Source organism: Antennarius striatus, chromosome 13 (assembly GCF_040054535.1).
Source record: "Antennarius striatus isolate MH-2024 chromosome 13, ASM4005453v1, whole genome shotgun sequence".
Taxonomy (NCBI): Eukaryota; Metazoa; Chordata; class Actinopteri; order Lophiiformes; family Antennariidae; genus Antennarius; species Antennarius striatus.
Genome location: NC_090788.1, coordinates 7090138 through 7234316, shown reverse-complemented (window position 1 = coordinate 7234316; position 144179 = coordinate 7090138). Strand labels below are relative to the sequence as shown.

Here is a 144179-nt window from a genome sequence, read left to right as displayed (position 1 = left end):
GGAAAATCTGAACCCTAGACCTTATTGCTCTGAGGTAACAGCGCCAACATCTATGACACCAAGCTGTTCTAATGTAAGTGCTAGATGATCAATATTTTTTGGTTATCATGCAAAAGCAAAATTCAATTGAAATGTACTTTTTAAGAGACTACTTATAAGAAGATACATTTTTCCTGATAGAACAAGAGTTTGCATTTGTAATGGAATAAAAGGTATGTTGTCATATAATGTCAATCTCTTAAACACAGGTTCCAAACTGCTCTACAGGCAGTACTACCAGCTACTACCTACGTCTCTGCTTTCACAAAGCTGAGTCATCTTGCTAGGAGCCCACTGCTCCCATGGCTCAAATCAGGGTTGTGCGTGCCAGTGCCCAGCTCAACCTCATTGAACACATATATAGCTCACACAACAACAACGTTTTTCTGTATTTTTTAGTTGTTAAGTTACATTTCACTTTCTCAACTTTGCAGGTACTGAAAAGGTCTCATCCTTTGAGGGAATAAATATATACATCTGAGGACATGGAACCAAGAAAAAAAATAATGCACTTATGAAAATACATGTTCATGTGAGAGAATGTCACCTAAATTTATAACACAATTTTTTGTGGGTTGCTAGGCAGCAGCATGTTCTTGCATAGCACATGACCACTGTGCCATACCTGTTGGACAAGTTTGGATTTCTTTGGAATGATATTCTTTGTTCTTTCCAAACTATTTGTCATTTGCACAATGCCCAATGTTAGATTTGTGTTGAGCAGTAAAATTATATATTTTTGACACTGCAGACTGCAAATTATACTGCAAATTCTCCTCTGTTATTATTAAAATAATGCATGATTAAAATTATAGTATTGAGAAAAAAATCCAGAGCTTGAGAAGTTGAGGTTGAGGTTATTGGTGGCTTATTTTGTAAAGTTTTTCAAAATAGACGATCTCAGTCTCAATGTTTCTTTATATACACCCACACCTTATTTCAACCATAAAACAAAGTCAGAGACACCTCAACTTAAACTCATGCAAGCTTTTACGTTACAATAATTATTTTACATTATCATTTCCTCTCTCTCTCTCAGGGTTATTTGCTCATTTTTCTTCATAAGCATTTGTCAAGATATTCAGCATCTGGATATACATGAAAAAAAGAGCACAGTTTTCTATTTATTTTATTTTAGCAACAACTCCTCAACCAGCAATCATATATTTTTAGGATTTTCATTACTCTCTCTTCCTTTATGATGTATAACCAAAGGAAAAAAACAACAAACACACTTACTCTGTTAAATTAGTTTAACGCTAATTAACAAAATCATGCAGAAAATGCATTGTCCTTGAATCAAGTCATAAACCACTGTCTGCAGCACCAAAAATAAAATTCTGATCACTGGACTAGAAGTAAAACATTGACTACACAACTGGAAAACTACAGGAAAAAAACAAAAAACAAAAAAAAACAAGTGGCAATGGGACCAGAAATAAATGACTGACCCACAGAGCTGGAACTGAACTGGTGATCACAGGAGAGTAAAAGGATGACCAATTATCATGTGGTGAACAAGCAAAACCCCAAGGGTTTGACATCCCTGAACTGACTACGTGTCCCCCTCAACAAGCCGATGGCCTTTCAGCTGCCTCTTAAACGACACGGTTGCTGTGAGTTTGCTGTCTACACCAACTGTCCCTGAGGAGATGGGTCAGTTTCTCATAAAGGTTAGATTCTGTCAATTCAGGTAGGGGGTCCGCTATTCATGAAAATTATAATCATCACTGTACAGTAGGTGTGCATTCAAGTGTGTGTTTGTGCAAGTGTCTGTGTGTGTGTGTGTGTGTGTGTGTGTGTGTGTGTGTGTGTGTGTGTGTGTGTGTGTGTGTATGATGACAGACCAGCAAAATGTTCAGAAAGGAAGCAAAGTAGAAAGACATGATTTATTTACCTAATAAATCATGTGCATAATGATTTATTAGGTAAATAGCATTTCTTTGCATACTGATATATGACTACAATTTAAAGGCAGGCTATGACAAATTTGAATAATAAAGTGTAGAGCTTAAATTTTGAAGTATGTTCATTATGATATTGATAAGCATTTTTGGCAATAAAATTCACAGAGAAGTGCAAGTTTGCTTTAACCCAGTAAAGGCTTAGAGAAAGCACAGTGTTAGAATAATGTGCAAAATAACCTGGATTGTCACATGTGACAGCTGGCTTCCATCTTGTTTGTTGCTTGTTAAATGTCAGGGATCTCTTTATTTTGCATGAGATTCCCCTGTCACCTCAACCTAAATATACCCTATGAGAGCAGGAGAAACACCAAACAAAAAAGAACTACAACATTTTCCTCCTGGAAGAAAGTGAACCATGACAAAAAATGTCATCACCCAGAGCCCAAAATCTGACGGTAAGTATGGGGGCAGGGGTATTAGTTTTAGGTATTAGATAATTGGGTTATGAACTCAAGAACCACTGTAATGATTAATGGCAAAAATGAAAATAGTATTCTAAAAAAATTTAAAAAAATTCTAATTACACTAAATATTTAATTACAAATCAAGGCCTGTAAAATATAATGTGACATGACTATCTTCCAACAACAGACTGTAATGCCTGAAGGCATTACAGTGGCTACGCATTGCTCCTGTTTAACATTTCATTTGCTGCGAGATTTCATCTGTTCTCACGGACGACTTTGCATTTGCCCCGATATTTTATTGGAATCTTATTTGAATGAATAAACACACTGATACTGTGACCTTTATTCCTCATTATAAGTATATATTATGTGAATAATGATGATTATCCAACCATATATCATCAGTATGACTGTAGATACTCTAGTCCTATTCCTGCTTTGCTGCAGCTTGTATCACTCTTGGCATTAAGAGCCAATCTTCTTAAATGCAACTGTTATTGTTAGAGAGATGTAGGTTGCTAGCTTGTATATTTGCCCATCCAGGCACCACGTTGTGAAAAAGGAATGATCAATTTGAAATGGTGGGTCTTTGCGAAAACTGTCCCATGACCATGAATCTGAACTTCTTTCTCTGCGTGGTTCCACACGGCAAGATAATATTTGCTCACATACTCTACCCCTCTAGTAACAGCAGCTGAAAAAAGCCTTAAGAGCTTTTTTATGTTTAAGAGCATGCACACAGTTTCTATGGGCCTGCCTTCTGCAGATTTGCCCAGTTGCATCAGGCATGTCATTGATATGCCTTATTGTTGTGTGATAGGTTTCATTTACTCACATTGAGGAGAAAAAAATCCTAAATCAAATGCCATGAATTCCATAACCATTCATGTGTGTTTGTAATAAATTTTGCAGCAGTTCCAATAGCAATGGAAATTCAAGCGGACTCTTGTGGAAAAAAGAAAACTCCCCCCACTACTTCTGATGTTGAGAGGCTTTATTAGCTATTGCAGATACTAGTACATGTTATATTATAAATGCACAGCACAGAAGGCTAATGGAAATAAATTTGAGAGAAGGGAGACACATCATTTCAACATTTGAAGACATCTCTGTATGCTAATGCATTTTAAGCAAATGTGAGCCATAGTAATTCCATTTGGACCTGTAGTGGAGGTTTATTAGATTACTGTTTAAATGTCATGTTTATCAGGTTTGCGATATTAATGGAAATCGTTAAAAAATATGACAGAGCTCTCCAGTGCTAGTGGAGTACTTCTGTTTTCAATACACTTTCCAGCTGATTTAAACACAACTCAAATTTTTACTTGCACAAAACAACCATGTACCCACATGAGTATTTTATGCTGGTAAAAATCTTGACATTAGAATAAGTGAATATTTTGTTTCCAGAAATTATTTGGTCAGTAAAATGGTATTTCATTTTGGATCCATCTTCTTTGCACTTCAGATGTTCAATGAGCTAATGCTAATGAGGTTTTTTTTTTTTTTTTTAATTTTAGTGTCTTCAAATTCAAATTAATATTCAATGAAGCGCTTGCTCTCTTTGTTTTATTTTACTGTTAGAATTATTATATGCATATGGTGCCTGGAGACACAAGTATCTCTCCATTAACAAGGGGCCTATTGTGAACATAGGCTAGCAGCAATGAAAAAGCCACTCACCTGTTCAGCCCGAAAGCCAACTCCACTCTGCTCCACACTGCCAAGCTACACCACTACCAGCTGCTGGCAATCTTCAATTACAACACCTGAGCCGCTTCAGACACTGGAAAGCCAGCAGGTTTGTGAGGGGGAAACGCAGGGAAGCTCACGTCAAAGTAAATAGAGCTGTATTATTGATTCGCTGCTGTGTAGATTGTGGTCTCCCTTTATGCAATGCTGGAAAAATGGAGCTGCAGAGGCTGTCCAACGACTGAATGGTACAAACACAATGTAGCTGTCATTAATGTTTTTAAGAGTACAGTAATTGGTGTGCAGACAACACTGTTAAAACTGTTGATGTATTCATTTCCCATTTAAAAGTCATAAAACATCCATCTAATGGCAATTTGCAGCTTATGGGGTTGGAATAATAACTTTACTATTACTCATTTCCTATAAATCTCCAATTCATTGATAAACAAATACCATATTAATGGTATTATTGTCTATAAATATGGTTTAGGTTATGTAATATATTGTAACATTTTTTTCTTAAAAAGAATGAAATGACCAAACAAAAAAAATTGCACTGAAAATCTTGAATTATTAAAAAAAATTATATTGTGAGGTCATCACATCGTTATCTGACCAATTACGTTTCACATCATTAAGGCAAAGGATAAATTTAACCACAGTGCACTGAAGAGGTGCTTGTGTATTATATTGATGTTCTTGATTGAAGCAAACCCTTTCTCCTTTCAACCTCTCAGTCATTGTGTATTATTTGCAAAGCAAAGTATTAGTACAAACTCAGATTTGAACTCGCTTGGAGCCATTTCATCATAAGCCCTTAATTTAAGTGTCAGTGTGTGGCTTTTGTTTGAATAACGTCATGGTCTGGGCAAAGATCCTAAGATCTCTTTTTTTTTTTTTAATGACATTCATGGTACTCATGGGAAAAAATTCTATTGGGGCTAATAATTTCCTCTTCCTGTTTCCGTTTGTAATCCAACAAAAAAAATTGGACAATTCTTAACAACAGATGAAATCAACAAATTATTTCAGAGGGAAAACCACAACAGAAGGTGTCACTAATCATACAGATGGCTTAGATGAATTGGTTTTAATATGGGGGCTATCATACTATGGCTATACACACCTTATTTTTAAATGAACACTAACATTGACTTGAGTCTGTTGAGGGCTTGTTGCTCCATTACATATGGTCTGTCAGTGCAAATGGATAGCCTATAGGTAATTCAATAATGAATAAGACTGCAATCAGGTGGGGCTTAATAGAGAGTTAAATGGCGATGCAAAGCTCCACTGACTGACTTGAGTGGCTGTTCATATACATACACTATTTTTCCTTTGTTTCTAACATGTATGAGAGCAGCTGATGGGCAGGATTAAATTTTAATAATGACACTGTACATGAAAAGTGAAGTGCACATCTCGGGAATGTGTCTTCACTTAAAGCAAGTGGGTTTTAATTATGATTCACTTAAATTTACTTTCTTTACATTTGTGTCATTGGTCAGTGGTTTTCATTTTCAACTTCTAATCATCATTTTGGAAGGAGGAAGGAAAGTCTGATTTATATGATGAGTGGAAGGAGCCACTACACCATCACAATGAGGTTTCTGAACAGCCATTGCAAAGCTCTTCACAAGAATGTGACTGCCTCTGGCTATCACCATCTTGGCAGTTTCTAAAAGTCCCTACTTACCAGAAAATGTGCAAAGAGGTGGAGCATGGGTGGAACTGAGGCGAACTGAATGAATGAAGACAGATGACTGAAATACATTGACTACATCAATGTTCTTTCACTGGAGTCTCCCCTTTGCAAACTGACAAACCTTTGAAAATTATTTTGCAGATTTTTCCCTTTTATACTTAAAACATATTAGTTGCATTTCAGGCACATGCAATTCTGCACACATTCTTTCCTCGTTTGACATTATTTATGCTTATTTAATACTGTAATCATGCTGATTCTGATTTCTTACGTTGGTCCGTAGTTATAAGCTGGTAAGCAACAGCAAGTAAAGGGGGTCTATTTGTGTGTTTGCTTATGAAGTAAAAAACATTTTCCCTCCATTCAGCAGCCTAATAAGAGAGAATACAGGTACATTATGAGGGATTATTTCACTTCCACATCTTGCTTCAGAGGTTGAAAAACAAGAGCAAAGATAAATCCAATTTTAAATGCCAAAAGGTTAAGAACATAACCTCCTTTCTCTACTCTCATGGGTAAAGGCTGCCAGATTCCAGTTATTCCTTGGGAGTGTTTTTTTTTTTTTTAATCTGCAGAAGCCCTTTATTACAATTAACCAGAAGTGGGAAATAAGAAAGTCCAAATATTTTGATACTGCACTCAAGAGCAGATTTATACTTCACCAGAGTATAGGATTTTCCTAACAAATGTTTATTTTTACTGGCCATTTTAATACAAATTTCTACTTCATAAATCTTCAGAACATGTTAAATCCATTAGTAGATTCTCTGTGTGCTTTGGTCCTTTTTTGACATCAAGACTGATTTCAAACGACGTTGAGGCAACAGAAAGGCACAGAAAATAACTAAAAGCTAAATGACACGAATGACTGACGAAAGGAGACGACAGATGTAGGAAAATGTAAAAAAGGGCTTTGTTCTTCATAACGGTCATTCATGCAGAATATATTCTTTCCTTGAGTGACTGCGATATACGTTTGAATGAAGTAACCAAGCTCCTGGAATCAGTATTATATTATTATTATTCTACTTTCACTGGGCTGTATTCTTGATCATCAAGTAACTGTACATAAAAAACATACTAATTTTTTTTACCTCAATTTATGTATGAATGTAGCTGAGCATGACTCCATAAAGGAGAATGTAGTTTTGGTTGTCAACATGTGTTTATGTTAATTAATGACTGAAAGTCACATAGTAATACATAAATGTGCTTTAACACTACATTCTTCTTTCAAATGTTTATGGATAATACATTAAAACAGAAATGGCCTTGAATCTATGAGGAAAAAGCCTGTGTCACTCCAGTGCTTGAAATAATCACAAGCGAGACTGTAGAGATGAATCTATCCCTCATTGCATTTCTCTTCTTATGTGACAATGTCTTGAACATTGTTTTCCTTGCTTGAGTGCAGAGTGGCCTTGAAAAAGCATCACAGTAACAAAACTGTGTGATCCATGTTAAATTAATATTTACAACAATAATACACATGAATTTCATTCATCAGTATAGATGCCATAGTGCATACATTTAGAAACATAGCTCCCAGGTGCATGCTTTATTATATAGAGAGCAGATGTAGCTCAAAGAAGCATTGCTATTTGAAAGTACTTAATTGGAGACTGCAGTTCAAGACAGCCTAGCTCTGCTGCCGGTTTTATTCTAATTGCCAGCAGCAATGCACTTAATGAAGCAAGTGTTGAAGAGTGTGGATGAAAGAGTGAGAGTGACCAGGTTTCCAAGGCAACAGCAGCGGTAGCAGAGCAGTGTTCTCATCTTGAGGAAAGGGCTAAAGGAGAGCTGTGTTTTCCCTGCAGTGCTTCTTGTAACTATATACTGAATATATATGTATATGTGTGTGTGTGTGTGTGTGTGTGTGTGTGTGTGTGTGTGTGTGTGTGTGTGTGTGTGTGTGTGTGTGTATACTGTATGTATATATACTGTATATATACATATATGTATATATGTACAGTATATACATATATATATATACCTATATATTTGAACAAGCTCACTTGAAAACCGCACGCTGTCATGCTTTTTGACCCTACCAACTACCTGTCAATCATGCGCCCAACCAATCCCGACACCCAAAAAATTACGGCGCATCTGCCTGAAGGAATCACGTGAACAATATGGTGTAAGGCATCGAGCAGCGAAGCTTTTTGGTGCAGTTACGCCTTTCGTCCACACGACAATGCAAATGTTCGGGACGAAAACGCCGGCCAAAGTGAAGTTTTTTTAAAACGCCGTGTCTGCGTTATCGTGTGGACGCTGTAACAGAAACTTTATCTATCTGGGGGGCCTCTCCCTGCGACGAAAACTGCTGTGACGATAGTGTGTGTGACCCGTGTCTACACGAACATACAGAATGGTCGGAGTTAAAAGCAGCTTTTTTTCTGACGTATAACAGACCACATCAAAGACGCGTTGATAAACATGCTTGACAGTTGGATATTTGTTCGTCTGTTTCTTTCTTTATGAGTCATAAAGTGTACAAAGTGAGTTTCCACATGTCCCAGTCCCGTTCTCGGAGTTGTTATGCTTATAAACGTGTTGATAAACGCACTTATGTGGCTATGTGTGGACATGGCCTGATTCAGGTAGTGGTTCGGTTTGTGCCACGAGTTTTGATATCGTTATAAGGAAGGTGCTTTCAACAGTGTGTCCAGCTATGGTTTCCGTTTGGAATGGGACAATTGATGTTATGTCCAAAATGCTCCTCGGGCATCTGACAAAAATTATCTTTAAGTAACTGCATAAAGTTCTGTTCATGTAGTCAGCTAACAGAACTATCACTCCTCTAAAATATATTTTCCACTTGCTCTTTTGACAGGTGCCTATTCCTTTAATGTTATCTCCTTTCCCAATCTCACGATTAGTTGGCTTTCTTTCTCCAGTTAGCCTGCTAACATTCATTCATCTACTGCTTCGCAATGCCCGCCAAGCGCAGTCCATGATTTGCTAACACAAAGTCGTTACGTCACCACATTGATTTTTGACTACGTTGGGTGCGCTTGGTTTATGATACAAATACATTTGTTTTCATATGTTTGGTCAAGCACTATCCAGTCAATTTACTCTAATGCAGGAGAGGTATGGTTTGGAATGCAGGAGGGCATGGTTTGGAATGCAGGAGGGCGTGGTTTCGAACCCCAGTCATGGTGAACACTATCCAGTGAGGGTCCTTAGGCAAGACCTTTAATGCTATACCAGCCTACCACAGTTATGAGCGAACACAATAATGCAGTCATACCGGCTCAGATGTCGCCTGGGTCAACAAGGTCCACGTCAGTTGCTAGGGAACCAGGGCAATCTGATGAGAAATGGGTTGCTGGAACAAGACATACATGGACAAGAGCGGAGAATACTGAGTTGTTGGAATGCTACTATACGAGTAATCCCAGGGAGAGGGGATATGTGGGGCTGATGTGGGACCAATGGATGCTTCGAAACCTACAATCAAGGCTAACAAAGACACAGCCCAGTGTTCTGTGACCGGTAGAAAATGTCCCTCCTGGGCCACCAGAGTTGGATAGCAGTCAGCTCCTCCTACCAATCAGCCAGGAATTGGTATAAGGTGTTACCATGCTTCCTTTCTGGCTAGTAGTTGACTGCTACACATGTTACCGTAAGTTGTCTTCTGTTTTTAGGTTTATTTGCTTTGTATGTGTTCTTAGATTTTTTTGTCACATGGTAGGTTTTGTTCAGTGGCTTCCCTAATGCCCACACAGGTGGATTCCTGGAGAGGATTGTTCCAAAGGAGGTAAAAGGTTAAATTCTTTTGTGTACAAATTAGTTTATCTGGCAGATGTATTTATTTAATCTGTCTTCTTTCACTGTATACAGACTGCCACTGCTGTTTTGTTTTCATAGTTTTGTTTCATCATTTGGTCTTTATTGTTTTATTTTGTTCGATTTTATCGGTTATCCTATTGTGCCCTTTTATACTCCTTGTATTTATTTTAGATAGATAGATAGATAGATAGATAGATAGATAGATAGATAGATAGACAGATAGATAGATAGATAGATAGATAGATAGATAGATAGATAGATAGATAGATAGATAGATAGATAGATAGATACTTTATTAATCCCGGAGGAAATTGCATATATCCACTGCTCAGGCATTACATAACAAATAATACTGGATAAACACCAGGAGAAAAAGAAACACTGACATCACAGGACATACAACAAGACATACATTACACTAACAGACAGACACATGCAGCACTAACAGGACTTATATACTAAACTATAACTAAAATATAAACAGTATAAAATTTAAAAATATTACAGTATTAAAATATAAACAGTATAAAAAATAAATTATATATATATATATATAAACAGTATAAATTAAATTAAAATAAAATCCATTTTCAACCTCCCCCCCGCTCCTCCTGAGAGAGTCATTGTACCCCCTGATGGCACGGGGCACGAAGGAGGACCTCAGCCTCTCTGTGGAGGCGCTGTGTGACAGCAGTCTGCTGCTGAAGGTGCTTCTCTGCTGGGAGAAGGTGGTGTGTAGGGGGTGCCTGGTGTTGTTCATGATAGCCTTAATTTTAGACATGGTCCTGCTCCCCAGAACTGTCTCCACAGAGTCCAGGCTCAGCCCGACCACTGAGCCCGCTCTGCGGATGAGTCTGTTCAGACGGTCCATATCTCTTTTCCTGGCCCCCCCACCCCAACACACAATGGCGTATGACAGCACACTGGAGACTACGGACTGATAGAACATGAGAAGGAGCTTAGGACAGATGTTGAAGGAGGCCAGCCTCCCCAGGAAGTACATCCTGCTCTGCCCCTTCTTGTACACACAGTCCGAGTTGAGTGACCAGTCCAGTCTGCTGTCTAGCTGCAGTCCCAGGTACTTATAGTTCTCTACCACCTCCACCTCACTGCCTTTGATGATCACCGGCTGTGGAGAGGGAGGTGCCCGCCGGAAATCCAGAACCATCTCCTTTGTCTTGGAGACGTTGAGCTGGAGCTGGTTCTGTTGGCACCACTCCACGAAGTCAGCCACCAATGCCCTGTACCCCCCCTCATCACCCTCCCGGATACATGCCACTATCGCGGTGTCATCGGAGTACTTCTGTATGTGGCATGTATCCGAGTTGTGCTTGAAGTCTGATGTGTAGAGGGTGAAGAGAATGGGGGATAGAACCGTCCCCTGTGGGGCCCCCGTGCTGCTGGTCACCATAGAAGACAAACAGTCCCCCATACGGACGTACTGGGGTCTGTCCGTTAGGTAGTCCGTAATCCAGCTCACGAGGTAGGGGTCCACAGCCATGGAGGTCAATTTATCCTGCAGGAGCCGGGGCTGGATGGTGTTGAAGGCACTTGAAAAGTCAAAGAAGAGCACTCTGACGGCACAGCCCCCGGCGTCCAGGTAGGAGAGTATACGGTGGAGGAGGTACAACACGGCGTTGTCAACCCCAACCTTGGCCTGATAGGCGAACTGGAGAGGTTCCATAGCACCCTGCACCTGTGGACGCATGAGCTCCAGGACCAGTCGCTCTAGGGTCTTCATTACGTGGGAGGTAAGAGCGACCGGTCGGTGGTCGTTGAGCTCAGTAGGGCGTCCTTTCTTGTGTACAGGGACAATGCAGGAGGTCTTCCACAGTGACGGGACCCTCCCCAGCCGCAGACTGAGGTTGAACAATTGTTGCAGGGGGTCCCCTAGTTCCGAAGCACAGGCTCGGAGGATTCTTGGGGAGACTTTATCTGGTCCAGCCGCCTTGTAGGGACGGAGCCTCCTCAGCGTTGTTGTCACCAGGTCTGCAGTGATGATGGTCTCCGTCGTGGTGGGAGCAGGAGGTTGTGGCGAGGTTGGAAGTCCAGTGGTTGAGGTGGGGCCGTTGAGCTTCACAGTTCTTGGAGTGGGCTCGGGAGAAGTGGCAGGGGTGGAAGGAGAGGAAGCACAGGAGGAGGGAGCATCAGTGGAGCGGTTTGCAGGACAGGAAGAGGCCCGGGACGAAGAGCCGGGAGTGGTGGGGGAGCTGAACTGATTGAAAAAGCTGTTTAGTTCATTCACTCGTTCAATATTTCCCTCCACAGTGCTGCGCCCTTTCCCGTGTCCGGTGATGGTTCTCATCCCATTCCAGACCTCACGCACCTGGTTGCGTCCCAGCTGTTTCTCCAGCTTCCTCCTGTACGCCTCCTTGGCTTCCCTCAGGCAGAGTCTCACTTCCTGCTGGGCCTTCCTCATCTCCTCCTCGTTCTTGCTCCTGAACGCCCGCTTCTTCCTGTTCAGGACAACCTTGACTTCCTTGGTTACCCATGGTTTGTTGTTGGGGTAACACCTGATTGTCCTGACAGGGGCTACAGTGTCCACACAGAAGTTCATGTAGTCTGTAAAACACTGAGCTGCCCCCTCAATGTCCTCCCCATGTGAGCCCACAATAACATCCCAGTTGGTGGTCTGGAAGCAGTCCCTCAGCATCTCCTCTGCTTCCGGGGACCACCTCCTGACCTGTCGTGTTGTTGCTTGCAGCCGTTTCACCAGCGGGATGTAGGTGGGCTGTAGGTACACTAGGTTATGGTCTGATTTACCTAGTGGAGGGAGGGTGGTGATGGTGTATGCCTCCTTAGCATTAGTGTAGAACAGATCGATGGTTCTGTTCTTCCGTGTGGGGCAGTCTACACACTGGACCATTGTGGGGAGAGATGAGTCCAAGGTGACGTGATTAAAGTCACCGGTGATAAAGACGAGCGCCTCTGGGTGCCGGGTCCGAAGAGCAAGACAACATATTGGACTGTGGTGGCAGTCCCGCTAACTTTTAACATGTTTTTAATTGTTTTTTCCCTTGCATGAGTGCTGCGGGGCCGGTGACGGTGGAACTATTCAGACGGTGGAGCCATCGGTGGTCTGGGTCCCTCACTTCAGCTCCACACTCCCCTTAATTTGCATGTTTAGTGGTTTCACGCAACCTTCACATGTTATACTTTTATCCCTAGTCTTTTTGGTTTGTTTTCTGTGTGTGTGTCGGGCACAGAGCTTGGTGAGTGCTCTGGCCTCGATTGGCTCCCCGATTGCAGTCATCCTGGCCGTCCTGCAGTGCTCATGCAGGTAATTGAGACCTGATAGGTCTGTTGGTGTTTGTGTTGTGTTTTTATTTCCCTTTTAATAAAGTTTTTAGTCTTGGGGGAAGATCCTTGTCTCTGCCCATTATTGGACCATTGCTTGTGCAAATTTTTAATATCTGTGGCCTGTTCATGAACTTAAACAGGTCTTAATATTTGGTTATTTAATGTTCCTGAACTCTATTCAGTGTATCGCAGTCTTTTCTCAGGGGCTACAGTTAAAATATCCGTAACTGAAAATTCTATCACAACTGGAAATTGATGAAATACTACAACAATGCCACAGCAAGGGGGAGCCAGGACACCAGGTCAGCAGAGGGTTGTCACCATCACCCCCACAATCTGAGATTGGGTACCAAGCCCCAAGAGACATTGACAGACTCAATACAAGATCTGCTGACCTGAGAAGCAAGATGGTGACCCAACTGGAAACCTGGAGTGTCCAACAAATACTGAAGCCAAATTGTCAAGTACCTTCAGAAAATCTGCTAGAAGATGTGAATGCTGCAATAAGAACCATCTCCACAGGGAACATAACATAGACCAACAACTCATTCACAGTGCAGCAACAGTAATCCTCGAGATAAGATCAATACAGGGCATAGCAAGCAATACCATCCATAGAAGAGACAGTTGGAGGCCAAGATAAAGGCGACACGGAGAGAAGTCAGCCAGGAAGCTGAGCTGCAGAAAGGGAACATGGTGAATAAAGGGGTACCCAGGAAATACAACAAGCTCTCCATACCTGAAGCACTCGAAACTGAAAAACAGAGACTCTGGCTACCTAACTGAAGACATACACCAAGGAGATAGAGGCCAGGAGAATAAACAGACCTTCTCCATTCAACCAGCAAAGGTGTACTCTAAGTGGCAGGGAAATAACAGCAGCTGGCCCGACCCACCAAGAGCTGAGGTGGAGAAACACTGGAAGGGCATATGGGAAAGAGAAGCATTACACAACACCAATGCCCAGTGGCTAGTGGACCTGGGAACTGACAACAGCAGCCTCCCAGAACAAGAACCACTAACCATCTCAATGGCAGACATCCAAAAAAGAGTGACAAAGATGAACAGTTGGTCAGCACAGGACCCAATATGATCCATACATACTGGATAAAGAAGCTGACAGCACTCTATGAGCGCTTAGCAGCACAGATGAACCAGCTACTAAGTGATGGGTCGCACCCAGAATGATTGACTGAAGGCAGGACAGTCCTGATCATGAAAGACCCACAGAAGGGATCCACCCCATCCAACAACTGGCCGTTAACCTGTCTCTGTACTGTACAACATGGAAGCTCCTGTCAGGCATCATGGTGGCTAAGATGGGTAGGCACAGAAAGGAGTTGGTAGTAACACCAGGCAGACTAACCTGTGCACTGCCTGGATTGACTACCAGAAAGCCTACGATTCAATGCCATACACATGGTTACTAGAATGTCTGGAACTGTATAAGATCAACAGGACACTAAGAGCCTTCATCAAGAACTCAATGGGAATGTGGAAGACAACCCTAGAGGCCAACTCAAAGCCAATTGCCCAAGTTAACATCAAGTGCGGCACCAAGGGGATGCACTATCACCACTGCTGTTCTGCATAGGCCTGAACCCCCTCAGTCAGATCATCACAGAGTGGTAATGGATACCGATTCCAAAGTGGATCAACAATCAGCCATGTCCTCTACATGGACGAAATCAAGCTGAATGCCAGGAATCAGCAAGAAATCGACACACTGATTCACAACACCAGGATCTACAGCGACAACACAGGGATGTCATTTGGATTAGACAAATGTGGCAGCATGGTATCAAGAAGAGGTAAGATGATCAGAACTGAAGGGGTTGACCTACCAGGGGGCAGGATAGGAGACATCGATGACAGCTACAGACACCTTGGGATCCCACAGTCTGATGGCAATCATGAGGAGGCTGCAAAGAAGTCAACCACAGCCAAATACCTCCAGAAAATGACCCAGATAGCCTTTTGACTCCGCCCCGGAACCACCACGGATCCGCCATCGGCTCTGCCATGGATCCGTGAACCGGGCCCGGAACGGAGTCCACTTGCACAGCGCGACGGACCCGGAGCGGGCAAGGACCGCGGACCCAAACCAGATTGGGCGCGGAGCCGATCCTGATCCGTTCATAAAGCGGCAGACCCGGTCCGGAACCACTCATGAAGCGGCTGACCCGGCGCGGACCTGTTCCGGAGCCGTTCATGAAGCGACTGACCCAGCACGGACCCAGTCCGGACCCGTTCATGATCCGGTGCCTCCCCGGTCTTGCGCAGACCCGTTCTGGAGCCGTTCATGAAGCGGCGGACTCGCTCCAGAACCGTTCATGAAGCAGCTCATCTGGCCCAGATCCTTTATTCAAAATGGCTCATTTGGCCATAACTAGCAACAGAAATATCCAACATCAACGTTGTTCTGAAAAAGCTTGATTAGTTCCCTTAACCAGTCTGCCCTTATTAATATTGTAAATGGAAAAATGAAACGCAACCATGAATTGTATCCAAAGCATTTTACTGGCACGTCTCTCTGGGCAATTACAAAAGAATAACATGACAGGAAGATATGAAAACCAAACATGATAACATTGCTTTAACTTGGAACCAGGGCTTTGAACCAGAATTTTTTGCCAATCAGTTTGTTCCGAACAGAAACGGAATTATAACGTTTCTGGTTTTGCGTTCCACCCATAAACTGATGTTCCCGAACCGGTTAGAACAAAAAAATAAAGTTCCTTGTTAATATAAATATGTATTTTGCGCACCATACGACGCTCTTAAAATTTAAATTTCTCAAAAATTAACGCTGTGTCTTTTAACATTAAGCGTACAGTGTATGCTGATACTGTACCACAGGTATGCTGCATAACCACATTTGTGTAGCTAAAGACCCCCGAAATGACGTCAGCGAAGAGACACACTTACAACGCAACATGTAAACTCCAGGCTATCAGTTCCGGTTGTTCCGGTTCACGTAAAGAGACCGGGGGACTTTTTTCATGCTTCCCCATCTCTCTTGATCTGTGACTCCATGCACGCCCCCACCACCACTTCTGTCAAAAACCACGTCAAGCGGCTGAATTCAGAGCTTGAGAGGATTAACAAAAGAACTCCAACCGCTGGACACAGCCTTTAAAGTTAAGCTGCGTGCGTCGTGGAGCAATGGATAAGAGACGTGAACACACGTTTACCAGGACTAGAGGCAGTGCCGAGCGAGTTACACCCCCACAATATGTGGTGGATTACGGATCCTGGACTAACGTGTCTGCTTTGACTTTTGTCCAGTGTTTCGCTAAAGCCGGCAAATCAAAGATGTGAATCAAACCTATGACTTCCATAGCGGATCGGTCGAGGCCCGGGTTAACAACGACGGCCATCGATGCTGTTGACCTACAGGGTGCCGGTTGAAATTGGATTACTGTTGGTCGGAGAAGGAGAGGAGGAAAGTGCGTTCACACGAAGAAAGACAAGAGGAGCGCCAAGAGTATAGGACTAAGAGTAGGGACGTTGACTGCTAACTAATCGTGAGATTGGGAAAGGAGCTAACGTTAAAGGGAAAGGCACCTGTCAAAAGAGCGAGTGGAACATAAATTTTAGAGAAGTGATGGTTCTGTTTGCTGACTACATGAACAGAACTGTATGTACTTACGTAAAGACCATTTTTGTCAGATGCCCGAGGAGCATTTTGGATACTACATCAATTGTGCCATTCCAACCGGAAACCATAGCTGGACAAATTGTTCATTTTATCACTTAATTTGGAACGCAAATTAAGTGATAAATTATTGAATACAGTAAACTAAAATAAAAAGCACATTACAGTTAAAGCATAAGAACAATAAAGATAAGAATTTTTACCTTTGTGGTGGTGAGAGGCTGTGTTAAGTACGATCCTGTGACGCCCTTATTTTGGAACTTCCTGTTGTACCCAGAAGTGGTTACATGTAAATATAATACGCTTGTTCTATTGAGTGCGACATGCGAGGCTGGCCTCCTTCAACATCTGTCCTAAGCTCCTTTTCATGTTCTATCAGTCCGTAGTCTCCAGTGTGCTGTCATACGCCATTGTGTGTTGGGGTGGGGGGGCCAGGAAAAGAGATATGGACCGTCTGAACAGACTCATCCGCAGAGCAGGCTCAGTGGTCGGGCTGAGCCTGGACTCTGTGGATACGCTTCTGGAGAGCAGGACCATGTCTAAAATTAAGGCCATCATGAACAACACCAGGCACCCCCTACACACCACCTTCTCCCAGCAGAGAAGCACCTTCAGCGGCAGACTGCTGTCACACAGCGCCTCCACAGAGAGGCTGAGGTCCTCCTTCGTGCCCCGTGCCATCAGGGGGTACAATGACTCTCTCAGGAGGAGCGGGGGGGAGGTGGCGAGGTCAGCACGGGGTTGAATATGGATTTAATTTAATTTAAATTAAATTTAATTTTATACTGTTGTATATATATATATATATATTATTTATTTATTTTTTATACTGTTTTATATTTTAATTCAATTTTATACTGTTTAGATTTTATTTTATACTGTTTATATTTTAATACTGTAATATTTTTAAATTTTATACTGTTTATATTTTAGTTATAGTTTAGTATATAAGTCCTGTTAGTGCTGCATGTGCATCTATCTATCTATCTATCTATCTATCTATCTATCTATCTATCTATCTATCTATCTATCTATCTATCTATCTATCTATCTATCTATCTATCTATCTATCTAATGTGCCTGTGTTCAATTGAGTGTTCAGGTGAGTGTAGCGGGCTCTGGTTCAATAAAGAAGAGAAAAACTTCTTTCGTTCCATTCATCATTCACTATGCAGATTCTGGATGAGCAAGTCTGGTGTCGTAACAAGTTGGCATACCTGAACGTTGGAGAGGGAGCGGAGGAGGAGGATGGATGTCACTGCGTTTTTTACGCACCGCCAAAAGCATGCGCTTCAGGTTAATTGGCCGGTCCCAAATTGACCGTAGGAGTGTGTGTGTGAATGATTGTTTGTCTATATGTGGCTCTGCTGGCGTCATGCCCAGAGTGTCCCCCGCCTTTTTGAGATTTTGTGTTTTAGGATATGAAAAAAGAAATTGGATGTTCACTTTTTGTGATGCCTATTTTAGAAATCCATACTGATGCAATATCTTTGGAGTCCAGATCATTTGTATTTGCAGGTCTCGAGCCAGATGCCCACATTGGTTCATATTCCCTCTACAGCACAGCTATGTACAGTATACTAACCTAAGCTTGATAGCCCTACGCACTATCAAATTTATTTTCTTTTTAAAAAAAAATATTTTTTTTCTCCTTTTGGATAACTCCTGCACTCTGGTTGTGTTCAGGCTTGCTTATAATCAAATATAATTCATAAACAAATTGCTCTCTCCTCTTTTTGCCAGTGGTCTGCATTGTCTGTTTCCAAGTAGGACACATTCTGCCCAGCAGGGAAAGAGCAAGAGAGGCCAAGTGTAACCAAAGTCTTTTATGAGCCTAGCGGTCAGTAATGGATGATATAAAGCAAAAGCTTGCTAAAGGGAGCGGTTCAAGATCCCCAATGATTCCGGGAAGGTTTGTTCGCCATAGAAATATCATAATTTCATGTGAACTATCATTATGACCATCCACAGTACCTGCATGTCCGTCTGAGAAGGACACTGAGGAGTTCAAACGAGCCAGGGACTGACCATGATTGGGAAGAGGAGCAATTGACCTTGATAAAGACTATCAAATTGTCAGACTTAACTGGTTGTCTACCAGGGTTTAAAATAAAAATGGGTGCCTTCTGCCACTGCAACAGTACGTTCAAGGTGCAGTTTAGATGTGCTCATTTTTGCAAATAAGTTTGCTTACAGATTTTGTCTTATTTATTGAAATTTATTGACAGAAATTTGAAAATTAAAAAAAAAATTGTTTTTTTACCGGCTACATTTTATTGCAATTTCATTCAACAATTGCAATAACATATCGCAACAACTAACATATTGCAACCTATATTTGTTGTCATGTCATGTATTCTTGTTTACTGGATTGTGGATTGCTTTTGCCACAGTATTATTTATTTTTTTAAAATCTTTTTTGTCACACAATACAATATATAAAATAGCATTTCTGATAAAGGAAGTAACTGAATGCAAGATTATTCTTGCTAACAATAAAACAGAACTAACTGCATACAACATCTACACATTTTTTGAGTGGCAGAGTATATTGTGTTACCAATTTGGACTTTGAGGCTACAATGTTTATTATTTGATCATTAGTCAATTTAGCTGTCTTTCTTAAATCATAGTATTTTGTCTAAATCTGTAACACTATGACTATGCATTTAAGTAACAAAATTAAATGGAATTTTGATAGTCTTCTTCTTTTCCTTTTCGGCTTTTCCCTTCAATGGTCGCCACAGCGAATCAATTGCCCCCATCTAACCCTGTCTTCTGCATCCACTTCTCTCACACACAACTACCGTATTGGCCCGAATATAAGACGGTGTTTTTTGCATTGAAATAAGACTGGAAAAGTGGGGGTCGTCTTATATTCAGGTATAGACATTATACCCATTCACAATGCTAGATGGCGCCAGATATCGTTAAAGCGAACGCTGAACTAACTCCCCAGGCCAAAGCGAACCCCTGTCATGAAGAAGAAAAATAAAAATAGCGGTAGCACAAAGAAGAAAAACATAAAATAGCGGTAAGAAAGAAAAAAGAAAAAACCAAGAGAAAACCCACTTTTCTCCATCTGGAGAATGCTTGCGTTGTGAGGAGTAATGTTCTAACATGACAGATCTCGGCTACTCTCAAGTTTAAACCAGTTTGCATTATTTTATGGCACTGCAGTTTTTGTCTCGAATATATTGTTATAATCATTTGTTTCAGATGTACTGAAATTATTTTCTCTATAAAAATTAAATTTGATGTTCAAAAAGTCTTTTTTTCAAACATGAGCCTTGAAAAAGAGGGGGTCGTCTTATAATCGGGATCGTCTTATATCCGGGCCAATACGGTACCTTCATGTCCTCTTTCATTACATCCATAAACCTCCTCTTCGGTCTTCCTTTAGACTTCCTGCCTGGCAGTTCAAAATCAGCATCCTTCTACCAATATATTCACCATCTCTCCTCTGGACATGTCCAAACCATCTCAGTCTGGCCTCTCTGACTTTATCTCCAAAACCTCTAATATTTGCTGTCCCTCTGATGTACTCATTCCCATCCATCCTGGTAACTCCCAAAGAGAACCTCAGCATCTTCATCTCTGCTACCTCCAGCTCTGTCTCCTGTCTTTTCCTCAGTGACACTGTCTAGACCAAACAACATCACTGGTCTCACCACAGTTTTGTACACCTTTCCTTTCATTTTCGCTGAAACTCTTCTATCACACATCACACCTGACACTTTTCTCCACCCATTCCATATTGCCTGTATGCACCTCTTCACCTCTTTTCCACACTCTCCATTGCTCTGGACTGTTGACCCTAAGTTGACCCTGCTCTCACTACAGGTCACAATGTCATCTGCAAACATCCTAGTCCACGGAGATCCCTGTCTAACCTCGTCTGTCAGCCTGTCCATCCCCATAGCGAACAAGAAGGGGCTCAGAGCTGTTCCCTGATGCAATTCCACCTCCACTTTGAACTCCTCTGTCAAACCTACAGCACACCTCACCACTGTCTTACAGTCCTCATACATGTCCTGCACTGCTCTAACATACTTCTCTGCCACTCCAGATTTCCTCATACAATACCACAGTTCCTCTCTGGGCACCCTGTCATAAGCTCTCTTCAGATCTACAAAAACACAATGCAGCTCCATCTGGCCTTCTCTGTACTTCTCTATCAACATCCTCAAAGCAAATACTGTATCTGTAGTAGTCTTTGTTGGCACGAAACCATACTACTGCTCACAAATCCTCACTTCTGCCCTTAGTCTAGCTTCAACTACTCTTTCCCATAATTTCATTGTATGGCTCATCAGCTTTGTTTCTCTGTAGTTGCCACAACTATGCACATATTCCTTGTTCTTAAAAATGGGCACCAGCACACTTCTCCATTCATCGGGCATCTTCTCACTATCTAAGATCCTGTTGAACAACCCAGTTAGAAACTCTACTGCCACCTCTCCTAGACACTTCCAAACCTCTACCGGTATCATCAAGACCGACTGCCGTTTCCACTCTTTATCCTCTTCAATGCCCTCCTTCTTTCATCCTGACTACTCTTTGCTACTTCCTACTTTGCTACTCGCTACTGGTCCACAACAGTCACCTCTTTTAGTCTTTGTTCTCTCTCATTTTCCTCATTTTCCTCGTTCATCAACTCGTCAACTCTTCAACTCTACTATTTCCATCTTCCCATCACACTACTGGCATCTGTCAATAGACTTCCATCCTTATCCTTAGTCACCTTAACCTGCTGCATGTCCTTCCCATCTCTGTCTCTCTGTCTTGCCAAGCTGTATAGATCAGTCTCTCCCTCCGTATTGTCCAACCTAGCATACAAGTCATCATAAGCCCCTTGTTTGGCCTTTGCTACCTCTACCTTCACCTTACGCTGCATCTCCCTGTACTTCTGTCTACTCTCCTCAGTCTGCTCAGTGTCCAGCTTCTTCTTAGCTAACCTCTTTCTCTAGATACACTCCTGTACAGTGCCTTGCGAAAGTATTGGCCCTCCAAAATCTTGTTGACATTTTGCCACATTTCAGTCTTCAAACTTAAAGATAACAAACTGAAAATATTTTTCAATAATCAAGAACATGTGAGACACAATCGTGAAGTGGAACCAAATTTATACAACATTTTATATTGTGTCTACAAATAAAAACTGAAAAGTAGGATGTGCAAATGTGAGACCAAATGACACACCAGTGCACTCTGTTTGCCATTATTGTCATTTAGGTCAACATTGGATCATTCAGATGTCATCACGGAACTTCTGGAGTCATTTAGCTGAGCTGACAGAACAGGGGACCAATATTTTTGCACATCCTACTTTTCAATTTTTTATTTGTAAAAACAATATAAAATGTCAGATACATTTGGTTCCACTTCACGATTGTGTCTCACATGTTGTTTATTCATGAAAAATCGTTTCAGTTTATTATCATTAAGTTTGAAGCCTGAAATGTGGCAACATTTCAAAAAGTACTTGTGGTGGGCCAATACTTTCGCAAGGCACTGTACCTCGTCATTCCACCACCAAGTCTCCTTATCTACTTTCCTTCCAGATGACACACCAAGTGCTCTCCTAACTGTCTCCTTGATCACATTAGCTGTAGTTGTCCAGTCATCTGGAAGCACCTCCTGACCACCCAGAGCCTGTCTTAACTCAAGAATAATGTAAACCATCGGTATAATCATGCGCTGTCCTTGTCCAGATGCAAGAAGTTTCTCACAGCTTAACCGGTGAATATAATCACTGGATGTTGCGTGCTCTTTATCTGGAGAAGAGAAATAAGTTTAATAGGTAGTTCATCACTATGAGAAATTATATTTTCATTTCCTGTCACAACTGACTGCAATTTGTGCATGCAAGCTATCGTAATTGTAGCAGCAACTAAACTGATTTGCCCAACTGACTGTCTCTTCTCAGTTTAGGGGAAGAGATACTAGAAAAATTATTCAATTTAACAATAGGTCAGTGTCAAATTTGGCAATAGGATGCAGAGTTATGAAAATACTGCAATTTTATATTCTCTTATAAAGCTCAAGTGCCACAGGTCCACAAAACACTGTAAAACATATGATCATTTAAACCACATTTGTCAGACTTATGACATACAAATGAAATTACTGATCCGATATAATACTGTATCTTCAATTTATCATCATCCTGGCTGCAAATATCACATTGTCTTCAGTTTCCCTCACCCTACCCTAATTGAATCTCCTGAATAAAAAGACACAGCCATGTGTCAAAAAGCAGATAATAGCCATAATTTTGAGAAAGTACATCCCTCAAGTAAAAGGGTCTTCAACAGAATATACTGTAGGAACATTAATAATTTATGGATGGAGAGCCAACACTACGTGGAAATTTTGAGAAGCCCAGGGCATGCCACAGGAGAAATTTCCAGCAGCAAATAGATCTTGAAGGTGTCATCGTTCTCTACAAGAGTGAAATAAAATGATAAGCAGGTGTTATGAACTTTCAATTAATGCTAAACATTTTAGTTGTTTAGCATGAATTGAAATTTCATGGACTTTAAGCACATTGTAACATCAGAGGAAGTAAAACCAAAAATAATCTGTAAATGTTTTTAGATCCTTTCAGCTGAAATAATTTAAAACTCATTTAATGTAACAATAAACTGTACGGACAAGTTCTGCATTCACTGGCATACTATACTACTTTTGACTTTACCCCTTGTTATTTCTACACTGACTTTGCAGGAGATACACAGAAGCATACAGCAGTCTAACAGTCATTGTGCTGTAGCTCATAGCAAGCGGTGTCAAAAACCTGAACATTTTTTTTGCTGTTTCTTTCACTAGACTAAATGATGTGCTGTGCACAGCAGGCTCTAGCCCCAGCTGTCAAGTTACATACTATTGATAATATTGGCTGTCTTTCTCCTTTGCAAGCAGGGGAGGCTAAAATTAGAAGCAAGTTAAGCATGGCCTCAGAGCTGATAAACTCGGTAGGGCAACTTGTGATTTCCTATTTCAAGCTGTATTGGAAATGAAGTTTTGATGTGGAACTCTGTAAACTCTTGAAGCTCTCACACCTCCACCTTCCAACTTTGAGTAGTAGAATGGAACTAATTATAACAACAATAATAGGTTATTATTAATATTAATACTATTATTATTAAAAATAAGCATTTTTTCATTCTGATGTTTAGGCTAACTAGATAGGTATGCTGGTAATGATACTAATACTATTCTGGAGAAATATCACATTGTTGTATTTCCCTGCGCTGAGGTAGTTGTTCTATTTTAACTATTCTTTCCCCAACCATCTGTCTTCTCATCTGTTCCGCATGTGTACATCGTTGTCTTCAAATGAGTGTCCTTTGTCCTTGCAAGTAGTGACATCTCTTTGAAAAGAGAATTTTGCCACCATTCATGTGAAACTGATAATAAAACAAATGACTTATATGAGGCCCCATTAAGTAAACAAATCATTTATACACTCTACAACTGTAATGACCTATAATAGTGCTGTCAGAGTCAACTGTAAATGCATGACCTAAACAACTCTCAATGTTGGCAACCGTGGAAGAGTTTAATATCTGAAACTCCCCACTCATCAGTTTGACCCAAGGGAACCTCATGGATAAGAGGTGAAATATCTTCAAACCCTAAATAGATGTTCAGTTCCTTGATATTTCACCATCAAGGAATATCTGGTTCAAACATGATACAAGGCAGTGAACTCACAGGAAAATATCATGCTTGTGGGAATGTATTTCCAGTGCAGAGGGCGGATCTGCTGAACCTCTGTTTTCAGTCAGTGATATGGGGTCACCGAGACAGAGCACAGCTCAGAATGCATGTCTCAAAATATCCACTCTGAAGATGCATTTGATGAATGGAACTTTTTTCTGTGTTGATGCTGTGTTGAATAATTTTATCTGTATGTCACAAATGTGACAACTATGAGGCATCTGTGTATTTCATGTGCATATACTTTCAAATGTATTAACATTTCCGTTACATAAGACTGCTTCCACTTGATTCATCTTGTATCAGGTCCCTTTCTGCAGACCATGGGACTGTATGTCATAAGGTGGAAGCAGCACAAAACTGACAGGGCAATATGACACACACAGCTGGTGGCTCTCTCACTGGCTATATATCATTGATTTCTACTGTAATTCATATCCCTTGCATACCTGACATTGGCTTATCAGTGTTTTGTTTCACATGAACTGCTAATGCCTGCTTAGCTCACTTGGATTCATAAAAGAAATGGTAGTTTAAAAAGTAGTAATGCGCACCAGGTACTTTTCTTCTAATGGAAAACGGGCAAGTACAGTGGAGCCGGTGCGATGCATGCAACCTCAGGCAGCATATCCTGCTCCCATTGCATGTCCTGACCCAGTGGTTGATGATCATAATTGCTGGATCATTATTAATAGATTTTGCTACATTTTCTGCTTTCTGGTATTGAATTCATCATCAGAAGCCAAATTGTTTCATGGATGGGTATTGGGTCTAAATATTCAATTTTGAGGTTGGATTTGCCTTCTTGTATAGATGCCTCTATCTGGAGTGTTCCTCCAGGCACTCAGTCAGTAGACTAGAAATATTTTCAACACCTCAATTGAATCTCTCTTAAGCTGCTGTCTATATAAAGATGGGTGCTAGTTGCCCAAGCAGCAGTTAACACGGTGAGAGACCACTTGCTCTCTTGGACTATCAAAGCGAAAAACTCATCAGACAGGATTGGAGCGGTGCCATGTGGAGGAAAACCTCATCTTTTATACCTTAAAAGCACGGAGTTCCAGGATGGTCCATGCCTTGCAGTTATACCCTGTGCCCTACATTGCATGTTATGAGCAATGAACTTTTGCACCATGACACACAGTAGCTCTTATGCTGTCAGAGGGCCTGGGTAATGGCATTTGGCAAACCGCTGTGCAGGAGTTTCAAGTCCGAAACCTGCAACTACTGTAAACGATGGGCGTGTCAGGGTCTCGTCTGAGGTCTGTTGTTCTCCATTTGTGAGTCTGTTACCTTCTTTTTGTACAAAACATTGTTCTCTAGTCTTATTCTAAAATGTTATTCTTATGATTCCATGGTATTGATTTTGCATGATGCATTGGAATACATCATAATTTTTGTACATAACTGGTTCTACAGTTGAAATAAATGTATTTGGACTACGTGCACAATTTTATGAAAATAAGAATACTCTTACATAGCACAACAGTCATGATCCATTGTTGGACAAACACTTCAAACTCACTGTCACATTTCGCTTGTGTTTACTGGAGTAATGTGTGAGAGAAACCATGGAGCATTAGATAACAAAGGCGTACTGTACATTTATCTCCGTCTTGGTCTTTCTCAGTGGCAGCTATGACTGAGGATGATGTTCTTAATGAAGGTAGATTAGATGGATTATACAAGGGACATTGTTCCAGAGGAGTTAATACCTCCTATTCTGTTGGCCAATGCGCTCAGCAGTCTTAAGGCCTTTATAGAATGTGTTCTATTTTTGAAGTAAATATTAAGCATGTCTGAGATTGGATGATGCACTGTTGGAGTGTGGTGAAAGGCAGTACTCAAGGCCTGGATCAATGTGAATATCTTACATTTCTTGAAAGAATACTCTGCAAATGTATAGGTAGCCACACTCTTTGTGAAGTATGGTGAAATCCTAACTTGATCTGCCACCATCATCATACTATTTCTTGTCGATTGCTTCACTTTAAGATCCTCAAAATTGTAATCTTTCTAGCTCCTACCTTCACAGTTAATAAGACACCCATCAATTTCACTTTGTGATAATCAGCAATTCTCAGGCTGATACCACATTAAGATGACCCAATGATAGTGCCGATTGAGAATATGAGAACACTGATGTTTTGACAGAAATAGTAACCTACCAAACTTTACAATAGTTAAATATCAACATTAAAATCTGTATTTATTAAACCCACTAGTTCCGTTTCAAATCTATGCAATACAGTATTATGTAGTTGTATCATTTAGATATTTTTTTTTAATGCTGCCTTTTACTTCTCTAAACTTTTCAATGCTCACATTATGCACTTTAATAATAATAAACCTTTATTCTGGCACCGGTTTCAGGATGACTGTACACATTGTAAAACTCATCTTTTCTGTCTGAAAATTTAGTTTGCTGATGAGACCTTCATACCAACTAATATGGCTATAAACTACAGGTTTTTTCTGATTTCATGCGTAAGCCTGTTGCCAGTGCCTTCCAGGATTTTGAAATGACTGGAGATAGATAATGAGAGTGCTCTCTGACTTGACAGTGACTGATGCACCATGTGGTGCTAAGAAAATATATGCATTCTATGCCATTTTAATGATCACACACCTTACTTGTCATTTTATTACTGCAAGTTAAATAAAATGTCTTTTGTCACACAATTCATCAGAAATTGACTTTGGTCAGAATTATATATTAAGACTACATTAGAAAGACTTGGCTTGGGAACTGTTAATGAAAGAGACCTTACATTGTTCAATGACTTACGTTGTAATCCTCTAGTTCACACAATTTAAATAATATGTGCAACATTGATAAAGTCAGATTAACTCACAGCTTCTGTACCAATGATAAAACACAGCAGAACACATAGAGCGTGAACATCCAGACATGGAAGAGTCAGTGTCTCAAGGATTGCTTTCAACCATGGATAATTGTCTATTATAAAAATCATCTTTTATTCTGCAAAGGTAACTTGACATTTCAGAATTAACATCACAATGCTACTTTTGCCTTGCATTAAATCTGTAGCAACGACCAGCCCATCATTGCTTTAAAAGTACAAGATGGTGTATGATGTTTTTTCTTCTTCTTTTTTTGCAATTGAAGTAACAAACACAGGTCCTGGGACTCACCAACTTCAAACCCTGGAATGCTTCCCTCTCAACATTCTGGGGCTTCCTCACTTTGAAATGAGGCTCTGTTCCCCACATGACAAGAATACTAGTTCTCATTAATGAGTCTGGGTCCTAGAGTGAGGCACATTTTACACAATATAGCTCCAAGGCTCCAAAACCTTTCACAAAAACGCAACAACCAAACCGTTGTTTAAGACTGAAAAGCGATGAATTATAATAAAACGAAAAGAAAACACTGACAACATTTATTTTTTCCCTGAAGTGATTTTATTACAAAGTTCATGAGGACTTAACAGTATTACAAGGGAATTTGTCAACATGCGAAAACAGAACAAAGCAGAACACAGGAGTTTAACAAACTGGTAAGATAGACGATCCACTGTTCACAATAAACAAAAACTGATTAAGTCCTCAGGAGGTGGGAGCCGGTGAATGACTACAGTGCAGGCATAGAACAGCCACATTCACACTGACTCAGCAAAGGTCAATCCAACCAAGGCAAGATGTGCACATCTCAAGAAAACATGTTACAATTTTTATATGCCATCGGCTTTTCTCAGAACTTTTAGAAAGCTTCACTTGTATGTACATAAAACTGTACAAAACATGGCATCACAAGCATTTATCCTATATAAATATACCAACAATTAGGATAACAACAAGATTCTCTCTTGCAAAGACATATTTTCAAGGCAATTGTCTTTGTTCTAGATGTACTGTGACAAAAATGAAATGATCAGAAAATTTCAGTTTGTTTTAGAGAGGGCCTTTTGAATATAAACCAGCACTGACATTTCAGAAAGTAAAATAAAGGAGTAAACAGTTTCTACCAATTATCTTTGGAATTCATGCTAGAATCATTGCCTGCCTGACAGCATACTCAGGGTTGTGGAGATCTATGTACAAAACGCCACCAACAGATTTCTATATTTTTTTCACACATCCAGTTTGTTAAGAGTCTTTGATCAGTAAGGAAAAAAAAAAATCCCTTGCCAATTTTAGTACAGCAATTTGTCCACCTGTCCACAGAAATGATCACCATACGATACACACTACAGAGAGGCAAAATATACTCAGTGAATTCAACATTAAATCAATGTTAAGCACAAATTAAACATTACTCAACATACTTTTGAGTGTATTTAGGTGCTTCATGATGTCCTCTTTAATAAAGGAGAACTGTTCTGTGTTTCAGACAGAAGTAAACACAGTTCATTCAGCATGAGTTCAAAAGAAAGGTCAAACCCAGTGATATATTGTTCACTGTTCCATGGGTGAGTAGCAGGAGGTGATTATCGGCAGGAGTTCCACTCATTATGAGAAGGGAGAAATAGGCTCCGGCACGTTCTTATTTTGTAGAGGACTTAAATCAAACTCCCATCCTTCCGTTCATAGTTTTCCCCTTTATTTCATTTACTAGTGATCTATACATTTCTGAGTCACTGAAGTGATACTGTCGGAATCGGTAAAGACTTAACCCCAGAGATAAATCTGGATGCAGAGCAGTTGTGAATTTAAATTTGAGGGAATCCATTTAAATAGATAAAGTTGCAATTGAGGCTATGTGATACTCGTTTTGTTATCACTCATCGCTGTTTTTCTCATCAATTCCAGGTCAGTGATTTTACCCACAACTTTTGAGTTTGTGAAGCGGCTATCAGCCACTCGGAGAGGGATGCTTGGGGCAGTGGTTGGGGTTTAATCACAGTGTATCATGTTGAAATTTCATTTCAGTCACTAAATGGCTTTGAAAATGGCATAATTGCTCACCCTCAAGGCGGGCTGATCACCCACCTTATTTAATCATGGCCATGTCCAGTAATTTCCATATGTTTTCAGTTTAATTATTCTAAACACAGTTTTCAGTGGCAGCGTGACGAGGCAAGTGCTGATAAAAATACCCCTTTTAACTGATTGTAGTTCTGCGGGTGGATTTGCATTATCTGGTGGGTGCCATGTCCTAGGGGTGTGCTCACACATGCCGTGGCTCAGGACTCATTACTCACCCTAATTAGGAAATGTCCACTCTAGGCTCTTCCAGCCTAACTCAGTGACACAATCTCACTTCGGAAATCTGCCGCAGAGGTGAAAGGTATCTGCAAATCTAATGAAATAAATGTTTGAATCAAAGACACCAGCTAGCTTTTCAATGTCACAAGGCGGGCTTGGGTTGTCATCATTAACATGCTCTTACTCACCTTCAGACATATCCAGCAGATTAACTTGGAAAATCTTTGTAAAGATAGCTGAAGCCCACAAGCATGCCCTATTTTTCTTCTTTGTTCAAATGCCAGAGGAGAGGAAATGCCTAATCATTTATGAAACATGTTGTCCTGAAGACATTGAAAATCATAACAAACAGGAGTTGCAGTGAGAACAGCCCAACTCCTGCTTTGTAAACCTATGTTTAAGCTCAATAATTGCCTGTGTTAGAGAAGTATTGACATAAAATCAAATATTAATTCTGAAATCCCTCATGCTATTGACAATACCAAGGGATTTCTCGATATCAAGATATTGACTTGCAGATCCCCTATGTCTGCTAATTCAGTTCAGTGTGTGCTGAAGAATATCTCGTGAGATCGTTAAAACACAAAGTACTCTCTAAGTAGAGCTCTCTTGTAGTTTACATCAGACATTAATTTCCATAAGTGCTAAACCTCTGCAGTGGCTCTCCACACTCAAGTGCCCTTCCATGTAAACAACTTGACAGAAGTTGTTATGGAACGTGAGGGGAAAGGTCTATGAGTTTTAGGGGAAAGAATTATGAGTTGCACGTGGAGCCTGTCTGATTGTCACGACAGAGTAGAGCTCCATAAAATGGATATGCTGGTATGGTTCCAATGTCAGGATGAGTCGCAAGATTTTATACGTAAAGCCGATGACAATGTATCTACTGGGCACTCTGTATTTGGTCATTGTGACTCTGGGGTACTGTGGCCAAGTCAGCCATTTTCATGACGTACGATAGGTCACAGTGCTGAGAATCAGTGGAACATAATGTCATTTTAAATGCTGCCACGCAGCTTTCTCCACCAGTGGCGGAGCTCAACAGGGAGCAGAGGTAAAGGCCATTCTACCATGATTAGGGGTTAAAGGTGTATGTGTGTGTGTGATTGAATGCAGCTGAAAATTCCTACCACAATATCGAGGTCTACTACTGGAGATGATTTCAATAAAGTCTAAACAGCAGCAGCAAAGAAAAGCTTAAATATGCTAGAATTCTGAGGCATTTTTTTCAGCCTATGCCAGACAAAAATATATGTAGAACACACCATTCATATGTATTTACAGCACTGTACATTAAGATAGACCGTTTCATTTGATAGTCAAACGTTTTTATGCCTTCTGATAGGGCCTGACTGGCTGTCTATTTAGATACAATATACCAAATAATGGCACAAGAGCACTGATCACAACTTTGAAATTCAAGAGATCATTTCACAGAATGTGACTTGGCTAACTACGACGATAATTAGTTACTGCTAAAGTAACAATTTCCATTACTGTTCCCTTTTGATCAGTTTGAATTGTATTCTTCAAGATTTTGTATGAGTAAATGAGTGAGTGCACCAATTAGCCTTGTGAAATTATCAATAAATACACTAATAAATTAATAATTTAAGGAGGAGATGACATAAAACAAGTGTTCATACCAGTGATCGAATGAGTCTCAGCCTATTATTAACTACAAAATGGGCATTGGCTTTAGCATGTGGACAGCCTGTTTTTCCTTCTGAACTGGGTGTATCTCTTGTGCACCAATTGGATGATGATATGCTTCACAGGTAAATTTCTCTTTTTGGAGTGTGGGCAGAAGGGGAGTAGGTGGGAGGGAACTCAGAGGCTACGCTCAGGGGCATCTCCTCAAGGGGACAGTCCTGACTGGCGTCGTGACCACTGTTGGAATAGGCACTGCGGGAGGGCGGAAGGCGCGGTCGGTGCTCCTCGCCGCCCAGCCTGGCGCTGCCATTTGCCAGGCGTCCCAGGCTCCCTCTCTCCTGGTAAGGCACGAAGGTGGAGAGTTTTGGAGGGTTCCTGGTCTTGCGCACGGGGGAGGGATGCCCGGGCATCCAGCAGGCATCTGAATGTCCCAGTTCGCTGCACTCAGTTGTGCAGTTTCCGGTCATCGCCACGTCAGGGAGGGAACGGATATCTGTGGGTGGAAGTGAACATGCAGTGCTATCAGAGAGTGTTACAGTGTCATATGAGTACCCCATTTAACCTTTTAATTAGAAAAAAAAATTCAATGGTGATATATCCAAGAGGGTAGATGAACACTGTTTCAGAATTTATAAAATTATATACATGCAACTGTTGCACACTGCAAATTGTTGAGCACAATATCTGTTCAGAATGTGACAGTAAATCAGTGATAAATTACGACTTCATAATGATTTCACAACAAACAAAATGATTTATAATAATCTTTTTATAATTCTTTAAAACTGACTTCCATGCTTTCATTATAATCAACGTTGACAGTTAAGGTCTGCAGATCAACAGCATCTAACAGTCCAAAAGTCTAAAAGGCATTTCTGAACAGAAATGGTGTCATCTTAAACACCCCATGAAACCAACCCCCACCCCTTCCCCACCCCCTTGACGTCTTTGCAGCTGTTGCTAAGCAGTCTGCAGCAGTTGCTATGTAGCTGTTGCTATGCACTGTGCAATGAGCACTACTGTGTGTGTGTGTAATCCTTGATGTGATACACTCAGGAGATGGCTTGCTGTGTCTGTGTCACTTAGAAGTATCCAACAGCAGTTTGTCTGGCATGCTTTTAATATATCACTAAGCATTCAACAGTATGATACTGATTCCTATTGATTTATGGGCTGCATTTTTTTGGTCAAACATATTTGAATATGACATAAGTAACTTAAATACTGTAAATAGACAAATGCCTCCAGACTTGGACACATAGTGCTTGATTATCAAGAGAATAGCTGTGTCCCTCTGAGCAAAACCATTGTTGAAACAGTTATTGATTGGCAGCGCTAAAATGAGTTCTCTGCCCTTCATTATCTTTAATTTCCTTTTCAGAGTCCCAAATTAAATAAATGGGTCCATGACCCAGTGACCTCATTTTAATGTATAAAGCACAAGTGCTACAAAATAACTTTATTTCAGCTATTGCTCAAGAGTTTCACATTGCACAATGTGTTTCTGCCAGCAAAACTGCTATCAAGAAGTAATATTTGCTTCACAGAAATGTGCAGCTGGCAGCAAACACACTTGTTAAGCGACCCACCTGTTGACGAGCAAAACGTACAGGCCGGATTTAATGGAAATACCACTCAATTTATCTTTGTTATCCTTTCAGACTCTGCCCAGGACAGCCAAATCAATGTGTTTAGCAAGCAACTAAGATCTGCGAGACTGTGGTGACACCCACATGTAAACTTGTGATTGCTATGATAAATGCATTACTGTAATGCCTCAAAACTGTCCATGCCATTAAAGAACGAGTCCATCACTGATGCTCTTGTCTTGTTCTCTGGCTACAGGACACAGTATGAAAGAGAGCAAATGTATTCACTGAGGATGTGAAGAGCTCGGAGCAACACACAAGAAAAGAAAGATGTTGCTGCACGAATTAGAGGCTCATAGGAAGGGTTCACAGCTAATACAAAAAGTGCTAGCCTGACAGTAAGCCTATGAGACAAACCATCAGTATTGTATTCATTACCAGTGGCAAGATAATTATCCCACAAAATGTCAAACCGCTGAGGCTGGAAATACTGCATCTGGCCCACCAATGCTTCAATCAATCAAAAATCTAAGTGAGACAGCTGGAGAGATTGTGAGGAATGACTAAACAAGGTTTCTGTTCACTATTTCCTTATTTATGTGCAAAAAATGAATTTCTCCTGGGTAATCTATAAACAATTGTCCCATTGTTTCTGAAAACAATCGATAGCCTGAGGTATTGTTGCTGTTAATCTCATTGTTCCAGTAATGCTAAATAGCTAAAAGTTTCAGCTTCATAATACATTTATCTCACAATTGGGCAATGATCTGCCCTTTTCATGCTTAATTGTGTCATTATGCTAAAGCAACATATTCTTCTCCCTGTTTGCTGGTCCATGTTTACATGCTAATGATTCTTTTCAAATGAAAGAACCACATTTTTATGCCTGACTTAGAGGGAAGGAACAGAGTTTGAAAGTTTAAGGAAAGATGTGCATGTCCACCGCCTCATGCGAGATGATTGGGGGTTCATTTTCTCAGCACCACTTAGAGCCTTGTCTGCATGCATCACTGCAGTGAAATGGGCCCTTGCTACAAGAGATGTTCATGGCGAGAGAGTTGGAGAGAGGTTTGAGGAGCACGCTCCCAAGCGCAAGCACAGTTGTGTTGGCATCTACTCCAAAAGGATTTCACACTTGATTTAACCCTCTGCTCAGTTTCCAGGAGGTTTATGCCACACCAAGCGTCTTTGTGTAAAATTTGAAATGAAACATCTAAAAAATCTGTGCAAAGGAAAAAAAAAGGTCCATTTACCCAGGTTTTATTAAACATTTGGCACAATTAGTCATGTTCATGTCATTAAATATTGAAAATTGCCATTACTTGCACATGTGAGAGACATATTATAAATACATGTGCATAAATCTCACAGTTAGCCATAAAAAAACTATCATTTATCTATGAACGCAGTTACTCACAAAAGAAGGGATAAAAGACACAAAGGTTAACAGTAATTACCACGTTATCACAAACTGCCAGGTAAGTAATTGACTTAAGGTTGATTATGTTTTCAGAAAAACTAATTTTGATTGGTGCCAGCTAAAATAAAACACCCATCCACCTTCTTGTAGACGAGATGATTGCAATTGTCTCGCCAAGAGCCGCTTATCCGCCTTATCCACAGGTCTGCTGGGTAAAAGCAGGAGGTGGGGGAACACCCTGATTGAGACACCAGCTCATCATGGGGCCACACGAAAGACAAAAAAAACACATACACTCACACTCACCCCTAGGGACAATTTGGTGTGACCAATTCAAGCTGCATATTTTTAGAGGTGGAACTCAAACAGACATGGGGAGAACATACAAACTCTGCACAGAAAGGTATCAAACCCATAACCTTCTGTGTGCTGTGAGGCAACAGCACAACTCACTGTGCCACCATGCTGCCTTAAAGTAAAATATGTAAAGTAAAATATTATCGTGAAACATTAAAGGAAGTGAGGGAATTAAAGCATATTCAAAACATGTTCATCATGTTCGAGGGCCATAAAATCGGAAACGACAACTAAACACATCATCTAGCTTACCAAAGACTGCCATATTCTTCCTATGGTGTCAAATCACACATCAAATGCCATGGAGAGAGGACATAGATGCTTTAATACCAGCTATTTTAGTAGGTCATTACTTTGTCTGCTGCTGTTTCATCTAAATTTTACATGCATTTATTTTAAGTCACTTTGACACATTGTCTGTTCTTGACTGACAATTTGACAAATAGAGGTCTATATTCAACTGCAGACTGTCACGCTTGAGTAATTATTCCTACATGCTGTCATTAGCATTCTGAAGAGCATGTAATTTCCAGTCGCATGTCAACTCAAAACAAATTTTCCACATGTAATAATAATAAACTGCTTATTGTGTGGTTGCCTGTTACGAGTGTTATCAGTATCATCACTGACCTTTCTGTCATGCTCAAATCAATCGCAAGTGAAAAAAAATCTATATTTATGAGTATACTTTTTTGTGGCTTTCACTGTGGCTATTAGCCATCTGTAGCTGTAGTGCCCACTTGCTGTGTGGCAGAATCCCGTCTGCTCCGTACATAAAAACACACTTCTGCATTTGGCTGAGATGGTCGTTGTTGTTTGGATATTTGGAGGGCAGAATGACTGGGTGAAGTAACAGCCAAAGGCATGGCAGGATATTTGGAAATTTCTGTCTGCTCAACCGTGTTTTCTCCAGCACTTTTACCAGATATAAATCTGCTGTGTCTTGAGCAAACCCCTTTAGAGTTTATAGTCTTGTATGTCATGGTTGGAAAGCTAAGGTGGACAATGGAGAACAGATGGGCAAATCACAGCACTATTATGCCAGTGGCTGGAAGAGAATTTAGAGCTTGTGATTTCATTTTGAGCAGCAATGACATTTCTTGCTTTCTGCACAGAATTCGTTTCCACTTGACTCAGAGATAAATTGCACCTGTAGCTTTCCCTCTCTATATTGGGTCACTCCCATCGGCTTGCTTAAAGCAATTTCATGAAAAAGCAGAGAAAACATAATTTCCACCTACAGTACCACATGAGCGACTCATGGTGAACCTTCCAAAAACACCTCCACGACAGCAGCAACATACACTCCACAGTGCAGTTACAAAGTGGGGGCATACATACAGCTTAACCTCCCGACTGACAGATACATGTGAGGGGTGGGTTTGCATGCTGCTTGCATCAGGGTGCCAGTGGGAGGTGTCGAGCGTCTGAGGCAGGCTTCCTCATTGTCTGATCCCCTGCCCACGGGCATGGGGGAAGCTGCCTCTTCCTGAGATTTCACACTGCTCCTCTCTGTTTGATTGCAAATGCTGCCTCTCCCCACCGGCTGCTTTCCAGCGTGTGTGCCGCACCGCTATGATCGATGGTGAACAAATATGAGAGTCCCACAGCTCAGAGAAGGATGGTGGTAGAAAACAGCTACTATATCGTTTGAGAGTGTGTGAGTGATATTAATGGTATATTTGTGGTGCCGGCAAACAATTTATGTGGCAAATGACTAAACCGTTCCAAAAAACAAGACAGAAAAAATAAGTAAATACTTCACATGTGAGGAGACGGTACCTGGTGCTGCTTATAAGTATAATAACTGGGTATGAATATATTCTATGATTGTCATAGCCCGTGAAAATAAACACAAAAACATGGTTTTGTATTTCTTTAGCTATGACATGTCTTGTTATTCAGGTGCTCTGAACAGTTTCTCCCCGTAAACAGAAGCTACTAAAAACAGTATTGTTTTTCTCCAGAGGGTTGCATTTTTTAAGAGAGGAAAACCTGCTACAAGCGCACAAACATAGTGTTGACACGCACATGTTCCTTGCTCATTGTAATGAAATACAAAAGAACATGGTTGAAATTTTGAACTTCAGACACACGTTCACATCCCACAAAGAAAATTATATAGAATGTGTAGGGTTGAAGAAGAAAAGGTGGTATGGGTGGTGCACATCCATGTTGTAACAATACATGGTTCCTTTCTGTAGATGGCAGGTATGCATTTACTCTCCAGAAGGTACACAGCTGTCTTGTTTTTCACAGCTTTGTCGGAAAAGTTATTTTATGTGTCAGTTTTACTTTACATAGCAAAAAAAAAAACCAAAGTCTCTGTCAAAAAGTATATAAAAAAATTGTATGCAGTATTAGACAATGTTTACACCACTAGACAGTTGTAATTTTAGCTGCGTGACGTGTCCCAAATGTTTCCAACAATGTTGGAATCCAAAGAACTCCGTCATTGGATTCAATGTAATGTTTGAACGTCTGTTGCTCAGACTTGTAGGGCAGGCACAGAGGAAGAAAGAAAGTTGATGAACGCAACTAAATATTGCAGCAAAAATAGTTCATGGACATCTATTCATACTGGATAATAATAATTGCCAATGAAAGTTGTTAACAAATAAGACCACTCCCATGATCCCACCCCCCCAAAAAATACTAAAAAATACTCTCATACTAATACTAATACTAATACAGTACAAATAATAGAACCCTAGTGGCAGAATGATTTATTGAAAACAACTGGTTCACTTCTCTGTCAAACTGTTTACACAAGGTGATGCAACGATGTTAGGTGGCATTGAAGTTTAAGGCACACATGTCAACGTGAAAGATTCAGCAAGTCCTGAATTCTCAGCTCTGTGAGCAGGCAAGTTTCTCACTTACAGAGGCTGATGAGTGGACAAGTCAATGGGAGGCACCTCAGGAAAAGCCAATGTGGATGGTTCAGTGGGTGACGGTACATTTCCTGTCAGGACTCTCCTTATCCACCATTTTGTCTAAGAGTTCCTTTATTTAAAGACTGCCTTTCATATCACTGTGTTTGACAAAGCCTTAGTGCTCCAATTGAGGAATTGATATACAGTGTGAAATGTCAAACAGTACTAAGGTGTTGTCAGACTGTGTCACACATGAGGCATCTTTAGATAAAGCAGACCCAAAACATCAAGGGAGGAGACATCTAAATGATGCAGTGAGGTTGTTTTTGTAAGTTGTAGAATTGTTTGCTCGTATACAGAGTTGTTTGTGAAATTCTTGTAAAGAGAGCGAGCCTCCAAAAATGTATTTGCCTCGACAACCAATTACTGACTGGAGATTGCATTTTGAATAACGTTGTATTGATTTGCAGCAGCTGTCATTGGTAAAAAAGAAAGACATTATTTATTGCAAAAATAAGCCACTCAGGTCTCTGATAATCATACAGTTACCATATGTCCACTTCCTTAAGATTCAAGAATATTTCGCCACTCACTTGGTTGAAACAGCACCACAGTCAATAAATGGCTCTACAAGGTAACACAAATTGAAGACAAGGTCTCATGATAATCTTCCTATCCATTTAAATTAAGGCATTACCCAACTTGCAAAACATTATTGACCATATACCCACAGTTAGACAAGTAGACTTGGGAAAGAAAAAGGATGGCCTCACCATCTTTCTGTAAATCTTTTATAAGAGCAGAGCAGTCAGCTTGGATAATAAACATGATTATTCTATATGCTGATTCAATTCCATATTCATGCAGAGAGAGAGAGAGAGAGAGAGAGAGAGAGAGAGAGAGAGAGAGAGAGAGACAGACAGAGAGAGAGAGAGAGAGAGCTTAAGGGACTCAGAGGACCATGTGTAAGTTGAGTTTGAAAAACATTAGTCAGACTTCAGTGCCTAAATTTATAAATTTGCATTTGCTCTTTAGGCCAGCGCAGGTATTTTATGAATGCGTTCATTTAAACCTGTAGTGCTGGCCGCTTCAGAGTTATGTAGATGATGGTTAAAATTAGAGTACGGTTTATACAAAGAATCACCTATTCATCTGTTTAGTATAGTACTAATACTAAGCACAGCATACATGGATTGTATTACTTGCCTGGCAGACTACAATACATTAAGTAAGGTAATAATATGTAAGTTGAATTTAAACATTCTGTCTTGAGTTTACTTGAGAACTGATTCTAAATGTTATAATCATATCATACACATGCAATGTGATAACCTGCTTCCTCCATTACATTGTGAACCACTCATTTCCTCTTTCTCCCTGATTCTGTCACTTCAGAAACAAAAAACCTCACATTTGCCTTTCGGACTTCTGTGTAATTCCATTAGGGAAGGCTCAAGGAAGAAGGACTAAAATCTTGCAGTGCACGGTTGTGACAAGACTTTTAATTGGTTGAGATATATATATATATATATATATATATATATATATATATATATATATATATATATATATATATATATATTGCCACACAGCATAGGTTCATTATTAATTATTTGTTGGTCAAGGAGGAAGAAGACAGGGTATTAATCAGTTTGACTAATGACTTGGCTAATGTTAACATTAAGAATACATTTCTTGCTGAACTGGTCGATTGACTCTGCTTCGCTCTGATCTGCCATGAGTGCTAGTGTAAAGAGGAAACAGAAAACTGGTGCAAATTAACTGGTGAAAAAAACAACACACAGGAAGACAATATAGAGGCTGACGGAGACAATGGTGCTGAGAAAAATCACCTTTTTGTGAACTGCTTTAACAGGAAATGTTGTCATGATAATTAGTCAGACCTTTTTATCATCCAATCCTTCTCTGATTACTGCGTGACATTTACTTGAAGAGTCACTTGTCTATTCCTGTCTCACACCGAGACTCACTCTTCATCTTGTCTGAATGTCGCTTTCTTGGTCACTGCCTTTGAAGCCTTTTTTTTCTTTTTTCTTTTTGGTGCTTTAGGCTTTCATATTTGCACTCTGTGGCCCTTTCTCTCACTGTGGCAGCACTCCATGGTCTCATATTAGCAGATAGAGGATAATAAAATTTGGAGAAAACATTCAGTATATCTCATTGATTTCATTTCAGTTCCTTTAATCAATCACATATATGGAAGCACTCAGGCTTTTTTTTTTTAACCATCTTCAATTTGTTATTGTTTAGCTTTTACTTTATGTATCCATATACTAAACTGTCTAAAACAGCCTCTATTCAACCAATTATGAACCTCCCTTCCCCCTCAATAGAAAATGCTTTTTGCTTAGAAATTGGACCAGGTGAGAGATTAAAAAAAAGTGGTCACCAAATGATGTGATTGCAATCACAATTTAATTTTCAAAAATGAATGCAAATATGTAAGACCTCTCTGTGTGATCTTCAGCTCTAATTATCAAAGAGGGAATTATTTCCCCCCAAGGATTAACTCCTAAGGTTAACTCCTATGGATCATTTTCGCGCTCACTATCTTTCAGTCATTGATCTTATTGACATGTAAAACAGATGTCTTCCACGATCCATTTGTTTTTTCCCTTCCCCTTTCAATCAAGATGTTATCACTTTTTTAATTCTGCCTTTGATCTCTGTGATCTGTTAACTTGGGAGAGATAGCATTAGCCATTAATTAGTCTACACCTGCACAGGGTAGAAAACAGAAATGAGGAAAACAGTTCTGAAGACTTTTTTCTTAAATTTGCAGTGACATATTCTGCCCATTTCCATAGCCTTGCCTATGGCTGTGGTTGCTCCAATGCCACTTTTATCATTTAATCATATCCTCATACCAGAAACCAAAAGATCTGCTTCAGGCTGAAACAGAGTACTAATACAGTCTGGATGCAGTCCAGGCAAAATGCATATATCAGCACAAGTGATAAAGAGATAAAGGTGATAAAATTTAATGCACACAGATTTGGATGGTGCAGCGCGATTCAAAAGTAGGGACAAATATCAACATAATCTCACAAAATCCAATCTTTAGAATCATGTCAGCAGTCAACGCAGCGACTAAATAACGACCCTGGAGAGACAAAGCTTTATTTGAGCATTTACTGTAGATAGAGAGTTACTGCATGACTAGAAATTCACCAGAAAAGTCAGCATACTAACGCAGTCAGATGGAAAGCTTTGTTCCCACAATGCCCAGAACAGTACAGCTATGAATTCGGAAAAGGACAATTCAAATTTATGACATGATGAAATATGAAAATTGCCTTTTGTGTAGCAGAGAGCCAACAGCAGCAATTTCCCAATGCTGCTTTATCCGTCTATACCCTCTGTCAGATGATAGCTCTTCTGACCAGTTTTGATTAAAGGAAATGAAAACATCTAAAAAAAATAAAAATAAAATAAAAAATAAATAAAAACATCCCATGATACTGATGCCAAGAGTACTGGAAAAACTCAATTTATGCTAAGGTGGGTAGAATGTGAAAGTGAATGTGACCAAAATGAAAATTGCACACCTGTACGGTAAAGTTTCATTGACTTCCGTTGGGTAGTTTTTGACAAGATATTAATAGACCATATCCAGGTATGTGCAGCCATGCTTATTCATGAGGATGGACATAGTAACCATGTGTGTCATCATTTTTTTTCTGTCATAATGTATATAATTTGTACTAATATATTAATCATATATTGTAATTATTATAGATTTATTAATTGCAAATATGAGGCCAGCAGGCAGGTCCTTCTTTATTCACTGAATTTTAAAAAAAAAGATTGGCATTCATACCCATTATTTATGATAATGTGGAACCAACTCTAAAAGAGCAACATTAAAGAAATTAACTTATAACACCCATTTTGGCCAATTGTGACAATATGTGAGATTAAATGTGCAGGAAATCCTGGAATACATATATGTGGGTAGTATTTTGGTTCATTTAATGGAGCCCATACCTCCACTTTAGTGCAGCCGTATGAATTAGAGGGGCATTAAAGTATAAACATAAATGTTTTATCACATGAATATAACATAAATGGGCAGGGCTTCTAGTACATTGTGAGATAATGAAATTAAAATTTAATCAACTGATGGGTAAACTGGGTCATGCAGCATAGTCTAGGTCTGTGCATGACCTTGAGTGTGAATGGCATGGTATTATTAATAAAACTGTTTTAATATTCACTTGGCTCTTGTCTCCTGCCAATGGGCCATGAGGTGAGAGCATGAATGGGACTATTAAGTGTGAAAAAGTCAGTATTTTAAAGAGTAGGAAATCAAAAACATGATGGAAAAAAAAGATACAGAAAATGCAAATTGAGAGTAAATATTGCTGTTGCTTTTTTATTTAAGAGGCTTCACTCACCATCTGTTTTACAGTGCCTGTGGTGGCTGTTAGATGGGTGTCTCATCTCCTGGCTAGAAACTGTTTCAAAGTCAACTGCTCATCAAAATGAGTGACAAGTGTTGGGGCTTTACACCATGATCATCAGAGAGGGAGCTACCCTAAGGGCAAGTGAAAAAAAATTCTGAATGCATATTGTAAAAATATTTTTTTTTCTTGAGGTTGTATACATCCTGCTCATGAGTACAGTGTAATATTCAAACATACACTGACATATTATCATTGATGACGCAAAATGCAGAACAATATGAATTCAATCATTTTATAAAGGCACTGTACACTTTACATGTTGCAGCCTTTCGATTGAGACAACTATCCGAAAATCCAGTCAGAAGCATAGTTCATATATTGTGCTTATATGATAAAACAGTATTGTTTTATTTATTATTTATTTAAATGTGTGATATAATCCCAGAAGTCTCAGAATGACTCTTTACAACAATATGTTTTAACATTCAAGAATGCTGTGATTTTTTTGCCAAGTTTGCTGTGATTTTGATAGAGGAAAAATGTTTATGCACATCCCCACTTCTGTTGACAATCTTTTATATAAAAGTTGAGAAATTGTCAATATTTATGGGACCCAACAACACAAGCATAAGTCAATACAAGGGTGTGGGGGCAAAGGGACACTGGCCTAAGCTGAATATGATTGGCCCTGATGTGCCCTGTGGTCACGACTCTAGTTTTTGTTGTTGGGTAACGCTTTAGTTTATAATGGTCAATGGTTATCGCATACAGTCACAAGCCCTCACACTGTAGCTCACATCTAAAAGACTCTTTGCGACATACTGTTTCAGACATGTTGAGCCGCATTTTGTAATAACGGTGCATTTTGTAATAAATAGTCCAAAACGTAATAACTTTTTCATTTCATTTTGTAATAAAGCCGCATTTTGTAATAAAGTACTGCATTTCTAATAAACTGCCCCAACGCATTTTGTAATAAATTTTTAAACATTTTCGACGTTTATTACAAAATGCACCGTTATTACAAAATGCGGCTCAACAAGCCATGTCACAAGCATCACTCACTGAATTAAATTAACGCTTTAAAAGATCCATTCCTAGCTTGAATTGCGTATGCATGAGTGTCAAATCTGAAAATACCGTCAGGAATTCTGAAAATGTAGTCAGGATTCTGAGAATGACGATTTCAGGAATTTTTTTATTTGATTTTAAAAGCAAATGAAAACAAAGCAAAAAAAAAAAAAAAACATCCCTAGGACTTTGTAAATATAGCATTCAAAGATCAGAGCCTCAATGGCTAAGCTAACTCATTTTCAGTCATTTTTTTCTGTTCTAAAAGCTGTAATAATACGTACCATGTGCTATATTGGGTTACATTATATATTGTGAAAAAAACAAATGTTATACATTATGTATTATATTTTGTCAGTGTGAAAGTTAAGCTTTTGGACATGTACAATGCAAGGCATGATTTGGGAAAGTTATTATTCATTCATTCATATTTACAATATTTTGGAATCAATGGCAAATGACAAATGAAGCGTATTTTTAATAAGGACATGCACATACTGCAGATAGACATTTTCTGGGCCCCTGTTTAAAATATGGCCTCTTTGAGGCCTCTGAGTTGCAAAATGTTTTAGAACTGCCCCCAAAACAGCTAGTAGTCACATCTATTATTGAGTGCAACTATATATCTTCACCCAAATAAAGAGTCAAGTAAACCTGTGAAACCAATGTACAAATTACAATTCAATTAGGTTAGGCTCAGGCTTTAGGTTAAATACACCTCTGGTGGTTTTCAATGGAACTCTTTCAGATCCATGTGCCTTCATTACAGCTATGTGAATTTGAAGTAGTTCATATCTGTTACAGTTTTCCAATAAAGCCAAATAGGCTCTCTAATTACACATGAGATCCTGCAGAAATCCATCACTGAAACAAGATACACCATCATGCAAAATTCTGTCTGAATTACTTCATTTTTGGCTGGAGAACAAGGGTTATTTAGGGAGAGCTTTTGCCAGAAAATAACTTTTTAAGTATGCTTCGAAAGCCAGCCTTTTTGGCTCTAGTGAAGCAGGCACCGAGATTGAATCAAAAAACCTGTCAAAACCAGTAAAGGCATTCAGATTGTTTCTGAAATAGGCCAGCAAAATGTTAGTTAAGCCATTTGGAATGCGTAAGACTGTAAAATGTGTAGTCATGAGGTTAAGTCGAAAAGAACTCATCACTTCTTTTTAGCTTAATCCAGAAGGACCACTGACTACACGATATACCAGGTTAAAATAAAACTACAAAATTAGGAATTGATCCACTTGCGAAAAGGATACTTGCAATAGACAAAATGACAGTATATGTGTTTTCACTTTCCGCTCAGTGAAGATTGTGGAATTGAATATTGTCCTATTTGAATTTCTCAAGTCGAGTGAATTCTGATATCACTTGAACTGATAGTGTCAATGAATAAAGGGGAAGTGATTCCTTTCCTTCGTAATTCAAAGGAAATATGGAATGCATGTCAGACCCATACAGTTCAATTTCAGTCTCAAGTGCTATCCATCATTGAAGGGCAGAACACCAGTTAGAGCGAGGTTCAGCAGCTCTCTGTCCCCATCACAGTGACGACCCCCAGGGCCTTTCTCTTGATGCCAGCTAGGGCTGCCCAAACAGCTAAGGTTGAAGAGAATTTGGCCCCAAGCCAGCATTCCCTCTCCAATGCACAGCACTGCTCTGCGAATCACATCTGGGGTGAGACTGGGTAAGCACCACTGAGAGCAACAGCGCTCCACCACCACTTTCTATTTCTGCCTACATCGTTATCCTAAAAGTTTCAACTCTGGGTCCCATGGACCTGTCCGTGGACACCCAGCTAAAGGAGCATCTCTTGCAGCCATGAGCTACAGTAGGGTAATTAAGACATTTTTCTCCACTTGTCTTTATAAACTTCCAAAGCTTGCATATACGCACACACCTCCACCTCCAAAGTGATGCTTCAGCATGCTGCTGCCCAGAAGTGCGGGAAGAGTAGGCAGCGTGCTATCAAATTTTTGCCTAACACTTTTGTTAGAGTAATACACGACCACATCTAAAGCTTAGGGATGCCGGCTTAGGCATACCGGCTCACTCATTCATTTTACAAGCTTAGTGATAAAACCTGACATTTTTTCTGTGTCAGCCTGGTGTTAAAAGCTCTATTTATGGAACCTAATGTGCGCTTATATGTGTTTCTTTCTTTGCATAATTCAAAAAGCTCATTTATGATTTCAACTATGTTATATACATTTGTATAAGAGCTAAGCAGCCCATGCAGATCTCACTTAAAATGGAGGAAAAAAAACCCTGCAGAAGTATCCCCTGAAACATTTCCATAAATCTCTTGGAAAGTTTTTTGTTTTTTTTCAGTCATCTTTTTTATTGTTTTTATAGCAATTAGCATTTCCTATTTTTTTCTGTGTTTCGGCCCTTTTTAGTCCCATGCTAAATTACCGAAGATTAGGAAAAATGATAAAGTGCACAGTTAATGAAAAAAAAAAGAAAACTGAAATAAAAGACATGATACAGCCACACAAAAAGCACTTGTGACAAGTATAATAATGATAATATTATATATAAAATAAGATTCCAGCTCTGACACGGTGTAATCACTACTCTTACCGAAGCTTACAAAGCTAACTGGACACAATGATGAAACTGCACAGAAATCAGTTCGATGTGCAAAAGAATATTGTATAAAAATGAATGCAAACAGTAGATTTTCTTTGATAATGGAACTTCTCGTTCAATTTGGAATTCACATGTGGCTGCAATCTCTGTAACATAATAATATGTCAGCTCACTCTAAAAGAAAATAAGCCAATTCCTTCCATTGCTGCAGTTAATGGTCTGAGCTATGATACATGTCCTTTCTCTTCCTGTTCAAAGGTCTGGCCTGCCTGCAGTCATTTGACAAACACTATAATGTGCAATGCCAAAGAATGGGGTTGTGTATGGAGTGTGTGTAGGTTTTATCGATAGTGACTACATGAGAAAAAGAACATTTTCAAATTCAAATTGGATGGGCAATCCAGAAACTTTCAAAGCTGTGACACTCCATCAATTCTTATCCTTGGATTCAGCTGCATTGTCCCATAAAGTCGTTAGCAAAAAGACTTTAGTCAAATGTTGTCAATGGTGTCAAAGCCTAATCCAGGTTAGAGAGTTTAATTCTGCTCCAGTTGGGCTCTTCCAGTGACCTATTTGCTCCAAAATAAAACTGCAAACAATTGAGGGGCAATGAACAGCATCAGCTGATGTGAGCATAACATAATGCCTGTGTGAGAATGCGCTTGGGATTATAAGTGTATTGCTTCTGACAACTTGCCTCAGGGGACCACTTGTAAGGATTTTTTTTTTAATCGGAGAAGCTTCCAGAAAACTGCCAACCCCCCCTGACCTGTCCCTTCTTGGGTGGTGGCAGCTCCAGCAGTGGATGACACAGGCCACCATACTAGTTCGGGCTGGCGTGGTCTCACGCCACTCAATACTACTATTAGGCAGGGACTTTGACAAGGCACAATGACATCTGACTGAGAAAATCCATTTCCCTGCATCAGCACACTATACTGGCACCTGGGCAGGGGCCCAAGCTGGCACAGGAAAAACAAGCTCCATTAGGCTGACGTCCCATCTCTCTGTCTGCACGACATTTTCCTCCACATCTTTTTTTTTTTTTGGTTAAAATGTTTCTCTTGGTTTGGTTTACACACAAACCAGGCATTCACATTGAACTTCTGTTGAAGCTGCAATGGCTAAATCACTGTTACTTTGAATGATACGGATATGGCATGAGGTGAAAGCAGAGGAAAATCTCTGACAGGAATTCAGAAAGAAAAAATATATATACAATGCTACATGCGTGATCTGAGAGATCTAAGGCAGGGAAATCAGACAGCATTAGTAAAAAACCTCATGCAAATGCCATCTATTCCATTTTATCTCACCCTTCTCAATAGACCATATGGTAGTGAGTCCGCACAGAGCAAGATGCGTTGAGACCTCATGCAGGGAAATCGGCAACATCAAAATCCTGTCAGTCGTTTGAATGACTGAGTTTGAGGTGTGTGTGTGTGTGTGTGTGTGTGTGTGTGTGTGTGTGTGTGCGTGCGTGCGTGTGCATGCATGTGTGCACCTTCAATCCACCTGTATCCGATCAGTGCTAACCCTCATATCAAAACACTGACATGAGGCCTTTGATCAGTGTTGAGAACAGATCGACAACAGTGATTATCATCTTGGTAGAACTGAACGTATTGACATTGAAGGTCAAAGGTGTCGCAACTCTGTCTTGGGGAACACATTTTTTACGGTTTACTCACATAATTCAAGTTCATGCATGTGCTGAGTGGCTCCAGAGTTGGATAGGGCACAAGTGAAGGGATTTAGTTGATGAAGATGAAGCAAGTACTTTCCGAAAAAGCTGCGATTATGGCCAGGTTTCGTAAATACTCCTACGTACAAACTTATAAATTTCAGAATAGTTTGTGGTTTAAAAAAAAAAAGGTAATTATCACAGGTCTGAAAGTTAGTCAGAACACTGCCCTGTTACATAGATTCATGAGTTCAACATAGGAGCACATGTTATTTCAAACACATGATAATGTAACCATGACTGAGCAATTTCTGCGTTTGGTGATCCCACACAGCCGGAATGTAAAAACAGAGGTAAAAAACATTGTTGGTCAGGCTGAAACACTTCTGGGAAGATCAGTGCAAATCAGTTTATGTGTAATAATTAAATTAGAGTTAAGTAGCGACTGACCTATTGATAAATACATTGCATTCTGACAGGATTGTTTTATTTAAAAAAATGCTCAATAAGATATACACTGTATTTGGGGAGGGTTGATCACAAATTTTAACAGCAAAAGTTCAAATCTAACCACTGATTGAAATACTTGGAAAGAATATTAGAAACAAATTATATTATTATTTACAACTTACATATTCAGAATTGTTAAAATTATTATTGCTATTGCTACATTTCAGCAGCATCCCAGTCATCCATGGCTGATTGGATTGTTGAATGGACTGTTGACTGGATGGCTGGCTGGTGGGATGGATGGTTGGACGGATTGCTGGCTGGCTGGTTGGCTGGATGGATGGAAGGATAATATTTGTGTGCTTTCATGGGACTGTAATGCAAATACTATCCCTCAAATCATGAATTAATTCATAATAAATTTCGTAAATGACTTTGACGTAACCACAGATAAAAAACAAAAAACTGATCAGCAGTTTCAGAGATATGGAGGATGGAGCAAACTGAGACCACTGCTTCCTTTGATTTGACTGTACAGGACAAATCATGTATCTTGACAGCAACCAGGCTTACAACATAAGTAGTTTTCATGCTGTCTAAAAGAATCATTTTAAAAAGAATTATGGAGCTAAGTGACTATGATGAGAGTCTTTCTTGTAAAATAGCGCCATACTCAAAATGATTTAGAGTTATTTTAGGGTTTTGTGCGGTATGAATGCAGGTGCACGCAAATAAGCACATGTGTGCACACGTGTATCTGTATAAGCATGTCCGATGGGAGTAACCGTAGGCTGTACAATGCACATCCGACATATGTTAATATAAGGATCAATACATAAGATTAAAGATGTACATTACTTTATTTATCCCCAGTAGTGAAATTGTTTTTCTCTTGGTTTTTTAACACACACACACACACACACACACACACACACACACACACACACACACACACACACACACACACACACACACACACACACACACACACACACACACAAACAAACACACACAAATGGCCTGTAGACATGTAATTAATAAATAGTGGAGTTTAGAGCAGCCACATAGCAGTGCTCAGAAGGTGAACTGACACCTCCCCAACTACCAGTTCACACTGCATGCTTTGGTCCATGCTGTACCTGAACCAGTGACCTTCTGGTCCTACTGTTGCCTTGAGTTACTACCACCCATATGGGGTGGAAAGACAAGAGTATGAATGTGTATGTGTATGCAGAAATAGGAACTCCAGAAACTAATTGGCTACCAAGCAGTCTGCATGACGTGTTTTAAGAAATGATGCTACGGATTTTCTCTTACTTCCATATCCATGCGTCATACGGGAATATGCTGAAGTCTTAGTAAATGAAGCAGAGTGATTCTACCAGCTACATACCCCTCTCTGTCACCCAGGGTTACGCTGTTAGTCTGCTACTATCTGCAAGAGTTCATGTAGTGATTAATCTATTATTAGATAATACTCCATTTCTTGCATTAATATTAATACTGCCATGACTTGAATAAACGATTTGACTGGTGTGCAATCTCACTGGAATGTACAACAAGCTTTGGCTCTGCAAGTTCACTTTCATCCATTTCATGCATCTATTTTCTTATCCAGTGTCAGGTCTTGGTGGCAGCAGGCCGAGCAAGGTATTCCAGACATCCCTCACCACACAAAACTTTCCAGATCCTGTGCGTGATCTTGGGAGTAATGGGTCCGCTACCATTTTGACATGTTCAGAAAACCTCCAAATGGAAGCACCCAGGAGGTATCCAAATCAGACACCCAAACCACCTCAAATGGATACTTTTGATGACAACAAGAAGCAGCTCTACTCCAACAACTCTATGGGTGTCCCAGCTTCTCACCCATCTTTGAGGCTCAGTACAGTCTCCCTGAAAAAGGAGGTTATTTTGGCTACTTCTATTCACAATATAATTCTTTTGGCCACTTCCCAAAGCTCACAACCAAGGCTGAAGGTTGGAACATAGATCACCAGGTAAATCGAAAGCTTTCCCAATGGCTCAGCACCCCTTTAGACACAATGGTGTAATACAATTCCTCTGTTACTGCTGATGCTGCACCAAACTGCCTCCCCAAACCAGCAAATTGCTTCTTCCAGGTTTGGCATGAGTTTCAACCTCAAGCAAATGAGCGTGAGTATCTTGTGATCTTGTTCATGACATTGACTCCATAGCAATCCAATACAGTAAAGGTTTGACTGATCTCCTATGTTAAACAGACGGCCAAACCCAATCTAAAAAAGGTCACAATCGATGCCACTGTCATTCATTCAAAATCTAGATATGCACTTGTCTAAGTTCAAATTGTATAACAAAACACATATCCATGTCAATATATTCAAGGCCCACTCATGCTGAGGCTGACAGGTTGGGGATCATATATTCTGTTTTATCAAACTTAAATAGAGTGACACATGATGCTCACCTCCCAATTTTTTTGCCTGTCAGTCATCTTTACCGCAATGAATAAAGCCCTGCACCAGTACAAACTGTCACACTGTCACTCTTAGGCTTTAAGAAATATTTCACGTCACTATTCAGGTGGAGCCAGGGAGGAATTCCTCTGTCTCCTTTGATTTTTCTGTCTAATCCTTCATTTTATGTGGGTTCTTTGTTATCTCCCTGAAGGGGGAATCACATTTTAATTAGGTCTATCCTTGGTTAGCGGTTCTTCTTAACATCTCCCTGTCCTATGCGCTCATCCTATGGGCTTTGCCTCCTTGTCAGAGACTCAGTCCCCGCTCCCTGTCACAATCTAACATCTTTGCCATCTTGTGCCATCTTTTCATTCTTTAACTGCTCCATCTCCTCTCACAATCTTGCTCTCCCGCTACTGACAACAAAGAGCACCCTGTCTGACAAAACCTGTTTTCTGCAGTTGCGAAAAACACAATGGAAAGTCACAACAATGGAAAAAGGAAAAAACGAAATTGCATATATTAGGAATCCTGAGTGCAGACAGCAAATGGAAATTGTCAGCTGTTGGCTCTTGGGTGGCTAACAGTTCACCTGTAAAGAAAATGACCAAATCTATTTAGTGAATGGGATACTATCCAGTATCTTACTGCTACAGGGGCAGAGGGAGCTGCAACATTGAACTGCATCATTGGCATGGTTTTGTGATGAATTCATGAGTCTCTCCTGCACACCATCACCCCTTCAATACTTAGACTATGATGTCACTAACTGACACAAACAAAAATTTTAATCAAATTGTAAAGGAGAAGAATGAGCCAGCTACAGACACATGTTCACAAGTTGCAATGCATCAGAACATTAAGAGACCAAGGCACTGTTCTAAAAATACAAGCACGTCATATGCAGTTTTGTTGTGATGATGGCACATTTTAGCCTTTAATTCTGCAACAATTAGCTTGATTCTGAAATTGATTTCTTTCCCTCTCTTAAATAAGTGTACAGTAGTGATCTCTGCACTCAGGATGTCCAGTTTCATTGACATAAGGTTCATCTGTGTCTTTGACACAAACAGAACTGTCAATGCTGAATTCGATAAAGCCCTTGCCAATACATGCTTTATCCTACCCCATGCATGAAAATAAGATCCACACATGGTTTAGAAATACAACTGTGCATTAAAACAGGAAACTACTGTGCAAGTACAACAAAAAGGTTGTGGATGAACAGCAAATTTTCACTGTTAATGCACCATGTAAATCTAAAGTGTTTAAGAAGAAAAACAATGGCTGAGATGTAGGAACTTCAGAGAGTAAAATGTTCCTAAAATGCACAATTCGGGGAAACTAGCCACAACCTTTACCGTTTTTATGCTGAGACCACAAGTGTTCAGGCTGTGGATTGATTACAGTGCCTAGAAATTATGGCTCCTGCACACCTAAGCTGCAGTGCAACATGGGTCCTGAGCACCAAGGAAATGTTTTCTGTAAACACAGTGATGTCTGCACAGATGTCATGGTTCAGATTTATTTAGAGGGCAAATGCTCCATTAGTTGGGCTTTTTAATTAGCACACTTGTAAGAGAGGGTCATTTAGAATCCCTGACAGAAGACTTGCTGATGCCACACACACACCCACACAGCACAGATCTGCTTAAAAACCAATAACATCTCACACAGTCATCAACAAACACAACACGTCAACATCTCGGGTGCCACAACATATCAACTATAAAATAGCAAAACAACACAAACAAATCTACAAATGCCTCCGCCAAAACCACCACACTCATTAACAAAGTATATTATAAAAATTTACATACAAATACATATTCATAGAGAATACAACAAAACTGAGGGGGTTGTCATCATACCATTTTCAGGGTGCTCGGTTTCTCCAATGCTGCCATCTGGAGTGGTTCTCTCATAGTGGTCCTCAGGCAGGGTCAGTGGCCCGATGCGAGGACCAGACGATGACTTGCTGCTGGGAGTCTCTGATTCCTCCAAACCGCTGTCATAGTAGCTGTGCTGTGAGGCATCCTGCAGGTCCTGCACAGGGTTGGCGGTGGAGAAGGTCACTCTCCGGTGGGGGTGCTAAAAAACAGAGACAAATCCACATCTTCAGCACAGGGAAAGACATTTCTCCACAGCACTTTTTGTTTAAAGGTGCCATGGAGACATTGCACAGGTTTGTGAGGATGCTCAAAGTCCCCCTATTTAAAACTGCTGAATGGATTTCACTGACCTCATAAAGTTCACTCTTCAAAAGTCAGAAAATAATATTAAATATTAAACACTCTTAAATATTGAATAGTCTTTTGCTGTACTATTATGCTGAAGATTATATAAGGTAGAAACACATTGCCAGAGAAAGGTTATGGACCTTCATAATAAGAAGTGACAATTTATGCAAAAATGTCTTGAATCGAGACCAAAAAATAAGTAAGGTGTTAAAATATTCCATACTATATTACCAAATAAAGGATATACATATGAGTTATTTGTTAAAATATGCTGTATAATACTGTTCTGTATTTTTGAGGAATGATTAATATGTATCTGTGTACAGTACATTGTTAATAAGACGATTGTGACTATTTTGAAACTGATGGTGGCGTTCAAGTCTTCATACCTCGCTGAACTTTAAATAGTTAGTACAGTACCAGGGTAGATAATGTAAAAAATATATTTTATTAATTGTTTATCTTATCAGGAGCTCCAGATGGAGGTAGCTTGGGGTATGGAGAAAACAACAATGTAAGGCCCATGTGTCATTGTCATTGTCACTCTTAGTTACGTTCAGAACTCTTAGTCATATAGAAACCATGTCTGTATATTGATACAGAAAGAAACTCTCATGCATGTAGAATATGTCTACAATTGTATGGATGTAGAAGCATACAATATAAACAAGAGTCAAAAAGAGTCACACAAGACGGAGAACATTGAATGTGTTATTATGAGTCAGACAAAAGTTTCATTTTGCAAATCTGCTGCTGCCAAATTAATTCCAATGATAATGATTGGTACACTAATCAGTTGCCGCGGCGAGCTCCTTCCTTTCTCCATATTTGAATATTTCCCTTTTTCACAGCTTTTGATGTTTAACTGTGCGGAAAGCTGGACAATATTTCTGCATAAGAGGAATCCTAATCTAAATAAGGCTAACAATAACAACAAACGCAATAGTGGAAATATAGCTTGTGGCAGTCACCAGCATCAGAATACATTAGCAGATCTCCCTTTGCTAATATATTCTGATGAGAACTGATAAAAGCAGGAGAAGAATAAATGAATGAATGAAAACAAAGATGAAATCTTAAATTTGATATCTTGAAGTGGAGCATAGCGTTACAATAAATGATTCAACATCACACCCTTTATCAAATTGAATGGCTTGTAAATACAGTTAGGAGACCATTAAATTTCCTCCACCAAAGATCAGTTTACTAATGGATACTTACCACTGATCCACAACAGAAAGATGACTCCTTTCAGAGCAAATGCAGTCACACTCTCCCCCCACCCCTACACGTGATAGCCTCTCGTAAAAGTCAGGAAAGCACTGATACAGCAGAACAGGCCTGCCTTTGCTGCACGAGCCAGGCCAGATCAATACTACAGTCCAGTGCTTTTCACCATTTGACCACCTTTCTGGCAAACAAGCCCATGGTCTAAATCATTTGAACCATCAGCCTTTTAGTCCATATACATTAGATATTGAGAAATGCTTTTAGAGCTTAGGTAAGTGCTATCAGCGCTGAGGCCATAATACTGTTAGTGGACTTCGAAATGTTTCCAGAAACCTGTTCATTTCCCAGTCATTTCAACTAGTTGCATTTCTCTCTCTTCGCACTGGGGCATCCCTTCCTCTGCCCTCTATATAATGATTGTAATGATTATTTGAGTCCTGGAGTGCATCAAGCCCCCATCTCCCTGCATCACAACACATCACTACATCAATAATTTATACGTGAGGTATAATGAGGCTTTAGATTTCTTTAGATTTCATCTGTGGTGAAACTTCAGTAAAATGTTCAAAATTTCTAAGATTTTTACACAATGTTATGTGTTTGCAAAAAATTTGTATGCTTGCTGTAAAAGGAAATTAAAGTGTAATGAAAGGTTTTAAGGGTTCAATTACACAAAGTAACATTTTCAAATACATAGGACCCTTTCTAAATTCTTTGTTATCCAGAAACTGTAAGAGTAAGAACAGCCTTCATCATTTTTCACATATTTGTATTGCATAGATTTTTCTAGTTCCATTTCTGAAGTTGCCAGGATATATTTGATGGAAGTAGACCATACTTAATTCATACTTAACATTAAATCCCAATGCAGAACTGCTTCAACATGTAAGATAATTGTGTGTTCTTCTACTTGATATTTATAAGTACCAGACCGGAGCAGACAAATTACATATTTCAATGGTGCATTCTTAAAATATAATCGCAGGTCGCTGAGGTTCCACAATTATTTAAATGTGTGTTGTTTAGTTGTTTAAATATGTATTCTTGCTTAAACTTCTCCTCAAGGCATCACTCCAGAGAGTCAGCAAGTTTCCTGGGTATGATAACTAGCTAAGGCTGCAGAGATGGGAAATAGATTCTCCTTTCAGTCAGAGCACAAATCCTTTGCCAGGCCTTGGGGGCTGCAGGGATGCGGCAAGACGAAAGGATGGAAGGGGAAGCTGAGCAGGAGTGGTGAGTTGGTCAGGCAGACACGGACGGCACTCTGGCTTGAGGGGACAAGAGGAGGGATTAAATTCTAGGAGACTGGAGGCGGGAGAGTGTGAGAGTTTGGGTATTGTGGTGGTCGGAGTAAGAAGCTACGGGGCTGAGAATGAAAGAAGGGAAATTTATGACATCAGAATTCATAACCACATTTAGAATGGGTTAAAAAGGCCTCATTTATACCCCTATTATTACAGTCCCAAAACACATAGAAAATAGCAGAAGAATTCTGTCTCTTTCAAGATCAAGCACGTTTTCCATTGTAATAAAGAGTAATTATCAATTTCTAGGTATAAATGTATCTCAGTGGAACCTCTTTCTGAAGCAATGCAAATCATATGCACACTTCTACGTTGACTTGAGATGGCCATTCATCGTGTATGCGAATTTCGAGTCTAGCGTTATTCCTGCTCACTAACAGAACATTATGGACTCAAGAAAAAAACAGAAACAACAGCAACAACAGCACACTGTCTGCTGAGTTATTATCACTACTCCAATGTAGATCTGCTTCGTTACTGCTCTGAGCTTACTCTGCGGTTTTGAATTTGAGAGGTTATCCTACCAACTACACTCAGGTTTGGAACATACAAATCTAAGGAGAACTTTTCAAAAACGTGTGAGTGCAAGACTTTTTTGAATTGCTAAGGGAAATGTGTCCATTTTTACCTACAATACAATTGCATTTACTAATACTTTTTGCATTGTTTTGATAGGTAAGGTGTGAAAATAATTTCTTTGGTGGCTAAGTTTGTTGGTGAAACGTGAACAAATACTGATTTTTAAACAAATATGTCACTCTTCTCACAATAATTGAAAACTGACGTATTTTCTGCGCAATGAAGGCAGTGTGTTGACTGTGATCAATATTTCCCTTTTTCAGTGGACAATGAAACCTGGACAATAGAAACTTTACATATAATATCCAACTGGGAGAGGCGTTCTGAGTACATAGAAGAGAAAATGTAGACCAATAGTTGTTTGATGTGCTGGTATTTGAAGTTGCTATGGAAGCTAAGTGTGCTCGAATCATAATCACTATAATTTGTCTCCCTCCTACTGATTTGTATCAGCTAAAAAAAGATGCACAAGCACAAATGTACAGCATACATTAAGTAAACTTTGAGGATAATGAACTTAACAGATTTTAAGTCAAAGCAGGTGCATCATGCATAAGGAAAGCAAAAAACAATGCCTGAAAGCCGTGTATTTTTGAGACTGGATGCCCATATCAGAAAATGCACAAATAGACATCAAAATATGTCATTTAACAAAACATCTTAATGGGTGGCTATATGTCTAATTTAAATATTTACTTTCACACTGTCCTTTGTAACTGCTACAAATTACAAATTGACATGTAACAGTGACGTCATGTCCAGAGAGCAGCTGGTCCCGTTGTGTTTGCAACCGCTGCAAAAAAACAAAAAAAAAAAACAATACAAAAATAAATAAATAAAAACATATATCAGCCAACTCTACTGCTAATGTTGTGTGCTGTGATGGAGGACGTCTGCACTGAGACAAGATATTGCCATGGTGTGAAGAGTGAGAGGATACATCTCCATTATTCACCCAGCCTGCAGCATCCTGTTTTGTGTCTGTATCTGAAAAATGCACCACGGGTTTGTGAATTTACTCATGCCTATGTCGTTTCCACAGCAACTGACACAGATGGGCAATCGCTGATAGTTATATCTAATCACTTGCAAGTAATAGCCTGGACAATCTGTCCTAAAGATGGGATATGAAGTAAAAAAAAAAAAAAAAAAGATAATGCATTTTGCCTGCAGCTTGAAAAAGAACCACTGCGAATCCCTGATGGGACAGCCGACCCCACTGCTGCTCCTCCTGGAGCTACCTGACGCCACATCCCCATCAGGTGCACTGTCATCCAGCCAAACATCAGCTAGTGCAGAGAGATAGTGGTACTTGTGTGGAAGAGAAAGCTTTTTCATCTTCTCATTTTTGAATAGACTTCCAACAGTTTTAGGTGAGTTAGCCTAATAGTTTGAATCTGTGTCTTTTGCTTTCAACTTTCCGTTTTGATGGATTTGTGTTTGAACATTTGGTGATCAAGGTGGCAACTGTGTTGTCTGTACTGTCAAAATAATTCCCTGGTTTTCCGGTAGGTACACTAATGTAATAGCAGCAAAAATTCTAACATATCACAAAGCACAATACAATTAATCAATACAACTCAAAGAATGTCATTGTTATTCATAGTCGAATAGTACTCTATTGATTCTTTTTCATAAGTCACCTCATTTTTTTGGTGAATTTTTATGGTGGTGTAGCCTTTAATATCTATACTGAGATTTAACAAATGAGGAAGCATCCACTGTTTAAAGAATTAACCTCTAAACTTTAAAGCAGAGCAGCTGATGCCTCATTTATGACACCTCAATTGCATCTTCATACTGCTTGCTGCAACATATCCGGATCACAGTGAGAAATTGCACAGTTTTTTTTTTATTAATTCATCATAGAAAATAATTCAGTAATCTATTTTCTTCTGATGACAAATAACAGCATGTACTAGACTTCTGTAATAAATCTCTTCTGTATATCTTCTCATCTGTATTTCATTCCTTTGAAGACAAAATATTATTTTTCCATAAGATGAAATAATCAGAGCATGAACCCAATGCAGTATTTAAAAAGAACATCTTGTTGTTTACCATGTCCAATGGGTATTGTCACAATAAGCTTTCAAATGTTTTTCTTTATTTATATTTCTATTACACAGAGGTATTTTTTAAGCTGAGTCACCGTGGCGGGTGAGTCATGCTAAATGTTAAGAATTTTAGATTAAGCCAAAAAAAAAAACCATGTAACACCAGATTTTCATAACTTTAAAGACAGTGCATGGACGACAATAGCAAACCCAAACGCAATCTATTTAAATATAACTATTGTGCTGTACAAGTGCTGCAATTTGTAAATGCACAACATAGCGTCTGCAATGAGAGGGTGTTTTTTGCAATGTAAGAAAAGTGGTAAAATTGGACTCTTGACGATAAAAACTGAAAGTATGCTTCTCACAGCCAACAATGGAGAGGGAAGACTCAATAAGTTTGTGTATCTTGATTAATATTCCAAAGAATGTCTTTACTATATAGAATTTTAAGTGAATACACTGACACTCTTCCTAAACTGTGGGAAACCAACAGTATGTGGCTGTGTTTATCAATCTGGAGTTGAGGTATGTTCTAAGTGAAGTGTAGCTGGAAGCTAGGCCTTGCCTATTGAATCACAGTTATGTGTCTCTCAGATATTATGAAATGGGTTTTCTGCCCATGTTAAAGGAGACGGCTGATGTCTCAGTGCCCCTGTGATATGAAAAATTCAATTTAAAAGGATGAGAGAAAGAATGGTGCACGGCCTATTTTCATTCCCCCACACAGAGATATGAGAATGATGTTCTGTTGTGTGGAGGAAATGATGCCAATCGTGCTGCGGAGAAATTCCTTCATAATTCAATTCAATTTCTTCTAAATCCCAATGGCGAGCTCCTCTGGCAAAGAGGGGCAAAAATGACAGAGACAAAGAGGGAGGGCAATAGACTGAGATGGAGGAAGAAGACCTAAAGATTGAGACTGAAACAATGAATGAAAGAGACAGAGAAGAGCCAGAGTTGCTAAAAGGTAAGAGGAGGAAGCATAAGTATGATATGGATGGGAGAAAAATGTTTCAGTTCAAATATATGTTGATCAAAGTGGCATAATTTTTTAACCTCCCTAACGTGGATAAACGCTAGTAAACTAGTACCACACAGTGGTTAAGTGTGGTAAACTGCTAGTATATATATATATATATCCCCCTGGTGTTGCAAAAGCAACACTGACAATAAAATGTGCACGCAAACTGTTTGATGGCAGTCTGAGAGTTCCCTGAATGTGGGACCAAGAATTTCCATTTAGTTGCAACGTCTGCGAGTACATCCTGGCTCTGCTGTGCAGGAATCAATGAGCTGCTGCCTTTGAAAGCACAGAAAAAATGAGCTGCACCAACAAATATGACAATGAAGAAGTGCACCTCTCAGTGTATCCAGCAAGCATAAAACCATAATGACTAAAGCAGTTGTGAAGGAAATGCATATGGAACTGTTTTTATTTTCCATTCCACTATTATGTCCTCCATTCTCATCCCATCTACTGCTCTCTCTCTTGTTGCAACAAGCACACACAGACACAAGCATGCGCATACACATACACACCCACACACCCACACACGCAGTTGTTTTTGTAGGTGCAATAGCTCCAAGGCAAGCAGCATGGAATTGGAGTCTTCAAAGAGTTTTGGATTATCAAAGAGACACAGCTACCAGAAAACTAGGGGACACGCTGGAGAGGGGGGTGGGAGGAACATAAGCGGGAGGGGGTGGGGGGTGAGGGTGGAGGAGGGGATGGTTGTGCAGAGGAGTCAGCATGGGTTTGGGTGGAGTATAAAGTGATCAGACAGAGGGAGGGGTGGGTGGAAGGAGTGGATAAAGAAGTCTGTTTGTTCGTGTACAGTAAATGGAGAAAGAATCTGGCTGGAGTGGATGCAGTAGGAAAAAATGTAAATCTCATATACCATAATGATCTCGATAGGTAAGATTGAATTTGTGTTCTTCACTCCCTGTGTTACCACCTCTTGATTATTTTGTTTTGCTTTTTTTTTTTTTCTTTTCTTTTTTTTTTTGGCTGGAGAATGTCCTTTCAGTGGGGTTACTGGCCTTGAAATACCATAATGTTGTCACAGTAAAACCAAGTATTACCACAGCAGGACCCACTATGTGTGAATATAGCTGCCATGTCTGATGACAAATCTGACTGCTCGCGACATTCTATTTGACAGGATGCAGGAATATTGGTGTGAATGCATCACCCTTCGACAAAAAGCTCCCTGTCAGCCACTCTGTCCCACAATGAGCTATGAATGTGTCTTTTTTCCCATTACATGAAGACCTCTCACTATAGAACACATTTCAAGTCAGTGTGTAAAAATGATTCTGGTCGGTTCACTGCTGTCTGCTGCAGGGCATTATCCAACAATGATCCTGTCTCACTGGTACAGCAACCACACATAAACCTCCCACCTTCAATGACCTGTTTCAAAACGAATTCAACTCATTTAGTGTGTGATGAGAGCATAAAATGTTCCTAACGCACAATGTCCCAAACAAATCAAAGTCATGAAAGCAATCTTCTTCTATGTTCACTACTGTATTTTGAAAAATGGTCTCACCCTCCTTTTTCGGGTTGCAAGATATTATAACAAAACATCAACATCGCAATTTTGCTGACGAACAATGCCAACATGGAAGGACATGCTATGTCGATTAAGACATAATAACTGTTTTGCTGTGTGAAACAAAAGGAAAACTTACGAGGTTAGTATTTTCCATCACCAGAAAAAGAAAAATCTATTTATATTTAAATAGCTGTTTATCATCCACCCAGTAAATTGAACAAGAAATTACAGATTACAGGTAAATAGCACAGCTGGTGACTCACAGGTACATTTTAAAAATTTATCGAGAAACATGTTTTTCCTAAACTCCTCTCCACCTGCTCTCTGCTCATTTGTCAAGAGTATGTCAAGAATCACACACCATACGTGTAACAGGAGAGATAGCAGAAGCATGACCCAAATGTAGTCCTGAGATTTTTATTTATTTTGTTAGAAGAATATAGACTTTGAATTATTTTGGTTATGAAGAATTATATTTAACTCTGTCTGTACATGAATAACAAATTGTATGTCATTTTAAGTGTTTCTTTTTAGATGTTTGAAAGAACGTATTTCACTGTCAGGGTTGTTTTTATAGTATAACCCAATTGTGTTTTTGTGGTAATAAGAAAATCATCCATCCTCACCTCATTGCCAATATTATTACTGATACTTTTTTCTGACATGGGAAATGAAGTGTGAGTATGAGCAAAAGGTCAGCGTCTATGCTGAAGAAACTGTCAAATTCTTCCCAAAAAACCCAAACAAAACAATGAAGCCCTATATTTGGAGGGTTTGAGTGCAGGTTTTCATTGCATCACTTAGAAAACACACAAAAGAAACAAAAAGCCAACAGCAAAGTCCAAAAATTGTATTCCTTCACATCCTGTTCATGAGCCACACTTATCTGAAATAGGGAAGTTTCATACAAAAAATGTCGAGTTCTACATCTATTAATGATAATAAAAAATAAAATGAATCAGAATGATTATTATTGCTCCACATATTTTGTTTAGGTGGTATTTTGCCGACATATATAAAAGAATGTGATGCAGAAACTCAAATGTAATATGGTTTTGTTTGAAGGGGAAGGATTAGGTAAAAAAGCTAAAAAAAAAGTATCAGTTTTTAAACTTAATTGGAACAGCAGAGGGATGATTGGTTTAGGGTTTAGATGGCAATGCCTTTCAGCTAACACTATCATTGTCTTAAACTGTGGGGACTACATATGCTAATATAGCTCATAGGGCCAAACCTAATCCTGTAAAAGGATTCTTAGCGTTGGCGGTTTGCAAGCAACGTGCTACTAGACACTCCAGAAACGAATCAGCCACACTTACCTTTTGTCTCTTAACAAAGACACAAAAGGTAAGTGTGGGAGAATTGCAAAACAATAAAGAGAAAAAGAAGAAAAAGAATGATAGGTTACACGGAGTTAACATGGAGAGGGGCTTCAGAGGCTATTCTCTGCTAAAATGCGAAGGAAAAAGCAGAACAGAAAGAGAAGAGGAAATCTCTGCCTTCCTGTTTGGTAAAAAAGATATGAAGTGAGAAAAGATTTGATCAAAGAAAAGTGATGTTATGAGTATGCCCTGATAAATGACGGCAGGAGGGTGAAATTCCACCTACAAAATAAGATTAACATGACAGAGGAGGAGCTTTATTGATGGTTCCCGTTTGGGTTGGTCTGCTGCTGCAACTGCATATTTCCACTTTCTCAGAATTAGATCTTTCAACCTTGCATGTGAAGGCTTTAATAAGGCACAGCAACGGTTATATATTAATGTTTGGTTGTTCATCTATGTTCCAAAGATGACTGTTGATCTCGTCCATTAGAATTTAAATTCTGAGTTTTGAACATCCTCAGTGTTCACTGAAATGTGCGTGCAATCTATTTTCCATTTTCACTGTTAATTTGGCTAAGGGGACATATGATTATGACGTCAGTTTTTTATTCATTGGAACGAGTGGCCCTTGTTGTTTGTGTTCTTCTGACTAAAACCACTGCACATTTGTTGTGCCGCATGTATAATTTCCCAACATAACAGTTCAAATTTAGAGTTTAGGTTTTATCAGTTTGTCTTTAAGTGATTAATCTCAATTAATCCACAGAATTAAACAATGACAATTCCTTTGGCTGAACTAAACACTTGCAGATTTAAAATTTACGGTGAAATGGTATAACAATATCATTAGACATGCATTACACAACAGCAACAAAACAAATTCCCTTCTCTGTCACCCCTTTGGTTCATTTGCACTGAACTACACAAAGACAACGCAATGCTTCCTAGACATGTCTGATCTGAGTAAACACTCAGCAGTGAACCTAAAAGCTGATATATTTTACCATCCACCCTGATGAGCACTCATCTGATGTGATTGTCACTGTTCCTTAAATAATAGACTTCATGTTAGGTAAGCTGCGCACAGGAACACATTAACCCCACATCACACCTACTTTGGCTGGTCAGGGTACTCTGTTCACACAGATGTCAGCGCTGTTTACGCATATGCAGGTCTCAGAGGGGGTACTAACAGACACCCCATCATGTTTCCATTTTTTTTTTTTTTCATTTGGAACATCAGGACAAATAAAGACACATCATTGGAATTAAAACAACAAAAACACTAAGATTAAAAAAAAAATGAGTTAAAGTACAAGCAAACCTTGGTTGTAGAACGCTTTGGACATCGAACAAATCGGAATTCTACCAAAAAATTCGGAATTTTTTTTGTCTTAGAAGTCGAACAAAATTTGGAAGTCAAACGCAAAACAAACGCCTTTTTAGGGCAGCCGTGGCTCAGTGGTATCGCGGGTCTTCCAATGTTTTGTGATCAGTGGTTCGATTCCCGCTCGCGCCAGGTCATTTGTTGTTGTGTCCTTGGGCAAGACACTTAACCCTCCTTGCCTCCAGTGGGGCACTCGCTGGTGTGTGAATGTGTGTTATTGTTCTGCTCGTGGTCGGAGGGGCCTTAGGGGCAGATTGGAAGCCAAGTCTCCATCAGTCTGCCCCAGAGCAGCTGTGGCTACACACGTAGTCTACCATCACCAAATATGAATGAGGAGTGAAAGAATAGTGGATCCAATGTAACGCATCTTTTAGTGTCCAGAAAAGCGCTATACAAATCTAATCCATTATTATTATTATTTCTCACCGCAAAGTGCGAGAAAAAGGCAAGAAAAGTCGATAGAAAATGTGACGGCAATGTGCTTTTTATTTTAGTTTAGTGTATTGAATATTTTTTCACTTAATTTGCATTCCTTTGCCTATGCTACGAGTTACGGTACCGTAAACGTCTGTCCAAAAGACGACGGTAACTCATACCTTAGGCTAACCTGATTATGTAGATGTTCTTTCTTTCTTTCAGTTTGTGTGCCCCCTTCAGGGTGCATCGGGGCATCCGGCAGGGCTGTGCCCTGTCTGGGATGCTCTATGCACTCTCTCTGGAACCCCTCCTCTGTAAAATATGCAAAAGCATCGACGGTTTGATTTTACCTGGTGTTAGAGAGAGCATTCTTTTATCTGCCTATGCTGATGATGTTGTTGTTCTTATCAAAAACCAAAGGGATGTTGATGTTTTGGTGGGTTTGACAAACTCATACAATGTTTTAACTGCTGCAAAAGTAAACTGGAGCAAAAGTGAAGCCCTTGCGTTTGGTGAGTGGCACGGCAACTTCCCGGTTCTTCCTCAAAACTTGTATTGGAAGACTGATGGTCTCAAATATCTCGGTGTGTACCTGGGAAATGAGACAACCACCAGGAAGAACTGGGAGGGCGTCAATGAAAAAATAGAAGGGAAACTTACAAAATGGAAATGGTTGCTCCCCAGACTGTCGTACAAGAGAGGAGGGGGGACAGGGCCTCATCCACCTGGCTAGCAGAACAGCCACGTTCAGATTACAGTTCATCCAGCGGTTTCTGACCAGACCAGTGGATCTGACGTGGAGAGAGGTGGCCAGCTGCATATTCAAACTTGTGAGCAACTTGGACCTGGATGCTGCACTGTTTTTGATGGACTATAAGTTTCTAAAGTTAAATGGTTTGCCTCCGTTTTATTGTGGTGTTTTTAAGTCATGGGCCCTATTTAAAAGCAACCATGGAAAAAGCTCTGACTCTCTGTTCTGATTCCTGAAGGAACCACTAGTGCATGGAGCCAGGTTGGATGTCTGCAGTGGAGCCACACCTGGGCTGTCTGCAGCGCTTTGCAGAACCGGGACCATGACCCTCCAGCAGCTGGTGGACAATACCGGGCCAGCGTTGGCAGATGCCCAGGCTGTGAGCTCCCTGCTGAACATCCAGTCCACCAGGGTGGCTCAGAGGATGCTACAACTGTGGAGGCAAAGACTCTCGGGGGAGGAGAGAAGCCTCCTCCTGGACTATAGTACAGGGACTTTGCCGGACAGCAAAGATCCTTTCCCTGAGGTCCACATCAGTCCCCTGTTTGGAGAACTGGAGGGTCCTCTCCTCGGAGATGAACGAGATATCAACCTGCACACGGCCAACAAAAAAATACTGTACAGACAATGTGTAAAAGTAATCAACAAGAAAGGCCTGTGTGACAGAGCACCCACTACCTGGGCCAACAGGATGACGGGAAATGGACCTGACCCACGGTGGAGACTTCTGTACAAACCTCCCCTCAAGAAAAAAACAGCCGGCCTCCAGTGGAGAATTTTACATGGTGCCATCGGTTCCAATGCTTTTATCTCTGTTTTAAACCCTGCGGTGTCCAGCCAGTGTCCCTTCTGTCCCCTTCCTGAGACAGTCTTTCATGCTTTTCTTTCTCTTTCTTTCTTTCATGCTTTCAGTGAGTGTGGGAGACTTGCTGTGCTCTTCACTCTTCTAACGAATGTTTTTAATTTGTTCAGTGAAAATTTTAGTATCAGGAAATTCATCTACGGTGCTGGGTACAATAGATCAAATCAGAGAAAGTGGCAGCTTTTAAATTTTATTTCTGGGGAGGCAAAACTTGCAATTTATGTGACCAGGAAGAGGAGAATTGAAAACAATACTGTTCAAGAAGCAGCTACTGTTTTTTGCTGTAACATCAGATGTCGCTTAAAACTAGAATTTGGTTTCTATAAATTGACAAAAGACCTGAATAACTTTAGGAACATCTGGTGTTACAAAAATGTCCTATGCACTTTAGTTGATGACCACCTCGCTTTTGCAAACTTCCTGTTATAATGTATTAATTTTTATATTGTATTTCCCTTTGTTTCTTGGTGTTTAGTGTTTTTGAGTGTTTAGTGTTTTTGAAGTTTCATCTAATGAAAAATTGTAAAATGTTCTAAATGTTCTAAATGTTAAATGTGATTGAAGTTTTTTTTGCAAAAAATCTTCTTCTGAAGCACTTTAGTGCTTCATCTAATGTAAAATTGCAAAATGTTTGAATGTGATTAAAGTGTTTTTGCAAAAATAAAAAAAAATCTTTCTTTCTTTCTTTCTCGTGTTTGCTTCTTTCTTTTACATTTCTTTGGTATGTTTCATTACTATACAATTTGATATATAAATGACATTATGAAATAACATACTATATTGAAATAAGGTAGTTTTCTAGCGTCTTGGAAAGGATCAAGGCCATTAACATTATTTGTAATAGGAAAAATGTATTTGGAATTCGAACAAATCGGTATTCGAACAGGCTTCCGGAACAAATTTTGGTTGGAAATCGAGGTTTGCCTGTATCTTCATCCTTCTGATAATTTGATGAATTTCACATTTGCTATGCTGAAGACCTAAGCTTTATTGTCATTACCCTTTTAAAAATTGATACAATCTTATTGATAAAATAATTTTACACTTTTGGGTTAATTTGAACTATTCTGATGTTATTCTGCATTTATTCTGATGAGGTTATGATCTATCCACTGTCACACAAATTGAATTTCTGTAAGTGGGTAGAGGGTATCTGTATCATTTCAACTTCTGTCTCACTCTAGTTCTCCCTCAAAGTGTCAAAATGTGAGGAAATCAAAGACCATTATCCCTGTTAATTTTTTTTTTTCATTTTTATCGTTGGTATTATTAGTAATTTAGGAATGTTGTAGGGGCAGCTGTGGCTCAGGAGGAAAAACAGATATTCACTTAGTGGAAGGCCCATGGTTTGAACCTGCAATGCTCCACTGGTGTGTGAATGATTGTGTGAATGGTTATTGCTCCAGATGAGCATGTGCTGCCTTATATTGTAGCCTGTGTGTCACTGTTTTTTGTTATAAAGGACTTTGACATGTCACTTTAGAAAAAGCCTATGTAATTATCGTCAATTTACCATTCAGGTAGTAAAGTTCTGTGATTGTAAAAAACGGGATACGTATTGTAGAATACAATAAAACAATACAAAGCTTGACAGGCTCAAAAGATGTTTGCTTGTTTTTCTTTTACATGCACAGACAATATAAATTGTGAATAATCTATGACGATAATAATCTACAAAGTGGCTGCATAACAAAATAGACAAAGATAGCAGTGGTTAAAACAAACTTTATGACACCAGGATTATTTTCTCCCACCACAAAAAAAAAAAAAAAAATTCTCACCACTACACATGAAAAACAGAGCGACAGTGATTTTAATACTCCTGGATTTTTTTGTTAAACTTTAAACTTGATACCACTGATCTCCGCAGGATATTTTAGGTGGCATGTATTTGCACCCTGTGACTTACACCTCTAAAACAAGCACATCACTTCCTTCCTTTGTGAAACTCCTGCAGTCAGCGCTGCACAGGTGGAGATTTTGGTACTTTAAACAGAAGCTGATTGTAATTTAACATGATGGAACCAACTGTTACCACAATTGTGACGTACAATCTGTCATCACGTGGTCTCCATGGCCGTAGCACAGGTAGAAAAACCTAAGTTGAAAACCAAACAATCTTAGAGCCGCTATATAGAACAAGTAGCTTTATAAATTTCAGTATCTGTGTGTGCCTGGTACGATGGTTCAGAGTTCTCCAGTGGTCACTTACTACTATTTTCTTCATCCACACAATGTCCCTGGGGAAGATTCCCTTTTCAATGCTTGGTATAAGTAATCCTAAAAAACAATGAATTAAATGCTACTGAAATAAATATCAATTTATTACCTTGGTTTTCGGCATAAATTCACAGCCTCATCCGACATTGCCTTTGGCAGATATTTGCAATTGACAAACCATGTTAAATTTGTTTTAGCGCACAAGCAGTTGCTTCAACTTCAAACCAATAAATATTTAATGTTTTTGAGCCCAGAGCAGGAGTTGAACATTCAACCCACCTTAATAGCTGTCTGTGGGCCAGTATACACTTTGTAAGTGTACTTATGTCAGCAAGGAATGGTGAGCTCAATTGAACATGGTTTACGTGAAACAGCCACTTAAATGTTTTAATATGTCTTGAAGCACACACTCGTAAGACACTGAAGATTTTCAGTTAGCTTTCTTCCCCCATATCTATGCTGATTTTACATTGCCTTTAGTATTTGAACCTGCAATGTTTGAATCTGCAATATTTTAAACTAAGTTAATAATGCCAGGAAGAAAAGACAAAGATGAACGTGAGCTGGTGAGGGAAGTAAAGAATTAGACGTGAGAGAAATTAATCCTCGATATCCACTCCCTGCTGAGTACCTTATTGCCTCTCAAACTTACCATCTTCAGAGTTAATATCTTTATTGCTGGAGCATCTGGCTGAGAAGCATGCATATACTTCCATTTGTTTGAACTGGAAGATAATTGGATTGGGGAGAGGGATGGAAAAGCCTTCAACCATACTTAAAACTTTGTTTTTCCTGGCCACCATCTAATATGTACACGTCTGATTCTGTGTTTCACGGTGTTTGTGCATGTGTGCATGCACATTCATGTATGTGTATGCATTCCTATAAATACCATGTCTCACAGTCTCGAGATGTTATTCTGCATCTGAAATGTCCTGATTGGCAACGGGTTCTGAGAGCTGGACGATTTTCGAAGTGTGTCTGCATCTCATTCTTGCACTCAAAGTAATCCTTTTCGATGCAACTTGATGGGAAGCTCCTCATCCTCCTCCATCTTATCAAGAAAACTGAAAAATCATGCTTAATTAGATTCATAGTGACCTTTTTCAACTCTGGCTGCAAATGCCCAGCTGTTGCTGAAACAGGAACTCTTCTTGGCATTGATCTTTTTGCAGAACCAGGATCGAGAAAAGCCTAGCGCAGTGAATCGTGGCAGAAAAACAACATATCAAAAATCATCAGATGAAGAGATTATTCTGTTTGAGTGAGCTGCTCGGTGCGTTGAGGCCTTTCGGAGTTAGCGTGTTTTCGTGAGGAGAGCTCTGTAATCCACCTACTGCATCTCAATCATACTGCAAACAAACTCACACACAAGTAGAGAATCCTGCCCTCTGTTTCATCGCCCATTTGCCAGACATGCACATGTAATTCATCTGCATTTCTTATTCCCAGATCCTACCTCCAGTTACTTCCCCCTTTGCGTCCTACCAGCATGCTTTCCTCTTTTTGCAACAGCAGTCTGAGCAATGAGCTTCCTGCGGGCTTCATACAAAAGATGACTTACAACTCCCATCCAGAAAAAAATCGACACCCTGCTGTGGGCACCAAAACATAACAATCTGCCATTTCCAGGGGGTTGTCTGCAACTACATACATGCATTTATTTGTAGCTCACATAACTACAGCTCAATTAAGTGTACACAGATGTACTACAAGTGCCATACATAACACTACTAATAACATAGTGTATTCTCATTTGGGTATATTCAAAATATGAACCGACTTTGTCAGTCTTTCTGCAGCTTTGGGGAATAAGCTAGAGACAGCTGATACAGATATGGTTTGATATTGATGACATATTTGATTAATCTGCTGATGGAATGTTAGTGGAGTCCTCCACAATGGGCTTCAGACAGGGCCCCAAAGCAGAATATCTAGTATGAATACTCTATAGCCATATCCTTTCAAAGCTCATTTGAGTCACATGTGACATATTTATGGCTCATCATGTCATATCGTAGCCATCAGAGCACAAGCACCATAAACCATTTAAATACTGTGGGCCATGCTGTCATCTCTTGTTAGTAACATATGTCTGATAGACGCATAAGAAGAGGCACTCAACTTGATTCCTCCTGCGGTGAATCTTGAGTCCAGAGTTGTTGAATTTACTGGCAGGAGTAAAAAAAAGTACAACTATATACTGAACGAATGACAGAAATGAACGAATGAATAGTGGGATGAAAGAAAAATCAGCAAACATGAAATTATTACTAAGATGTACTGTATAAGTTGCAAAGGTTGCACTCAAGAAATATCTTACAATCCACTGTGTGTCCCTTTACAGAGTTGCCCAGCAACAGCACTGGAACGCTGCAGTGAATTTAAGTGTCAAACAAAATACATTTGTAAACCAATGGCAACATGGATTAAATTTCAGGCAGTGGGAGTGTCTCTTGGACAAGATGTCAATACCTAAGGTGGGAAAAGAGAATTGGGGAAAAAAGGTAAATAATTTTCTGTACGTTATTAACTGTGAGGATGGCAAGTCTCACCTCAATATGTATGGTTGAAAGAGCACAACTAATTGACTGTATAGCTGTAAAATGGGCTGTCTCAAAGGATGCACTTATTCATCTGCCTTCAGCTGGAATCTATGAAATATCACGAGGGTGGACATGAGGCTGATAAATCATGATAGCATATAGATCAGTGTCATATGTTTTTCCTCTGAATTATTGATTAACTCATATGCGGAGCTGCTGCTTGTGAATACATTTCCTCTTCATATTTGGAATCTTAAAGCCACTTAATGAATATCACATCAATGAAGAGACCACGAAAAACAATGCGTCTAATAGACTTTATACATTAACATGATTAACATCATTAAAAGTCTTGCCATCGCTCTATCTTTGTCAGAAACACATAAAAAATGCTAAATAAGCAGACTCCCTACTTTCTGCTTAACAATGTTAAGCATTTTACACAAAAGGACCAAAATGAGCCTCTGACTGAAGATAGAATCAGGGCCCAAGCAACCCATCACTGAGCCTCTCAATCCCACATATGCATGATTAATACATCAAATACATAAATTCTCCTTCCCTTTCCACTTATGAATGAGCCCAACACACACACACAAACACAAATGCATGCAGACAAACACACACTTTTAAACGCCCACACGCACACAGACAAAATGAACCCGATCTTCCAGGGCCTGCGCACGAACACCCAGATACTGCCCCCTCCATCATGGTTAATACATCAAACAGCATTAGGTTCCTGGATTCCTGAAGCTTAGACAGACATGGCTCTGACAGCCCATGATTCCTTTCTGGCTGCCTCCCCCCCATTCAGCTTCCACACTTTCTTTATTCCCTGTGAAGTCTATTTGGGCAGTTACAGAACATCCTGCCAAAATACATTCACTTACTTATTACCTTTGCTTTTTGTAAGCTTGTATAATGTCATGTTAGGAAGCCATCTCTACAATAAGATGACACTGCCAAGGAGCTTTAAAGGCTTCGGGACTCAACAATAATAACTGAAAGCCCTGATCAACAAACTCCTTATTTTATGCAATTTCTGTATTTTTGCGGTATTTATAACCGCAGATGTCTAAGACTTATTTTTATGTTCCATCACGTCATGGAGCATTTGCTAAGTATAAAACCAACAAATATACGCATTTCTAACTTTTACAATTCAAATATATTTGTTATATTGAAGTGTGTCACATCTGTGCTAGGATCAAAGAACACTTACCGACTGAACAGATGAGGTGGTCTACTGGATCTGTTCGAATAAAATGGAGATGCATTTGGTATATCGTAAGAATAATGCTCCATAATTACAGCAAGTGGCCCATATCCATACCCTGAATCTGATCTACGTTTGGTTTTCTGCTTCTTTCAGCTGAATATTGAATTGATATTCATTTTGGATATCTGAGCGGTTTTCATTTTATGAATTTGTAAAGCAAGAATCTTTGGATTTCAAATAATGAAACCACTTCACCAAAAGAAGTACTCTAGCTGTAGTATGTCTTGACAAACTGTCAGGTTTTTTTTACGATGCTTTCAATGTCAAATGAATAAACATGCTGTTACTTGCAGTCTCCATCTGTTTTCGCTTCACTTTCACAAACACTGTATCAGGCAAAAAAAAAAAAAAAACCTGCAGTTTATGCTCAATATTTACCTGATTCCTATACATCCATTTCATGCTGCTATCTGCAAACTATGCTGTCTGCTGATATCTGATATCTTATCTGATCTTTGTTTAGGAGTGAACGGGTGATTAGCGTGCGGGTGGCTTCAGCAGCGTGGATAGATGCCATGCTGGTATTTTTCCACAATAGTTCCATAGCTTCACAACAGTGCCATGATGGCATTTAAAAGATTGCTCCATGATTTTAAATGACATCCCAATGAGTCTGACTCTGAAATACATACAAAAACAAAATGAAAGGAGTTTGTGTGTGCTATGGATAGCCTACTGGGCCACTGATAGTGTAGCTTAAGCGCAGAGAGACTCAAATGCAGTCTGCTATACAGCAAATCCTCAGAAAGAGGATAAAGAGGCTTTAAAATCACATTTACAGCACAGGAGCAGCATCCCGCTGATAAATACAGATCATGGTATTTGACCCTGTCCATCAGTGCATTGAAACTCTCATAGCTTCTGCACTACCAAACCACTGTTTGTCTACTAACAAAAACATGACAACATTAAAATAAGTCTTAATACCAACACCAGCTCATTACTTGACCTTTTATGTGACCCACTAAGCACTGAGAAAAAAAAACTTGATTTTTAATTTCTCAGACCTGTGCTCTGAAAATGTCTGAATGTAGAGCTTATGGTGAAATATCAATATGATTCCTAAGAGATGGCAAGCCATCTTCATTTCCTCATAACATTAAGCAACAACGTTAAATGTCAATACTGATCACCATCTGCCAGACATTTGCAGAACTACCTAAAAGGTATTAACATAGAAGGATCACTGGGATCTGATGGCAACAGCAATCGGGATCTTGATTTTCCAGACATATTTTTATTGAGAAAACCAATAACCAACATTGAATTCCTTCTGTAGTATGAAACCCATGACCTTTACTGGGCAAATGTCGCACAGGAACCTTTTCAGTTAATAATATAAACAAAATGGTAGATGAGTGATTAGCTGAGTCTGATTGGAAAAAAACCTCACAGTTTAGTCATGTCTGGCAGGAGGCAATATTTTATATTTAACAATGCAGTATATAGCTTTTTAGGAATTAATAGTTCATTTTTACTATACCAAACACTCCAAAAACAAAGATGAATTCACTTAATTTATATTGGCATAATTTAAAGCCCTCATCTGTCCTGAAATTTAATTACTGGAAATATTTAATGGTACCCACGATTTAAAAAAAAAAAAAAAAAGTACTTCGAGCTCTCTCCCTATTTATAACACGTAACATGCAATTGTTTTAAGAAAAGTTTTTTTTTAAATAAATTACAATATATACAGCATGTTGTATTCAGGGTTGTAGTTTCCGGATACCTGCATCTATATGAGCTCATATCACATGGAACCACCATCGCTTGTAAGAATAAATCATTTAATAATTAGCTAGGACCGGAGACACCACACATGAGCAGGACCTCAAGAGGTTTCACCAAGTTATTGTACACATATTGCAGATCTATTAGCATTCAGAGATACTGTAACAACTAACTATTACTGTATTGCTAATTCAATAAACGCCGGTGAGGACTAGGGAATCAGGAATTTGCATTGTCCCACAATCATAAGATAATTAACTCTTAATTAAATGTAAGAAAATCATTGTATATCTATGATTTGTGTCATAGTGTCATGTACTGTATTTTATTTGCACTGGGTGTATTTTTGAGTGAAAATCTCTTATTTTACTTCCATTCAAGTTGGTTTGATTTATTAATGCCTGTATGAAAAGACTATCTTTGCTATTAATGGTTTTAAGTGTTATGAGTTTTTTGTTTTTGTTTGTTTGGTTTTTTAAATCATGCTGTTACACACTGCAGCACACTGTCACAGCATTATACAAAAGGAAACAAGAGCGCTCATATGAAGCTTTAGCCACACAGCTACATTCTCCTGAATTTATAGCTACACTGATTTGCTACCACTGCAGATAGGCCAGGGTTGATAAGCACATTATTTGATGGAGATAATGAACAACCACTCCAGGAATTCAGCGGTGTTTTCTTCCTTCATACATTAGAGGCACATAAGAAAAAAAAAAAAAGCTCCATTTCCCTGGTGGCATTTTAGTGACATTTTGATGTGATGTGTCTCTGGTGAGTTGAGCAGATATCTAGTGTGTATGTGCAAATACAAAATCTTGAGCTCCTGATAACCACCTGGCATCTTCTATCTCAGTTTGATCACCAAACTAAAATAGATTAATACCTTCAGTCAATTTCGAGGAAATTAAATGTGTTATTTAACCAATCTTTAAGTCATTTATCCCATAGGTGTTCATGTTGCCCTGATGGCTGAAGCTGTCGCTGTAGGGACAGAAATTCAAGTTAAAATATAAATGAGCAGATTTGATCTATTGAAGAAAATTAAGATTTATGATGTACAAAGGTGACTTATGTACCAGCAGTTCAAAACTTTATTTCAACGTAGACACAACTCTCAACCACACTCAATAGAAACAGCTTTACAAATGCAGAAATCACAACTATAATAATGAACAGTACACCAAACTAACATATTCAAACCGTATCAAACTTCATCGGAAATATTGAAATCATAAATATCATAATGCAAAGCATACATGCTTTGCCTTTGTTGGTTGTTAAAATAAAGCTCACTTTAGCAGATGAAATACTGACCAGCATCTGATTTTCTTTTCCAATTTTATATCTGAAAACTATATACTATATACTATATAACTATAAACTATATACAGTACATCTGCAGATGGAGTTTATGGCAGGTGAATGAATAGTTCCAGGCAAGCGCTTTCACCATTTATAATGTGATTGAGTTAGAAGTAGTGTCCAAATGTAAATGAGTAGTGACAAGCTTTTCTGTCTATTTATAATATGCCAACTTTGGAATTACACATGAATTTCCCAAAATCAAAAGGTCCTATTTTTCTATAAGCACTTAGACATAGCTTGCTGTATGCTGATATCCTTGGAGCTGGACACCACATAAAGTGTCACAAAACTATAGATAAACAAATGAAATTGATTCATAAAATCTCCCATTGATCCACACACAAAATAATAATCTGTATACTAATAAAAAATTAAACTAATACATATAGACATTTATCAGCACAGCAACTTCTTGAAGTATACACGGCTGTTCAGAATAGTATATCTGCAAATGCAAGTGATAAATGTGTGGAGGATTTCTGATGCTACACAGAAATTAGTCATCATCAGTCATTTTCTAACCCGCTTAATCCGCTAATGCAGGTCGCGGGGGAGCCGGTGCCTATCAGGGCGTGAGGTGGGGGACACTCCGGGCATGACGCCAGTGTACCATGGAGCCACATAGAAACAAACAATCATTCACACACACTCACTCCTACGGTCAATTTGGGACCGGCCAACCAACCCGAAGCGCATGCTTTTGGAGGTGGGAGGAAGCCAGAGAACTCGGAGAGAACCAATGCAGACATGGGGAGAGCATGCGAACTCCGCACAGAGCGGGACTCGAACCCGGGTCCGCTGTGTTGTGAGGCGGCAGCGCTAATCACTGCGCCACCGCGCCGCCCCTACACTGAAATTATATTTGTTGATTTCCATTTGTTTATCATTCTGTTCTGAGATTGCTCTTGTTCTATACTCCTTGGCTGATGGAGGTAGTGACAGGGGGGGGGTAAGTTTTTAAAGTAAACAATGTAATGGCAGATTTCATGACTATTGTAGATGGTTTGTTATTCATTTCTTCTATCTTAAACTGAATGAGAATGGACCTTGATGACTCATTGGCACCATGGTAGTAGGTTCTTGCTTTATTTATGAGAGCTGCAGGCTTTTTCCTGCATGTCTCCTAGGCCCAGTGATTCATGAATGGACTAGAAAGCCTGAGCCTGCAATTGTGGAGGTGCATTGGGAGCAGTGGATATTGAGGATTAATTCCTTTCGTGTCAGACTGCTATTCCCAACCCCCATCAAATCCATCTCTCTTTCACTCTCCATCTACAATGACTTCCCCATTTCTTAGCTTAATAGTGTGAAGCACAATTATTTGTCCAATGTCTGACAAATGGTCTGAATATTACCATGGAGCAACCCTCTGCTGTACAGCACTATATGATATATTGTGGGTGTTGGTAATGATTAACACCAACAGCAGTCAAACCGTAGCTTGTTTTTAAGCACATATAGTGTATAATTGATTTTATAATATACCAAGGCTAAATAAGTGGGTGTATTGCATTACACAGACAAAGTAAAAAGTTCAAAAATAAATGTGAAACTGGCATTGCTAAAATTGCACATAAGAACAACTTAAATTTTATTCTCCCACTGCATTGTCATGGTGATCAGATGCAGAGTGGCTACTGGTGTAAATGAGGGAAAGCATGCCATATCCTGTCACATTTCAAACCTGTAGACAGTTAACTTGAAATGTAGTGCATGTCTCCAGTTTCAGTGACACAGTAGGCTTCCAGAGCACTCTTTGAAATAGATGAATATGTCCTGGTTTCAACAGTATGTGTCCCCTGATATTCCGTTTTGGCAGATTGTTAAATATTCCTTTTCTATGTAATGTTCCTTCTGCATCCTGACCCACAAAAATCAAAACCAAAAGACAAACAGCTATAACCCCAAGTGGGGTTATATCTGCAGCTGTTGATGGTTGCTCAGCTGCTGACATGTCAGTCAATCACAACAGAAATAGTTTGAAGCATCCTCATGACATTGGGTCTGAAGCAACACTTGCTGTCTGACAGGAGAGATTGCTGACATTTTGCATTATATCTCATAAAAGACAAATTGTTCAACAAAGAGTCCCAGATATCATTCCGCCATCTTTGCCTCACAGTTATGAAAACAAGAAAGAAAAGAAAAGAAAAATCCAAATCCATCATTATACATTTTTCTCTGGACTAATGCAATCTACTATAAATAGGCCAAAAATGTATTTGCATGACCCTACAAAAGAAACAAGTGCTGCATTCTACAAAATACAGATAGCAATATTTTATCATAGTCTAGTCAGTGCTGAGGGACTTCCTGACTGATCAATATGTTAATTTGATAAAGAACAAGTATTGAACTTAGGGATTTCTAAGGGTTGTACAAAATGACTTCAGGGAAGCTCAGCACACACCCACAAAAAACTCCTTTTGTGCCCATAATGTTGCTTTGATCAATCAGAAAACAGATGCAGATCGGCACACAGGCTATAGGTTCTAATCTAATTTGATGGTATAGTCTTCTCCAGTCATCGTCAAATCATGCTGCTTTGACTATATCATGAGTGTCGCTGAAAATTTGGCAGATAAAGGTTTTTCCCTTCTGCTTGACGGTATCTCTTTCTGACATTGTTAAAAGGATTTACTGGAATAAATGATTTGACACTCCGTTCTGAAATGTATTCAGGCTTTGTGGTATACCTCTATGGCACTGTTTATACTGCAAGATATGCTGCGGGAGCTCAAATCAACGCATTATGTTCTCTCATGAAAATGGACTGACCTATGTTATGTTCAGTGAGTAAGTACAATATGGGCAATACTGCTTGCTGACTAATACATCTGAAAAAACAGCTCTGAAAGGCTGGCTGGTGGATTTAACATACCGTTGAAATATGAAAAGAAAAACCTAGTAAATTTATGATAATAAAATGTCATTTCTAATATTCCAAGAAAAATATCGTTACATGTCATTGTTACAATATGTTATGTATAATTTCAGAATAAAATTGGGCTATTACATAATATCGCAGCCTCAAATAAGCTTCATTGCGGTGAGAACAACTGCCCACATCCACACTATATGCAGTTATGGCTAAATCTGCCAATGAAGTCATTAATTTCTATGTCATCTGTTTTGTTTTTTTCATTTATCACATGTCCATATGTCAGGTGTTGGGGCCTCTGCACTTGTACTTATGTTATTGCAACTGTGAATCCACGTTGAATAGTACACTGATGCTAATAACAATAGCTGGACCATTGACCACTGGAGGCCATCTGTTCCTCCATGAAAGAGGCAATATACACCAAATCCATGTGCTTGTTTCTTCAGTACAAATCAGGATTCTTATGTGATCAAATTGTGACACATACTGTATGTTCATAATGTGATTTTGATGTGCCAAGTTATATATTTTTCTATTTGTGAAAGCTGCACTAACGTTTAGGTTGGTAGGTAACATGTTTCTTTATTGACCATTATGACTTTCTTCCAATGCGTCTCTTGCCTAAAATCGCAATTTAATATTATGAGTTTGACCTCATATTTCTCAGTTTTCCTCATAAAATTACAAGTATTCTCCAAATAATTCACCTTTTACTCAGTAGTGATTTCTTCTTATGATATTTCCACCTCATTCTCAGTATTTCATCTGACCTATTTTTCTATACTGTTTGGTGGCCCTGATACTGTCTAGACAGTGAAATTTAGTTTCTAGCTTTAAATGTATAAAATAATTTAAGAATCATTCGGATAAAGAGGAGATTTTAGGTGCCAGTCTTGATTGAACTGGATTAAAGCAGGAGCTTTTAACTGTTTGCTGGTTAATGCACTACATTAACAAGTGTTGCATGTCCCAAACCACAGTTGTTATTGTGAACTACCACTGTAGGAACTTTGGATTTTTTTTTGGTGGTGTTTTTTTTTTTTTTTTTGCTTTGTTTTTTATCCCCCCCCCCTCATTTAGAAAGAAAGAGCACATGAAAAAACAAAGAATTTGTGCTTTGCTCAGTCAGACCTAACTAAATAGCCAGGAGCGTTACAATGAGAATACAACCCACAGGACCCAGGCAGCCCTGGAGATATCAGTGAGTTTATCTTAAGATAAATATTAGAAGAAAGAGATAGAATAATTCCAAGTAGCTCAATGGCAGCAGAACAACCTGACCCAGCCACTCATTCTCATCATGACATCTTCTTCTCTACGGTCATACAAATAATAAGAAAGAATTTCCTTTCCTCTTCTTTCCATGTCGCACTCCTCTGCCCTTGTGCTCCATCACTCACTGTCTGCGGTCTGTTGGGTGTAAGAGCATGTCTGACACATTTCCATTAGTGAGGAGACTATTCAGTTACCATAGCTCAAGATATTTAAACCTTTCCAATTACTGGACATCTCCCCTTTAAATTATGCAGACAGTGAGCTGATAAGGTTGTGTGTAGTGATTTCTCCTTTTGACACCAAGCAGTGTGTTCTGCTGTGTCAGAGATTCTTCAGTAAAATGGAAAAGTTACATATTTGTTTGAATCACACATTCATTGAGCAAATGCCGCCTGCCTCCACAAGTGCCGTGGACAGTGCTAGTCGGCAGCTGAAAAGAAAATGTGAAGATGGTCAAACTTGCAAGGTTAACAGTTTGGAGTACATGTGTTTCGGTGGTAAAAGCGCTGATTTCACAGCGGGTCTTGTTATCCCAAATTGCTAACGCTTCATTTTCTCTTAAACAAGAAATAATTATTGGCTTTAATTTCTTTGATGTCACATCTAGTCAACAAATTGCATGTGCTTTCCAAGACCATCTGATCTCTTTTCTTGTATCCTAGCAACCCATTCCATTTCAAATGATACAGTATCATTCACACATCCTCCTACTCTGCAGAACCACATAACTCTTCCTGTCCTTTCTATGCTCTCTGCACCCAACCCAGTCCCCAGGTGAGCAGCTACCTCCAGTCTCCTGGTGTTTTTGCTCACCTCAACATAGTCCCACACGTTGTAAATTTGATGCAAACATTCATGAACAAAATAATATGTACACATAATACACAAAGCTCATGCCCCTCTACATTCTATTACCTTGTTGTATGTAGGAACTACATAGTGCTAAATTTATATGGAATATACACCATGACACACATAACATTATAGTACTTGGTATATATTCAGCCAGCTTTTTCTGCTCTCACATTAGAGGAATAAAATAAATTTCTTTTTCTCATACTGGAAAGCATATTCGCCATCCTCTTCATTTCATCTTTGAATCAGAGCTTGAACAAGGAGTGGTAAATGCCAAACAATGCTTATAGATGTTTTCCCCACTGATTGGACAATAGTTCAAGAAAATGAAGGGCAACAAAAAAGACAAAAATAAAACAAAAAGTATTGGATACACGTATAACTGTACTGGAGAATTCAAATTCTTAGCTGGTCTCATCTGTGAATTATAAATAACAATGTAAAGGGGTATGTGAAGTGAAGTTCTATCAAAAGCAATGTCAGGAAGACAAACCCTATGCACACTGGGACTATACATTATTTTTCATGCCATTCTGTTATTCACACCTCTCACACATTCTGTCTTCACTTCCTGCTGTCATTGCCAGAGGCCGTCAAATTAGTTATCAGCTTCTCTCCAAAGCACATCACATCTATGCAACAGCATAGTGACATGGCTTCATTGTCTTTTTACATATGGTTCATTGCATTTCTCTAGTCTTCTATGCTGCCATTTTCTGCCCCAAAACTGCACATCACTGCCTAGTTTGAACAGATTCATCAACATCTTCATCCATCAGGTTCACCAGGGTCAGCAGCCGTCATTACCACCAGTATCTAGACTTTGTGGGGGCTGGGGGGCACCAAAAGTTATACGACTTATTATCACATGTCAAATGATGAAATTATAATCAGATTTACTTAATTTACAAGTTGCCCACGGATTAAGTGTATGGGTTAATTCATATAATTCTCTTAGAAATGCATACATCATCAATTCTACTGTATAACATTTACTTTTATTACTACCAGTAATTCAAGATAAAAATATTGTCCACTTATATAATTTTCAATTATAAGAGACTGTATACCATAATTTACATGAATCAGTTGCCATCTTTTTAAGTTGAAAACTATTTAAAAGTACCGCGCTATTTAATACGTAAATATCTGAATATTCCAAATATACTCAAATTGTTTAATATACTACTACTCATTTCCCCAACCATTGCCAGCCATTTGATGAACAAAAAGTTGTTACATTAGAATTTTATTTCACACATCAAATAAACCAAAAAGATTAAATATGTTAGTACATTTATAATTAATCAACATGTCTAATTATACTAGTACTACAGTAATTGTAGGTTTGAACTATTTCATCCCAAAAAGCACTTTAAAAGATTTGATCAATAATGCAGTAATGCAAATATAGAATTAGCTGGCTGTAAAACGTTTCTATTCCTTCATCACAGTGAAGAGAAGCAGCACACATGCTGTCCTCAGCGAGTGGAAGCGATGTCATTGAGAAAAGTGATGTTACCTCCACACTGCCAAACAGTTGGAGTCAGAGGTACCAAAAAGTGATGAGCTGTGTCATTTCCCCATTAGTCCTAATGACACAAGAACACACTGTGGCATTGTGTTCAGCTGATGTTTGATAGCTAATCAAAGATCTAGACTTATTACGTCCTTATTTACAACTTAAAAGCTTCTTTCCATATGCAAATGAGGGAGGTAATTACAGAGCCAAAATATAATTCCGATACTAACAAGCCTTTCCTTTAAACTTACGAGTCATGTCCAAATAATCCATGCATTATTTTTGACGCTTTTATTATTCATCTCGTAGCCCAATACGGTGACTCAACAATAAAACTTCTGTCAAATATATTGTAGAATTTAGTGACTTTGTAGTAGTCCAATCATGTAGCCATCCATCCATCCATCCATCCATCCATCCATCCATCCATCCATCCATCCATCCATCCATCCATCCATAACCCTAAACCTTACATTACATTATGTTTAGCTATGCACATGAAAATTGTAGGAAGTACTCCTGTACTACATACATATGTATACAGTATGTATACTCTGTGTCTAGGCTCTGACAGTGCATCCTGGTCTTCTCCTCGGGGGTTTCCTTGAGTCTTCTACCACTGTCTGTGGACACAGTTTGTGGATTCATGTCATTTTGGTGAACCCCTCGCCTGCATACAATAACCCATCATTCCCAGTGTACTAAAACTCTTCCACTCATTGTCAGACTGTGGTATTGACACTCTGGGCTGCTCAATATCTCCACACTACAGTTTATCTCCTTTTGTTTTTCTTACTTTCTTTTTTGAAGATGTGTCTCTTGTGCCTTGACAGTCAGCTCCATTTCTCCAGCCCCTGCAACTACACTCAACTGCTTCATTCCTCTGCCAACCCCAGGACTTGCCACACTTTGCTGTCTGCCTGCTCCCTGTCTTCACTACCACCTTTGCCAAGTCCCAATAAACCCTTTAAACGTGTGTCTGTGTCCATGTTTGGGTCCTGTTGACAGCAGAACCATATAATAAAAGAGAATTCAGCCACATCAATTATCATTTTGTGTGTAGTCATTAAACCCATACTGAGGTATCTAGAATAATTTCCTTTTTCAATAGATCTAAAACAAAATATATGCTGCCTCGTGTATAGTTATTGCATGCATGCATTATTAATATCCCCACAGCATGCATCTGGTGTCATTTTTCTCATGCAATTACAAATTCATAAAGTATATTAAAGATGTGGCATCATACTGTCAGTCTTAAATGAGCATCTTATATACATGAGTCATGCTTCAAAATGTCAAACATATTTAATGTGTTGCCGCAAAGAACGGTGATCATTTTTCCTTGATCTGAGGGATTTCTTTATCTCTTGAAGTTATAGGTCCAGTAGAAACAATAAGAAATGCTGTGTTTAAAAGCTAGAATCTTTTCCAGTATGATTTACAAAATGGGAAGAAAGACTACCAGAACCAAACTAAAAACTGATGATATCATATTGATTCTGCTATTCCTCTGATCTTATCCTGGGGAAATATGACAGGATCATTTTGATAAGAAAATGATAATTTTAGGGAGGGAGGAAAACTTAGCAAATATATTTTAGCATTAAATGAACTATTGTCATAAAGCCCTGATTCACACTGTCCTTGAATACAGCTTAAACACCCAATTTTGGCACTATGTGATTCTTGACATCACAGCAACTTCCATCAAGATATAGATTGGAGGTGTCAAGTTGGCTTGCACAGACATGAGGTGTTTTATTGAATGAGTGTTGACTGCATACTGAATCTATGAGCCATTTTCTTCAGAGACATATTTAATCATCACCACTGTGACTGGCAAGGGGAAAACACTGGGGGTGTGAGATGTCTTAAAAGAATTACATACAAAATATTCACTATGTGCTTGTTTTGTCGTGTGGCTCTTCACTGGGCATTTTCATAAAAAAAGTAAGGTCTCACCACAGACTAATAAATCATCTGAAATGAGAAGATTAAAGACTTTCATGGAACTGGATCTCGAAGAAAGTGGAAAAATTGAAGCCAACGGCAGCATTATTCTCTTGTGAGAACTTATGTTTTCCATGGGAATGAGGGAAACGAAGTCTGTTATGCGTTATTACTTGTGAAATGAAGGAAATTAATTGAATTATATTCAAGTCATAAGGGTAATTGTTTTTGAGTCAATGACTGTTTCCGACAGTGAGGCAGACAAGCTACAATACACAAACAAGCTCCCAGCTGGAGAGATATATGTGCAGATTCATAGAATCAAGCTAATTGCAAATGGCTATAATCAAATAAATACCCTGACAGTTTTAAAACATACAGTGCTCTAACTATATCTGCCTTTTTATCAGATACATTTCCATCTAAACACTAGAACTATTTCAGAATTGATTATCACAGACATTTTGTACCCCTGTGTAAAACTGACATTTTTGTTCTAAACAACTATAAATGCACAAAGAATATATATATTTTTTTTTTTAAAAAAACGCTCACATTGGTAATCTTTCATTTTTCCTTGAATAAAAAACACATGAATTACAAGATATGTCTAATATTTTGAAACTTCCTTCAAGTAACGATGGCTTGTTACAAGGGTTGCATCCACGTCAAGTATTTTCCTGCTACAATATCATGGCTTACATTCTCAATCTTCAATCAGGTACAACAGAAACTACAAGTTCAGTCATAGGTCTGTATTGTTTAAATTGCAACCAAGTTCCTCATTGACGCAAATAAATGTCTGATAAGAAATGCTTAACATCAAACTATAATCTATTAATAAAAAAGTGCTACAACTCAGAATCAAAACCATATTGAAAAGCACAGACAACAACAAAAGACTCGGTCTTCATAGGGAGCTGTAGTCAAATGTAAGGCTTATCACAAACTTGCAGCACATTGATTTAAGACATATGCTTATCAAGCACATACAGAAGCAGTATTAAATACATAGTCTGTTATACACGTTCTTGAGTTGGAGCATTTTCAAAGAAACCCTGGAATTTGAAGGTTTCCAATACATTGTCTGAGCTTATCTATTGCTGCAGACAATCTTCTATCAATGTAACAAGGTAGAAACAGTGAAAGGAAGAATACAACTGAAAGACAATATATGGACCTTTGATTATCAACAAATATGATATGGTGGGTTGGTAAAGTGAGATATTTTCTGTATTACCCGTGCAATGCCAGAAATCAGGGATCTGGTTTCTATTCACTGCAAATTCACAAATAAATTACTAACTTCCATTTCTAGGGTCCCAAGTTATTCTATCCTCAATGAGAAGGTAATACATTCCTGTAGGTGATGGGACATTTCTGTGTGCTTTTTATCCATTACTGAAACACTGAAATTGCTTAAGGCCTGATCAGAGGACATAACATCAAGCAAAAAGTTTAACTGCTATTTGCAATCAAGGCCATCAACATGAATGGTTGCCTCAGCTACAGTATTTCTTTAGAAGGTTATGTGGTGATCTAGTAGGATTATTATAACAAGCAGGCATAAAAAATTTTTTTATATGGAATGTACTGTGTTGTCTCAGCTATAGTATCTTGATTGGACACAAAAATAAAAATATGCATTATAAATACACACTTTAGATTTAATGTGTTTTATATCATATAGTATGTTCACTGTTTATCAGCATATGGTGCTACTTTGAACATCTTTGCAACCTCAAATAACATAGAGTACGCAGACTGTAATTATATATGTAATGGCTTTAACCACAGAATAGCCCTTGGTGCTTTGTTCTAGATTACATTCACCCACACACATTAAGCATTCATGCAGCGGTGCTTGAGTTGCCATGCAAGGTGCAGACCTTCTCTACCACTTGAGCTACTGTCACTATTCATACAAGTGCATCATTACTCACGGGGAAAATGATGACTACCGACTCCCAGTATCTCTGGAAATTAGATTTTTTTTTAAAATACCAAGCTAAAACTTCACATGGGACACAATATACTCTTCACAGCATATTCTGAGTATTGCACAAGAATTTGTGAATTACCGCTGTCTTTGCCAAGCAGAGCCAATGTGACTTACTGCAGTTTATATAAGATCCTAACAATCCCTCACAAGCAAACCTATTAAAGAAAAAAAAAAGATTCATGTCAATCCATCCCGACCATACATTGAGTGCCGAATACCTTATGTCTAAAAAAAAAAGTTATATCACTACTCCCCTTGCACACACATTTTTCACTATATTTTTGGCACAATGACTTATAAATGAACACTCATGTCCTCATGTTGACTAGAGACCAGAAACAAACAGTGGACTAATTTTTCTATTCAAATTAGATGCCAACGAATAATATGTATGAAAATAAGTTTGAATTTTTTAAATTATTTTATACACTTATAAAATACTTATATACAGCACACTCATATATATATATATATATATATATATATATATATATATATATATATATATATATATATATATATATATATATATATATATATATATACTGTATATATAAAGACACACACACACACACACACACAAGCAAACCTTGGTTTTCGAACACTTTGGACATCAAACAAATCGGAATTCGACCAAAAAATTAACAATTTTTTTGTCTTAGAAGTCGAACAAAATTTGGAAGTCGAACGCAAAACAAATGCAGTAACATCCATCTTCCTCCTCCTCTCCCTCTGTAACATTCATGTATGCCAACTGCTCACCACCACAAAGGTAAAAATCCTATCTATACAGTGATACCTCTACTTACGAAATTTCTCAGCAGGAAAATATTACCACTACTTACGAAAGAAATTTCGACTTACGTAATGTAGAAACACAGTATCAGCTGATACTCGAATAAAAACACAGTATCGGCTGATACTCGAATCTCCCACAGGTTCCTGAACGCAACATTCTAATAGCTGCTCTGTCATTGGCTATTACCTATTACGGCACTCGACCCTTGAGGTAGTCTGATAGTTTTGCGCAAATATAATAACTTTTTGAGTACGTATTCGCTATGGACCCCAAGAAAGTGACGGAGAAAAGAGGAAAAGAAAAGACGAAGAAAAAAGTTTTCTTGTCCATACAAACAAAGCAAGAGATCGTAGAAAGCATGAGAAAGGGATGCGTTTGGTTGATCTCGCCAAAGAATACGGCCGTAATGCATCTACAATCGACATGTTATTAAAAAAAAAAAGAAGTATAATTAAGGAGTTTAAGGCATCGCGTGGGGGTTAAAAAAGAGGACTGGAATTCACTCTGTTGTTTGGCATGGTGAGATAGGAGCGCATAAACCAAAGAGGGCAAAAAACAATGGGGACAGCTGTTAAAAGATAGATGACCGTCATTATTATTCTCTACTCTATTCTTTGTTTTTTTACGGTATGCACAACTCATTTATTGTGCAATAATCAAATTATAACATGTATTTGTTACATGTTTTGATGCATTTTTATGCTTTATAAAACATTTATGTCGGAATTTTTGTGGGTTTGGAATGGATTAGGGCATTTGCATGGAAAACGCATCTCTACTAATTACTACGTAATTTTCTACTAATGTAATTTCTTCTGAAACCAATTAATTTCGTAGAGGTACCACTGTATTCTTCTTATGCTTTAACTGTAATGTGCTTTTTATTTTAGTTTACTGTATTCAATAATTTTTCACTTAATTTGCGTTCCACTGCCTGTGGTACGAGTTGCGGTACTGTAAACTTCTATCCAAAAGATGACAGTAACTCGTAACAGAATCTGCGTGGTGAATGATAAGCAGAACGAAATACGTTTTTCTCTTCTTTATTGAACCGGAGCCCACTACGCTCACCTGAACAATACCAATTTGGAATTCGAACAAATCGGTATTTGAACAGCCTTACGGAACAAATTGTGGTCGGAAACCGAGGTTTGCCTGTGTATGTGTGTCTGTGTAAGTGTCTATGTGTGTGTGTGTGTGTGTGTGTGTAGGTGTGTATGTGTGTGTGTGTGTGTGTGTGTGTGTGTGTGTGTGTGTGTGTGTGTGTGTGTGTGTGTGTGTGTGCATATATACAGACGCACACACACAAACGGTAACCAGTGGAAATTCCATATAAAACAAATAAAACAATTATATCAGACTTTGTTTTTTTTTTTCTTTGCCGTCACAAGAAATCAAACCACTGTGTCTGACGAAGCCGTAATGGCTCTGTATGTGTGACACGAATGAACATGAAGACGAAGTGTTACGGTCAAGCAAACCGTATAGACGCTGGCTTCGTGAGTTTGGTCCTGGTGAATAAAACATCGGAGTTCCCCACACAACAACGTGAGATCCATCACAATCAAAGAATACAGTAATAACCACTATGTTTGATGAAGCCAAATGTGGACAAATGTGAAGAACAGAGCTAACTCTTCAACGCTTGTGTATGTCTGTGTTTTTTTTTTTTAAATATACACACACACGCACGCATGGAAATCCGTGGAAATTTCACAATAAAATAATAATATCAGACTTCATACCAAACATATGAAAAAATATATTGGTATTATATACCAAGCGCACCCAACATAGTCAAAAATCAATGTGGTGACGTAACGACTTTGTGTTGACAAATCATGGATTGCGCTGGCCGGGCATTCCGAAGCCGTAGATGAATGTTAGCAGGCTAACTGGAGAAAGAAAGCTAACTAATCGTGAGATCGGGAAAGGAGCTAACGTTATAGGAAAAGGCACCTGTCAAATGAAAGAGTGGAAAAGAAATTTTAGAGAAGTGATAGCTCTGTTAGCTGACTACATGAACAGAACTGTATGCAGTTAATTAAAGGGACAGTAAAGTTAATTTTAAGTGACATGTATTTTGTTCATCATTATGAAAAAGAGAAGAAAAAATAAATTTTATACGTGTAGCATTATCCCTTTGGTCAGAAAAGCTTAAAACCTGTGCCACAGCAGATTCCGCATTCAGTGGTCACGTGGGCGTCATATGTCACTGGGGCCCAACATAGCTTGGCAACCATAAGAAATAATACAATCCACGACAAGATTAACTCCAAAAATATCGTGGTTACCTGCGTGGTGAACGGTTGTGTCAACAGAACATAAAGAAGACACTTTACTGTCCCTTTAAAGACCATTTTTATCAGATGCCCGAGGAGCATTTTGGATACTACATCGATTGTCCCATTTCAAACGGACACCATAGCTGGACAGACTGTTTGTGCTAGCCAGCTGGTTTCACTCAGAAATCGTTGCTGTTTTCTGTGTCGATCCTGCTGTTTTGAGTTTCTGCTCAAAAACACAAAAATTGTTGGAACAGTTAAGCCACTCTGAAATTACGTTAACTGGGAAGTCCATGTATAGTTAGTGATGGGCAGATGAAGCCCCATGAAGAATTGAAGCTTTTCATCCCAATCGGTTCACTGCGTTTCGGAGCTTCATGAGGCTTCATTTACTCTAGTATGACACCTACTGAATGCCAAAATATCAGTTGGCATGAGTTTGAAGAGTGTGGTATTTTGCAGAAAGCCTGTGAATAAAATTGGCAGCAAAATAAGGTAGTATGCAAAACATGTATATTTTAGTGATGGCAGTACACCGTGTGTAAAAAAAAAATTTTAAAAATAAAAAAAATCTAATTTCCGTAGGGAAATTACTTTTGTTTAACTCAAATGCTTGGACACTTATACAGTATACATACACACACACTGGCAGTATGGAAATGATCATTTGGACATGAAGAAAATGAAAATACAGTAAACATGTACAGTGAGGGGAGGGTGTTGGGGTTGGGGTATGGACAATGATTGTGCTTTTGTAATGTTGAGGTATAGCCAGTGATTATGCTTGGGTCATATCATTGGTTTTTAATTAAAAACAACATTTTTGTCCACTGTGGCAGGTCTTAGGTGATTTCTGTTTTTTTGACAATATTTCCCCTGCTTTAGAAAACACCCTCCTTATATCACTGTCAAAACTCGCGGCACAAACCAAACCACTACCTGAAACAGGCCGTGTCCACACGTAGCCGCGTAAGTGCGTTGATCAACACGTTTATAAGCAGAACAACTTCGAGAACGGGACTGGGACATGTAGAAATCAAACTGTTCCCTTTGGTGGACAACAAGAACAGTTTGATCACAGAGTTCTCCACCAGCAGGCACAAACGTGAATGAATAAATGAATGAATGAATATATAAACTTTGACTCATAAAGAAAGAAAACAGAAAGAAAGAAACAGACGAACAAATATCCAACTGTCAAGCATGTTTATCAATGTGTCTTCGACGTGGAGCTGTTATACATCAGAAAATAGCCGGTTTTATCTCGTCAAGTCTATGTGTATATATAGACACGGGTCACACACACTAACGTAACAGCGGTTTTTGTTGCGTGGAGACGCCCACCGGATAGAAAAAGTTGCAGTTATAGCGTCCACACGACAGCGTTTTCGTCCCGGAATATCTGCGTTGTCGTGTGGACGGAAGGCGGGAGCACAACAAAAAGCCTGTGTACAGTGTGTGTGTGTGTTTTTGTGATTTTATATATATATATATATATATATATATATATATATATATATATATATTTATTTATTTATTTATTTATTTATTTATTTATTTATTTATTTATTTTTTACAGGCCTTGAAATTAACTTTTTTTCTTGGTAGCACTGGTGGTCCCACATTGAGAAGTTAGTAGCACCAGCAAAGACCTTAGGAGCACCTACCCAAAAGCAAGGCATACAGTCAATATACAGTATGTAACATGGTATGTATTTTATTCACAGAACCGTTGGTTGGGTTAGTTAGTTAGTTGGGTCTCCTAGTTATTAGTCCCTCTCTCATCCACCTTTTCTCTGAAGGCCCAAGCAACAAAGTTTTCCATATGAGGACCCTCTACACCAGGGGTATTCATTTAAAAGTCACGGGGGTCCGGTTAGAAAAATTTCCTGTAAGTAAAAGGTCCGAACCCAAGTCCAATTTATGTCTTATAGCCGGCCACTATATCCACATTATCATTAATTATCAATTTTCAATGCAGGATATGTTTAAGTGAGTGCACAGCTAGCTCTTTTACCTCACCATAAATAAAATTAGACCCAGGCAAATACATTGTCTTTATGTTAGATTGAAGAACACACAAACCTCAGAATTAAAAAAATAAAGTGCAAAAAGAGCTGAATAATCCTTTTTCTCGTAAATTAAAGACATCCCAGCCTAAAGAACTGAAGGCCTACACTTCAAGCAAAAAAAACATTAACATGTTCAGAAAGCATGAGTAAAAACTGGCTCTTTCAGGGAAAAAATGCAAACAGAACTTTCTTCATGAGAGAAAGAGGCATGTGGCCTGCCAGTAATTTACTTGTACACAAGTATAAGTAAATTAGTATACAAGTATACCCCTTGTGTTTGTTTCACAGTGGTGTTACACTCAGCAAAGAGCTCCTGAATAGCTGCTTCAAGATGTTGATATTTGTGATTTTCTGGTTGCTGTTGAAGCTGAAGTTGGGAGTTTTTCCACACATCTCATCTTTCTGTTTTCCCTCAAACAAAATGTCAACAGCTTTTAAGCACTTATTCACAACCGTCCCATCACTAAAAGATGTTTATGTTCCCCTAAACTTCACCATGCCTTTAGTGAACAATCGTTTGCATTTTTCTCGGTCATTTTGCCCTCAGTTCGGACTTCAGGGGATAATTCTGCGCAAAAGATCTTTGCTTTGTTTCATAGTGGCGCTTCATGTTACCACTTTTAATTCATGCTACGTGTTCAGACCATATGAGGTACCACACATAAAATTAACTGGAGGAGCAGCGCCCGCCGCCTGTAACGCGAACTGCAAGTAAAAATGCGCCAAGAAAATCTACTCTCGTGAATTTATCATGGAGTGGTCACGGGTCCGGACATAACCATCACGCAGACCGGATCCGGACTGCGGTCCGCGATTTGGTGACCCCTGCTCTGTGGAGAGAGAGAAAGACCGAGAGAGAAGAGGAAAAAACAGGCACACCAGATTTTTTCCCCTAGTTGCACTGATGCTCCCAAATATAGTTAATAGTCGCATTGATAAAAATTTGGGCACATATGCGACCAAAATGGTCGCAATTTCGAGCCCTGATATACAGTATATATATATATATATATATATATATATATATATGAATATATATATATATATATATATATGTATATATATGTATATATAAATACAGTGGTACCACTACTTACGAATGTCTCTACATACGAAATTTTCTACTTACGAAACACCTCAACAGGAAAATATTGCCTCTGATACAAAATAAATTTCGAGTTACGAAAGGTAAAAATACAGTATGGGCTGCTACTCGCAGCTCCCAAAGTTTCCTGAACGCAACATTCTTATAGCTGCTCAGCCATTGGCTATTACCTAGCATCCTGGCACCCCATTGGCTAAGAGGGACCTCTGTGTAGCTATATCAGTGTCTATGCAGCGTCCTTGTCATTCGGCCCTCGACCCATGACGTGATCTGATAGTTTTACGTAAATATATTAACTTTTTGAGTATTTACTGTGGACCCCAAGAAAATAGTTTTTTTTTTCTGTACAAAAGAGATAATAGAAAAGCATGAAAAAGGGATGCGTTTGGTTGATCTCGACACAGAATATGGCCGTAATGCATAGACAGATAGATACTTTATTAATCCTGGTGGAAATTGCACATATCCACTGCTCAGGCATTATATAATGAATAAATACTGGATATACACCAGGAGAAAAAGAAACACTGACACCAAAAGACATACCACAAGACATACACTGCACTAACAGACACATTTAGCATTAACAGTACATATATAGTAAATTATAACTAAAATATAAAAAGTCTAAAATAAAATAACATAAACAAAAATAAAAAGTGCAAGTGACAATTAGCAGGAGGCTGACATGGTGGGTAAGGTACACCCTTCTTACAATGTAAGGCATCACTATCTAATATCACAACATCTAATATCTATCTAACATCACAAAATCTATCTATCCATCTAATATCATAACTATCTAATATCACAACATCTAATATCTAATGTCTACCTAATATCTATCTCACAATGGTCAAAAATGTAAGGTGTCACTAATATCAAAAAATCACAACACCTTGGCCCCACTACACTGCAGCACAGACTAACATCCCATCCCCTCCATTGAACCGCGTGCAGACTTCGCCCCCACCCCAAACCCTGCTCCTCCTGAGAGTCATTGTACCCCCTGATGGCACGTGGGCACGCAAGAGGACATCAGCCTCTCTGTGGAGGTGCTGTGTGACAGCAGACTGCCGCTGAAGGTGCTTCTCTACTGGGAGAAGGTGGTGTGCAGGGGGTGGCTGGTGTTGCTCATGATAGCCCTGACTTTAGACATGGTCCTGCTTTGCAGAAGTGTCTCCACAGAGTCCAGGCTCAGCCCGACCACTGAGCCCGCTCTGGGGATGAGTCTGTTCAGACGGTCCAAATCTCTTTTCCTGGCCCCGCCACCCCAACACACAATGGTGTATGACAGCACACTGGAGACTATGGACTGATAGAACATGAGAAGGAGCTTAGGACAGATGTTGAAGGAGGCCAGCCTCCTCAGGAAGTACATCCTGCTCTGCCCCTTCTTGTACACACAGTCCGAATTGAGTGACCAGTCCAGTCTGCTGTCTAGCTGCAGTCCCAGGTACTTATAGTTTTCTACCACTTCCACCTCACTGCCCTCGATGATCACTGGTTGTGGAGAGGGAGGCGGTTGGCACCACTCCACGAAATCAGCCACCAATGCCCTGTACCCCACCCTCACCACCCTCCCGGATACATACCACAATCGCCACATTATTAAAACAAAAGGAAGTTCAAGGAGTTTAAGGCATCACATGGGTGGTTGGAGAAGTTCAAAAGGAGGACTGGAATTCACTCTGTTGTTCGGCATGGTGAGGCAAGAGTGCATGAACCAAAGGGGGGAAAAAACAATGAGGACAGCAGTTAAAAGGCAAATAACCATCGTTTTTATTCTTTACTCTATTTTTTGTTTTTTAAATTTGCACAACTCTCATTTATTGTGTAAACATCTAAATTTAACATGTATTTTTACATGTTTTGATGCATTTTTATGCTTTATAAAACATTTATGCATGAATTGTGGGGGGCTTGGAACGGATTAGGGCATTTGCATGGAAAACGCGTCTCTACTTAAAAAAAATTTCTATTACGAAATTTCTTCCAAAACCAAAACATTTCGTAAGTAGAGGTACCACTATATATATATATATATATATATATATATATATATATATATACACACACACACACACACACACACACACACACACACACACACACACACACACACACACACACACACACACACACACACACACACACACACACACACACTCTCTATACTCTAAGATTATTTACAGACTTCCATACTCTAAGATTCCTTAACTATTACTCCAAATCTGAGGCAGTATGCTGGCACACAGGTCCTGTGAATGCACATAAAATTTTATTGGCAAATTCCACCTACATATCAAGGGGTAACATCAACCTATATTTCAGGCTCTGCATGCTGATGAGACCCCAGATAAAAAGGGGGAAATAGCTTTTTAAAGCGATTGCATGTTTCTTTTCCTTTTGATTAATGGGTTAGTTAATTAAATTGAGACTTGGCCCTCCCTCAGAGCCATGGCTTTGGAGTGTCTGTGAGAGTGACAGAGCATTTGTTCAATGAAGCATCATTCATTGGACAATAGCCAATTAAGAATATATAATGGTAATTTTATATTTGGTCTCAAGAGGTTAAATATAGTGAATTAACTGTATCACTGGACAGTAAAACATGACCTCAAAATGTGACAGTCAAAAAATGTCTCCTGTGATTTAAGATTGAACACAAAAAGACATTTTACCCACACAACTGAAGACAAAGGAACAGTTTCAGCACTAAGATAATTAGCTAATTGACAAGTTGCTCCTCTTCCCAGTGTACTGCTCAATTCACCTTAGTTATGGCACTTCATTTGAAGCCCATTGTAAAAAGAAACATTTAAAAAAAATATTGATGTTTTATTACATAATTAACTTGCATGAGTGCATCTTCATATAAAATAAATTTTAGGGAAATAGGAAGCATAATTACTCCGACTCCATCGCTAGAGAGCTGAAGTTAAAAGCATTAAGTTTGTGCTTATCATGCAAATCTGGGACACACACACAAACACACTCATACACATACAAACACACACGCACGCAAACACATGCACGCAAGCACACTTGCACACAAAAATAAAAACTTAGAACTTGTTTTTGAGGAAACTCTAAATTTTAAAATATGAGACTCAATTTGCCATGATAATATGATAGGTATTCATAAATGTATCTTTCCATATGCAACAGTGACTGCAGCTGCAATGGATGCTCACTGCTTGAAACGAAGTGGAAGCTGGACAATTGTTCTACTATAGGATGCCCTCGAACTCAAACTGTGCAACCGTGGAAATATCAATTTGCTGGGCCAAAGGAGCCTTAGATGCAAACCCACTCCAGCTGTGCCACCGAATCTCTCAGCAGCTGGAATCTCACTTAAATCTTGGCTGGCTTGTTTTTGTTACCAATCTGCTGTTGTGTACCACGTTTTCTTTGCCAAGACAGCTTATGAATGCCTGATTTATCTTTTTTTTTTTTTAAAAAAAAGCAAAAACATAAAAGCTATGGCTTGAACACTGATTTCTTTAGATCTTTCATCTGAGAACAAAAGGAGTCGTGCCATCAATACAACATAAAAATATGAAAAAATTCTATCATCTGAACTGAGCAATTTTTCATATTTGAATGTAAAGCTCAAATGTAACCTCAAAGGGGGAAAAAGGAATGTTCCACCAATATTGCAGCTACCATAGCTAATTAGATGAGTAACTGTAGCTAACCTGCAGTAACAGAAAGGATAATAAAAGTTAGAAGTAGAAATGGAGAAGTGTAAGCTACCAGTTTTATTATGACATTACTATGTCATCGGGAAACTTTGGAGATCTCGTATTTTCTTTGCACTTATTATTTTTTATTTATCAATTTATTTTATCCTTTGCAGCGCCTAAGGAGACACTCAAAAACAAAAAACCTACATTTGAAAAGGCAAAATTAAATGCACACAAGTGGACATGTTATTTTGACATCTTTGCAGATTAAAACATACATGACATTACATGTATGTCATTATACTAGTGTTTTATTTCCAATGAAATTTATTAAACACCCCAAAGGAGAATTACACAATATATACAATGACAATGAAGTGCTAATAAAAAAAATAAAATAAAATTAAAAAAAGCACTCATGGAATCTGCTTGGCAAGTGATGTCAACCCTGTTGTAAAAATGTGCAAATACTTGGCTAGTGACACTGTATAATCAGTTTAATAGTATACGAAGACTGCCAGATATTCTGACCTCGAGACAGTCAAGCCAATAATAATTCTTGTGGCAAATAATTAGTTTTATCACACAATGACATGGGTCACCCGAAAGGGCTTGATTATAAGCAGGAGAACAATGTCAGGAAATGTGCTGTGCAGCAGAGCTCTCAAAGGGGATTTCTTCTTCACATCTTGTCAAATTCCAGATGACATTTCATATGACTACAAACTAGAAACAATCCTTCCTTGTATGAGCTGCTGCAACCTCTGAGAGTCATTATGTTGAGAGTCAAAGTTCCACACTGCAAAGCTTTAGTCCTTTAGTCTATGTGCTTTGTTTGCTCTGATACTTGGGAAAGAAGAGAAATAAATGGATACCAGATCTACAAATCATTGTTACTAAATGTTGAAGAATCTACTTGTTGCTTTGTTCACTATTAATTTTCCCTCTCAGTGATTGACAGAATTTATTTAAAGTTGTATTATTCTTCGTATTTTACATTACGCATGGCTAGCAGCTCTTTTAATGGCACCGTATATTGTGCCTGTCCACAGGAAATGGTGTATGGTGCCACAAACATGCACATTTTGCTTTTTTCTCTCAGCTTCCAATCTGTGTTATTGACCATATGTTGAATAATATAGCCTATTATTTGTTATTCCAATTACAGTCAGTACACTGTATTTTTTAGCACCGCGTGATGGATTTGCACTCATCTAATGTGTGTAGTGCACTGCTGCTTAACAGACTCAGAATTTGCATTATAATGATTTAGAATGCCAATGCATTTTTAATGCTCATAAGCAAGTGTGTGCGCTGAGGCTTTTTTCCAGCACAATATGTTTACTCCAATATTTAACTGCATATACAGCCATGACATTTATGGCAATTCATGGGTATAAATCATGTTGAAATTGTGTCTCAGTTAAAACACAATCTTAGACATTTACCTAAAATATAATGTGAGATGCAGCATTACAGCTGCACCAGCTTAGGTCATGTATGGAACAGCTATGTGTTATTTTAGAGAAGAGAAACTTAGAATTAGTAGTCATGCTTCTTACAGTTTTGGAAGACCCGATGCCTTGATATGGATTAAAAACTTGATGGATTTATGAATGGGTTTTAGCATTTTTGAAAACTGCACTGATTTGCTCAGGGGAAGCATTAAAGTAGTCCTTCCTTCCTCTATCTATCCCATAAAACCACTGAGTGAACTTTTACAAAAGAAGAAATGATAAATAGCAATGCTCTATTTCAGCATTTTTAGATTTTTAGACAGATTGACCCAATTATGGGGGTTGTGTTTACTATTTAACTATGGGTAATTATGAGCTTGTCACTATTAACTACTGATTTGTATGTTGTACAAACATCCAAATCTTGGCACTTCCTTAAAATCTCTCTTTAACCCTTCTATGTCAAGTGTTACTGTAGCTCTGCATTTTGCATTCTTACAACTGAAATTCAACTGAATTCCAATGCACCCACAACAAATGCAAAATAGTGATATGGGTCTCTAAAGGCATAAGGGTGGCCCTTAGGCTTTATCCTATCAGGTTTCTGTCTTATACACAAGGGGATGGGGGTTGGGACAAAAGAGAACCCAAGCAATTAATTGTCTTCTCTGCTTGGCATCTCATTTCAACAACCCAGAAGGTCTATTATAGGAGCAAGACAGTCATTAAACCTCAACAATAATCACTGCTGAGCTATGCCTTCATCCTCTGTGCTACTTCAGTGTCTTTTGCTTAATGACACCCAGCTACTGTGATTCCACTCAAAAGCAATAAAATTCTTGCTATGGAAGGCAATTTATAGTATTTAAATGCCATGTTAGTTGCATCAATGACATGACACAGAAGCCAGGTGGTAATTATTACATGTTAAATTCAGTCTATCTATTAAATGGACAAAATAATCCACTAAAATTACTACATAATAGAGTGGAGCAGGACCTCTTCAGATGCAATGACCTCCAATGCATGTCAGGGAAAAAAAAGCAAATAAGGGAATGTGTCAGTGGTGGGAAGACACATTTAAGAGCATCACAGGGAGAAATAATACAGAAAAGTAATAAAAATAAACTAGGACAGGAAAGTAAGGCTGCAAAGAGAGTGCCGAGGTGAAAATGAAGATGATCAAGTTTAGGGCACTCAAAAAGAAAATGGTGGGGAAAGAGAGGTTCAGACAGGAGTTTGAGAGGAGTAAAACTGGCAGTTGGGGAAGAAGAGATGGTTCATTTGTCACCGTCAGATCAGTTTGTTTCTCCTTCATAACTGCAAGGACAAGATCTGGCCCAGAACCCAGCCCCCAATCCTCCCGTTTCTCAAGCCAACCACCCATCACCATCTATCCTCCAACCTCTGCCAACACCTGCCCTCTCTCCAATCGCTGGAAATGAGGATGCTACTCATGCTACAGTGCACTTTGTACAAACACAGTTTTGTCTGCCTGCATGGACATGCTCACTGAGCTTAATCGAATGCATGTCCCAGTAACAGCAGCAACTTATAGCCCGGAGTAAAATCATCTATCCAAAGGCGTGTTTGAATGATATTAGCATTCATTTCAGTAGCTAAATTAATTTGTAATATTGTGCGTTCATGCAATTTTAGCATTTTCCAAAGCTCACACTTTAAATTGAAGATGAATGTTTGATTTATACTGCATATCACACAAGTGCAGAAGAGCTGCTTGTGGCTCCGTTTGACACTGGTCTCTCTTTCTTCTCTTTGTACACACTTTAATGAAGTGCCAGGAAATGCTGCTATAGTACGACTGGATGCATCACAGGCAGAATTCAACAAACTTTTTATTGGCTCTGCGTTTACCCCAACCTGATTCATCTAATGGGTACTGCAATCATTCTTTCTCAGTAAAAATCTCTCAGTTGGGGATTAAAAAAAAGACGTCTTTAACTCATCACGACTGGCATGGATGGCAGTCTTATTGCATGTTCAGTCTTCGGTGGATAATGTGTCTATGCATCCTTCGCCAAGTGCAATCACCCCAAATTTTCTGGTGGGTGTGTGTAGGTAGGTCTGCAATTACTCTGAGATGATTCTGCTGCTCATGCAGATATCTAAGGAGGATTGGCCACTTCAACACAATAAAAGTGATCAGGAACGTTTCCGTACGCATACCAAACAGTTTGCATGTTGTTGTTTTTTTTGTTTTTTTTTAAATCTCAGTAGTTTGTTTCCTTTCAAAATTGGGTTTATTCATTCCTTTCCCTTTTCAGTTTGCTACTTTGATTTATTTTCATCATTCATTCATGATGCTGCATTAATATCCACCGTTTAACGGATGATTTATTAATTTAAAACAATTTTCTCTTTCATTTTCTGTCTATACAAGACTTCATCATATGTACTTTAGCAATCTTGAAAATACTAAAAGGCTAAAATGGCTGCAGCTGCAAGCAACAAATGCTTACCCTTAACAGTTCATATCCATTATACCATAAATATGTAAGGAAATACATGCTTGATTGCTGAGAGTCAGATGAGAAAATAAATGTAATTCAATTCTATGTTTGATCGATAATAAGAACCGTAACTCAAGAACCCCAGAGTTACGCCTTCATTCACACATTTACAATTGCCTGCATGATAGACAATAGGATTACATTTCTATATGATTTGACTTTGGTAGCAGTCACTTTTCCTCACATTGTTTCCCATTCTTAACTAATCATCCCACTGGCGTCGCATGAAACTTCTGTGACTACATCTTCAATATGACACAAGCACAAAAATAACAGAGGGTATCGAAGGGATGCGTTTGTCACAGGAAGGAGACAAACATTTTTCAGAAAAGGCAGAGAGCGGTGACACAAAACATTACTGAAAAAAGAAAAGAACCCGGGAATTCTTGCAGATGATGAGACAGCACTGGTTGCTGCCTGCAGAATAAGTGATGATTCTGGAGATGATTCTCAGATATATCAGTGGTTCGTAGTGCTTTTGCGCCACCATTTATTATCAGATCAGTTTGCTTGGAACCTGAGACACATGTAAGTACCACAATATTTGCCAATGGGAAATGACAGCAAAATATGAGCCACACTATCCTGTTGAAACACAAGAGAAAATTGAGATTTCAGTCATCCATCCATCCGTTTTCGAGTAGAGACGATCAGAATCATTGCTTATCCGCCTTCCGGATCAAGGGTCTGCTGGAGCTTATCTTAGCTGGCTATGGGTGACTGGCAGGGTATACCCAAGATAAGATGCCAGCTCTTTACAGGGCTACATGAAAAACAAACACACTAATAGAAAATTTGGTGAGAACAATTCACAGATGTAGCATGTTTAAGGAGGTGGGCGATAGCTTGAGAAACCAGACAGAACCCACACAGACATGGGAAGAGCATACAAACTTTGCACAGAAAGGAGATGGACCCGGAATCTTCTAGCTGCGAGGTAACAGCACTACCCACTGTGCCACCATATCACCCATGAGATTTCCAGCTATTTTCATTTATGTATTTTCACCATCTGTATCAAATGTAGAGATGCCATTTTTGCTTCTCTACGATGACATATATTGAATTACGCAAATGTTATACAAACAACTACAGGCAACAAATGTGAAATCTGATCTTCATGGTAAGAAAAAAAGGACCATTCAAGAAAAGGTAAGCAGCACAGATACTGCTTTTGGACTATATTCCATAGTTTTTATAAGTATTGTGTGTCTGCAGGATGAGAACTTAAGGTAAAAATTTGGTACAGGTGGACTTAAAGGTCGATAGTGATGAAACACACTTGGGGATAACCAAGAAAATACTGAAAATGGAAAATATTTGCCTTTTCTTTTTTCTAATAAAATAAAAACAGCCCCTATTGTGAACTGTTGTCTTGCCCAGAATATACTCCTCCTACTGTGAAATGCCAACTGACCCCCTACCCCCCCACCCAACACACACACACACACACACACACACACACACACACACACACACACACACACACACACACACACACACACACACACACACACACACACACACACACACACACACACACACACACACATACACACACACACAACCCTGCAAAGCACAAATGATTACCGAAAATGGATGGATGGATAGATGGATGGATGGATGGATGGATGGATGGATGGATGGATGGATGGATGGATGGATGGATGGATGGATGGATGGATGGATGGAGATACTGGCATTAAGAGAGGAGCAGGCTGCACAAAGCCTACAAGCCAGATGGCGACTTGTCAACCTAAACCTTGCGAGATGTTGTCCTGCAGTCACAGGTGAGAAAACCTGTTTTTCCCTTCAGGCCCCTAGAAGCAGTACACCACTCATGTGGGATTAGGAAAATACAGTTTAATGTTTCTCACACATTTCCACCTAATAAATAGTTATATTCAAATGCTTAAGAATGGATTGACATATGTACAATTAGTATGCTGACTGCAGGAGGAGGAGTACCGGTGAATATTAAAATCAGGATATGTGAGATGATATTTAGAGGCATTATGTGAAGACTTTAATTTTTTAATCTTGATGCTTATATAACAACAATTTTTCATTTCTACATGTCGTGGTTACATGCAAGGGGAAGTCCTTTACCGCTGTCTGGTGCTAAGCTTGCAAAGCACTATCGAGCATACCTTTCTCAACGTATAGATGTGACAATCTTTTTATTCAACTCTTGGAATATAGACAATTAATTATTCTAAAGTAAGTGAATATATCAGATGTGAGACTGAAGTGCGTCTGCATGTTCACAGGCAGTTCTTTCCAAAAGGAGTAATCTAATCAGGGAGATGAGAATTGCTGACAGTTATATCTAAATGGAAAATGAACTGAGTCTAATTGCTCAATAGTTGTCATAAGTACTGCATATGTCTAAACATTTCAGTTTAATAAAAATTTAATAATCATAATGCCCTCTCCATGTCACGAACGTTGAAAGAAATTTGTTGTCCCACTTATGAGGTAAATGTTTTAAAGTAATTTTGATGTAGCCTTTTACTTCACATTTGAAATGTTGAGCCCATCAAAATTAATGGGATTGTTTCATACTGGCAATTTTCCTTTCTTCCCCTCTCTTTTCTCACTTTGCGTTAAAAAGCACAAGAGTGATGAGATCTGTAATGAGAAATAGAAATGGCATGGCCACGTCATTCTTGTCTTAACTGTATTGTTGAAGCTTTCACTTGCCAACAAATTGTTTTTTAATTTCATTGATAGCAAAAAAAGTCTTTCATGCCAGCTTCTATGATAATCTGATGACTAACCTAAGAGAAATAACCTTTTCTTGGAGTTGTTCTTCATTGTTTTACTTTGACTTCCAAGGCTAACCCACTGGACTCATTTGTAAGCTCCTATTCAAAGGTTATATGAGGAATATCCTACAATTTAATTTTAGAAATGCATTGTTGCAAATTCATTATCATCTAAATTTACATACTTTCATTTGTGTGAATTGAAATATTCATACACTTAAAAGGTCCCAATTTACATTATCTGACAGAAAAGCAGTTAAGAGACACTATGAATTTGAAAAAGAGAAAGTGATAAAAGACAGCAAGCAATGAAAGAGGACAGCATAACAGCATGTAATGTGAAAGTGAACTTTGTACAAATGAAGACTCAAGACATTGTGTTTGAAGGGGTAAAAACAGTCTTTTCAATAAAGGATTTTACAGGTTCAAGTTTTAGCTTAGTTTCCTTAATTGGTGATCTCTGATATAGAGCATAATACTCCAATATAAATATAGAACATTATTCAGAACTGCAGCCATACAATACAATAATACAGCCACAAAAGTGCTTTACATACATCATTTGCAATCCTCAGCCAACGTGTATAATGTACAAACCACTTTGTATATAATTAGATATGGCAACACAGCAACAATGAAATAAAATATGTCCTTTGGAGTGACGCGGTGAATAAAAAAAGAAGAAAGTTTGAGTTCTCCACTTCCTGCTGTTAACTAAGCCAAAAAACAATGGGACACATGAAATTAATTATAACTATGACAGTTTTTCACAAAAAGAAATACTCTCTGGAAGCTACTGTATCAGACACCATTCATTATGCAGCACTTCAAAACTATGTGGGGAAACTTTGTTTTGAGTACATTTTGAAACATATACATTAGTTTTCATTGATAATTTCATGTTATGAGTACCTCCCTAAAGAGACAAAATAGTACACTGAAACAGATCTGGTGCTTCTTTTTTTTAACCGCAAGCACCAGAAATAGTGTTTTACTGCCAAGTCAAGGATTCACCTTTGACTTGATCTAGGATTTGGAATTTCAAACTCACAGTAAAAAATGTGTCAGTGACTGGAATATTTGGGTCATGCTCATCAAATGTAATAAGCGGTGGTCTGATCATGTGAGAGACAGTGTTCTGAAACCTTTCAGCTCAATGCAATTGTTCCAATAAAAAGAGTGTGAAAGAACCGCCATTTGCTGAAGAGTGTGCTTCAAAATTCATGTAAAACCTCCTCTGGGATCTGTTTTACTTCATTTGATTCTTTTCAAGCCAAGGCAATCAGTAATCGTCTCATCTTCACATGCTTATGCGGATCCAGGTCATGGGTTTCTGCTGGAGGCTATTCTAGTTGATAGCGAGGGAGGCGGGGTATACCCAGGATAAGTCGCCAGTTGTTATCGCTGGGCAACATAGAAAGGCCATTCATGCTCACACTCATACCCACAGTCAATTTAGAATGACAAATTCACCTATGGACCTTCTTGCTGTGAGACAACAGTGTTACCCACTGTGCCATTGTGCTGTCCCTGTGTTATTTCAATAATTCTCTTTGTGATTTTTATTCACTATAGTCATTTTGCTTCAAATCAATGTCATCTAGAAATACTTGAGACAGCTGCTAAGCTGCTATGCAAAATATTGATGAAGGCGGGGTTAGTTAAGGCCAGCTGACATACATGGCTATTGATATTAATATACTGACACTATACTTTAACCATGCGTCAAAATGCAATGATGTGTGACACATGGCTATGAGCAACTATCCTAAGTGCTTGAAAAACAAATCAAATAAGTCTCACATCATCTGTAACTGTGCACCTCTGTGGTTGCTCTCCTTAAAGGTGTCTCAGGGCCAGACCACATCCCTAATGGACCTTAATGGGTTTTATGGTGCATTGCTGAGTTCTATAATGGGGTAGTATGTCTGATGAGGGTGCTTCTCTTCGGTCCTCCAGGGCCTTGTCTAAGTTCCTAATGTGACCTGAAGAGATGAATATATAATGTATTATGCTTTCTGTAAGTCAAAGGTAAATACTCAAAGTTAAAGAAAGTGTTGAACTTTACAGGGCAAACACAGGGAAATGTGAGGTTATGAGAATATGTAATAGCAAAACACATGAGAAGAGAAGCTCAGGAGTTAAAGTAGCAAGGAAAAAAATGCCATGGCATATTATTGAGGGACACTTTGGTGCTAAGCTGCTTATTGATAAAAGCACTAATCTGCCTGGCAGAAGGTAAAGAGGCTGGGATGTGTGGTGATATAATATCTAAGCTAAAGGCAATTCCATAAGAGAACTGAGCCACCACACAGCTTTACTTAAAAGAGTTACCCAATTTATTTTATTTTACTTTATTTTTTTACATATAAGACAGAATTTGACCATGTGCCACTCTCACATGGTCAGGAAGCATATTAGTCTGAATAAATACAACAGCAGATTGTTTCGAACGTCTGGCTTTTCACCAGCTGTTTCATCTGACTTGATCGATAGGGAGAGACCATCAGTTTTAATACATACATAGATCACTAACATCGCCTTGATTATTTTTTCTGTATGTGAAATAGAAAAGTCAGCACTACTGGGCATTTTTCACATGGCAGCGAGACACTGTGGCGAGCAGTTAGGGCAACGACACTCAAAATTCAGTTATGATTGTCATTCATCAAGATGACTTTTGTCACAAACTCTTGCTTTTTAATCAATACACTTAAATTATTTAAAAAAATGTTTTATGCATAAACATTCATCTGATCTGACATGCATGTAACAGTAAATGAGCTGTTGACTGTAACATTTTTCTGCGTAAAGTAGGTAATAAAATTAATTTCTAGGGTATATATAACTGGAACCTCATATGGATACAAGAATACTGTGACTCCAAGCTTTACAAAAATTAAATGTTAATGTTGATTAACCCTTCAAACCCTGCCAACCATCTAACTCTACCACCAGAGGATGCTTCACACAATGCTCAAATGTTAGAAACTAAACATGGTGGTGATTTTATGAAACAGTAAGGTGTCGGATCTGACATATTTTAGTTTTCTCTCAACAATTCTGAATATGTATGTTGTAGATAATTGTATTTAGAAGAACAATCTGCCTATTTGGTTCTTCCGAGTCCTTAAATCTGTTGTTAAATTAGAACTTTTGTTGTTAACCTTTGTGGTCACCCCTCCCCTAAAATATACTATGTTAACTGAACAACAATGGCAACCATATCAGAACACAATGGATTTATTCATAGCTCAGTAGTTACTTTTCTGTAATTCAATTAACGCTTTGCATCTGATATTAATCTGTCTTTTCAGAAGTGTTTCAGCCCAAACTGTATGCCTCTGGAAGAGGGGGAACGCAGAAAATGCAGAGTCACAGTAACACTGCTGTATGTTAGAAATCAAATGTGTTTCTAAATGTGGTTCTATGTTTAGTTCATGACTCTGCCTATCAGAGCAGGGTTCTGACTATTCAATTTCAGTAGTCCGATTAGGTGATAGAAATGCCTTTTGTTGTGTAGTAATAATAAATATGTTTAGCGTTAATATGTTTCTTCGGAACCACAAAACATCCTGAACAATAAAACGTGTGTTCTGATGTTTGAAGATGACTGAGAAATAACCTGGAAAACTCAAGGATAGTTATGTAAGTTACCTTGAAGGGAAAGACTTGTTGACTACATTTTTGATTCACCAGCTTTTTGATTGATTTTTGAATGACTGAGTTTTATTCACTGTAGTTTTAACTGGACATGTGCCCATGGTGCAATTGATCACTAAGTTTAGCTATCATGGCCTGGATGAAAGTTTCTGCTCCCAAAAATAAGGGCAAATATTTTACCTTCATTATTTTTTATTAATTTAGGTCAGTAAAATAATGGACAAAATACAAAATGGATGACAATGAATGACAGACCTCCTGAACAGACACTGCAAACCAATATTTAAATTGATAAAACTCATCAAATCAAGAAAAAATATATTTCAAGAGATGATGAGTGACATGTATAAATGACTGCATTAAATCAGAACTTCAAAAAAAACTTTAAAAAAAAAAAAAAGCACAGAATATATAGTCAATCCTTTCCACTGCAAGATATGTCAATCAGGGACATGTGATGCCACCATTTAAAAATGTAATTTATGGATTACTTTGATACATTTTCAGTAAAAACCCATGCACACTTCTACTTAAGCCTCATGGTAAGTAGCACTAGCCTCCTGTCAGATGTTCACTTCAAGTGCTGAATATGTAAACCAGCCGTGTCCAACTTCACATCATGATCCATGGATTCTGACTTTGACTTCAGTCAAATTTTAATCTTCTCTCCTTAACAACCTGGATCCCACCCGTCTGGCATTTCCATTGGTTTCCCGTTGTAAAATCTGCATACTAATGAGAATCACATATATCAAATAGGATTTAACTTGTTAAGTCACAAGAATTTAAACTGAAACAGATTTAATTTCAAACGTTGTGCCTCCAAGTTTTGACAGCTGAGTTGCCTCTGAAAAATTAAGATGTTTTCTGATACTTCTGCACTACAATCTTTAAGTCAACTTGAAACGAGGCAATATCATAATGTGTGCATGGTGGACGCCAAGAAATTGTAAATGCGCTGAGTGTACCAGGCAAGTCTGAAGACCCAGCATTTCTGCATAGCCTTGATTATTGAGCTGTGCCATCTTTTATACTGTGCGGAGCCAGATCCCACAGCTGACATCCATTTCTTATCTACTGTAACTCAAGGTAACACATACCCTCTCGACCCTGGTATGATACTTCAAAGGATGTCTAAGGATGTTATGTGAATATTTTTGGACTCAATCTCCACCACCCTGGTGCAGTTTTTAATAACAATGAGCAGGAACACCAAAGAAGACATGAAGGTTGTTTTTTTTTTTTTAATGGATTTTAAGCAATAGTGCATTCATCCATTTTCTGTAACTACTTATCCTGTGCATGCTTGCAAGGGCAAGGTTGTTATTCCGTATAACATTTAGTTCTCACTTCAAATGAAGAGATGCATATTGAGAGACAAGCATCCAAGTACACATGCACACATACAGTCAATTTAGAGTGGCCTATTCCCCTACGTTTCATGTTTTTGAAGATCGGAGGAAACCCACATAGACATATGGAGAACATGCAGACTCAGCAAAGAAAGGCCTCAGGTGGAATCAAACCAAGGACCTTCTTGTTTTAAGGCAGCAGTGCTACCCACTGTGCCACCATGCAGCCCTGTGCTGATAAGTCAACCAGTTCATCACAGACCCAACACATAGGAAAACAAACAACCATCTGCGCTTACAATCACGCCTATGGGCAATTTAGAGTCACAAATTGACCTCTGCTGCATGGTTTTGAGAGTGGGAGGAAACCAGAGTACCAGAGGGAATGCCCGCCGAGAGAACTCTACCGCCAGCAATGTTATAGGCACTCAGCAAAATTACTAGGTAGAAAAAAAGTCTTACTGGTACTCCAGTTGGATCACTTTGTTGAGAAATTTTGCCAGTTTGAATGCAGGCCTTTGATATGTATCCCTTTTTGTTTGCTGTCTTGTTTCTTGTGAGAATGAAGAGCTGAACCAAAGAAGATTACAATGGACACACCTGGTCTTACCCAAACATTAAAAGTAAAAAAATAAATAAAAAAATATTTTTGCAGCCAACCACAAACACTTTAGTGTTAAGGTGAAATAAAATAATGTGAATCAAACACCGTCTTAAAAGATATATACATATCTTTTTAAGATATGCTGATAATGCATGTTTTTACTCTTCAAGGCCTGACGAATTAAGCCACAATCATCCATCCATCCATTTTCTGCCGCTGTATCCACCGCAGAGGCTCACGGGGAGCTGGAGCCTATCCCAGCTGGCATAGGGCGTAAGGCAGGGGACACTCCTAGCACTACGCCAGTGCACCGCGGGGCCACACACAAAGACTTACAACCATGCACACACACACTCACTCCTATGGGAAATTTTGGGACTGGCCAACCTGAAGCGCATGTTTTCAGAGGTGGGAGGAAGCAGGAGAACCCGGAAAGAACCCACGCAGACACGGGGAGAACATGCAAACTCCGCACAGAGCGGGACTCGAACCCAGACCCGCCGTGTTGTGCGGTGTCAGTGCTACCCATTGCGCCACCGTGCTGCCCTAAGCGAAAATCAGAAAATTCTATTTCAAATAACTGTAGGCTTGATTATACCAGTACAATTTAGATAAAATTTAAATGTCAAAGTGGATGTGCATTTCTGTCTGGGTGTGTTGTTTATCATTGTGTGGTTCAGTGATGTGCTGTGAAGTTCTTGGCTAGTGAGGAACTGACTTCATCATAATCAGATGAAGATGTTTACAAACATACTAACCTACAGTGTAGTTTATTCACCATTTAATACCTTATAGCATGCCAGCGCAGCTAGTCGAGCCATTGCGCAATCCATGGTGAGGCACGGCTGGCTGGTGCCTCACAGCAGGACTCAGTATATCAGCGGGAAATGTGAAAATTCAGCAATTTTGAGTAAAAATAATGTAAAATTGGTGACACTAAATGGAAAATAACTATATAATACACATCACTGGATAAATATAACAATTTAATTTCTTTTTTCCATTTTCCATATTTTTTCTTTTATGATGGCAGGTGAGGCTGTGCCTTGCCTGACCGCACATCACTGGTGTGATTTATGTATTCATTTTCTTCTCATCCATTTCGTCCGCTTTTGTGGGTCACAGGGTTTGCTGGAGCCTATCCCAGAAGACTTAGGAGGTGAGAGATGGGGGACACTCTGGGCGCGTAGCCAGTGCACCGCAGTGCTTTATGTATATTATGTGAATGTGTGTAGATACTGTATGTATTATCTTTGACTGAATTGCAATACAATAAATATTTAAAGGTATATTTTCCAGCTTTTCTTTAGAGATGAATGTGATTTACACATACTCAACATGGTTTTACAAAAAATAAGAGATTAAAATAAGTAATTTTACTGTCAGTTGCTTTAATGTAGTAAATTTATGTTGAAGTATCAATATAAATATAAATTTTATTCTTACTGTAACTAAGCAAAAATTTCCCTGCTAGTTCCTTAATTATCGTCCCAAGAGGAAGTTGCCACTTCAGTGTTTGTGTTCAGCCATCCTAAACAAAATTAATTAGAACATGCAGTATTTAAAGGCAATGCTTCAGCAGGAAATAATGAAAGCAAAGAAGTATTTGGCTTCCATTTTCCAAGGAAAAAACATACATGAAAGCAGCACAAACAAAATGGGACTGGAGCACCCTGTCTTCTGTGAAACCAGTAACTTTGCAAACTGACCAATTTTTCGCAACTTTATCAGATGAGGCAAAAACATATTTGTTTAAAAGCTGTACAGTTGTCATTGAACAATTTCAACTGGTACTCTGTTTACACAAGGGACTTGTTGCTCATTACACATTTTTTCATGCAACACATAGGTCAATTCATGACGGCTGCATTCCAAGTACAGACCATCTCACTATTGTAGATGTGTTGGTTCATTATCACCTTCACTGTATGGAAATGAGCTATTACCGTTGTTATCCAGTAAACCTTGACATTTCCTGTTTTGAGTACTCAAAATATATTTGTGTGACCAGTCTGCTAAAAGCTGCAAATTAATCTACAGGCTCCACTCCCATTTTTTCCTCCCCCTTGGAAGTACTTGAACCAGCACCAAATTTAGCTCAACAATCCTGGAAGATGTGCAGAAGTACCCTGTTACAACTCATGGATGACACTCAGGACTTGCTTGTTGTAAAACCTAAGCAAACCTTTAATTATCTATTCCTCTATGGATTTTTCTTGAATTTACACTTTCTCCAATATATTCTTGTCGAGCACACAGTGTCTTTCTACTTTATATTCTGTTTTTATCTGAACTGTGGCCAAACCCATCACCGAGAACCGAATAAACATATTTTTTCAGTTCTTTGATATGGTTCGATTTTGTCTTATTAACAAGCACTTTTTTGCTTATTCCTTATTTGGAATGTGAAACTGCTGTTCTGCTGCACTAACTCACACAGCATTTCACTGTGCTTCCTGACTGCTCCCCTCCTATCCCCCTCTCCCTGGTTCACATTCAGACACAGTTGCATACTGTCTCTCTCCTGTCTCAGAGTATCCAGAAATCTTCCTCTTTCTGTCAGAACCTCCCTGCCCACAATTTCCCTCCACTGTAGACTGCCTGACCCAATCAACTGTCTACTGCAATGCTCCTCATCATGTTAGTCCCAGTGTTTGTAGAGGGTTGCTCACTGTCAGGTTATATTACCTTTCAGTCCCATCATTTCTCTCATTAAATGTTTGCCTGCTTCTGATTTCCAGTCGTTGGTGTCCTGTGTAGTTCCTATTTCAGCTGCTGAGCACTAGCAAGGTGCCTTTTAACTGCCCTACTGTGCTTTGGCGTCTGCATTTGAGTCTAACTTTCTGTGGCAGTTACCTGAAAAGCGGCAGTACAAACTGGCCAAACTATGGACCTAGCAGATACAAGATATACCATAAAAGATGGAAGAAGCAAGACAGATGTAATGTAACAAGCAAGCCCGCTAAACATAACATGTGCTTTTCCCCAATTGCACAAGAATGCTGATTCCTGAGATTTTGGTCATGTCTTTGTTAAAACCATAACTCAGTTAAATGAAGTCTGAATCAAAGTACCATACACTCATTTTGACTCTACTCCTCTTCCAGCATGGAAGCATAGTCAAAAAGAAACTGCCAAATGAGATGTTATTCCAGCATGCTTTTTGGTTGGTGTTTGAAAGGATACACAGTGCGTCCTCGTTCTTTGTAGTTAATGAGTTCCAGGAACAACACGTGATTAAGGAATCCACCATCGAGTGGATTCCTTAATCACGTAAATAATTCTTTAATGATGTAAATGATAAGAACTAATATTCAGATTATTCACGTTAATTTAAACGTTTATGAACCCTCCCCATACTGATATTAAACCACCCTCTATCTGTATTGCCTTTTCCCACACTCTTATTGACTGTTTTAAGTACTTCTGTGTCTCACCAAAGTCCGAGACTGACGGAACAGAGCGCACTTCCTGATGTGATCAGCCAATAGTGTACAGTATCACGTGACTGCCTACCAAAAATCCACAATGAGATAAGAGTCACGAGCGTTGATGCGCGAATGCGTGAGGGCGCACTGTAAGTAAAAGTATCACCAACATACAGTACTTTATGATATTACATTATAAATTACATGAATTGCATACTTTTATATCATTTGAAATAGTTAAATGATGCTGTGATATGTAAGGAGCAGGTTGAATTGTTTTGTGAAAGCAAGAAAAAAAGAAAGCAAAGTCATTATTTTATAAAAGAAAATATGTTGTATGACAATACACTGGAAATTGTTTTATAAGGAGATGGCATAACAGTATTCAGAACCAATCTCAGAGATAGTATCATCCAATTATAAAAACTGTATTGAGCATGAAGCAAACCGTCACAAACTTTGCGTGTGTCCTAGTGTCTTTGACGCACCTTTTTCGACAGGGACGCACGATCGTCAGACAGCCTGCGTCCCTGGCTTTAAATGCACTTCCATTCAACAAAAATATTCACAATTCATCCATTTCTCCACTTAAATTTCGAACACGGAAATCGCCATTGTTTTTTGATCTTGCACGACTTTCTCGTTATGAGACTCATCTGTGTGATTCAGTCTGATTAAAATCGACCAGGGGCGGCATGGTGGCACAGTAGGTAACGCTGTCGCCGCTCAGCAACTCTGCAGAGTTTGCATGTTCTCCTCGAGACTGTTTGGATTCTCTGGCTTTCCCCCACTCCCAAAAACATGCACTTCAGGTTAATTGGCCAGTTCAAATTGACAGTCAGTAGGTGTGAGTGAGTGTGTGCCGCACTGGAATTGGACCCGGACTTTCCGCTGCCCCACGCCCTCAGTCAGCTGGAATAGGCTCCAACTCCCCACGACAGTGGACGAAGCGGTTGTGACTATGAATGAATGAATGAGTAAAATCGACCAAATGGCAAGACGACCTCTGCTCATTTTACACTCTGCAGTGAGAGAGTGATGAGTTAGTTTCACATTATCACCATATCCCCGAAAAAGAGGCAGACAAGTTGGAGAAAACCCAAGTGACAATGAGTGCTTTCCTGAATAAAAAACAACCAAAAGTTAATGAAAAGAAAGAAAAAGGTGTTACTGTGGACAGTACGGAAGAAGATGCTGAAGAAGTTACGCAAAAACCAGCAAAAATCTAAACCTTTGTACCATAATTGACGCGACTGTTTCCACGGGTGAGGCATGGCTACATGTCAGCACCCAAGACAAAATGCAGATTAGAAAAAATGTGTGTGGAGAAGGCTCTGTCAGCTTGTTGCAGTGTCCACAGGAGAATATATGAATTAAAGGCAAAGAAAACTATTAAGTGAGAAGCAAAAGGGGGAAAAAAAACTGTATTAAATCTTCATTTCTTAAACTGTTTTTTTTTTTTTTTTTTTGAAGAATGACTACCAGGCTTTAACATTTTATTAAAAATATGTAATATTACTTTTTTTTCTTTTTACTTAAACAGTTAAAACATCGTTATTAATAAGATTGTTAAAATTAAGTATGTTTAGTTATTATATTGTACTATTGACAAAACTCAATCCTTACTTACGATTCATGTTTGGATGCACACATTTTTGTTGAAGAGCATTCCAGGGATGCACTACTTTCTTGAGGTAAAATGAACTCTGGATCTCTATTTAAGAAAATTGTGAAAGCAACAGCCAAAGTGTAGTACGAGTATTGATGATTGAACAAGACAGTGCGCCCTCATTCTTTGCAGTTAATGCATTCCAGGAACCACATGCGATTAATGAATTCCGCGATAGAGCTATGAACTATTTATCTTTTTATTTACTTTAATTTAAATGTTTATGACCCTCCCAATACTGAAATTAAACCACCTTCTATCTGTATTACCTTTTCCCACAGTTATTGACTGTTTAAAGCACTTCACATAAGCTAGAGACTCACGGAACCAAGCGCACTTCCGGATGCCGTCAACCAATAGAATGGGCGTACAGTATCACGTGACTACCTACCAAAAATCCACAATGAACTCGTAAGCTTTGATGCGCGAATGCGCAAGAGCGCACTATATAGAGCATTCATAGTGTATATTGCAATGTAATAAATTATGCATTTATACCATAAAACTGTAAGAACAACCCGGAATGCAGGCAGGGTGAATTAATGCATGATCCACAATGCCTTTCAAATCCTTTTCTCGCCTTCCTTTCTTTGCGTAATCAACCAGGGCAAATACTGTGTGTGGTGCACTAAGAATTGTGTGTGTGTGTGTGTGTGTGTGTGTGTGTGTGTGTGTGTGTGTGTGTGTGTGTGCGTGCGTGCGTGCGTGCGTGCGTGTGTGTGTGTTTGCACGTACATTTATGTGTGGGGTGACTGTTTTAAAAATACTGGAAGGCAGATTGAAAAACAAGATAGGAAAGGATAGGGAAAATAAGTCCTCCTGCACTCCTTGATTTTCCAGCTATTCACTGAAATGCAGATGGCACATTTTCGATGATTTCTTATTTTCACTGGTCCTGAGCACAGGCAAGAGAAAATAATGTGTCACAGTCTTGTAGAACAAGTGCAAATTTTGCCTCTGGCCTTGTCTGTAATACACCTCTTCTGAGTTCAAACAGCAGTATTGGGATAAATTGGGCTAATCCCAGCTCAAAGGGATGCCTAAAGTTCACAAAATGTGGGCCCTGCTTAACAAAGAAGCAGGTTAATTAAGACTCACAGTGACTCACTCTATCCCTTTTCTCGCTTTAACAATCCACTAGAGTGGCTTTAGGTAACTGTAGAATGGAATGAATATGAAGGAGTTGCCCACGGGAGGAAAACACTCATCCGTATTTGCTAAATAAAGCATGTTAATGGTGTGAACATACATCACAGATGAATTTACTATAAATTCTTTCAAACAACCATGATTGCTGTTCAACATTGGAGTCTTATTCCACTCACACTGTCTTTGTAGGATTCTCATTAAGTAAGGTGTGTAAAAAGGTGTTAGCTGTTGGACCCAAAAGGGCTAATTATCAGTTTGGATTGCCAATGTGATCACAGGTTCCTCCAGCAACCATCACGCAACATCACACATTCAAAGGTGATGAGGAGAAAGGGAAAAACCACAAATATAACAGAGCGCCTTGTTTTGGAGGTGTAACAATGACATCATTCAACATTTTATTGAAGTCAAGAAACTCAGCAACACTGGAGTTTATCATAGTGGACATCAGATGGGAGGCGGGGTACACCCTGAATAAGTCGCCACTTTATAGCAGGGCCACAATGGCATCATGAATGGGACAAATATGCCACAGTTTCATACATACTTTTCAAAAGTGTGTAAGTTACTGTATATACTGTAGCTGTAGTTACTGTGTATATATATATATATATATATATATATATATATATATATATATATATATATATATATATATATATATATATATATATATGGCTTGCGCTAGCCATTCGCCACTTCGCCATAAGCAAAGTAAATTCCAGATTGGCTACAAGGTTTTTAGACTGTGTAGCCACAGTGGCGTTCTTATTTTTACGGAAAAAAGGCTAAAACTTACAACTTTTTCGCTCGCTAGCGCCGCTATTTCCACTAGCGTGGCTCGCTAGCGCCACTATTTCTGCATGCCGACAGAAATAGCCGAAGTGACCCGAACGCTCCCGATCATTAAATATGCACTCGAGTCATGACCTCCTTTCGTCCAATGAAAAACAAAATGATTCTATTTTTACAAGCTAAATCCGCAAATTGGTGTACGACAAGGCGAGGACGATAGATTGAAAGAAATTAAGAATCCAGTGCTTTAAAGTACATTTTGCGTTAAAATTCTAATTGAACAACAAATGGTGAATGCTGAGAGGGGGTATGAGTGGTGACAGACCGATCAGAAGGTAAATGAAAGATATTATCAATACTTTTTTTGTAGTCTTAGACTTTTAATCCCTGTGACCGGCAGGAATAACCAGCGATGTACGTAAATATGTATTCACCTCATTTGCTATTTTTCCATGCCTTTTTAAATTGAAATGAAAAATCATATTATCGAATTAAAAAAACGAAACTAAACTAAACTATGACATACCAATGGTTTTGGTGGCGGTCAAAGTTAAAATGTCTTCTAGTCCAAGTAAAATTTAAAAATAAACATTGAGTAATACCAAGAATCAAATTTATTAAAATCAAAGTGTCTCAGTCGAAGTTAAAATGTGTTCTAGTATAAGTAAAACGTACAAGTAAACATTGTGTAATATTTTGAATGTCTGTATCTTCAAATAGTGAATGCAAGTTTTCAGTTATTGAATCTCACATTTATACCTGCATAAAGTAGGATAGAAATAAAGATACCACCCCCTCTCCCAGCGACAAGCATTGGCCGTCAGCGTGCTGCGCCGCTGTCTTGGACACAGAATGTGGCTTTTTGTGGCTTACTCAATTATTTTACACTGAGCCACAGTGACTTGGTCTTACTACTTCCTAGTGCAAGCCCAGTATATATATATATATATATATGGATTACATTTTAAGAAACAAACATTCAAAAAACATTACCTGCGAATTTCACTATTACAAAATTTATTAACATTGCTCTGAAATATTCAAACGTCCCTGCTTGTAAATGCCAACCTTGGATCAATAACTGAATTGCAGCACACACCTGAGAGTGGTTTAACTTGCCAACACCCTGAGGAAAATTCCCAATGTCCCCACTTTAATTACAATATTACCCAAACAGGTGCGAGCAGCATGCAAGCAACTGTCAGGGCCTGTTTAGCACAGAGAAACAACAGTACCACATCAAGCAGACACATCCTGTTTGCTTAGATATAATATCTGAGCATTTTGATCTTGTCTGATGCTATATTTTCACAACTAAAGCGTATTTCTTGTCAAATAAATTGATTTTCCATGAAAACAAAGAAGGAAGTTGTTTTTGTCTTTGTTTTTCTTTCTCTTTCGCTCTCCAGTTGTTGTTCTCCAGTTGTTCATCATACATATGTCATTGTTTATCGCACAGATTCCGTATTTGAATCATTTAATCAGTGTTATAGTGTGGACTATGACCCCAGAGGTCTGCATCAGCTTCAAAATGACCTGTGGAGTTTTTCTGTGCTTTAAATGCTAAGGTGCTCCATCTGCAGTTTTTTTATTTTTTAAATGATGTCTGTATACATTGCCATCTCATGAAATCAATGGCTTTTACACATGGATAGGATGGCAAACATGCTATACACTGGTATATATTAGTACAGGGAGTCCGCAACTTACAAACAGTATTTGTAAGCTGAATTTGAAGCTGAATTGTTCGTAAATCCTTATATGTATTAAATTTCAATCTACTGTATAATTGCAGGAACAAACTGGGCGAGATGAGGGAGTTGAGTATTCGAGATGCAAGTATGGAGGAGTGCTGCTCAGCAGAGGTGAGAAAGGTTAACAAGAGTGATGTGGTGCGCAGTTTAAAAGACAGACTTGTAAATGCAATATGGCAACATTTTATGAACATTTAGACATCAGGCAGCGACTGTTCGTATCTCGCAATGTCCATAAGTCAGATGCTCATATCTCAGGGAGAACCTGTATATAATGCAGCTAGTACTCTTCATTGTTAATCAGGGTCCTGAATCAGTAGCTCCAAAATCACAACACAAACCCTGAAGCCGAATACCATCGACACAAAACACCTAAATGAAGTAACTGGGACTTGATATGTTTTAAATGTAGCTGTGACGACAAGACTATCATACCCACACACACTTAATCCAGTTTTCAAATAAGTCTGCTCACTTTGTTAAACATAGACTCAAATTCTACCCAACAATAATTTGGTATTCATAACTAAAAAGCCTTTAATTAATTCCAGAGAGAATTGCAGACAAGAACGATAATGCTGCAGATAGTTACAGAACCAAGCTTTCTGCTTAAATCCTTCAAATCCTTTTTTTTTTTTTTAAAGTTTTGCTGCAAACGCACAAGACATTCTATGTTCTCATTATTCGTTAACAGGAAATGTGTCATTTTCAGTAGAAGTACCAAGAAGTTTAGACACCTGACCAAGTTTCTGAATAAAAAGCAACTGTAGAGTATAGCACAGTTAATTAAAGCAAGGGCACCACTCAGCATCTGTCTCATCGCTTGGCTGTTGCTTTAATTATATATTTTGGTCAATCTGTTCTTCCTGATGTAAAAAGGGATGTCATACATGATACAACATCTGCTGAGGTATGTCACACAAGCTTCAACATCTGGCCATGTTTTTTTATTCAGTCTGTCAATCAATTTAGTCACGTCTCATATGCATTTATGCTATCAAATTGAGAGCTTACATCTGTGATGCAGTTACAACTAACGCTGCTTTAGGAGACCATGAATCTACACACAAATAAAGATTGGCACTACACACAAGTATGCAGACACAGGCTCTGACTCTCAGTCATTTTGGTCCCTTCTGCTATCCATCAAGGAGACAGCGGTGACTGCTCTCTAAACCAACTCCACCCACAAAATGTTGTGATCACCTAAACTGTCAGCTAGCATCTGCTAAAACTTTCAAGCAGCCACCTGTGATACTGGCTCTGAAGATATCACCACACAAAATGTGTCATGTATGCACATTCACAACTCATTGGCATTTTCATTTATTTTTTTTTGCTCAATGTTCTGGAACGTGTTGTCAAACTGTTCTGTATGTGTGGCACAGCTAATTTATGGTTAATATGGAAGCTTCTTTAAAGCCAGTGTCAACTTCAATAAAATGTCCAATACTTTGAATGATGTATTTATTTATTTACTTAGCTTTGTCAATGGTCCTTGTTTCTTGTGATTTACAAATGTAATAATTTTCAGTAAATAAATGTCAGATATCAATTGAAAATTTGGTTAACTCTATAGTATGGATGTGCGAGCACCCATCTCTGGATTAAAGGGTTGCACCTAAACTTGATACTGTTTCTGTCTCTTACTGACCTTTTGTCGAACAGAAAGTTCACTATAACATTTACTAGAAAGGTGATAGATTCCCAGAGTTTAAGTTACTTTCTTAATGACTCAAATTCCCCAATGAATACGCACAGATACACAGAATTACGCAACTATTCTGTCTAGTAAAAGACACAAAACCACACACTTACAGGATGACACAGAAACCTACAGACATACTCGCTCGCTATCTCCACAGTCTGCATTCTTTTATGTTTGTTATCCCCTCTAGAATCTGTTAATATTTCTGTTTCCATGGGAATTTGAGCCTTACCAAATGTTGCACAGATAAGGGGAGATAAGAGCATAAGGAACACGCAGATAAGACCAAGTGACCTGCAGAGATCAGAGCATTGGGGGTCAGGGGCAAGAGCAGAAGGAAGTCACTGAGAAATGGACCTTCTTTTTTCTATTTCAGTGCTGTCCTCACGAAAATAAAATTAATCTGAATAGCCATTTAATTCCTGAAGCCATACAATGTTGGACTATATAAGGATTTAGCTTCATTTGCAGTAGCATTGTATGCTGAAATTCTGCAAGTAATGAAAACAAATGATGAACAAAACTGTGAAACTTGATTTTCCAACCACATGTATGTTACAGAGAAATTTAAGTCACATTAAAATTATTCTGGTTGGAGTTCAAATTTTTGTTCTAATTAAACAGTAATAACAGACTAGTCCTACATGGCTCGTGTGTATTCTACACAATCTTTCTCACAACACTTAAAAATAAAAACTTCCCTCAAGAAAATCAACATCCACAATCATCCACTCCTCGAGCAGAACACAAAGGCACAACTTTACCTGTTTGTTGTACTTCGGTTGGCTGGTCTTGTAGCTGCAATCTGAGTATTGGTCTGAGCCAGTAGAGTTGTCATCTCCTCCCGTTCCTACAAAGGTGTTGGTGGCAGGAAGGTCCTGTACAGCCTGATGTTTCTGTGAGGCTGAAGGGGATTGGGCCTGCAGCTGGATGGAGGGTAAAGGGGAATTGGAGCGGTAGTGTCTGCCTATGTCAGGGCTTCCAGGCGAATATGTTAAGGGCAGGTGTATCCTGGGGCTATCATTGACTCCGTCAAGGTTGAATTTGAGACTCTTTTGAAGGCTAACTTCCTCCTCTTCCCCAAGTGGTTTTGGGGTCTTATGGGTTTTACCTTTTTTTCCTCGTTTGCCTTTGGCATTTTTTGGGACCTGCTTTGGTGCATACAAGTCTTTTGATTCTTTCTTGCCAGCCTGATACCCACTCTTAGTTTCTCTCTGGATTCTGTGTCGAATAAATACCACCACCAGTATCAGCATGACGACACCTGCCACACCAGCAAGGCTTCCAAACAAAATATTACTTCGCTGAGCAGCAAAGCCATTGTCAGGATCACCAGCAATGTCCCTGTCTAGCGGTGTGTAAAGACTGTGTCCAACTAGAGCTTCCACTAAGCTGACATTTGAAATGGTTTCATTGACATATATGTGGACCAGGGCAGTGGCATATCTTGCAGGCTTTCCCCTGTCACTCACTCGCACCACTAGTCGATGTAGTCCACCATGTTTTCGGGTCATCTCTTTTGCTAGAGTGATCTCGCCACTGGAGGGAGAGATGTGAAATAACTGATAAGGGTTTCCACCAGCAATACTGAAGACTAGCTCTGCATTAGGTCCACTATCCAGGTCTTCAGCTTCCACTATCTCAACATGACTATCTGGGGAAGCTAGAGGTGACAAGCGCCTGAAGGATGAATTGGAGGGCTTAGTGATAACAGGGTCATTGTCATTTTCATCAAGTACATTTATGGTAACACCCACGTACGAAGACCTTGGTGGCTCTCCTCCATCCATTGCTTTGAGACGGAAAGTGTAACTACTTTCTTTCTCCCTGTCGAATGAGATGCTTGACAGAATGGTGCCTGTTCCATTTTGAACAACAAACTTCCCTCCATCAGGCTCGACAGAGAGATGAACATGAGCATTCTCGCCTTTGTCCATGTCCAAAACTGTGACCATGCCAACTGGACTAAGTGGAGGCATGTTTTCCAAAACGGAAAAGCTGTAGCCACTCAGCATGAACTTGGGATCATTGTCATTGCGGTCAAGGACTTTTATTGCAACTGTTGCTGTTCCTTTATGAACAGGTGAACCTTTATCTGCCGCAGTGACCCGAAACTCATAGCGTTCTTTATGCTCACGGTCAAGCGGGCCTCGTGCTTTCACTTCACCAGTATTTGGGTCAATCTCAAATAGACCTTTAATGGATGAATCCGCCACAATACTGTAGATGAGTTCTGCATTTGTGCCACTGTCAGCATCTGAAGCTATAACATCCAAAACCTTCTCTCCTGATTGATTTTCTTCGGCAAAATCTACTTCAAACAAAGTCGGAGAGAATATTGGGGAGTTATCATTTACATCAGTAACTTGTACCTTCAAAGAATTTGTACTAGACAGTGCTGGATTTCCAGAATCAACAGCCACAATCTCTACCCTGTAATCCTTAACCCGTTCAAAGTCAAGAGGAGTGGTGGTCTGCAAGAAATACTTCCTCTTGTTGTCACTGGAGGAGTCGCTGGCAGGGCGGAGTTGGAAAGGAACGTCTCCTGCAACCACGCATGTGACCACTGCATTCTCTCCCTCATCTTTGTCTGAAACTTGCACCAAAGCAACGGCTGTTCCTACTGGCATGTCTTCTGAAATGTTAGCCACTCCTTCAATGTGTGTCACCAGGCCAATCCCACGGATCTCGACAGCTGGAGCATTATCATTTTGATCAGTCACTTCAATGGTTACAAAAGTCTTAGAGCTTTTAGGTTGAGGACCCTTATCCCTTGCGACCACATAAAAGGACAAGCTGCTGATTTCCTCCCTGTCTAGTGGTCCTTTGACATAGATTATTCCAGTGGACCGATCAATTCGCAAGAGCTTCGGCACTGGTTCCACGGCTTGGTGAAGGGTGTACTCAATTTCTCCATTAGGGCCCATGTCAGAATCATTTGCTTTGACCTACAATAAAAGGAATAATGTGGTTAAAGTCATAATTTTGGGGCAACAAAGTAAGAGTACTACTTGCTTGACTAATCGGTGGTCAATGAATGAATAACCTAATCAATTAATTAAGAACCTCCTGATATAAGGCAAAAATGTTTTTGCTGGTATTGTTCTATGACAGTCAGTAACTTTTCACATTATGATAGAAAACTCTACACTGCTGCTTTTTTCTGCAGGAATAGTATTGAAAGCATTAAGCTACTTAATTGTCAGTACAAACATAATATGTTAATACTCTATTATTGGAATTACTTATAATACAAATTGGAGTTATACTGTACCAACTACTGTAAGTAACTTCATTTTGAAAGCATGAATATGATTAATATATTTGAGTTGCTAAGAAACAGTGTAACATTAATTTCCCAAGAGTAACTCTAATTAACTTAAAGCACGATCCAAGATTTTTTTTTAAAAGATTTGGAATTTCACATTTAGCATTTAGACTGTTTCTGCCAAATACAGTCGGCACAAACATGATAAAGAGACCCCTTAGTCAAACACATTTTTGATCAATTGGCACAGCATTGTGGTTTAATTGTTGCAGAATACACAATGCAAACAAAGCAGCAGACACTGTTTAGTTTTGAATATAATTCAGTATAAAATCCAATTACATTTGACACAAACACTTACAAACACATCCTTAGATGCAAGTATGCTTAAATCACAACTCACCTGTAACACTGAGTGTCCAGCTGGGCTGTTTTCTGACACTTCCGCATCATAAGTAGACTTTTCAAATTTTGGAGTGTTATCATTGGCATCAGTTACTACCACTCTTAGCAAAGCACTGCTGTAGCGCTGAGGGTTTCCTCCGTCGACTGCCTTAATGGTCAGGTCGTAGGAATCCTTTAACTCACGATCAAGGTTTCCCAGGACAATAAGCTGTGGGAGTTTCCCACCCCTGTCTTCAGCCACCTGTAAACCAAATAGGGTTGCTGCGTCTGGCCCTGCAGTCAGAGCATAATCCGCCACCCCATTTCTGTCAGAGTCTCTGTCTGTAGCTAGAGGTATGGAGAATAAAGCTCCCATGATTGTGTTCTCAGGAACAGAAATCGTGAGCACAGATGATAGAAACTGTGGAGTGTTGTCATTGATGTCCTGTACCTCAATGCGTCCTTCAATCAGTCGAGGGCTCTGGTTCTGTATCAGATCTGTCACTGATACTTCAAATTCCAGGTAGCAGGGCTTGCCCTTCACCAGGGATCGGCAGTCCCTCAAAGTCTCTCTGTCAATTGGAATCTCTGTGGTAAAAATGTCCCCAGTCTTTCCATCAACGCGAAGGTAAGGGGCACCCACCTCCAGCTTGTAGAGATGACCTGAATCTGGCAGGCCCTGGTCTGCTGCCAAGCTACCAATCAAAGTGTTTGGAGGCTGCTCCTCCTGGACCCTGTACAGGATGCTGCCATCAGAAGAAAAACAGTGCAGCACCAGGACCCAAAATAGCACTAGTTGTAAATTCAGTTCCATTAGGTCATCAGAAGATCAGTCTGCGAATCAGAGATAAAAGAGAAATTGTGTCAAAATGTGTTTTCTGTTAGAAATCGTGTTTGAATAGTTTGGATGAAATGTCTGGTAGCTGCAACAAACTCCAAAGGCAATAATTATGGAATTCAATCAATCCTTAAGACAACAGGGAGAGAGTTTAGTCTGCAGGGAAAAGGAAGTTTTGTATTGTTTTATTATAACTCCATAGCTGCAAAATTAATTATTTCTGTCAATAAGCTGTACCAAAAATTAGAGCAGGCCTGTAAGCAGAATAAAATAATCAGACAACAACAAGAGAAAGGATAAAGATTTAATTCTTTAGAAATGTATCCATAACTTCATCCCATGTTTATTTTTATTTTATTTTATTTTTTGTCCTAACGCCTTATGGCAGTGTCTCAGCTTCATAACTTCTCTGTAGAAATTAATATCGAAAGAACAAATTATATCTTGTGTACATAGAAAAATCTTGAGGGCAGGAATGGATTGTTTCAGCAGTAAAATCAGATGAAAAGCTAATACGAAATCAGATTCTACAAGGTCTCGGAGACTCATTATTTTAGCATTACACTAACCGACATTGAGTGAAGAAAAGTAACCAATGGTATCAAACATAACCTAAAAATATATCCTTCTAAACCTTTCTAAGTAATTATCTATTTTACCTTCAGGAGAGGCCTGCAATAAGAAAGGGTTGTATGCTGAGCACCATAGACTCAACAGTACAGTTCCTCCATTTAGATTATTCTACTTGCCTATAATCATCACACAGTTTGCAACAATACACAATGACAAATCCCCAGTCATTCTCCAACATGACAAACTCATATGCTGTAATCAATATGTTTGATTTTTAACCTTTCTATTCATATTATGACCTATTTTAGTCTCTTCTTCGATTTGTATTCTGTCTAGAAAAAAATATTGTCTTTTTTCATGCTACAGTGATTTTAGATAGTAATTACTTCTCGTGTGAACAGTATGTAAGAGTGGTGAACATTTGTATAGTTCCGTAATTGAAACAGGGGTAGCTGGTAAAGTCAAGTGTTAAGAGCTGTTCCTCTGGAAAATATTTTTTGCAACATTTTCCATTTTTGTGTAGTGTTTTCTTGCTCATCATAATGTTAAATTATTTGTGCTTTCAGTACAGATTGTTGTATAATCAGCTGCGATATGTTTGTGATGGACCAATCAATTGGTTGATTACACTCAAATAATTTTTAAATTTTTAGTTTCTTTGTTTGTTTGTGAATTTGGAAATGCCACTACATTTGCTGAAGCCTTAAAAGAATTTTATAAAAAATTACAAATTACACGTGAATAGTTGGAGCAAAATGTTACTTTACATATTAAAAAAAACAGAAAGGAAAATAAACAAACTAATAAATTTGGATACTACATCTAGAATCAACCGATATACAGAGGGAGGAGATGTGGGATTTTCTTCTATGTGATTGTAAGACAAACATATATACGAATATGAACTTTTTAAAAGCATTGACCTGAGCTCAATTCAGTACACTTTACATTTCATCACATTAAAACAATGTTAGAGTAAGTGGCAAAGCATATGACTATCAGGTTGACAGCAAAATACAAATGTACAGAAATCCAATGAGAAAAGCAAATCCCCTTGAATCCATTAAAAATTGAAGTGCAGTTTATCGATGCACTAATTGCTCAGTTATTGATGTGTCCCTTTTTACATTTGTAGGGCAAACCTTTGGTCAGCGTGCCATGAACAAGGAGTGTGATTTCTGCTTCTATACGTGAAAAACAATGCTGATTTCTCTCTCTGACAAAATGCATCTTTTTATGATGTAGGTCTCCAATAAAACAACCATATCACATACCTGACACCAGTATTATCTTTTCAGCTTCTTGTTTTTAAAATTTGTATCGTTAACCACATTTTTTCTACAAACTGAGCATTTTAAAATAAATTATATCGTTTGTTTAGCTGAAACAGTCCGCCTGCCAGTATAGCCACTTCTAGAATGAAGAGGTGTGCTTTGATAGAAACATGATTGTTATGGTTGATGACACTCATGACTTAATGTCTTCCAGTTGGCCTCATGCCTGTCTTCCAGATGGCACCATGCCTGGCGGCCACAATGAATTGTTGCTCATTTTTCTTTGTTTACATTTACATCAATTTTTATGTTGTTTGTGAAATAAACATTGCACCATCCATCAGGTACAATCTTTTATCAGATAAATGTCTTTGACCTTAAGCTATTCGATATTTATGTCACAATTGTCAACTGTCTAAGAAATCTTTCATCAAAAGATTGGTAGCATAATTTTCCCCTCACCTCAAACAAATAACAAACAAAAAAGCAAAGATGTGCAGTGGTGGCAGAGGGGGAGCTTGTGTTGAGAATTTTCACTAAACTGGTCTACTGCAGTTCACCACCTGAGCAGAGGAATTGATTAATTAGAACTGCTGAACACAACTAGGGGTGACATTTCCTGCACTTCAGCACTTATTCTGTGAAAAACTTGGTTATCATCTGCCATCCCAGATGGTGTGGTAGCCCCACAAGACTACGAGCTGATTCAGGCAGATTGTGATGCATAACTCAGCATAAAATCAAATGGAGGATGAAGAGGTTAGATCTTCCAGCGCAGTGAAATTGTTCTGCCATTTCACATTCTGGGTCAACTACTCAAAAAACCTTGCAGGGTCTGAATGCAAACAGGCATTGCCACACTGAAAATCTTAGGCTAAGAATTTGAGATCCTGTGGGAAAATAAAGATTACCAATTGTACTGTGACAAAACAATAGTTGTCTCAGAGAATGACTGCAGAGACATTCATTTTAATTTGTGTGCTCTTTCCATTGTATCCATTTATAAAATTGCAGTTTCTGATAGCTACACAAAAAGACAGCTTGGATGTGGTTAATGAATGAGGGACCCCACTGTGCCACAAGTTGTATGAGGACAGTACACACTTGAACCCTGAACAGGCCTTAACAGCTCACACTGTAAAGCACTGTTCGCTGTAAAAATCAAGAAACAGATTGAGACAGGCATTTATGAAGGTGCATCTGGGCGATACATATTCAAGGTAAATAATGTCCCAAATGCAATCAAGGCTTCCAAATGTCTTGACTGAGTAGAGAAGTGTTCACAACCAGTGAAACAGCATTCAGGACAAAACTTCACGCTGTCACCACGCCACAGTCCAGATGGTTTCTGTATAGAGGAAAAACTGGAGGCAGCTTGTACCACAGTATGGAGGTGGCCCTTCAAAGACAGTCTCAAACTACTTGTTGGGTGTGAATTTTGCAGTATCTCCTGTAAAAATGTTAAGCTGTGCAACAAAGTATGCAATCAAGCCAAAACTGCTCACTAATAGAGTTCATAAGGTCAGGTTGCGACACAGCCAGAATATCGCCTGGCCCAAGCCCAACTTATTTCACAATCAGGACTGCCAAGTCTAAGCGCAAGAACCGACTCACTCTGAAGCAGCAGGAGAAGCTCACTGAGGCATAGCCCCTTCAACTACCAATGACCTCCATAAATTAGAGTGGTCCCAGAGGAGGAGGAGGCCAAGTGGCTCTCGCTCCAGACCGTTGTGTCATCTGAGGGTCTATACTTTTGTTGATATTTCACAGAGGTGTAGAAGTGACTAATATCCATGTCTATACTGGTAAAAACATGATGTTCGCAACTAGGCACTGTGATTAAAGAGTTCAAAAATCCGCTCTAAATATGAATGTATTTACATAATATGCCTCCTTATGCATCATTAAATTTCGTAAAAATGCTTTTCCACCTTTTTCTGCTTTAAAAAAGAAAAATCTCCAAAAATACACTTGTATGTACAATTTCAAAAGTCAACATAATAACACTTGAGAGGGATGTTTCTGCAAATCTCTTATGTCATGGATCAACCCATTTCCTCCACTGTCATTTTGACTGACAGTGAACTCCCAGGTTCTTTTTCGCGACCTGCCTACCATTCTTTATGCCTTCACCTGTCCCTGGAGGCTCAGTGCCTACTGCCTCTGCTGCTACACAGGAGAAGGTGGAAAGACTTAACTGACAGCTAAACATCGGCAAACTCTAAGGTCTAACCGAGTCTCACCTGGAGCCCTCACACAATACAGCAGCAAGCAGTAACCACTGTTCAGGGAAACATGTCAGCTTCCAAATGTTTACAATCACTGCCCCTACCTGTTGCAAACTGTGCACACTTTTCATTCTCAGGAGAGAGGTTGTTTCTACTATAATAAGGCCTGAATTGTAGCTTAACTTTGTCACAACTTTGACCTCTGGGAAACTGATGTAACCTTAGCTTGCAAATATCAGCTAACTCGCTCCTCTAATGAAAAAAAAAAAAAAAAAAGGCAAACAATATACAGATATAAACTAACATCTCATAGGTTGGAGGCCAAAAAAACACATTTAACTAGGTCAAGTCAAGCTTATCTCAAAACATAAGACATTTTCAGAAACCTGGGTCCAGTATGTTGAGTTCAGATTTTTATCAAATAATAATGCTAAGAATGATAATTTTGCTAAGTATATGGCTCGACATATACAGGAAGCCAACTGAGTATGAAATACATGAAAAGTACCAAAGCAGCATTTGATGAAAAAAAAATTGTAAAGACTTGTATAGTATGTGATGAAATGTGATGTATTTTATCAGTATATTTTAACACCAGGGTTTAATAAAAGTGTCAGTCTATCATCATTCCCATCTTTCTGTGAGCGACATGGACATTTTAATGCGGTGAAGGATGTGAAGTTTTTTGTTGAAAATGAGGAGAAGCTCATATTTTTGCTTCAAGTATCAGGCATAGAAAATGATTAAAAAACATAAGGGTGCATACATTTTACTGGAGTCACAATGCACTCAAAATGAAATGCTTTAAAAAAAAAAGTAATATATTGCAGAGCTTGTGACACTCTCTTGCTACCACAGAGGCAGATTATCTACCAGTAGCGCCAACTCACGACTGACTGGATGACACTCGCTCTTTAATTTGACCGCTCCACAGGTCCAGCAGAAATTTTTCAAGCGTGGAATCAACTGAGGCATGATTGCAAATTACTAATGTGTCCAAGGGTTAGATAGAAAAAAATAATTGGAGTGCAGGAGTGAAACTTATTTTGTGCTAATTGATTGCTTTGCAGTAACTGCAGAGAAAACTGTGATTCGGTAGCGTCGCTACACCTCTTGTTACTTTGCAGAACCTGAATTATCACCTGGACACAAATCATGCTTATTAATATCTACTGTAAGAAGTGCATCCCTGCTTTACTCAAATCTGGAAAGATGGTGGATGATTTAATGATTTTCTCAACTGATGTGATTTGATATATTGGCTGACTCTGCGCCTTTAGCTAGTATAACAGGTAAAATCCATTATCCTCCCACCAGTGTGATTTATGATGGGCAGTTTCACAGCTCAGGTCTCCCTACACAGTTCTTGGGACTATAAACTCTGGTCATTGGTAATGAGAAAGCAATGGCCTTTGGTTAGAAACACTAGCTAAGGGCATGGACATTTGTTTCAGCTATTGCCTTGGCTGCTTTGCACAAAAACACAGATTGAGGGTCGGGTCTTACCACAAAAAGCTAATTAAATGCACTTAGATAGGAGAGGATGCATTCAGACATACATCACCACAGTGTGTTAAAGGAAGAAGTTACATACTGTTCAGTTATCAGCTGCCAAAACCAGGTCAATTACTTTCAGCTACATCACTCCCTCGGATGGATGGATGGATGGATGGATGGATGGATGGATGGATGGATGGATGGATGAATGGACTCTGGACAGGATGGATGGATGGATGCATGGATCCAGGTTTTATCCATGTTTTGCAAGAGACCCTGTCCTGGCTGTTCAGATGGCCAGTAGTCTATGTGTAGGAACTTGGGCAGACATCACTATGTGGAGCAGACTATTAAAATGTGCCTGGTGGCCGGTGGAGTGGCGAGAAACAACACCCCAGACTCAAACTGGAGAGCAGAGGAGATTACCCATGCGGATGCGCTCATCAAAGATTTTTTTTTTTTTTTCACTCTAATTATACGCATGAACGTCTCCATAGGACAACTGCCGATTTGTTATTAACATAGCAGCTTGTATGTCAGAATTATTTGCTCAAAAGGGAAAAGAAATCGTTACTCGTGAGTAAACAGTTCCAAATAAATATCCACTAACAGTGCAATTAGTGTGATGTTTACTGCTCGTGTAAAATAAGGGCGAGAGAAGGATGATACCAATGGATCACATTTTCTACTTCATAGAATCATAATGGTGTAATAAAAAAATGCAATTATACCGTTTGCCAGCGCAGATCTGACTGAAGTGCGTCCACTAACATTGCAGGGGAAATACAATTATAGGCAGACCTCATGACTTTATGCCATTACTCACGGAGACCGAACTAATATTCAGACGTGTTTTAATTACAATGTATCGTCTTATCAATCATGAAGAGCGTCGTTGTCGTGCATGGCAGAGGCTTTCCACACTGTTGTTTCACCATCAACCTGTAACACGGAGTCGACGCTGGATCCGCCGGCGTATGATGAAGTGCATCGCGTACAACTTGTTGTTGCCTATAAACACCTATTTGGACAGTGGCCTGCTTTAGCCCTTTAGACGTTACTTCAAAGAAGTGTGCAATGTTTTCAGATTAATTCCTGAGCACATCTCCCAACAATCCCGACCAAGCAAAACAACTTTCGTGGTGAGCTGTGTAGTCATTCCATTACCTCAGTCAGAGACTTCACTAGGAGCGCCTGGCGATATCCGTCCTTAGATGATAGCTGTGTCCACCGGCGATCCCAGAGGCAGGTGTCTCACCCTCAAACCTCCGTCACAGAGCTGATACCGAAATAACTTCAGCAGTCAGAAAAATCCATACACTGCATATAAAACTTTCCGCATCAAAATTAAGGATAAATGTGCCCAGCGTCGTCCAGTACTCTTCGTGAAAAGACAGGGTTGCTTCTCGGGAAATATTATAAGTTAAGGTCTGTTTATGTTGGATTATTTATTAGAGAACTGAAAAACAAGGAGTTGCATTCCATGGGAATAGCCTACTGTGAGCCATTTCCAATCTTCAATAAGTGATCCCTGCCAAGATATACCCTCGCTGGTGCATCCCCTCGGTCCAAGTTTGTCGAGCGCTTCCACAGAAATAAGTAGCCTAGAGCGCACTCTAAGGAGGCGCTAGATGTCTGAGCGATAGGAACATAAATGACGCTTTTGCAGCATAAAATGTATTTTCTAAGCAGTCCGATGCAATAAGCCCATCTGAAGTATTTTCCAGAGAGCAAGTGGTGAAATGCTGTGGGTAGGTTAGTTGCTCCTCTTTCTCCCTTTCTCTCTCTCTCTACTCATCGGAGCGTGGGAGGAGGTGGGGCTCCCATCCACCGCAGCGCACAGCAACTTCACACTCAGCATCACATTATGCCGTGACTTCCGATCGTGAAATTGTGAGATTCCTGCAGTTTAAGAATATCTCATCAAACTGGGTCACCTCAAATAGTGGGATGCACCTTGTTAAATAAGCGTAAGAAGCAGTCACTGAGCGTGTAATGTACTGTTTTGTTCAATCTTGCTGCAAAAAGACCTGTGGATGTGTACATATGAAACGCAGTGATTCTAAACGCTGACTACATCTGCTCTAACCGCACTGACAGATTACTTGTTGATATGCGTTCCATGTATTGAAATGAATGGCCTAAAATGGTAGCCTGGTGACCACAATTTATTCATTTGGCGCCACCCTCAGGCTGTTCTAATAAGGAAGAGAAGTAATGCAGACTTTTACACCAGATATTAAATGTTAACATTTGTTTGAAATTAGAGTACCCATGCATTGCATTTTATTTTTTTTATTTTTTTTGCCAAAAAGACTATCGTTTCAAATAAATCATCTGTTAAAACTGTGGCAGTGTAACTGAAAAAATAATGTTGTTTTTTTTTGCCCAAGGCTGTAAGTCAACGTGGTCCAACAGGCAACAAAATCCATACCACGCCAGTTATTCTTTTACTTTCTTATCAGATACTGATGTCAGTGATTATAACCGCTTAAGTATAAACTGTGGGAGTAATGAGTCAAATATGTGGTCTGTCACAAAGGAAAACCTTAAGCAACGTCCTCTGGACAAAACTTGATTCCATATCTGCCCAAGCCATTCTGAAGCAAGAGTTTATCTGCGTGTTTCCAGTCTGTGATCCTTTACTCCTTCCCCATCTCTCATTAGCAGCAAACACACAGCTGTTGGGTTACCTCTCCAGGGCTCCCATTAAGGGCTGCCACTCAGGCTTACAGTGTCCCTGAGCCAATCATATTAGAACTCCCGCCCACGGACAACTACTGCCACGGTGCTGCTCACCCGCCACACCAATAAAACCCAAGTGTTTTCACAGGTGGCTGTTGTGTATGTAGATGGAGGGAAGTAGATTGCAGGACAGACACAATCCGTAAGATTCACAACGTGTTTACTTCACTTCTTGATGCATTGATCTGATTCGCAAGTTCAAGGCTACTCATTACAATACAGTAGTGCAGTGCCACCGCTGGATGGGGAGTGTATTACACGATACCACATATCCCTCTTTATGTTAGAATAAACCTCGAACAGTAACATAAGAATCTACTCCATTAGCAACTAGAAATAACAAATAGGGTAGCATTAATCTGGAAAATAAGCAATAACTCTTAGGTAAGTATCAACCAATAGAAAACATTAATCTCATATTACCAAATTGCAGGTAATTATTTATCAAAGATAAGCAATATTGTAAAGAATTATACTATCAATCTCAATAAAGCAAATAGTAAAGTAAACCTTGTAACCATTGTGAACTAATACTCATTACCAAATTGCAGGTAAGTATTTATCAAAGATAAGCCACAGGCCTATTGTAAACATTGTGAACGTAAGCAGACTGTATGAAGATCACAAGTCATAAACAAACAGTATAATGACATTTCAAGAACATTTTCACATCATTTCTTTTCTCTTTTTTTTTTTAAGTCACATAATCCTGAAGCCATGCGGGAGCATGTAGTACCCTCGGTACACTTGGAGACTGATGCGGTGAGGGCGCAGTTTCAGGTTCAGGTGGCTCATCACCTTGGTCACTTGGCAGGAGACAAGCATCTGCAGGCTGTGATGCTGGAGCAGCAGCACAGGTGGAAGAAGAGGGGGCAAAGTGGAAGGTATTCCACACTTTTCCATCGGACAGCAGGTAAGTGGCAGGACCCTTTTGGGCTACCACTGTCAGTGGTTGGGTAAACTTTGAGTGTCCTTTGGCAATGAGTCCAGGTTTGCGGATGCGGACAGCAGAGACGATCTGGAAGCTTGGTGATTTTGCACCACGACGTTTGTCTGTGTATTATTTTGACTTCTATTGTCTGTTTTGGATGTTTTGTAGCATGTTGGCTTTCTCAGTGCAGGGGCGCATGGAGTGTAGACTTGTGATGTGAAGCTTGGTATTCAGTGGTCTACCATGCAACAGTTCAGCTGGGGACACTTTTTTCTGTATTGTTTGTGTCATCCCTCAGCTCTTGTGTGGACTCTCTTCTTCTCCCACAGAGAGGAGTTGAGCAGTTTAATGGCTCGGGGGATGAACAAGCTCTTAAGTCTGTTGGTCCTGGACTCTAAGTTTCTAAAGTTAAATGGTTTGCCTCCGTTTTACCATGGTGTTTTTAAGTCATGGGCCCTATTTAAAAGCAGTCCAGGAAAAAGCTCTGACTCTCTGTTCTGGTTACTGAAGGAACCACTAGTGCATGGAGCCAGGTTGGATATCTGCAGTGGAGCCACACCTGGGCTGTCTTCAGCGCTTTGCAGAACCGGGACCATGACCCTCCAGCAGCTGGTGGACAACACCGGGCCAGCGTTGGTGGATGCCCAGGCTGTGAGCTCCCTGCTGAACATCCAGTCCACCAGGGTGGCTCAGAGGGTGCTACAACTGTGGAGGCAAAGACTTTCCGGGAAGGAAAGAAGCCTCCTCCTGGACTACGGTGCAGGGACTGTGCCGGACAGCAAAGATCCTTTCCCTGAGGTCCACATCAGTCCCCTGTTTGGAGAACTGGAGGGTCCTCTCCTCGGAGATGAACGACAGATCAGCCTGCACACGGCCAACAAAAAAACACTGTACAAACAATGTGTAAAAGTAATCAACAAGAAAAACCTGTGTAACAGAGCACCTACTACCTGGGCCAACAGGATGACGGGAAATGGACCTGACCCGCAGTGGAGACTTCTGTACAAACCTCCCCTCAAGAAAAAAAACAGCCGACCTACAGTGGAGGATTTTGCATGGTGCCGTCGGTTCCAATGCTTTTGTCTCTGTTTTCGCCCCAGCGGTGTCCAGCCAGTGTCCCTTCTGTCCCCTTCGTGAGACAGTCTTTCATACTTTCAGTGAGTGTGGGAGACTTGCAGTGCTCTTCACTCTTCTAACGAATGTTTTTAACTTGTTCAATGAAAACTTTAGTATCAGGAAATTCATCTACGGTGCTGGGTACAATAGATCGAATCAGAGAAAGTGGCAGCTTTTAAATTTTATTTCTGGGGAGGCAAAACTTGCAATTTATGTGACCAGGACAACAATACCGTTCAAGAAGCAGCTACTGTTTTTTGCTGTAACATCAGATGTCGCTTAAAACTAGAATTTGGTTTCTATAAATTGACAAAAGACCTGAATAACTTTAGGAACATCTGGTGTTACAAAAATGTCCTATGCACTTTAGTTGATGACCACCTCACTTTTGCAAACTTCCTGTTATAATGCACTAATTCTTATATTGTATTTCCCTTTGTTTCTTGGTGTTTAATGTTTTTGAGTGTTTAGTGTTTTTGAAATTTCATCTAATGAAAATTTGTAAAATGTTCTAAATGTTCTAAATGTTGTAAATGTTAAATGTGATTGAAGTTTGTTTGGAAAAGATGTTCTGAGGCACTTGAATGCTTTCATCTAATGTAAAACTGCAAAATGTTTGAATGAGATTAAAGTGTTTTTGCAAAAATAAAAAAAATAAAAAAATCTTTCTTTGTGCCTCAAGGAGTGAGGCAAGGAGTGTTGTTTTTATCAAGAGAGGAGGGGGGACAGGGCCTCATCCACCTGGTTAGCAGAACAGCCACATTCAGATTACAGTTCATCCAGCGGTTTCTGACCGGACCAGCGGATCTGACGTGGAGAGAGGTGGCCGGCTGCATATTCAGACGAGTGAGCCACTTGGACCTGGATGCTGCACTGTTTTTAATGGACTCTAAGCTTCTAAAGTTAAATGGTTTGCCTCCGTTTTATCATGGTGTTTTTAAGTCGTGGGCCCTTTTTAAAAGCAGCCCAGGCAAAAGCTCTAACTCTTTGTTCTGGTTACTGAGGGAACCACTAGTGCATGGGGCCAGGCTGGACGTCTGCAGTGGAGCCACACCTGGTCTGTCTGCAGCGCTTTGCAGAACCAGGACCGTGACCCTCCAGCAACTGGTAGACAACACCGGGCCTGCGCTGGCGGATGCCCAGGCTGTGAGCTCCCTGCTGAACATCCAGTCCACCAGGGTGGCTCAGAGGGTGCTACAACTGTGGAGGCAAAGATTTTCCTGGAAGGAGAAAAGCCTCCTCCTGGACTATAGTACAGGGACTGTACCAGACAGCAAAGATCCTTTCCCAGAGGTCCACATCAGTCCCCTGTTTGGAGAACTGGAGGGTCCTCTCCTCGGAGATGAACGACAGATCAGCCTGCACACGTCCAACAAAAAAATACTGTACAAACAATGTGTAAAAGTGATCAACAAGAAAAACCTGTGTAACAGAGCACCTACTACCTGGGCCAACAAGATGACGGGAAATGGACCTGACCCACAGTGGAGACTTCTGTACAAACCTCCCCTCAAGAAAAAAACAGCCGACCTCCAGTGGAGGATTTTGCATGGTGCCGTCGGTTCCAATGCTTTTGTCTCTGTTTTCGCCCCTGCGGTGTCCAGCCAGTGTCCCTTCTGTCCCCTTCAGGAGACAGTCTTCCATACTTTCAGTGAGTGTGGGAGACTTGCAGTGCTCTTCACTCTTCTAACGAATGTTTTTAACTTGTTCAATGAAAACTTTAGTATCAGGAAATTCATCTACGGTGCTGGGTACAATAGATCGAATCAGAGAAAGTGGCAGCTTTTAAATTTTATTTCTGGGGAGGCAAAACTTGCAATTCATGTAACCAGGAAGAGGAAAATTGAAAACAATACCGTTCAAGAAGCAGCTACTGTTTTTTGCTGTAACATCAGATGTCGCTTAAAACTAGAATTTGGTTTCTATAAATTGACAAAAGACCTGAATAACTTTAGGAACATCTGGTGTTACAAAAATGTCCTATGCACTTTAGTTGATGACCACCTCACTTTTGCAAACTTCCTGTTATAATGCACTAATTCTTATATTGTATTTCCTTTTGTTTCTTGGTGTTTAATGTTTTTGAGTGTTTAGTGTTTTTGAAATTTCATCTGATGAAAATTTGTAAAATGTTCTAAATGTTCTAAATGTTCTAAATGTGATTGAAGTTTGTTTGGAAAAGATGTTCTGAGGCACTTAAATGCTTTCATCTGATGTAAAACTGCAAAATGTTTGAATGAGATTAAAGTGTTTTTGCAAAAATCAAAAAAAATCTTTCTTTCTTTCTTTCTTTCTTTCTTTCTTTCTTTCTTTCTTTCTTTCTTTCATTCTTTCATAGCTATTTCACTCATTTATTAGTTTAATCTTTTCTTACTTTAACCACAAATGAATTATTTTCATGTTTCATGAATCATCAGTTCTTTTAGCAAACTATAGTGTTTTGCTTTTTATCATCGCTGTTCAATGTGTTACTGTTAATCCTTATATCTGTATATTATATTACAATCATTTACTACCTTGAAATAATCAACTGACAAAGGCAATGATACTGCATAGAGTTGATACATGAGCCTTTGTATGCTCTATATTATTGAAATGTTTAATGAACATTTATCAACTATAAATATATTGTAGTTTACTACTATGCTCTATATTTTCAAAGTTCATTACAGTTAACTAACTGCTCCCTTATTTACTGTTTCATGAACTCCATCTGGAAACTAATCTGGATACAAGATTCTTCAAGTTAATATGTACACTAATCAAGAGAAAAAAACAAGATTATATATTAACAAGATTATATATATTATATTATATCTGTTAGTAATTGAGGACAAGGTTTTTTTTCTTGACAAAAACCAGACTCCTGCATTGGCAATGACAAACATACAACAACAACAACAAAACAAAAAAAACTTCTCGTGTCAACGGCTAGGTTCGTGAGTATATTTCCACATGTCTGTTGTTTTTTCTGTACTCTGTGTAGGTTTGCATGTTTTCTGGGAAGCATAGGTACTTCAGGTGTTAGACAATAGATGTAAATTAAAGAGATAAGCTTCAACTACCCTGTCATATACGATCTGTTTCCTAAAAAGCAATGGCAGCTTTGAATTACAACAATTTCTCTTCCTACAAACTCAAGTAGAGCTTCAGGGTTTTTGATGTTGAACGTAATAGCAATTAGGTTCCAAACACATATGAAAACCTTGCCAAACATTTATCAGGTGCTTGATGAATGACTCTAATAACAAGTTAAATAAAAAAAATCCCTGAGACGGTATTAAGACACCAAACACAACCATGTTTTTTTTAGAAACTGGGAGATTTTGAGGACATTCATTTATCGAATCTGCTTCTTCCACTTTTACCGACCAGGGGGGTTGCTGTAGTCAGTCCCAGCTTACTTACGGGCGAGAGGTGGGGGACACTCCAAGTGTAATGCTGGTGCACCAAGGAGCCACATGAAACACAAATAACCACTCACGCACCCACCTACACCTATGGACAATTTTAAACAGACCAATTTACCTGAAATGCATGTTTTTGGAGGTGGGAGGAAGTCAGGGAACCCAGAGAAAAACCATGCAGGGAGAACATTCAGACAGAACAGGACTTGAACCTGTGACTGTCTTGCTGTGAGGAAACAGTCCTACCCACTGCACCACAAACAAAAGCTAAAAAAAAAAAAATTCTCCTGGACATAAGCTTGCAATAAAGCTTGTAAGTCCAGTCAGGAAGAGAAATATGTTGTTATACTTGGACTACACTTATGATGTTATGTTATTTACACATCTCATTCATATTCAGTCTTATTTTTCTGCTATCACATCTGGTGCTGTCAATTTAGTCATCTGTTCTCTTCAGCCCAACGCAGTTATTCAATAGCAAAGGGACACACTGTCATTGTCAGCCAATCATCTTGTTTCTGTGATTTTAAAATATCACACTCTGCGTTCTGCCACTTCTTTAATGCTGCTTTTTTAAGCAAACTGCAACTCCCAATCACCAATCAGACTTGTCATTATCATTAAACAACAGTACCACCACTACAAGTGTTTGTTTCCAAGGGGGTTATACTGCATATCTTGCTATTGTTCAGGCCCTTCTTTCTCAATCTCCCTGAAGAGACTCATCCTGTCTTTCAAATCTCATACTTTGCATACTTCATAGTTCATCCGAAATGGTAGTTCATTGGTACTTTAATTTAGAATTTCCTCTTGTTCTCTGCCATAACTATTGTTTCTTTGGCTGCTAATGTCACCTGCAGAGGAAATCTCAAGAGTCCTTCCCCTTACTGACACATAACAAAGATGTGACCATTGAGGATAGTTGTCCATCATTTCACACCCATCTTAGTGATGTGAATGTACTAAACACTTAAACTGGTGAGGTTGAGCGTGGAAGCATGCAATTTAGAACACAGCATAAGTCTCTGCCATACTAATCACCACATTTCAGCGGGTGAAGTAAGAAGTCTTACTTGCTTCCAACACTAGAATCTCTTGTTTGAAATAAAAATAATAACAAGTCATAATATAAATCCTGGATTTATTTATAAGTGTGCACCATCTACCAACCAAGGAACACAAGACCACAAGCTTCGTCAAGGAGTCCCAAACAATGGCACTGCATTGGAAAGAAAACATTATTGTTTAAAGTGATTAAATGACACCCAGTGCAAAATAAGTTAAAAAAAAACCCGATTTGGTTATTTGGTGAATACATACCTTCAATAATTTCGGAGATCCTTGACAAAAAAACTAAAGTGAGATACCCCCGCTGCAGAACAGAGAGAGATATTTCATCATTGCCAATTATAACTCATGGAGGTGAAGGTGAAGATACTAACAGTTTGATCATAAAAGTCTCTTTTGTACCATTCGTAATTAAGATTTCAAGTGTCATTTCGGCTTCAGTTGCATATTCAGGCACACAGTTTATCTACTTCTAATAATGTTCATTATCAAATAAAATTTAAAAAAAACTAAGAAAATTGTTTTAATGAAATTTTTTTTAAATATAATGCTGCCTAATTGCACAAGATGAACAGAGTAGGAAGTGATTATTTACAATATGATGAATGAAAATTAGGTTTTGCATTGCAAACGTTAATGGGGGGGATTGAAATGAGATTTTTCAATAAGTTGATTAAGTTGGCATGTGATTACATCATTGCTTCACCTTTAATTCTTGTAAATCCAATGTTTCTCATGCTAATATGATACAGAAAATTAAAAACTATCATCCTCTGAGGAATGTAAAAACTGATTTAATAGACAACTGATTTCCTAATGGCGCTGGTGTCCAAGGAGATTTGGATGAAATGTGTTTATAAAGCTGTCAGCAGCACATGTAGAACTCACTGTCATTCCTGTCATGATTTAGCTTGGCGTGTTTGCAACTGTGTGTGGGCGCATGTGTGTCTGATTGGCAGATACAAAGGCAGAGCAACTTATCTACTAATAATTTCCACCAGCAGCTGCCAATCTACTTATCACTTAACCTCATCTATGCGTATTTATCTTTCTTAAACAATGGTGTACATGAGAGAGGTGGGTAGCATTTGCATAAACAGAGTAGAAATGATGGACTGTGCCAAAGGTGGCATGGTTTTAGAAGGTTTCTTATAGCCATGGGTTAAAGCTATTGCAGACATGTATTTTTTTGCTTGTGGCTGCCTTCAATACCAATTATAATAACCTGCACGTAGGTGTATTTGTGTCTATATTGTCCCTTTTTTGGACTGTTACTCGTTTGGAGACTATTCTCTGAACTTAAATCAAAACAAGAGAGAGCATTTGGACTTATGTTTGGCCCCATGTGGTTTGGTTAATTACAGAAAGAGCTCTCTAGCAAACAGAGTATTAAGAGGTGGGAGGATCTGCTTCACTTCCCCCCAATGTTGAAAAGGCAATACCTGAATTTTGGAAAACAAGGTGCTTCAGGAATGGTTCTTTCATCTCCACAAAACCGGACTTCAAACAAGCAACCTACCTAATATATTCTTTAAATAAATAGTCTACCACATTAGCGCCTGTGATGAGTGCCTTGCACTGTAGGGTAAGTAATCATGTTACTGTCATGTAAGCATGTCTCTGTGTCTTACACTCAAGCCTCTTCATCTTATTGAGAGCATTTGTTCCTCATTCTATGCAGCAGTGGTGATGTCAGGATTGTTCTTTTAAGGGTTGGGGGGTTTGCAGTTAGCTCAGTTATGCCTGCAGCTACAGTAGTTTGCATTTCTTTTTTTTTATATTTCTTTTTTTCTTTTGGTTATTGTTTATATTTGCCACCGGGTTGGGATTATATCCACATAATCCTGACAGTTAGGCATGCGACACTGACAACAATAACATGTCTGATAGTGAAGCAGACTTGAAACAGTCCTGCAGTCAGTTGCCATTGAGAGAAAGAGAGAGGGGTGGGTGGACGGGTGGGGGTTAATTAAGCTTCTTATCATGTTGGACTTTGAAAAAGATTCAGTTTTGTATGGTCAGTGACAACGTTCAATAGATTTGAACAGATTAACACTCATTTAATTCTCAAGCTTCAATCAGAAGTGAACAATTGAATTGTAGATACAGTTGTTTCACCTCATTTTTATTTATTTGTTGTCATTTCCTCACTATCATTCCAACATATGTCATTGATCCATGACAAATGCAAGACTTTAATTCTATTTTCAAATATGCATTTGCAGGGATGTTTGTAGGAAACAGTAAACTGTGAGGTCTTCGCTTTAACACAACTGCAGTGCCTCAGCGCATGATTGCTAAATGAAGAGAAAAGAATGCAGTGGATGTCTTGCTGTTAGTAGATGAGACATTTTGCTCCATATGTTTATTTGTTCAAACTAGTTTAAACAAAATAAGAAAAGACCAAGAGCCAACAAGCACATGAAATTATAGAATATGATGTCAAAGAAAATGTCAATCTTGTTCTTGTTATTTTCTATGATGCCTGTAAGCTACGTTGATATTTAATTTTATCATTAATAATACATTGTTCAGCTGTAGCTCAAGCTCCTAACAACTCCCATGTTTAAAGCAGTTGAGCAAACTAGAAAGCTTCCGCTTGCACATACTGTACCTGTAGTTTAAACTTGAACCCTTTGAAATGTTCAGCTTCAAAAAGGTGCATCTATGCCTTTTATATTGGATTCAAGTGTTATGTGAATTTACCATTAACAATTTTGCAATGTTCTAGTATTAAATTCAATATAACTGAAAGTAATGTAATTTGTCGATACCCTGTGTAGATATATTTTTCTAAATGAATGAATAACATTTGTGAGAGTTATTGTTTGATAGACATACAGACAGACAGATAGATATATACAGTACTTTATTAATCCCTGAGGAAATGGTGAATATCCACTGCTCACACATAAACGCACATAATAAATACTGGATAAATAATCGACCATGAGGAAAAAAAAAAACACTGACAACACAGGGCAGGAAACACTACAGGACATATACAGTAATCCCTCATGCATGTGCACTTCATGATGCCTGGCTTCACCCCATTGCAGATTTTTAGTACGTTGTCACATGATACCGTACGTGCATTCTGTTGGCTGACAGCATCCGGAAGTGCGCTGCGTTCCGAGACTCACGGAATGCAGTGCACTTCCGTGTATTAAAGAAACACCTAAAAGCGCTTTAAACAATCTGAGTATGGCAAAAGGTAATACAGATTGAAGGTGGTTTAATATCAGTATGGGAAGGGTTCATAAACGTTTAAATTACCGTAAATAATAGTTTGTCGCTGTATCGCGGAATTTCGTTATTTGCGGGTGGTCCTGGAACGCATTAACTGCGAGTAATGAGGGATCAATGAATCACACTAACAGAACATATACTATACTAGAAGTACAAAGAGTATAAAAGAATATCCATCTTACAATGTAAGACACATCATCGTCCCAATTTCACCGCAAACATCACAACACCTCAGTCCCACTACGCTATAGCACAGGCCAACAGGCCATCTCCTTCTCTCCACTCAACTGCTTGCTGACCTAGCCCCTCCCCTTCCTCCTGAGAGAGTTATTTGTACCCCCTGATGGCACGGGGCACGAAAGAAGACCCCAGACTCTCTGTTGACGTGCTGTGTTACACACACACTCGCACACGCACACACACACACACACACACACACACACACACACACACACACACACACACACACACACACACACACACTCAAGTAGTAGATACTAGCCTTCGCTCGGTCATATTTTTGTTCGACATACGAGCGGAAAACGGAGTTACAAGTTGTGCTTCAAGACACTACTGCGAGTTGGCGAATGGACACAACATCAGCTGTGACCGCATATTGTTCTTTCTCACGTTGTCCAGGGAGTAAAGACGTGGCTAGTGTGACTTTTGTATTTCCTGGCATGATTTATAATTGTTTCTATAAGATGTATAATTAATTATGCACGGGAAGATTATGCAAATCTGTTGGTTGATAAAAATATGTTTTTGTTTTCATAATTTAGGGGGTTTCGGGCATCTTTACAAGGATAGAACAGATTAAAATAATTTTAGTTATTTTAAATGGGGAAAATTCTTTTGACTTACGAGCACAGTCACAGAAAAAAATTAAACTCGTATATCAAGATACTCCTGCCTGTGTTATTTCAATTGGACATGTCATATGCAGCAAAATGGCAGGCTAACAAATTAGGTGTTTTTTTGGGTGCAGTAGTCTCAGTTTTCACTTCCCAATGAAAAAGAAAGTAAGTATTCTGAAGTTTTGAAGATGCTGCATATTAATCCTACTGTTTAGAATATTAAAATCTCTCAAAAACTTAACAAGCTATACATTTACCAACTCCTTCAGACAGATATGCCTATAGACAGTGTGTGTCTGCCTTTACTGTATTCAATTCTTTCATTATTATTCATTATCATTAGCAAATGTTATTAGCTCAAGATAATATTGGTATTATTGTTCATACAGTTCCTATGTGGTTTCATTATTGAAAATTTTAATGTCATCATACATTATTGTTCAATGATGAATCCTTAAACAGTAATAAAACGTCTTAATTAAAAAAAAGTTACTAACTGCTTTAACTTTGTTAGAGATGTGGGAGAAAGTGAGATTACATAATATAATCATTGCTGAAGCTCGCCAACACAACTTAATTCAAAGGAATTGTAAGTATTTAAAGGCATTAAGTGTTCTTCAGTTCATGATCTTGACCTTTCAAACTCCCCAAACATCGAACGGTTTTCAATGTTTGAATTGCCTTTTACTGGCCAATTCAAAGGCAGTGGTTACAGTACCAAAGAGAACAATGACCACAGCCTGAATATTGTGGCCTCTGGTTTGTTTTGTTGAGATAATAACTCCATCCAATTTCTACAACACAGTGAAAAAATAATGTCGACATTTTCTGTCATTATATTTAATGCAGTATTTTAGTTACATCACCATCAACATAGCACATTGATTAGACTCTAAAGACCACATACAACCAGGCATGTCCTAATATTCTGACCCATTCTATGACAATCTGACTATGTTTGTGTAAGTTCTCAGTTATGGTTATCCAAAGCTGTTTAAATCACCACCTCACTTTCTTTAAGTCAGCTTTGGATAACAATATGAATAGAAAATCTGTCCTTGATAATAGACATTGCATTTGTAAGTGCTATTCCTTTTCCAATTCAATGACAGCACTGCTTCAAATAGTGTCTAGACAGGAAAGTGCAGAATTTAAAACATTATTTGTTTTATTTTTGCTTCATTCTGATTAGAAAAACTGGAGTTCAAGAGTTGTAGATCTACAATGCATGAATCTACTTGATGTAGATTCTAGATCATGCAGACTTGATGAGACTTTGAAGGTAATTCTTAAGAGGATGAGACTAAATGCTATTCAGGTTTATAATGCTTTTTTTCCAAATGTATTGGGTTTTCAATATCAGTGCACTTAAAAAATATAAGGTACGAATGCCTGAAGAATTATAAGATACAGTACATGTATATTAACAGAATACATGCTACATGCTTTATATCTTATGTTGTATGATTTTTGATTTTACAGAAATGTGTGTTGTTGTGATAATTTGTCATAAAATGTCTGCTATTTAGACTCCCTGAAGTTATTGTGGCTGAAGGTTATCCACACTGATCACGACCAAGGTGAGTCGAGTCTCAAAACTGGCGGTGATGGTGGTAAATGAAAATGATGAGGCTGATAAAAATGGTGAATCTTTAAAGACTGTGGAGATTGGACTTTTACAAAACATTAACATGAACGAATTAAGAGTGTGGTTGGCAGGAATGAGAAATAAATTGAATGAAGACTTTTTTTAGACATATTTCCTGACTCTTAATTTTTTTTGCTGGTTATTATTTCTATTAAATGTTTGCTGTGTAAAGAATGATCTATTGTTTCTTGTGAATAGTTTTAAGGGAACTGGAGATTGATGACCGGGGGGGTGGGGGGTGGGGTGTTAAACACATTGTATAGATGATATTGAAACTCTTTATGATACATTGTATATATATTTTTCTTTGCTTTCCAAATGAATGAAAAGTTCATGGTCATCTACTCAATTTTAATATGTTAAATCAAATCAAAGCCATTGCTTTTGCTGAAATACAATGTGCAATAAGGATACCATTGGTGTGCTAACTGGTGTAACAAGTTATATCATTCAATAAAATAATTTATTTGTTTTCCTCATTAGCTGCTGATATGACTATGAAGATAAGTCCAAAAGCAAGAAGTATAAATTCAAGGTTTCCACTTTTAGCCATGTTGGTAATAAAGTGCATAGAAATGAGAAAAAACCTTCGACAGTATATATCCAAGTGGACTTACAGGGCATCGTGGACGAAATAAATTCAGCAAATTACATCTACAGTACTTTATATTGGAATATCAACTGGCTGAAAATGAAAGATTTATTTTTTCTTTATTGTGCATCCAAATAGCTTCTTGAAAAATACAGAGGCTTGAGGCTGCCAATAGAATACTACAGGGAAAAGCGAGATGGCAAAACATCTGGCCTCCAAATTTTAATTAGACTTACCACTGGGGGTTCTTTCATTTTACATACTGAGTTACTTCTTCTCCTTAAGGAATATTTGACAATATGATGTGGAATGAAATAATAATATACAGCAAATAAAAGCTGTATATTTAATGTGGAATATAATTTATCTGGGAAACCATGTTTATTTTTTTTCTTGAATTTCAATTACAGTCCAGAACAGCAGTGCTCATAATTTCCTCACACCATATTACCTGATGTCCAGTGCAGTACTTTTCTCCAACACTTTGAAATAGCAGTTGTATTATCACCTGATGTTGGAAGTTAAAGTGTAACCCAGCATTATTTTGTAATGTTTTTTGTTTGGTTTGGAATTTTATTTGCTCAAACTAGTTCAAACTAGAAGTTAGACTGAAACAGAAAATGTACTCTTATTTATAGAAGACACCCTAGAGTGAGTTTATGCTACACAAAGAGGAAAACTGCTGCTTCACTGCACTAAATGGGTTTGTTTAAAGCATTAATCTTTCTCCAAGCATACTCTGGGCAGTCTCTCATTGTCACCATTGTATACTCAACAAAAAGATAGAAGCGACACTATTTGTTCTGTGCTCCCATTTTTCATGAATTGAAGAAAAAGAAATAATACCATGTCTGTGCTGACAAAAATCTTATTCCCCTCAAATCTTGTTGGACAAATTTGTTTCATATCCATGCAAGTGAGCCTTTCACCCTTATCAAGATACTTCATCTACCTGACTGTGTGTATCTGTGTGAGTTCTCAGTCTTCCAGGATGAGGTAATTCAAGAAAAACAAAAAAGAATCAACTGGACTTGGTTTAGGTTGTTTAAAGACGTTTCACTTCTCATCAGGCTTGGATGAGACGTGAAACATCTTCAACTAATCATCAGGCTTGAGTGACAGGTGAAATGTTTTCAACCCACCAGCTGATTCTTTTTTGCTCTTCTTGACTGTCATATGGGGCATATGCTGAAACAAGATGCCGCTTGAACAACAGCAGGTATCAGGATGGTCACAACACATAAGTACATGTATGTCAGTAAGAATGTGGGCATGTGAATATGTGTGTGTAAT

At 38.9% G+C, this 144179-nt stretch overlaps 1 protein-coding gene across 1 annotated transcript; it reads right to left on the bottom strand.

Annotated features, from left to right (window-relative positions):
* Nucleotides 1-31235: 31235 nt before the first annotated feature.
* Nucleotides 31236-128539, bottom strand: pcdh1a (protocadherin 1a). The gene is made up of 5 exons (XM_068330338.1): nucleotides 128441-128539; nucleotides 120883-121697; nucleotides 117976-120159; nucleotides 51898-52117; nucleotides 31236-31609 (listed from the first exon to the last, which is right to left on the bottom strand). Exons 2-5 carry the CDS (start codon nucleotides 121675-121677, stop codon nucleotides 31236-31238), a joined length of 3573 nt encoding a protein of 1190 aa, XP_068186439.1. The 5' UTR covers nucleotides 121678-121697; nucleotides 128441-128539.
* Between the last annotated feature and the right edge of the window lie 15640 nt (nucleotides 128540-144179).

Coding starts and splice junctions, on each gene's coding strand:
- pcdh1a (XM_068330338.1), bottom strand. CDS start 121,677: ATGGAACTGAATTTACAACTAGTGCTATTTTGGGTCCTGGTGCTGCAC. Junction 120,160..120,882: donor CTGGACACTCAGTGTTACAG/GTGAGTTGTGAT, acceptor CTTTTATTGTAG/GTCAAAGCAAATGATTCTGA. Junction 52,118..117,975: donor AACCGAAGTACAACAAACAG/GTAAAGTTGTGC, acceptor TCTGTTTTTTAG/CACCCCCACCGGAGAGTGAC.